The sequence below is a fragment of the Phocoena phocoena genome, chromosome X (genome assembly GCF_963924675.1).
Source record: "Phocoena phocoena chromosome X, mPhoPho1.1, whole genome shotgun sequence".
Classification (NCBI taxonomy): Eukaryota; Metazoa; Chordata; class Mammalia; order Artiodactyla; family Phocoenidae; genus Phocoena; species Phocoena phocoena.
In genome coordinates this window covers 60,744,124-60,888,302 of record NC_089240.1, presented here as the reverse complement: position 1 = coordinate 60,888,302, position 144,179 = coordinate 60,744,124, and the positions used below count along the sequence as shown (strand labels likewise).

Genomic DNA, 144,179 nt, shown 5'->3' with positions numbered 1-144,179 from the left:
AACTCAAATTTCTCACAGCTCTCTCGAATGAGGAGGAAAGCACTCTGGTACTGATTTGTGGTTTAAAATGAATTTTAGCAAATAGGGGAATTTGCAAGTATGGAATCTACAAATAAGAAGAATCAACTGTATCTCAACCTATGTATCCATTCTACTGTCAATGGGTAATTTGGGTTGTTTCCATTTGGGCAGATATTATTCATAGTGCTATTATAAACATTCTGGCACATGTTTCCTGGTGCCCACGTACAAGAGCCTTCCAGGGCAGAGCTTTCCAACTTTTGGACCTGGGACTTTGAGGCCTTCATCTCCAGAGACAGCCAGACAGCAGCCCCTGGACCGCTTGGTTCTGGCCCTGAACAACTTTGTCATCTGACTCCTGTATGCCATACCATCATCATTTTCTGTGTGAGCCATAGAATAAAATGGCTGGGAAGCTGTGTTCCAGTGCTCATACTTAGGACTGAACTTGTCATCTCATAGGGAAAGAAGATTTCCAACATTACTAGATCATGCCAGATTTTTTACAATGTGGTCATGCTAATTTCTACTCCTACCAGCAGTGTTTAAGTGTTCCACATCCTCATCAACATTTGATATTAACAAAGTACAAAATTGTTGTCAATCTTGTGATAGTGAAATGGTGTCTCATTGTAGATTTAATTTGCAATTTCTTAATTAGTAATAATATTAGTAATAATATTGAGCAGCTTTTCATATGCTTGGCCTTGGGGATTTTCTTGTCTATGAGGTGTTCATTTAGTGTCTTTTGCCCACTTTCCCCTTGGCTTGTTTGCATATTTATTTGTGGAAGTTCTTTATGTATTCTATACTTTAATTCTCTGATGATTTCATGTTTTGTAAGTATCTTCTAGTTTTTAGCTTGCCTTCACGCTTTTTATCATACCTTTTAATGAACAAAAGCACTTCTTTTTAATTTTTCACAGCACTTTATTATGAAAAGTTCCATACAAGAAGATCACGGGACTTCCCTGGTGGTACAGTGGTTAAGAATCTGCCTGCCAATGTAGGGGACACGGGTTCGATCCCTGATCCCAGAAGATCCCATATGCCACGGAGCAACTAAGCCTGTGCGGCACAGCTACTGGAGCCTGTGCTCTAGAGCCTGCGTGCCACAACTGCTGACGCCTGCGTGCCTAGAGCCCATGCTCCACAACAAGAGAAGCCACTGCAATGAGAAGCCCACGCACCGCAACGAAGAGTAGCCCCTGCTAACCGCAACTAGAGAAAGCTTGCGCGCAGCAACAGAGGCCCATTGCACCCCAAAAAATAAATAAAAAACTTTATAAAAGAAAGAAGAAGATCACAAGATGATCCGGGGAAGTTGAGGGGGTACTTGCTGATCATGGACCATCTTCGCTCTCACCTGATGACCTTGCTTCCCATTTCATTGAGAGTATACAGGCAATCAGAAACAAACTTCCCTCATTCATAAATATTTTTCTCTATTTTGGATCATTCCTATCAGCATACAAGTATGTTGTCGTTTCTCCCAATTAAAAAAAATCTTCTTTTGATTCCAATTTCCCTTCAAGCTACACCATTTTTCTCTGCTCACCTTCACATAAAAACTCCTTAAGAGTCGGTGTATACTTGCTGTCTCAAATTCCTCTCTTCTCGTTCACTCTTTCTCTCCTTTCCACTTAACAATTCTCTATTGAGGACTCACAAGGTACTGTTCAAACACATGGTGCTGTTCTAACACATGGTGATACATCACTGAGAAAAACAGATGACGTTCCTTCCCTCAAGAGCTTACATTTCTGTCATAGGCCTATTGGCAATATTTTCTCAATCTTCAACCATGTCCATTCCTTTGTTGTTGGAAATCACTTTCCTGGACCCAGGTTCAATCTTTATTGGTTGCCTAGAGTGTTGCTCCTAGAACACTCCTTTACCAAATCCCAAAGTGGGATCTTCTGCTTCCTAGAACTAATGTCTTCATTGTTCTTGGTTTACCACAGTGTTTTGATGGGACTCATTCTCCGGGTACCATGGGTGATAATTTCTTTTAAGACTTTGCATTAGCAAATATTACCTTTAATATTACCTTTAATTTCATGCTTATTTGATAGCTGATATATAATTTCAGGCTGAAAAGTTTTCTGACTTTCAATGTCACTTTTGAGAATGCTGGTACTATTTTGCATGCCATTGTGATTCCCAAGCCTTTATGTATGACACGTTTAATTTTTTTAGTTATATATATTTTGATTTATTACATAGTAAAATTAACTTTTTTGTTTTCAGTACCATGAGTTTTAACACATGGACAGAGTTGTGTAACTATCACCACAATCAGGATACAAAAGAGTTCCATCAGCCCCCAAATCTCCCTCATTGTGCTGCTTTGTAGTCAAACCATCTCCCCCATCCCAAACCTCTGATAACTGGTGATCTGTTTCCCATCCCTATAGTTTTACCTTTTCCAACTATTATACAAACACAGTGACACAGTATGTAACATTTTGAGACTGGCTTCTTTCATTTAGCATAATGCTTTCGCGATTCATCCAAGTTGTTGCATGTATCAAGAGTTCCTTCTTTTGTATTGTTAAAAAATGTTTCATTTATAGATGTATGGTTTTATTCGTTCATCTGTTGAATAACATCTTGATTGCTTTCAGTTTGGGGTGACTTTGAATAAGGTTTCTATTAACATTCTATTAACAATCATGTTAACATTCTATTCACATCCATAGTGTGCACTGGGAAGCGAGTTCCTGTGGTGGCTGTCTCCAGCCTGTAGTTAGCTTCACTCTCCCCAGAGTGTCTGCAGGGACACATGACCTGGAATGACTGTCTCTACTGGTCAGAGGCAGGTCCAAGGTCTAAGCTAGCTCTGTTTCCTCGAAGTGCACACACACTGATTGGTAATGGCCTCAGCTCAGTGGGGAGCAGTGCCGGAGCAAGAGGGGCTAGAACATAAGCCTGCTACAGGCTGGGTGGGGCACTGGGTACATTCTAGGAATCGAGCCAGAGGCCTGGGCAGCAATCAAGCCCACCTTCTCCAGGGAGGGGTTTGAGGGGAAGGATTAAGTCCCACGAACGTTCTTTTCTGACCCTGAGGTCTGTGACTGTCCCATCCCACCTGTGGTCTGTCCACCTGAGCTCATGCCATGGACTCTGGAAGGGAGCCAGGGTGAGGGTGGACCCAAGTGCTCCCCATTGTCCAGGTGCAGTCACTCCTTACTTCCCGTCCTCACTGTGCCCATCCTGCCCCTGTCCCGGGTAGCTCATGTTGGGTGGCCTCATTTATGGGTCCCCTGATTCTAAGATGAGCTACTCTGAGGAGCCACCCTTCCCAATCTCATTCCATCCACACCCACAGTAGTTGTCAGACATCATAGGATCACAGAGTAGGATCGAGAGCCACCTCCAGCGAATCCAACATTCCAAGCATCCCGACACCCTGTCGTGGGGTTTGCTGACTTCTGCATCATCCCCCTCCCATGTTTTGGGAATTTAACGACAACCCTTGAACAAAACAGATCCGACCCTTGCTTTTGCTCATTCGATGCCTTCCAGAACCTGGACCAGCCACTACTCTCTTTACTCCCTGAATCACATCTTTCTCCCTCAAGGGAGATTACCCCTGATTACATTTATTCACACACAGGGACACACAGTCGCCGACCTTGAATGGCCAATCTACCATCATACCCCCTTTTGTGTAGTAAAACACCGGTCTTTCGGGAAGGGTGCCAGGCAGAACCACCCTCGCCTCACTCAAACACAAATCTCTCCCTCTGAGTCTCAGACTGGTACAGCCCTGGGTCCTGGCTGAGGGAAGGAAGTGCTCCCCAACCTCGAGTGAGGGGGAAATCGAACATGGAGTTCAGACTCAATCTTGTGTGTCCTAAAGAGACAGTCTGGGAGATTGAGCTGGGACACGGAAATATCATTCCCAGGAAAATCTGTGTCATGGGGCTTGTGGAAGAGTATTTGACGGGGACCATGCAACAACACACACCGACTAACCACACTTGCCATAGAACCTGACGGGCCAATTTCCACTCAAGGGTATACAGACGACCCGGCTGGAGGAGGGTGGTCAGCTGGCTACGGCAGGCAGGATGTGAATGCTTCCAGATTGGAGCTCTGGAAGGCGGTCATGAGTTCCTGCTGATGGGAAGGGTGAATGGCAGAGATGAATGGGAACCGCCAGACCCCAGAGGAGGAGGGGGGTTTGGAGAGAACTAGAAGAGGGCCTTCGGGGGAAACGGAGGACGTGCCAATGTGGCCAGGCAGAGCACACACAGGACCCAGACCTGTGGCACTCCGCTGGCTTGACTGCAGGGATGGTAGTAGAGGCTGGCCCAGAGTCCCCACCACAGGATGCCAGAGGTACCGTTGTGGAAAAGGCTCTGACGTGGAACAGCGCCCCGCCCCGGCCCCCTTCCCCAAACACTACCCCTACCCCTCCAGAGAGAAGGCAGAACACAGAATATGAGAGGTACTTTAATTGGAAACTGCTGTGAAACTGGGGTGGGGCGGGGGCAAAACAAGGGGGAGAGGAAGCCCTAGCTGAGGCAGAACAGGAGGGAACAAGCTTGGCCACAGCTCCAGGGCCCCAAAGGTACCAGCTGCTCCTCTTGCAGGAAGACGCTGGGCTCAACCTGTGAAACAGCAGAGTCAGGGAAGAGCCTCAAGCCATGGCCAGCCCCCAGCCCTGCTCAACAGCCAGGACTGTGGGAAGGGGTGCGGTGTGTGTAACACTCACTTCAAAGGGTCTGCAACTTGTCAGCCAGGTACTGCATGGCGGCTGCAACAGGGACAGGCATTAGCAGGGGCTCCAGACACAGGGATACAGAAGCCTGTCCCTCATCCCCGTGAGGAACCACCTAGCCCTGAAACCTGAAACCCCTCCAGACCTGATGCAAAGAGCTCTGGGCCTGATCACTCCCCACCACCCAAACTGAATGTGGAACCGGTTCCTAAAGGGAAACAAAATGTGCCAACAGCTCTCATGCTGTGGGCCGTGCCACAACCACTCAGAACTTGTCACACACACAAACAAACAATCCAACAAGAACCTTAGAAGCCACACCAAGCAGCAGTTCAAGGGAAAAATCAACGAGGCATCTCTAAAAGTCCTATCAGAAGGACATTCCCTAGGACTGGTCTGGTTGTCAAAGTGTGCATGCAGTCCAGACAGTACTTTTCTCTTTGTACACATGCCCAGTTGTACATGCACAGCCAGCTCCAGGGGGAGGCCTGAGAGGTTCTCCTCCCCACAGGGATGATCGTCCCTGCCAGGCCCACTGCACCTGCAGCCCACCCCCACCCCAGGTGCCCACCCGGGTTCTTCACTAAGACACCGCTCTCTGTCCCTGGTTCCTCATACCAAGTTGCTCCTTATAGTCGTGTGTTTCTCTCTGTAGCGCGAGACCCTAAGCCAGCAGATACAGGATGAAGAGAAATGATTAGTATACTCTGGCCTCCTCTCTCCTCCACCTTCTTCTCTCCCCCGGGCCCTCCACCCCAAATCCGGGTGCCTAGACTGGCAAGGGCTCCTCAGTGGAAATGAGGTGAGCTCCCTCCATGGAGTACGTGATGGGGTCAGAGGAGGTTGGGGCCCCACACATGTCAGTTGAACTTGGACCCAGATCCCACCCACACAGGCAAGAATATACAGTGGAGAAAAGACAGCCTTTTCAATAAATGGTGCTGGGAAAACTGGACAGCTACATGTAAAAGAATGAAATTGGAACATTCTCTAACACCATACAAAAAAATAAACTCAAAATGGATTAAAGACCTAAATATAACACCAGATACTATAAAACACTTAGAGGAAAACACAGGCAGAACGCTCTTTGACATAAAGCACAGCAATATGTTTTTGGATCCACCTCCTAGAGTAATGAAAATAAAAACAAAAATAAACAAATGGGACCTAATTAAACTTAAAAGCTTTTGCAGAGCAAAGGAAACCATAAACAAAGGGAATAAAACCCACAGAATGGGAGAAGATATTTGCAAATGAAGCAACCGACAAGGGATTAATCTCCAAAATATACAGACAGCTCTTGCAGCTCATATAAAAAAAAACCAAATGACCCAATCAACATGATGGACAGAAGATCTAAATAGAGATTTTTTTCAAAGAAGACAATACAGATGGCCAAAAAGCATATGAAAAGATCGCAGCAACACTAATTACTAGAGAAATGCAAATCAAAACTACAAAGAGGTATCACCTCATACCCATCAGAATGGCCATCATCAAAAAGTCTACAAACAATAAATGCTGGAGAAGGTGTGGAGAAAAGGGAACCATCCTACACTGTTGGTGGGAATGTAAATTGGTAGAGCCACTGTGGAGAACAGTATGGAGGTTCCTTAAAAAACTAAAAATAGAACTACCATATGATCCAGCAATCCCACTCCTGGGCATATATCCACAGAAAACCATAATTTGAAAAGATACATGCACCCCAATATTCACTGCAGCACTATTTACAATAGCCAATACATGGTAGCTACCTAAATGTCCATTGACAGAGGAGTGGATAAAGAATATGTGGTACAGGACTTCCCTGATGGCACAGTGGTTAAGAGTCCGCCTGCCAATGCAGGGGACATGGGTTCAATCCCTGCTCCAGGAAGACCCTACATGCTATGGAGCAACAAAGCCCATGTGCCACAACTACCGAGCCTGTGCTCTAGAGCCCACAGGCCCCGACTACTTAAGCCCATGCACCCTAGAGCCTGTGCTCCACAAGAGAAGCCACCGCAATGAGAAGAGAATGTTCAAATTCTCTTCTAGCAAACTAGAACATTCTCTAATGTTCTAATTCTAATGTGTTGCACTGCAACAAAGAGTAGCCCCCGCTCACCACAACTAGAAAAAGCCCACGTGCCACAACAAAGACCCAATGCAGCCAAAAAAAAAAGATCATGTGGTACATGTATACAATGGAATATTACTCAAGTGTAAAAAAGAATGAAATAATGCCATTTGCAGCAACATGGATGGACTTAGAGATTATCATACTAAGTGAAGTAAGTCAGACAAAGAAAGACAAATACCATATGATATCACTTGTATGTGGAATCTAAAAAATGATACAAATGACCTTATTTACAAAACAGAAGCACACAATGGAATATTACTCAGCCTTAAAAAGAAATGAAATTGAGCTATTTGTAATGAGATGGATAGACCTAGAGTCTGTCATACAGAGTAAGTCAGAAAGAAAAGGACAAATACCGTATGCTAACACATATATATGGAATTTAAGGGAAAAAAATGTCATGAAGAACCTAGGGGTAAGACAGGAATAAAGACGCAGACCTACTGGAGAACGGACTTGAGGATATGGGGAGGGGGAAGGGTGAGTTTTGACAGGGCGAGAGAGAGTCATGGACATATACACACTAACAAACGTAGTAAGGTAGATAGCTGGGAGGAAGCAGCCGCAAGGCACAGGGATATTAGCTCGGTGCTTTGTGACAGCCTGGAAGGGTGGGATGGGGAGAGTGGGAGGGAGGGAGACGCAAGAGGGAAGACATATGGGAACATATGTATATGTATAGCTGATTCACTTTGTTATAAAGCAGAAACTAACACACCATTGTAAAGCAATTATACCCCAATAAAGATGTTTAAAAAAAAAATTTTAAAAAAATAAATTAAATAAATAAATAAATAAATAAATAAATAAATAAATAAATAAAAAACAGAAGCAGACTCAGAGACTTCAAAAACCTACTTATGATTACCAAATGGAAAGGTTGTGGTGGGGGAGATAAATTAGTAGTTCGAGGTTAACAGATACACACTACTATATGCAAAATAGATACTTATAGTAACAAGGACCTACTGTACAGCATAGGGAACTCTACTCAGTATTCTGTAATAACCTATATGGAAAAAGAATCTGAAAAAGAATGGATATATGTATATGTATAACTGAATCATTGTCCTGTACACCTGAAACTAACACAACATTGTAAATTATACTCCAATATAAAATAAAAATTAAATTACAAAATAATTTTTATATCTTTATTTTTTTTAAACATCTTTATTGGAGTATAATTGCTTTACAATGGTGTGTTACTTTCTGCTTTATAACAAAGTGAATCAGTTATACATATACATATGTTCCCATATCTCTACCCTCTTGCATCTCCCTCCCTCCCACCCTCCCTATCCCACCTCTCTAGGTGGTCACAAACCACCTAGCTGATCTCCCTGTACTACGCGGCTCCGTCCCACTAGCTAATCTATTTTACGTCTGGTAGTGTATATATGTCCATGCCACTCTCTCACTTCGTCACAGCTTACCCTTCCCCCTCCCCGTATTCTCAAGTCCATTCTCTAGTAGGTCTGTGTCTTTATTCCCGTCTTGCCCCTAGGTTCTTCATGACCAGTTTTTTGTTTTGTTTTTTTTTAGATTCCATATATGTATGTGTGAGCATACAGTATTTGTTTTTCTCTTTCTGACTTACTTCACTCTGTATGACAGACTCTAGGTCCATCCACCTCACTACAAATAACTGAATTTCGTTTCTTTTTATGGCTGAGTAATAGTCCATTGTATATATACGCCACATCTTTTTTATCCATTCATCTGCTGATGGACACTTAGGTTGCTTCCATGTCCAGGCTATTGTAAATAGAGCTGCAATGACATTGTGGTACATGACACTTTTTGAATTATGGTTTTCTCAGGGTATATGCCCAGTAGTGGGATTGCTGGGTCTTATGGTAGTTCTCTTTGTAGTTTTTTAGGGAACCTCCGTACTGTTCTCCATAGTGGCTGTATCAATTTACATTTGCACCAACATTGCAAGAGTGTTCCCTTTCCTCCACACCCTCACCAGCATTTATTGTTTCTAGATTTTTTGATGATGGCCATTCTGACTGGTGTGAGTTATCTCATTGTAGTTTTGATTTGCATTTCTCTAATGATTAATGATTTTGAGCATTCTTTCATGTGTTTGTTGGCAATCTGTATATCTTCTTTGGAGAAAAGTCTATTTAGGTCTTCTGCCCATTTTTGGATTGGGTTGTTTGTTTTTTTGATATTGAGCTGCTTGTAAATTTTGGAGATTAATCATTTGTCAGTTGCTTTATTTGCAAGTATTTTTGCCCATTCTGAGGTTGTCTTTCCGTCTTGTTTATGGTTTCCTTTGCTGTGCAAAACCTTTTAAGTTTCATTAGGTCCCATTTGTTTATTTTTGTTTTTATTCCCATTTGTTTATTTTTGTTTTTATTTCCATTTCTTTAGGAGGTGGGTCAAAAAGGATCTTGCTGTGATTTATGTCATAGAGTGTTCTGCCTATCTTTTAATCTAAGAGCTTGATAGTGTCTGGCCTTACATTTAGGTCTTTAACCCATTTTAAGCTTATTTTTGTGTATGGTGTTAAGAAGTGATCTAATCTCATTCTTTTACATGTAGCTGTCCAGTTTTCCCAGCACCAATTATTGAAGAGGCTGTCTTTTCTCCACTGTATATTCCTGCCTCCTTTATCAAAGATAAGGTGACCATATGTGTGTGGGTTTATGTCTGGGCTTTCTATACCGTTCCATTGATCTATATTTCTGTTTTTGTGCCAGTACCATACTGTCTTGATTACAGCAGCTTTGTAGTATAGTCTGAAGTCAGGGAGCCTGATTCCTCTAGCTCTGTTTCTCTTTCTCAAGATTGCTTTGACTATTCAGGGTCTTTTGTGTTTCCATACAAATTGTGAAATTTTTTGTTCTAGTTCTGTGAAAAATCCCAGTGGTGGTTTGATAGGGATTGCACTGAATCTGTAGATTGCTTTTGGTAGTAGAGTCATTTTCACAATGTTGATTCTTCCCATCCAAGAACATGGTATATCTCTCCATCTATTTGTATCATCTTTAATTTCTTTAATCAGTGTTGTAGAGTTTTCTGCATACAGGTCTTTTGTCTCCTTAGGTAGGATTATTCCTAGATATTTTATTCTTTTTGTTGCAATGGTAAATGGGAGTGTTTTCTTAATTTCAGATTTTTCATCATTAGTGTATAGGAACGCAAGAGATTTCTGTGCATTAACTTTGTATCCTGCAACTTTACCAAATTCATTGATTAGCTCTAGTAGTTTTCTGGTAGCATCTTTAGGATTCTCTATGTATAGTATCATGTCATCTGCAAACAGTGACAGCTTTAATTCTTGTTGTCCTATTTGGATTCTTTTTATTTCTTTTTCTTCTCTGATTGCTGTGGCTAAATTTCCAAAACTATGTTGAATAGGAGCGGTGAGAGTGGGCAACATTGTCTTGTTCCTGATCTTAGTGGAAATGCTTTCAGTTTTTCACCATTGAGGATGATGTTGGCTGTGGGTTTGTCATATATAGCCTTTATTAAGTTGAGGAAAGTTCCCTCTATGCCTACTTTCTGCAGGGTTTTTATCATAAAGTGGTGTTGAATATTGTCAGAAGCTTTCTCTGCATCCATTGAGATGATCAAATGGTTTTTCTCCTTCAGTTTGTTAATTTGGTTTATCACATTGATTGATTTGCATATATTGAAGAATCCTTGCATTCCTGGAATGAACTCCACTTGATCATGGTGTATGATCCTTTTAATGTGCTGTTGGATTCTGTTTGCTAGTATTTTGTTGAGGATTTTTGCATCTATGTTCATCAGTGATACTGGCCTGTAGTTTTCTTTCTTTGTGACATCCTTGTCTGGTTTTGGTATTAAGGTGATGGTGGCCTCGTATAATGAATTTGGGAGTGTTCCTCCCTCTGCTATATTTTGGAAGAGTTTGAGAAGGATAGGTGTTAGCTCTTCTCTAAGTGTTTGATAGAATTCGCCTGTGAAGCCATCTGGTCCTGGGCTTTTGTTTGTTGGAAGATTTTTAATCACAGTTTCAATTTCAGTGCTTGTGACTGTGATTGGTTTGTTCATATTTTCTATTTCTTCCTGATTCAGTCTTGGCAGTTGTGCATTTCTAAGAATTTGTCCATTTCTTCCAGGTTGTCCATTTTATTGGCATAGAGTTGCTTGCCAACTCTCATGATCTTTTGTATTTCTGCAGTGTCAGTTGTTGCTTCTCCTTTTTCAGTTCTAATTCTATTGATTTGAGTCTTCTCCCTTTTTTTTGATGAGTCTTGCTAATGGTTTATCTATTTTGTTTATCTTCTCAAAGAACCAGCTTTTAGTTTTATTGATCTTTGCTATCATTTCCCGCATTTCTTTTTCATTTATTTCTGATCTGCTTTTTATGATTTCTTTCCTTCTGCTAACTTTGGGGGGTTTTTTTGTTCTTCTTTCTCTAATTGCTGTAGGTGCAAGGTTAGGTTGTTTTTTCGAGATGTTTCCTGTTTCTTAAGGTAGGATTGTATTGCTATAAACTTCCCTCTTAGAACTGCTTTTGCTGCATCCCATAGCTTTTGGGTCGTCGTGTTTTCATTGTCATTTGTTTCTAAGTATTTTTTGATTTCCTGTTTGATTTCTTCAGTGATCTCTTGGTTATTAAGTAGTGTATTGTTTAGCCTCCATGTGTTTGTATTTTTTACAGGTTTTTTCCTGTAATTGATATCTAGTCTCATAGCATTGTGGTTGGAAGAGATACTTTACATGATTTCAATTTTCTTAAATTTACCAAGTCTTGATTTTTGACCCAAGATATGATCTATCCTGGAGAACGTTCCATGAGCACTTGAAAAGAATGTGTATTCTGTTGTTTTTGGGTGGAATGTTCTATAAGTATCAATTAAGTCCATCTTGTTTAATGTATCATTTAAAGCTTGTGTTTCCTTATTTATTTTCATTTCCGATGATCTGTCCATTGGTGAAAGTGAGGTGTTAAAGTTCCCTACTCTCACCGCGGGCTTCCCTGGTGGCGCAGTGGTTGGGAGTCCGCCTGCCGATGCAGGGGTCGCGGGTTCGTGCCCCGGTCCGGGAGGATCCCACGTGCCGCGGAGCGTCTGGGCCCATGAGCCATGGCCGCTGAGCCTGTGCGTCCGGAGCCTGTGCTCCGCAACGGGAGAGGCCACAACGGTGAGAGGCCCGCGTACCGCCAAAAAAAAAACAAAAAACAAACAAACAAAAAAAAAAGTTCCCTACTCTGATTCTGTTACTGTTGATTTCCCCTTTTTTGGCTGTTAGTATTTGCCTTATGTATTGAGGTGCTCCTATGCTGGGTGCATAAATATTTACAATTGTTATATCTCCTTCTTGGATCAATCCCTTGATCATTATGTAGTGTCCTTCTTTGTCTCTTGTAATAGTCTTTGTTTTAAAGTCTATTTTGTCTGATATGAGAATTGCTACTCCAGCTTTCTTTTGATTTCCATTTGTACAGAATATCTTTTTCCATCCCCTCACTTTCAGTCTGTATGTGTCCCTGTATGTGAGATGGGTCTCTTATAGACAGCATATATATGGGTCTTGGTTTTGTATCCATTCAGCCAGTCTATGTCTTTTGGTTGGAGCATTTAATCCATTTACATTTAAGGTAACTATGGATATGTATGTTCCTATTACCATCTTCTTAATTGTTTTAGGTTTGTTATTGTAGGCCTTTTCCTTCTCTTGTGTTTCTTGCCTAGATAAGTTCCTTTAGCATTTGTTGTAAAGCTGGTTTGGTTGTGCTGAACTCTCTCAGCTTTTGCTTGTCTGTAAAGGTTTTAATTTCTCCATGAAATCTGAATGAGATCCTGCTGGGTAGAGTAATCTTGGTTGTAGGTTTTTCTCCTTCATATTTCTCCTTAAATATGTCCTGCTTCATATTTCTCCTTAAATATGTCCTGCTACTCCCTTCTGGCTTGCAGAGTTTCTGCTGAAAGATCAGCTGTTAACCTTATGGGGATTCCCTTGTGTGTTATTTGTTGGTTTTCCCTTGCTTCTCTTACTATTTTTTTTTGTATTTAATTTTTCATAGTTTGATTAATATGTGTCTTGGCATGTTTCTCCTTGGATTTATCCTGTATGGGGCTCTCTGTGCTTCCTGGATTTGATTAACTATTTCCTTTCCCATATTAGGAAAGTTTTCAGCTATAATCTCTTCAAATATTTTCTCAGTCCCTTTCTTTTTCTCTTCTTCTTCTTGGACTCCTGTCATTCGAATGTTGGTGCATTTAATGTTGTCCCAGAGGTCTCTGAGACTGTCCTCAATTCTTTTCATTCTTTTTTTCTTTATTCTGCTCTGCAGTAGTTATTTCCACTATTTTATCTTCCAGGTCACTTATTCGTTCTTCTGCCTCAGTTATTCCGCTATTGATCCCTTCTAGAGAATTTTTAATTTCATCTATTGTGTTTTTCATCATGGTTTGTTTGCTCTTTAGTTCTTCTAGGTCCTTGTGAAACGTTTCTTGTATTCTCTCCATTCTATTTCCTAGATTTTGCATCATCTTTACTATCATTATTCTGAATTCTTTTTCAGGTAGACTGCCTATTTCGTCTTCATTTGTTAGGCCTGGTGGGTTTTTACCTTTCTCCTTCATTTATTGTGTGTTTCTCTGTCTTCTCATTTTGCTTAACTTACTCTGTTTGGGGTCTCCTTTTCACAGACTGCAGGTTCGTAGTTCTCGTTGTTTTTGGTGTCTCTCCCCAGTGGCTACGGTTGGTTCAGTGGGTCACGTAGGCTTCCTGGTGGAAGGGACTAGTGCTTGCGTTCTGATGGATGAGGCTGGATCTTGTCTTTCTGGTGCGCAGATCCACGTCTGGTGGTGTGTTTTGTGGTGTCTGTGGACTTATTATGACTTTAGGCAGCCTCTCTGCTAATGGATGGGGCTGTGTTCCTGTCTTGCTAGTTGTTTGGCATAGGGTGTCCAGCACTGTAACTTGCTGGTCATTGAATGGAGCTGGGTCTTGGCGTTGAGATGGAGATCTCTGGGAGATTTTCACTGTTTGATATTACGTGGATCTGGGAGGTCTCCTGTGGACCAGTGTCCTGAACTTGACTCTCCCACCTCAGGGGCACAGCCCTGATGCCTGGCTGGAGCATCAAGAGCCTGTCATACACACGGCTCAGAATAAAAGGGAGAAAAAAAAGAAAGAAAGAAAGAAGAAGATAAAATAAAATATAATAAAATAAAGTAAAATAAAATAAAGTTATGAAACTAAAAAATAATTATTAAAAAAATTTTAAGCAATAAAAAAAGAAAGAAAGAAGAGAGCAACCAAATCAAAAAAAAATCCGTCAATGATAAAAAGTGCTAAAAACTATACTTAAAAAAAAAAAAACAGACAGACAGAACCCTAGGACAAATGGTAAAAGCAAACCCTAGGACAAATGGTAAAAGCAAAGCTATACATACAAAATCACACACAGATGCATACACATACACACTCACAAGATGAGAAAAAGGGAAATATATATATATATATCATTGCTCCCAAAGTCCACCTCCTCAATTTGGGATGATTCGTTGTCTATTCAGGTATTCCACAGACGCAGGATACATCAAGTTGATTGTGGAGATTTAATCTGCTCTTCCTGAGGCTGCTGGGAGAGATTTCCCTTTTTCTTCTTTGTTCGCACAGCTCCTGGGGTTCAGCTTTGGATTTGGCCCCGCCTCTGCGTGTAGGTCGCTTGAGGTCGTTCTTCACTCAGACAGGACAGGGGTAAAGGAGCAGCTGATTTGGGGGCTCTGGCTCACTCAGGCCACGGGGAGGGAGGGGTGCAGAATGCGAGGCAAGCCTGAGGTGGCAGAGGCCAGCATGATGTTGCACCAGCCTGAGGCGCACCGTGTGTTCTCCCGGAGGAGTTGACCCTGGATCACGGGACCCTGGCAGTGGCTGGCTGCACAGGCTCCCCGGAAGGGAGGTGTGGAGAGTGACCTGTGCTCGCACACAGGCTTATTGGTGGCAGCAGCAGCAGTCTTAGCGTCTCATGCCCGTCTCTGGGGTCCGCACTGATAGCCGCGGCTCGCGCCCGTCTCTGGAGCTCCTTTAAACGGCACTTTTAATCCTCTCTCCTCACACACCAGGAAACAAAGAGGGAAGAAAAAGTCTCTTGCCTCTTCGGCAGCTCCAGACATTTTCCCGGACTAACTCCCAGCTAGCTGTGGCACACTAGCCCCCTTCAGGCTGTGTTCACGCCGCCAACCCCAGTCCTCTCCCTGGGATCTGACCGAAGCCCGAGCCTCATCTGCCAGCCCCCGCTCGCCCCGGCGGGTGAGCAGACAAGCCTCTCGGGCTGGTGAGTGCCGGTCGGCACCGATCCTCTGTGCGGGAATCTCTCTGCTTTGCCCTCCTCACCCCTGTTGCTGTGCTCTCCTCCACGGCTCTGAAGCTTCCCCCTCTACCACCTGCAATTTCCGCCCGCGAAGGGGCTTCCTAGTGTGTGGAAACCTTTCCTCCTTCACAGCTCCCTCCCACTGGTGCAGGTCCCGTCCCTATTCTTTTGCGTCTGTTTTTTTCTTTTTTCTTTTGCCCTACCCAGGTACGTGGGGGGTTTCTTGCCTTTTGGGAGGTCTGAGGTCTTCTGCCAGCATTCAGTAGGTGTTCTGTAGGAGCTCTTCCACATGTAGATGTATTTCTGATGTATTTGTGGGGAGGAAGGTGATCTCCACGTCTTACTCTTCCGCCATCTTGAATCTCCACCCCAGTACATTTTTTAGAAGTACATTATGAACAGATATTGACATTTAATATTTATTTTTTCTAAACATGGTTTTCTCCCGTAATCTGATAACGTGGAATGTGATATTACCTTATTTTCTGAAATTAAATCAAGTTTGTATTCCTGGGATGAATCCAGTCATGGCATATTATGTATTTTCCTTTTTTATATCCTGTAGGATTCAGTTTGCTAATATTCTATGCCATGAGTGTGTGATTGATTGACCCATGATTTTCCTTTCTCAAACTGTCCTTGACAGGATTTAATATCAAGGTTATTCCATCCTCAGGAAATGAGTTGGGAAGTATCCCACCTTTTTTATTTTTTCTAAGATTTTGTGTCAAGTTGAAAATATTTATGCCTAGGATGTTTATCAGAATTCAGTGGGGAAGCCTGGAGGGTTTTTTGTGAAAGGTGTTTTGACTACTGTTATAATTTCTTTATGGTTACCTGGAACAATTCAGGTTGGCTATTCTTTCTTGAGTCAGTTTTGGCAAGTTATTTTTTTTCTAAAAAGTGGTCACCTTTTCCTAAGTTTTCAAATTGATTGGAATAAAATGGCCCATAATATCCTCTTTTTCCCCCAAATTTTATTTTTGAAAATATCTCTCCTACAGACAGTAGTTGCAAGAAAATTGCACAGAACACCCAAACATCCTTCACCTGGACTCACCTGTTATTAATATTTTGTCACATTTGTCATATTCTCTATTTCTCTCTCTGTCTCTCTGTCTCTCTCTCTCTCTGTTTTGTTGAATCATTAGAGTTACTTTAAGACATTGCAGTATATCTTCTCTAAATATTTCAGCATGTATCTCTTAAGAAAAAGATTAGTCTGCTACAAGATCTTAACGCAATTATCATACTCAGAAAATTTAACTTTGTGACAATACAATTACCTACTATATGATCCTCACTCAAAATGTCTGATTGTCCCAATATTGTTTTGTACCTGATTTCTTAAATAAATCTTGTTTCCAAATAAAGTTCATGCAGTGCATTTGGTTGTCAAGTGTCCTTAGTGTCCTTTAAAGTATAACAATTTCCTAGGCTTTTTTTGGTCTTGCATGACATTGACATTTTTAAAGATCCAATCCAGGTGTTTTTCAGAAAGCTTCTCGAGTTGGGTTTGTCTGATTTCTGCTTCCTGATTCCATCAGGTTAAACATTTTGGCAGTAATATTACATAGGTGATGTCTTGTCCTTTTCAGTGTGTGGCATCAGGATATTCTTTTTTTTCTTCCAGTTTTACTCAGATATATTTGACATACAGCACTGTATAAGTTTAAGGTGTACAGCATAATGACTTGGCTTACATACATCATGAAATGATTATCACAATAAGTTTAGTGAACATCCATCATCTCATATAGATACAAAATTAATGAAAAAGAAAAAATTTTTCGTATGATGAGAACTCTTAGGATTTACTCTCTTAACCAGTTTCATATATAACATATGACAGTGCTAATTATATTTATCATGTTGTACATTACATCCGTAGTACTTATTTATCTTATAACTGGAAGTTTGTCCCTTTTGCCCACCTTCATCCAATTCCCCTCCGCCACCCCTAGCCTTTGGGAAGCGCAAATCTGATCTCTTTTTCTCCGACTTTGTTTGTTTGTTTTTGAAGTATAGTTGACCTACAACACTATGTTAGTTCCTGTTACACAACATAGTGATTTAGTATTTCTATACATTTCAAAATGGTCAGCATGATAATTGTAGTTACAATATGTCACCATACAAAGATAGTACATAGTTATTGACTACATTCCCTACACTGTGCATATCTCTTTGTATCTATCTGATTATTTTAATAATTTAATAATTTATAAATTATTTTATAATTTATAATTAAATTATATTTTATAATTTATGATTTATAAATAATTAAAATTATTTTAATATTGCTGACCTCTTAAGTTCAAATGCATTTTAACGACCCCGCATTTTTACTCCCCTCCTCATGTTTACTGTTTTTGACATCATATTTTCCATCTTTTTGTTCGGTGTATCCCTTAACTACTTATTGCAGTTATAGATGATTTTACTACTTTTGTCTTTTAACCTTCTGCTTTGTAAGTGATTGATGTACTACCCTTAATGTATATTTGCCTTTATCAGTGAGATTTTTCCTTTCATCATTTTCATGTTTCTAGTTGTGTCTTTTCTGTTTTGCTTAGAGAAGTCAGATTTGATGGTAATGAACTCTTAGCTTTTGCTTGTCTGTAAAGCTTTTGATCTCTCCTTCAAATCTGAGGGAAAGCCTTGCCAGTAGAGTATTCTTGGTTGCAGGTTTTCCCCTTTCACCACTGTTTTTTTTTTTAACGATTTAATTTTTTTAATTTTTGGCTGCATTGGGTCTCGTTGCTGTGCGTGGGCTTTCTCTAGTTGTGGCGAGCAGGGCTACTCTTCATTGCGGCACATGGGCTTCTCATTGTGGCGGCTTCTCTTGTTGCAGAGCACGGGCTCTAGGGGCCCGGGCTTCAGTAGTTGTGGCACACAGGCTCAGTAGTTGTGGCACATGGGCTTAGTTGCTCCGCGGCATGTGGGAACTTCCCAGACCAGGGCTCGAACCCATGTCCCCTGCATTGGCAGGTGGATTCTTAACCACTGCACCACCAGGGAAGTCCGTCCTTTCATCACTTTAAATGTATTGTGCCACTCCCTTCTGGCCTGCAGAGTTTCTGCTGAGAAGTCCCTTGTTTGTAACTTGTTGCTTTTCCCTTGCTGCTTTTAATACTCTCTGTTTTCTTTAATTTTTGCCATTTTATTTACAATGTGTCTTGGTGTGGTCCTCTTTTTGTTTGGGACTCTCTGTGTTCCTGTACCTGGATGTCCATTTCCTTTCCCAGGTTAGGGGAGTGTTCAGCTATTATTTCTTCAAATATGTCTGCCCCTTTCTCTCTTTCTTCTCCTGCTGGGACCCCTAGAATCCCAATGTTTCTATGCTTGATGTTGTCCCAAATGTCTCTTAAACTGTCCTCATTTCTTTTTATTCTTTTTTCTGTCCAGCTTCAGTGATTTCTGCTACTGTCTTCCAACTTGTTGATCCACTCCTCTGTATCATCCAACCTACCATTGAAGTGTATTTTTCATTTCACTTATTGTACTCTTCATCTCTGTTTGGTTGTTCTTTATATGTTCTACGTTTCTCTTAAAAACTTCTAACTTCTCAATTTGTTCATCCAATCTTCTCCTGAGTTCTTTGATCATCTTTATGATCATTACTTTGAGTTCTCTATTGGGTAGATTGCTTATCTCTTCTTCACTTAGTTCTTCTGGGGTTTTATCTTGTTCCTTCATTTGGAACATGTTCCTCTGTCACCTCATTCTGCCTAATTTGCTTTTTTATTCCTATGCATTTGGTAGGTTGACTATGTTTCCCAACCTTGGAGAAGTGCCTTTTTTGTAGGAGACATCCTATGTGTCTCAGCAGCACACTACCCTCTGGTCACCAGAGCTACGTGCTTTAGGGGTGCCCCCTATGTAGGCCACATGGATGCTTCTGTTGTGACAGGCTAACTGCTATAAGTGGCCTGGTAGTGGTGGCTGACCCCCAGTCTCACGGGTTGCCAGGCTCTGCCTTGTGCAGAGGCTGCCATCCACTGGTGGGCAAGGTTGGGTCACATGGGGGCCTGAGGCTATTGCTGGCCCACTGGTGTGTGGAGCCATGTTCTGGAGTGGGTGAGTGCCAGGTCCAGGGTGTCTCAAAGCTGGTGTTTTCCTGCTGGTGAGTGGGGCTGGATCTTGGGGCAGCTGGTTGAGGCATCCAAATTTCTTGGAGCTGGTCTGGGCCTGCTGGTGCACAAATCCTGGTCACAGGGTCTCTGACTGCAGTGCCCTGGTCGTCCCGGGGCTGAAACCAAGCAGGACCCTTTGGGGCTCCTGGGCATGGAAACTTTTCCATGTCTGCCGTTCCTTGTTTGTAGGGAACAAACTCCAACCTCCATGACCTTCCCTGAGTCCCAAAGGACAGATTCAAACAGTTGCTAATCAGGGAAGGGAGGGGATACAGAGACAAGGGAGGAGCAGTCAAGAGACAATAGTGCAGCCTTGGGGCAAGTCCTGGTTCTGCCTCAGGGATACACATAATATCTTTTGAGCTCTTTATAGAACTAAAACCCCCAACAAATGGAAGATGTCAGCATTCTTCATACCAGAGAAAACCACCTGAGGCCAGACTAAAGGAACCAGAGAAGCCCATCAAGATATTACCTGAGACCAGGTTAAAGGAGTGCAGGCGAGGCACACACCCTAATCTTGTCAGCAACCCCACCCTTGAACTATTACTATAAAACTCCTCACCAAATCCTCCTGGGTTGGGACACACAATTTTGAGAAGCACGAGCCCACTGTGTAACCCTTTGCCTGGCAAAGCAATAAAGCTATTCTTTTCTACTTCACCCAAAACTCTATCTCTGAGATTTGATTCAGCACTGGTGCACAGAGGCCAAGTTTTCAGAATCGGGGCTAGGGTTGGCACACTGTAATTGGGGGCCAGATCCTGGGCCCTCTACTGGACAGGGCTGAGTCCTGGGGACCTATGGGCTCAGGAAGTCTTTAGTCACCTGGCCTGCTGGTGGATGGGGGTGTGCTCCCGCCCAGCTAGCTGCTTGGCCTGAGGCATCCCAGTAGTTGTGCCTAAAGGTTGATGGGCAGGTCAGGGCACTGGTGCTAATAAGCTAGAGGGAGGATTCCAAAGTGGTGCTTGCCAGCACCCAGTGTCCACGTGGCAGAATGAGCTCCCCAAAATGGCTGCCTCCAGTGTCTATGTCCCAGGGTGAGCGCTACAGTTGTTCCCTGCCTCTCTGGGAGTCTCTCCAAGATCATCAGGTGGGTCTGACCCAGGCTCCTTTCAAATAACTGCTTCAGCCCTGGCTCCTGGAGTGTGTGAGATTTTGTGTGCATCCTTTAAGAGTGGAATCTCTATTTCCCAGAGCCCTCTGGCTCTCCCATAAGTAATCCACGCTGGTCTTCAAAGCCAAATGTTCTGGGGGATCATCTTCCCTGTGCAGGACCCCTGGGCTAGGGAGCCTGATGTGGGGCTCAGACCCCTCACTCCTTGGGAAGAACCTCTGCAAGCGTAATTATCCTCCCATTTGTGTGTTGCCTACCTGGGGGGTATGAGTCTTGACTATACTACATCTCTGCTCCTCCTACCCATCTCGTTGTGGTTCCTTCTTTATATTTTGATTGTGTAAGGTATTTTCTCCTAGTCTTCCAGTCTTTCTCATCAATAGTTGCTCTGTAAATAGTGTAATTTTTGTGTGCCCGTGGGAAGAGGTGAGCTCAGGGTCTTCCTACCCTGCCATCTTGGCCACTCCTCCCTGACATCAGGATATTCTTTTATATATATATATATATATATATATATATATATATATATATATATATATAATTTTTAAAATTTATTTATTTTTGGCTGCACTGGCCTTTGTTGCTGAGTGTGGACTTTCTCTAGTTGAGGTAAGCAGGGGCTACTCTTTGTTGCTGTGCGCGGGCTTCTCATTGCCATGGCTTCTCTTATTGTGGAGCACGGGCTCCAGGGGAGTGTGCTTCAGTAGTTGTGGCACGTGGACTCAGTAGTTGTGGCTCGTGGGCTCATAGAGCACAGGCTCAGTAGTTGTGGAGCACAGGCTTAGTTGCTCTGCAGCATGTGGGATCTTCCCAGACCAGGGCTCGAACCCATGTCCCCTGCATTGGCAGGCAGATTCTTAACAACTGCACCACCAGGGAAGTCCCCATCTGGATATTCTTGATGTCAGTTTGTCCCACAACTGGTGATGTTCACTTTGACTGCTCAGGGTTCTGCTCCAAATGACTCCATTGTTATATTAACATGTCCCTTTTTTGTAGTAAACAATTTATTTCTGTGTCATTACTTTGATACTATGAATATTCAGTTGCCTCATAATATCCTCTTACCATCTTTTAAATTTACTTCAATGCATTTTTTGGATGTACAAAAAAGTGTGTATTATATATGCAAGTTGTTGAGTCTTAAGATAAGCATACATCTGTAAGACCATCACCACAGTCTATGCCATTAACCTATACATCACCTCCAAAATGTTCCTCCTTCCATGTTATTTATTACTGCATTTTTTTGTGATAAGAACTCTTAACCTAAGATCTACCATTTTACCAAATATGGAAACAACACAAATTTCCACTTTCATGCACTGGATCAATAAATTGTGGCATATTCATATGAAGAAATATTATTTTATCAGCAAAAATGTACAAATTTCCACTACACAGAATAGGCATGAATCTTACAAGTTTAACACTGAGTGAAAGAAGCAAGAAACAACACAGATATATTTAATACTTCCATTCATATAACTGTAAATAACTGGCAACACTTACTCATACCATTTAAAGACACATATATAGGATATAAAACCTTGAGGAAAAGGGAAGAAAGGGAGGTCACAAAAGTAGGAGTGTGGATATTTTCTTCAGAGAAGGAATGGGACTAAGATAAGACAGGGAAACTTCAGGAGCCTTGGGGGAAGCTGACAGTATCCTCTTCTGTGACTTGGGGGTGTACACTCAATAACCATTTATTAAACTACGCATATATATTATGACCTTTTCTCTATCTATGTTAACTTTCACTACAAATGGAGAAAAAATAATGCTAAGGGAAATAACACCCCAGTATAAGCATATTGTAATTACGTTCTAACCAGAAATAGAACCAAAATTATTTCCTTTATTTATAACATATCTCATTGAGATTAGTAATCTTATTTCATTTATATTAATAGTCTTATTTTCAAGAACTCACAGATTTTACTAAAAATAATAAGAATGATGCTTACATACTTATAATATCAATCTCAACTTTTAATAAATATTCCATATTTGGGTAGTACATTTTCATTCAGAATTTAATTGTGAATTTGTGCTGAAACCCACAGAAGTGTTGCACTTTGGTTACAATTTCTCAGAGATTTCTCCCCTCCCCATCCACTTCCTCTCAGAGGTGGAGCACCAAGAGCCTGAGAAAAAGAAACGAAGGCAAAAAAACCAGGGCAATGTGTCTGCATTGTAATACCCCTATTTGACCAGCAGAGGGAAGTAGTGTTTAAGGCTGTTTGTAGGGAAGGGCCAGATGCCACGCCTTTGGAGTTCTGTTCTTCGAGATTAGCCAATTAACCCCTGGGACTGAGGTAGTTATTTGTACCAATAAAGGTGGTGGTGATGGTGGTGGCGGTTTTGATGGGCTGCATCTCCTTTGCCTGTTTGACGCTTCTATCTAACACCAACCTTCACCCCTGCTCCCCCAGCAGCAACTCTTTTCTTCCTTTCTCCTCAGACAGAAACTGAGACCATTGATGTGCTAGACTAGGTGTGCTACACACACACACACACACACACACACACACACACACACACACACACACACACACACTGGCAGAGAAGCAGCAGGCGGTTGTGCACAGCCCTTCAAGCCCTTCCCCTGTTCTTTGTGGGAAGCAAAGCTAAAAGAATTTTCCTGAAATGTTAGCTTCCACCCCACAGTGAGTGCCCCTGCTTTTGTTTCTAGTCTTGTGTTCCCCCAAGGGAAGGCTCCACACTGGTTTGTGGCATTGATAGGGTCAATAGGAAGAATGTCATTTTTTTTTTTTTAATCTCGCTGATTGATGAAATGAAACAAAAATGATTCTCGGGGACCAGCCCTCTGCCTAAAGATAAATAGCATTTCCATTACAAATACTGCCCCATCCTCTAACCTCATTGTTTAAAACTTCAGCTATCATAATTCACCTCCCTTACTTAAAGATGGGCCTGCAGCAGAAATTAAGGAAGTATTTACGTTGAAACTTTTTGGCCCGGCCATGCAGCATCTTAGTTCCCCAACCAGGGATTGAACCCGCACCCTCTGCAGTGGAAGTGCGGAGTCTTAACCACTAGACCACCAGAGAAGTCCCCTTCTCAGATTCTTGTTGGGGATTTTTCATCTCTTTAAGCTACATTTGCTTTATTGCTAATTCTATTATACCATTAGAAGACATTTTGAAAAAACAATTATTTTGACCATAATTCTAGAACCCAAATGCCTCAACTGATCTTTCCCCCCATGGTTCCTGCCCCAGAATCATAGAAGTACAGAATGGTAGAGTTAGAAGATCTCATGGAGAAATCTAGTAGGTCTGCTCCTGAGCAGTGTACAAATGAGGAATCTGAGAGTAGAGGGAGAGTGCCACGTGAAGGCCACCAGACAGTTCACCTGTACCTCTTCAGTCCCCGCTTTTTCCTTTATCAGAACAGAAGTTCCTCCGTCTCCTCACACTCAGACCTCTTGTGGACATATGTCGAAGTTGGTGCAGTTTCTTTCCAACCTCCCGACTAGTTCGAAGCACTGAAATCTGTCCCATTTGCTGTCAGTTACAGCTAGAGGCTTGTTAACTCACGTGAGCATTCCAGGTGAAGTGACTATCCCCGTCACTGTGTCCACAGGATCTGTGGTGTGCTGGTGCTGGGGTCACCACGGATTGTTGACCTAACAGGCTTAACAGAAGTCAGAGTAAGGTAGGGCAAACACTAGATAAGGAATCAGGAGACCTGTCTCCCTCCTAACCTGCTGAAAAGCACTTCCCCTTTCTGAACCCTGTTTCTCCATCTGTGAAAAGAGGAAGGTGGCCTAGAACAGTGGTTCTCAACCTGGGATCCAAGAACTTCCTGAACTTGTGTGCAGAATTATGGGAGACAATGTATACAGTCTTCTTGGGAGGGTGTACGGAGGTTTCATCAGATTCTCAAACAAGTCCTGCTATGGACTGAATTGTGTTGCCCCAAAATTCCTATCTTGAAGCCCTAACCCTCAGTGTGACTTATTTTGGAGATGGAGCCTTGAGGTGGGTAATTAAGGTTAAATGATGTTATAAGATTGGGGCCCTAATCCCACAGGACTGATATCTTTATAAGAGGAAGAGATTCCAGAGATCTCTTTCTCTCTTTCTCCCTACACACACAAAGGAAATGTCGTGTGAGGAAACAGTGAGGTAGCCATCTGCAATATAAGAAGAGAGCTCTCACCAGGAATTGAATTTGCTGGCACCTTGATCTTGGACTTCTAGTATCCAGAACCATGAGAAACTAAATGTCTGTTGTTTAGGCCACCCAGCCTGTGGTATTTTGTTTTGGCAACTCGAACAGACTAACACAGGTCTCATAAACCCAAAAAAGATTCAGAGCCACTGGACCCACTGGTCCCCAGAAACCCACCCTGGACATTCATTTTTTAATACAACATGTTTTTAGATATTTTGCAGACTTCTTGAGTTTCTGCTCAGAACTGTGCATCTTTTTTATTGCAACATACTTCATTTTCAATAGTTGCATAACATAGGTTTAGATCTGTATAAACCCAGAGACCAGAGTTTAAATCCTGAATCCACCACCTACTAACTGTCTGACCGCGGACAAGTTATCACATGTTTGTGCCTCATATATAAAATAGGGATAAGGTTAGTATCTACCTCACATGGCTGTTGTGAGAATCAAATGAGATAATGTATATAGAGGGCCTGGCACATAGTAAAGTTTCAACAGGTATTAGTGGCTCTTGTGGTTGTCATTGTTGAACATTTAAGTTGCTATCGGGGTTTTTTGCCCTTATAAATAACACTGCTGTGAACAAACTTCCTTATACATAGAGAATTTTTTCCTTTAAATGATTTCCTCAGGCTAAATTCCTGAGAGTGTTGTAACAGGGTCAATAGTTAAGTTTTTTTTCCTTATCATTTAGATTTTTTTTTATCTTGTTCTTATTGAAAGATCTCATTTACATTTATTTAGGTGTAAATCTCTTGAAAATACACAGAAAAGCAAAATAAATCAGTTATTTATTTGTAACATTTCTAGAAGTTCTTTATATTTAGTATAGAACTTTTATGAGTCCTTTTTCAACTCAGAGTACTCTGTGTTGCTGGTTTTGCACGCCTATGCAATTCTTTGGTGGGACAGCATTTATAAAGAGCTACTGAGATCCCATCTGCACCCTTTCAATGGAGACTCTTTCTAAGGGGGTTTCATGTATGTACAAGCAATGACAACTACATCATAAAACTGCCAGATGGCCAAAAGACATCACTGATTATCAAAAGTATGCTGATTTCAGAGACATGAAAATGTAAAAAAAAAAATGCCTGTGTTAGAATCAATGAAATATGCTTACTCACCACTACTGTGAATCCCATCTTCTTCAGATAATTTTCTTAAACTACATTTCCCAACATCCCTTGCAAGCCTGTGATCTGGTTCTCACCAATAAGGTACATCCATGGAAGGCTTTGATTTGGAAGTGACATGAGAAAACAGCTGGGCAGAGGTCATCGGTTTCCCTGGCATGGATAGCAACAGAGGCAGTGTTTCTGAGGTTAATCAGACAAATTAAGCAGCAATGTTTCTGAGAGCTTTGCCTAGAGCTTCTTCTATAGCCCTTCTAACAATTCTGCAGGGGATAAATTCCTTTCTGCCCCAACTAGTTAGAGTTGCCCACGAGATCTTTTCTTTCCTTCTTCCTCGTTAACAAACCCTGATTTTGTTGGGGGCAACAATATGTTCCAGCTAAAAAGCTACATTTCCCAGGCTTCCTCAAAGAGGGATAAGCACATGACTAAATTCTGGCCAATGAGACATAAGTGGAAGTTGGTACATAGATGTTTTGGGAAAATTCGTCAGGAAGCAGGGTGATCTCAGTATGTCCCACAAAGTAATGTCCCGCAGGTGGGGTGGTGTGTGTCAGCTCCTCAAAGCTAGAGGGTTTTTTTTTTTTTTTTTTTTTTTGGCTATGTTGGGTCTTCATTGCTGCGTGCGGTCTTTCCCTAGTGGCAGCAAGAGGAGGCTACTCCTCATTACAGTGGCTTCTCCTGTTGTGGAGCATAGGCTCTAGGTTTGCGGGCTTCAGTAGTTGTGGCACGTGGGCTCAGTAGCTGCGGCTCACGGGCTACAGAGTGCAGGCTCAGTAGTTGTGGCACACTGGCCTAGCTGCTCTGCAGCATGTGGGATCTCCCCGGACCAGGGCTCGAACCCGTGTCCCCTGCATTGTCAGGCGGATCCCCAACCACTGTGCCACCAGGAAAGTCCCCAAAGCTAGAGTTTTATTTTATCATTGTTGTTAAGTGTAAGCCTAGGGCACATATTCATTTTGCAAAATAAAAATCACGCCCAGAAATGCATTTGGATTATGATAAAGAAACAAAGATATGAAACCTAGACCTCCATTGTATACTGATAATTCCCACAGGATGGAGAATGCTCTTTCAGCTCTGTACACAGCATGTACATAGCGTCATTTTACCTGAACCCCATTCAACATGCATAAGGAGTCACTAGGTAAAAATTGGCCAGATGCTTCTGTAGATAATGTTAGTGCAGGAAATATTTGACAAGCCAGAACGAGAATCTATCACTTTGCCTTCATTTCAGGTAAAATTTTTATTCCATGACCAAAGATTTGGATTTGATTTTGTATTTACAAGGTTTGCCACTGAATAATAATTAATGTCCATCTTATGATAAGCTCATACTTATAACTCAACAGATATAATTTTCTTCTTGTTTGCCCTACATTCTTTTTCTTACCCTCAGAAGTTGATTTTGTTTTTCATCATGGTCTTATTTCTTAGTGTTTTAAATTGGAATGATCCTAGTTCATGAAGCTTTAAGTTATTATTATAAATTCCTTTGCAGATTGAGTGCTCTTTGTTTAACATTTGTTTCGATGTACCACTGCCTATTCCACACTGGATATATCATTCTTTGACATTATACTCTGCTGAACCTAGCAGTGAAATCTGAGTATCATCTTTCCTACCTAAAAGTACCTAAAAGATTATACAAATATATTTTATGGCAAAGAAACATGGGTGGGGGAGTTAAATCAATTGACCAATCTCCTTTTGCCCTTACCTTCTCTTCCTCTCTGCTGCCTTGAAGGCAGATGTGAAAGCTGAAGCTCAGGCAGCCATCTCGTGAAGGCTAAATGACCATTCTAAATTTGAGCAGAAATACAAAAGGAGTCTGAATTTCTGAAAACATCATGAAGTGCCATTTCAGCCCTTGATTGCCCATCTTCAGACTTTAGCTTAAGCGGAAAAAAATTTTTTTAACAATTTGCTTAAGCCACTGTTTTTGGAGTCCCAGTTACTGGAGCTAAATTCAGATTCTAATTGATTTAGAATTTGGTACCTCAAAGTGCAAGCTGCAAGTTACAGAATCTAAAGTTTGAGAATTGGCTGACTAGAAAGGGTTGGGCTTGGAGCCATAATGGTAAAGCTATGGCAGGCTGAAAAGTTGTCACTCTTAGGTATGTGGTGGTGAAACATTTGGTCAAATTATTGTCTGTGGTACTTTAGAAAGTGGGTTCTGTGCCAACCAAAACTGTAGGTTAGGGCAGTTAGGTTATTTTTAAACTTGTATGTGCTTTTTAATCTTTCTTCATAGAAAGGTTTATCATCCAAGAGGATACAAGGAAGAGAGGCAGAGACAGAGACAGAGATGAAGGGAAGATACCCTCACCCACACAGCTGCCCACTATTGCCCTTGCACAGCCATCTCAGGTACTGGGCCCCACTTCAACAAGACTGGAAGACTTTCCCAGATAAGCAAAAGCTGAGGGAGTTCTTTACTGCTAGACCTGCTCCATGAGATGGGCTAAAGGAAGTCCTTCAAATTGAAACAAAGGGATGGTAAACAGCAATGTGAAGCCATGTCAAAATATGATTCTCTGGTAAAGGCAAATACATGCATGAAACACTATGGTAATTTGGGTACATAGAATTAAATGACAAAAACATAAAAATAATTATAAACCTCTGTTAATGGGTATACAATATATAAAGACGTATGTTATTAATACCATAAAGGGGGGTGGAGCTGTGAAGGAGTACAGTTTTTATATATAATTGAAGTTGTTTCTATCCATCTAAATTAGAATGTTATAACTTTAAGATGTTTTATGTAATTGCAATGGTAACCACAAGGAAAATATCTATAGAATATACACACGAGGAAATTAGAAAGGGATTAAAACATATCACTACAAAAAATAAAACCAACAAAACAGGAGGGAAAGCAATAAGAGAGGAAAGGAGAGACCAAAAAAAAAGCTACAAGACATATGGAAAACAATTGACAAAATGGCAATAGTAAGTCCTTCCTATAAAAAATTACTTTAAATGTAAATTGATTAAACTTCCGAAGATACATAGATTTGCTGAATGGATTAGGAAAAAAAACAGGATCCATATACACTGCCTACAAGAAATTCGTGTTAGATTTAAGAACACACATAGGCTGAAAATGAAAGAATGGAAACAGATTTTCCATGCAAAAAGAGAACAGGAATGGCTATACTAATATCAGATAAAATGGGCTTGAAATCAGAAACAGTAACAAGAGACCAAGGACATTATGTAATGTTAAAAGGGTAAATTCATCAACAAGATCTAACAACTATACAAACGGATGCACCAAACCTTGGAATTCCCAAGTATAGGAAGGAAATTTTGACATAACTGAAGGGAGAAATAAATTGCAACACAATACTAGTAGGAGACTGCAATATCCCACTTTCAATAATGGATAAAATAACCAGACAGAAGATCAACAAGGAAATAGAGGACCCAACAATGCTATAGACCAGTTGGACTTAGCAACATATGCAGAGCACTCCACCCAACAACAGTGGAGTATATTCCCATGTGTAAATGGAACATTCTCCAGGATAGACTACATGTTAACCCACAAAACAAGTCTTAAGAAATCCAAGAAAAGTGAAATCACACAAAGTATCTTTTCTGATCATAGTGGAATGAAACCATAAAGCGATAGTACAAGGAAGACTGGAAAATCCACAAATATGTGGAAATTTAACAACACACTCTTAAACAACCAATGGGTCAAAAAAGAAGTCACAAGGGAAATTAGAAAATACCTTGAGACAGAAGAAAATGGAAACAAAACATACCAAAAGTTATGGGGTACAATGAAAGCAATGCTGGGAGTTATAACTGTAAATGCATACATTAAAAAGGAAGAAAGATCTTAAATCAACTACGTAATTTTACACCTCAAGGAGCTAGAAAAAGAAGAACAAACTAAACCTAAATCTAGCAGAGGAAGGAAATAATAAAGATTAAAGCAGAGATAAAAGAAATATAGAATAGAAAAGACAACAGAAAAAATCAACAAAACTAAGATTTGGTTTTTTAAAGATCAAAAAAACTGACAAATACTTAGCTAGATTAACTAAGAAAAAAAGAGAAGACTAAAATAACTAAAATCAGGGCTTCCCTGGTGGCGCAGTGGTTGAGAGTCCGCCTGCCGATGCAGGGGACGCGGGTTCGTGCCCCGGTCCGGGAAGATCCCACATGCCGCAGAGCGGCTGAGCCCGTGAGCCATGGCCGCTGAGCCTGCGCGTCTGGAGCCTGTGCTCCGCAACGGGAGAGGCCACAGCAGTGAGAGGCCCGCGTACCGCAAAAAAAAAAAAAAAAAAAATCAATAAAATAACTAAAATCAGAAATAAAAGAGGGGGTATTACAACCAATGCCACAGAAAACAAACAAGATTTATAAGAGAATATTATGAATAATTGAGTGGCAAGAAATTGGACAACCTAGGAGAAATGAATAAATTCCTAGAAACACACAATCTACCAAACTGAATCAAGAAGAAATAGAAAGCCTGACAGACCAATAAAAAATAATGAGATTGAATCAGTAATCACAAACCTCCCTGCAAAAAGACCAGGAACAGATAGCTTCACTAGAGAATTCTACCAAACATTTAAAGAATTAATACCAATCTTTCTCAAATGCTTCCAAAAAACTGAAGAGGCGGGGGAACACTTCCAAACTCATTTTATGAGGCCAGCATTACCCTGATATCAAAGGCACCAAAAGAAAAGAAAACTACAGACGAGTTTCCCAGATGAATACAGATGCAAAAATCCTCAACAAAATACTAGCAAAATGAATTCAACAGCACATTAAAAGGACTATGTGTCATCGCCAAATGGGATTTATCCCTTGGATGCAAGGATAGTTTAACATACAAAAATCAATCAATGTAATAAATCACATTAACAGAATTAAGGATAAAAATCACATGATCATCTCAATAGATGCGTAAAAAGCACTTGAAAAATTCAACACTCTTTCATGATAAAAACACTCAACAAACTAGGAGTAGAAGGAAATTACCTCAACATAATAAAGGCCATATATGAAAAGTCCACAGCTAACATCATACTCAATGGTGAAAAACTGAAAGCTCTTCTTCTAAGATAAGGAACAAGGCAAGGATGCCCACTCTCACCATTTATATTCAACACACTGGAAGTCGTAGCCAGAGCAGTTAGGCAAGAAAAAGAAATAAAAGGCATCCAAGTCAGAAAGAAGTAAAATTATCTCTGTTTGCAAATAGCATGATTTTGTACATGGAAAACCCAAAAGATTACACACACACACATACACACACACACACACACAAACCTGTTAGAACTAATAAATTCAACAAAGTTATAGGACACAAAATCAACAAACAAAAATCAGTTATATTTCTATACACTATCAATGAACAATCTGCAAAGGAAATTAAGAAAACAATTCCATTGACAATAGCATCAAAAAGAATAAAATACTGAGGAATACACTTAAGCAAGGAGTTGAAAGACTTGTACACTGAGCCTTCCCTGGTGGTGCAGTGGTTAAGAATCCACCTGCCAATGCAGGGGACACAGGTTCGAGCTCTGGTCGTGGAAGATCCCGCATGCCACAGAGCAGCTAAGCCCATGCGCCACAACTACTGAGCCTGTGCTCTAGAGCCTGCAAGCCACAACTACTGAGCCTGCACACCACAACTACTTAAAGCTATCTCCCTAGAGCCCGTGCTCCACAACAAGAGAAGTCACTGCAATGAGAAGCCCGTGCACCACAACAAAGAGTAGGCCCCACTTTCAAAATGATTTGAAAGCAGAGTCTCAAAAAGATATTTGCACACCAATGTTCATGGTTGCACTATTCACAATAGCTATGAGTTGGAAGCAACCCAAGTGTCCATTGATGAATGAATGAATTAAAAAACTGTGGTAAATACATACAGTGGAACATTATTCAGCTTTTAAAAAGAAGAAAATCTTGTTATATGCTACAACATGGATGAACTTTGGGGTCATTGTGCTAAGTGAAATAAGCCAGTAACAAAAAGACAATTACTGCATGATTCCACTTATATGAGGTATCTAAAGTAGTCAAATTCATAGAAACAGAAAGTAGAATGGTGGCTACCAGAGGCTGTGGAAAAGGGGAAAAGGGGGGCTGCTGTTTAAAGGGTATAGTGTTTCAGATTTGCAAGGTGAAAATTTCTGGAGATGTTTCACAACACTGTCAATATATTTAACACCACTGAACTGTACACTTAAGAACTCATGGTAAATCTTACGTTTTATGTTACGTGTTTTTTACCATAATACAAAAATGACCTAAAAAAGAAAATCCCAGACTGCATCATGGAGCCTGGCTTGGATGGACACAGAGACTGGAGACAGGGATTCCAGTGAGAGGACTGTGACAATTGTTCACAGAAAGGATGTTAAGGGTTTGGACCAGGACAAATTAAATGGAATGGAGAAGAGATGAGGTTTTCAAGAGGTAGTTAGGAAGTAACACTGCCAGTAGTTTAGCAAGAGAGGAAAAAGTCAGAGGTGGCTGAGATTTTGAACTGGGTGACTGAGAGAATCATGACACCATTAACAAAAATAGGGGGTTCAGGAAAAAGGAAGTGATTTGAGGGAGATGAATTTTGTTGCGAACACATTGAATTTGAGGGGTGTGTGGCATAGCAAAGTATAGGTGTTCGGTAGGCAATTGGAAGCACAAGTCTGGAACTCTGGAGAGTTCCCTCCAGAGAGGTGGGAGCTGGAGGTATTGACTGAAGAGTTTTCTGCTCAGAGATGGTGATTGAAACCAAGGGTTAGCTATAGCCCACAGACCAAATCAAACCCACAACCTGTTTTTGTACAGCTTGTGAACTAAAAACAATTTTTACATTTTAAATGTTTATGTAAGTACCCACATAATCGCTTTGATTTTTCCCTTTGGCCCACTAAGCTGAAAATATTTACTCTCTGACCTTTAAGAAAAAGTTTGCCAGGGCTTCCCTGGTGGCACAGTGGTTAAGAATCCGCCTGCCAATGCAGGGGACACGGGGTCGAGCCCTGGTCCGGGAAGACCCTACATGCCACGGAGCAACTAAGCCCTTGCGCCACAACTACTGAGCCCGCATGCCACAACTACTGAAGCCCGCATGCCTAGACCCCGTGCTCTGCAACAAGAGAAGCCACCGCAATGAGAAGCCCGCACACCACAACGAAGAGTAGCCCCCGCTCGCTGCAACTAGAGAAAGCCCGCACGCAGCAACAAAGACTCAACACAGCCAAAAGTAAATAAATAAATTTTAAAAAAAGAAAAGAAAAAGTTTGCCAATGGCCGGTTGAAACCATAAGAGTTCAGGTGCTCACCAAGCGAGTGGTGTCAAGGGAAGAGCATCATGGGTAAGGAAGAGAATAGACAGAGGGAAAACCATAATAAAGCAGCAATGAAGATCAGTGAAGGAGAGTGCTTCAGAAAAAGACAGCTAGGCCAGAGTGTCAAGTGCTGTACGGAGAGTGACAACTGCCATCTGAGTTTGGCAGCTAGGAGACTATTAGTGGTCATTAGGCCGGCAACCAAATAGAGCGGCGGAAACAGAAGTCAGATTGTAAGGGGTTAACAAGTGAGTAGGTGATGAGCAGGTAGGGAGCTTGCATAGACTATCCTTTGAAGACGTTTAATGTTGAGAGGGACTGGCGTAGGGTGGTATCTGGCATGGAGGGCGAGAAGATGGTTTTAGAATGGAGGAGATCCAAGTGTATTATATTGCTGAAGGGGAGATGTAGAAATGCAGAGGTAAATGAATGATACAGGGGATCATTACTGGAGCAAGGTCTGGAGGAGACGATATGGGGTAGGAGCCAGGGTACCCGTCAGAGGAGACTGTTGGCAAGGAAGGAGACGATTCTTCCCCAGCCATGGCAAGAGATCAGGGAGAAGCAGACAGGCTTTCCGGTGATGAGTCTTCTAGTCCCATAGCATAGGATTAGAAGACTCTTTCTCCTGCAAATTTGGACATTTGTAAGCTACAACAGTAAGCAGACAGTTATCCAGGGCCCGGAGGTCAACCAGAGGAAGGAGTGTGGAAATGCAAGGTGGAGGTGAAAGCATGGTGATATGGCTAGCCATGGGGGTCTGGCTTGGCAGAGAGGTGACTGAGACCGGACCAAGGTGGCCTGGGAGAATTAGGCTGGCTTGAGGGGCTAGAAGCCGAAATGAAGACAGACTGACTCTGGTACAAGAAAGAGAACTGAAAGAAACAGAGGTCATACTCAGAAAAGTGGATTTTCAAGTTTAAAATCTTGAAAATGAAACTCTGGTAGAAGGCATCCTAGGTGTGATTAAATGTGTGGGAGGCTGAATAAGAGTAGAGATGGAGATTACTGAAAACGAAAGGAACAGTTACATGGTCTTATTTATTCCTCATCACATACTTAGCAAATAGAAGATGAAGAAACTGAGGCACTGAGAGGTTAAGTAGCCAGCCCCCAAAACATGCAACTAGGAAATGGCAGAGTTGAGATTTGAATACAGATCTGTGACTCTAATATCCAGTTGACCATGTCATGGGAGAGACATGGTGCTTTTCTGTCACTGGGGATAGAGTAAAAAAGATGGCATGGAGAGAGGAAGACAATGCCCTACGGGTGAAGGCAGAATTAAGCACGTACTTAGTTTGAACAGTGGAAATGGAATAAGGAGGGTTTCATATGTATGAACCAGGTTCCTAAATTAGGGACGTAATTTTTTATATCTCTTTTTTTCCGTGCCACTTTGAGCTAAAGTGGTCCTTTGGAAGTTATTAGCACATGACTTCATCCCTCAGTACCTTCATGACAGTCTCTGAGGGTAGCTATTATTATTATGTCCATTTTACTGAGAAGAAACAGGCTGGAAAGGTACGATTTGCCCATGATCACATAGAAAGTGACAGATACAGGCATGCAGTCCAGATATTGGGTTCTTTTGTTGAGCCATCAAGGTGAAAGTAGGATTTACTGCCCCCTACCATCTCACTGGTATTGAGGATATCTCTAGCTCCAGCACCTCCAGCCTGAGGTGGCCTTGGAGAATGAGGAACCCCGCGTGCCTGAAACCATATCCTCAGAGAGAACTACTGAGAATCTTACTAAATGTCAGAAATATCGAGATAACAGGCATCCGTGGAGGGGAAAGAATTGTTTCTAAAATAACAATCCAATATACTAATTTATGTTCCATCCTGATGCACACTGTACCGTGGGAGCCCAAGGGAGAAGCAACTACTATTGCGTAGGGCATTCAAGGCCAGCCTCTGAAAGGAAGAGCTTCCCGATTGGTAAGGAGGCAATTGAGTTAGGGCAGAGCAGATAGGAACAGCATGCACAGAGACACAGAGAAGGGCCCGTTGACCCATTTGGTGAATGAACTTTGCAGCATGATTGGAAAGTGGGGTCGCTGTTAAGGAGCCAGGTCATGGGGCCTTGTGTGGCAAGCTCGGAGCATCAGCCTGTATACAGAGGGCAATGGAGAAGACCATCGTGCAGTTTTCAACAGAGAAGTAATATGATTAGGTTTGACTTCTGAGCAGTCTTTCCATAGAGAGGCAGGACTGGGCACAGGAAAATCAGATAGGAGGCTGTCACAGTGGGCCAGGTGAGAGATGCCAGCTTGAGCCCTGGGAAGAAGGCTAGAGAAAAGGAAACCTATTTGAGAACACCTTCGTGCATAGATTTTTGAGCACTTGTGCTTCTGGGGTTGCTGATTCATAGAAGATGCACCTGTTTTCTGGATACTGCCCAATTGCTCTCCAAAAAGACTAGAAAATTTTATGTAGGTGATGTTCGTTAGACTACCCCAAACATTTTCCATTTTCTCAGTCTTCCTATAACGCTATTTCATATAAAATGTTCCATACAGGAGATTGTATTCTCTGATTGTGGATAAAACCTTCATTTTAAGCAAAACCTTCATTTTAAGCATGTGATTTCCCAAGCAATCGCGTGGCTCCCTTCTGCCTTCACTCCCACCACGCCCAAGCTCCTCAGCAGATTGAAAGCTGTGTTTCTTTCTTGTTATCAGTCCCAAGCCATAATTGTAGGTATGCAAGAAATAGTGCCTCTCTTTAGTGATTTTCTAAATCAACTTAATTTCGATTCTTCACCCCATCTCAGCAGAGGGTTGGGAAATTCTACCTGAGTCATTCTTGCAGTTCCTGCCTCCCTGAGATCAAAACAAGATCTTGGAACTTTCCACAGTGTGAGACATCTGACAGAGCCCCATCTGGTCATCGATTATCTGTAGTATGTAAGCTGCCAACAAGCCACCCATTGTCCCCTTTCCATTGCTGCTTCTGTAGGAAGCTGAGGAAATCTGCCAGACAGCTGGGAGCGCTGGTGTTTCTGGATGAACCAGGATTGGTGGGGGCACTCCACTTTGGGGAATTACCAGCTCCTCAGAGCACTACTAAGAAGCAGGGTCTAGGAATTCCCTGGTGGCACAGTGGTTGAGAGTCCGCCTGCCGATGCAGGGGACGCGGGTTCGTGCCCCGGTCCGGGAAGATCCCACATGCCGTGGAGCGGCTGGGCCCGTAAGCCATGGCCACTGAGCCTGCGCATCCGGAGCCTGTGCTCCGCAATGGGAGAGGCCACAACAGTGAGAGGCCCGCGTACCGCAAAAAAAAAAAAAAGAAGCAGGGTCTACCAACCTACAGTCCTCTCTCTCCTCCCTCTACCAGGCTATTACCTCCCCCGAGGCAGTAAAGTGCAGAGTTGGCTTCGTTTGGGTCAAATGTGGGGAGAAAGGGGAAAATACAAGAAGGAAAAATACAGCCTTCAGCCTATAGCACCTAAAGGGATGAACTGCTGAGCTAATGATCTGCTGAGTAGGTTTATTAAAACTGACATAATATCAGAGTAAAGCAATCTTAGAGCTTAGGGTTAAAAAATAATTTGGAAATGACAACATCCAATCTAACTTTAAAACACTTAAATGGGGCCACAGCCCCGCATCGTGCATTCACGGGGCATCTCCCAGGTGATGTTGACACTTTTGTTCCTAGGATGGAGATTCTTTTCCTCCTAGGCCTGTGTGGTGGGCAGAATGATTCCCCCACCACCAAAGATGTCCACATCCTAATCCCGGAAATTGTGAATATGTTATATTATATGTCAAAGGGTAATTAAGGTTTGGAGATGGAATTGCAGTTGCTATTCAGCTGGCTTTGAGATAGGGAGATTCTCTTGGACTACCTGGGTGGGCCAGTATAATCACAAGGGCCTTTGTAAATGGAAGAGGGAGCCAGAGTGAAAGAACCAGAGAGATGGCAACCTGAGAAGGACTCAGCCTGACATTGCCAGCTTTGAAGATGGAGGAAGGGATCATGAACCAAGGAACGCAGGCAGTGTCTAGAAGGTGGAAAAGTCAAGGAAACTGATTCTTCCCTAGAGCTTCCAGAAGGAGTGCAATCCTGCCAATACCTTGATTTTAGTCCGGTGAGACCCATTTCAGACTTCTGACCTCCAGAAATGTAAGTTAAGCCACTAAGTTTGTAATAATTTGTTACAGCAGCAATAGGGAATGAATACAGCCTGACAGAGGAAAACAATGCTTTTGAATGTCCTGGCATTGTTTCCAGTGTAACTGTTTCCATCCCAGGGCTCGAAGGTAGCACTGGGCAAGACTAGAATCATGTTTGCTCCTATACTTGGATGGTAGAGGGTGAGTAGAACAGATGACCCACCTCTGGCCCTGGCCACGTGGGTCCTGAGAGATCAATATCTTCCCCTTGCCCTCCAACCCATCTAAAAGCCAAGTCTTGACTAGAGATGAGTGCTGAAAGCTGCTGGGTCTACAAATGGGTCCTCCTTCAGTCACATGGCCAAACTGCACTTCTCATCCCCATTGAAGTTATACGTGGCCATGTTGCTTGCCTTGGCCAGTGAAGCTTTAGGACACAGTGTGCATGAGAGCGTGTGCTGAGATGGGGCCACCATCAGTCTTGGTCCTCGAGTGACTACAGTGAGCCAAGCCCTTGCCAACCCATGTTGCATGTCTAACGTGAGTGGGAAATAAATAAAGTTCTGTTTGGTTAACCCTCTGAAGTTTGGACATTTTTGCTGTCACCAGCACGTAGCTTAGTCTAGCCTGCACTGACAAACCTGGGTCCTGTCCGTAGCTCTCTCTCCTAGTCAATCTCTTACTCAAGTGGCCACAAGAGAGGTGGAGCCTTAGCCTTCTTCACTTCAGGCATGAACTTGTGCAACATGGACTCTGGTCCCAGCCTCATGCCCTTTGTCTCACTTGACACTAACTGATCTCTGCTTTCCCATGGTCTACCCTGGGATACCGCATCAGTGAGGAAGCTTTTGGCTGCAAACAAAACAAGATAGGGATTTTTTTCATCTCACTTCATAAATCCAGAGTGGTCCCGGGGATTATTCAGGAGCACAAAGACCTCATCAAGGACCCCAGACATTTTCTATCCTTCCGGTTTGCTAAGCATGTTGACATTTGTCCTCAGGTTTGTCACATCACAACTGTAAGATGGCTGCTTCACACAGCCATGTCCAAAGACAAGAAGCTACAGGAGGAACACTCCTCACCAATTTCTCTTTTTATGACAGGGAACCCTTTCCCTGAAGCCTTCTAGCTGACTTCCCCTTACGTATCGTGGTTCAGAACTCAGCCATCATACACAACTACTCCTACCTGTAAGGGAGGCTGAGAAACTGAGTCCCTGGCATTTCCAACCTCTTTTGTGGGAGAAAGGCTCTTCCCGTGGGAAAGAAGGGGAGGGGCATGGCTGTCAGGCAGACAACCAACAGAGTCTGCCAGAACAACTGTCTGCCCAAGCTTCAGCCTGCTTCTCACCCGCACCAGCTCTGACACTTGGATTCACTGGGTTGTGGGTTTGCCCCTTCCGCTCCTTCCCAACACTCCTGGTGAGATGACTGCCTGGGTTATGGCATAGCTGAAACACAAAATGGAGTGTGACTTGTGGCTGAAAGACCACTTGAAGGTTTAATACCCGTCCTTAGGGAATTTTGATTCCTCTAACTTTCGTGCTTATTGGAGGGGCTGGCTTTCCTTAGAAGCAGGCAAGAAAGATAGGGTTACCTTCAGGGGTTTTCCCACATGCTTAGATGCAAAGGAGCTTTCAAAAGTGTCATGTAAAGCTTTGATGAGGTATTTGCTTTCTAAATGTCTGATAGCAGCTGGGGGGATGAAAGAAGTGAAGGCCATACAGCTTGTAAGAAACTTGCTTCTCAGACCTAGCCTGGACAGAAAATTGCAGGCAGGAACTTGCCTGTCTCTTTCTCTCTCCGGCTCCTCCTGGGGACTTAGTGGTGATGCTTATTCAAGAATAAACGTGCCCTGTTGGAGGCCAGGGTGTCAGGAAGCCCTAGGAGGCAGGACACAGACTAGGAGAGAAGAGAGCCCAACATCTTCCTTTTGGTAAGAAATAGGCACAAATGTCACCCAAGCAAAGGAATCTAGCCATCTGGCCCCTGGGGCTTGTGCAAGGTAAAGAAAGGGCCTTCTCCGTGAGAGTCATTACTACGGGGGCCCGTTCCAAGCTCCCAGGGAGTGTGAATGGCCAGCTCCCAGGGTAGCAAGGGCTCTTGGAAGGGTGAAGAGCAGGGCAACAGTCTCTTTGGAGCCTGCCTAGCCCAGCCAATGAATAGGATTTGGGCCAAGCCAGCATTTGGATCCTGGCCCTGCCACTTATTTGCTGAATGATCCTTTCTGAACCTCACTTTCCTCTCCTGCAAAATAATAATCCCTGTTCATAGCGGCATTATTCACAATAGCCAAAGGGTGGCAACAACACAAACATCCACTGATGGGTGAATGGATAAATAAAACATGGTATATCTGTGCAACGGAATAGCATCCAGCCTTAAAAAGGAAGGAAGTCCTACAACAGTTATAACATGAATGAACCTTGAAGACGTTATGCCAAGTGAAATAAACCAGTCAAGAAAGGACAATACTGTATAACTCCACTTACATGAGGTACCTAGAGTAGTCAAACGCATAGAAACAGAAAGTAGAGTGGTAGTTGCCAGGAGCTAGGGGGAAAGGGAATGGGAGTTAGTGTTTAATGGGTACAGTTTCAGTTGAGAAAGGTAAAAAGAGTTGTAGAGATGGATGGTGGTGATGGTTGCACAAAACTTCAAATATACTAAATGCCACTGAACTGTAGACAAAAATAATTAAGAGGGCAAACCTTAAGTTATGTGTATTTTGCCACAGTTTTTAAAAACTGCATGCCAGCTGCCAAACTAAAAGCACTTATGTTAAAATAATGTGTCTAAATTAAATGAGTCAAAACAAAGAGTCTGAGTCCACACTGACATACCGTTCTTACTCCATCCCATTACTGTGGGGGGAGAAGGCTGAGAGTCAGACATAAAATGCAGTAAACAGTGTATTCTTCCTGATACTTATAATTATTCAGAATAAGTTAGAACTTTAAAGTTTACAAAAGGCAGCTTCAAAGCCACCATCTCATTTTATCCTTTCAGTAGACTGAAACGATTTGGAATTTTGAGGCTAAATATGATATTCTATATGTGAAGAATCTATCGCCTATCATAAAAATGTATCTGTGATTCCTTGTCCCCAACAATGGTTAAAATGGTAAGCTTTGGGCTTCCCTGGTGGCGCAGTGGTTGGGAGTCTGCCTGCCGATGCAGGAGACACGGGTTTGTGCCCCAGTCCGGGAAGATCCCACATGCCGCGGAGCGGCTAGGCCTGTGAGCCATGGCCGCTGAGCCTACACGTCCGGAGCCTGTGCTCCGCAACGGGAGAGGCCACAACAGTGAGAGGCCCGTGTACTGAAAAAAAAAAAAAAAAATGGTAAGCTTTATGTGATGTATATTTTAGCACAATTTCTAAAATGAGAAAAAATTAGTAATGCCTGCCTGGCTCACCTCCCCAGAGAGCTGGTGGGGGGGGGGTTAAGGAGATAGTGGACAGAAAAGCTCTGGATAAGACCCCATGGAGTGCTAATCAACTATACTCCAATATAAAATTTTTAAAAAAATGTTTTTAAGAAAAGACCCCGTGGAGAAAGGAAGTATTCCTTTTTGGAAGCCGCAACCTCAGAAAGGTTTAGTCCATCATCGTGAGGCCTCATACCAGGTAACCTGAACCTCAAGAGCCAGCAGGGCTGCTGAAAGACTGCCCCCCGCCCACCTTGGCCTCCGCAGTCATGGCAAGATTGCCCCCTCCAGCTGGGCCAGAAGGGAGTAGAGGCTGGGTCCAGACCAAGGGCTTTCCCTTTTTTTTAATTAAATAAACACCACCTGGGCTTCCCTGGTGGCGCAGCGGTTGAGAGTCCGCCTGCCGATGCAGGGGACACGGGTTCGTGCCCCGGTCTGGGAAGATCCCACATGCTGCGGAGCGGCTGGGCCCGTGAGCCATGGCCGCTGAGCCTGAGCGTCCGGAGCCTGTGCTCCGCAACGGGAGAGGCCACAACAGTGAGAGGTCCGCGTACTGCAAAAATAAATAAATAAATAAACACCACCTTCTCTTTCTTCCCGGCAACTCTTGGCAGCTCTCTGCTGGGTCCCTATGTCCGGCCAGCCCCGGCACTGTAGACTCTGGCTAGGGGCTGAGGCTCTCAAACATCGGTGGCTCCAGCGACGATTTCTGCTTTCTATCTGCACCTCACACTTGCTGAGCATCTCCCCACCCTCCCCGCACAGAGGCAGCCAGTGTTCCCAGCCGTTATTATCTCCCTGAAAAGTTCAAGAGGATTAATTATGGATGTATAAACATTATGAACCTTGTAACTACTCTTAAAGATAATGTTCACCAACAGCTGTATTTTGACATCCTCACCACCTCAACACTATTGTCCAAGTGGTTTTCCACTCTTGCTATGCATTACAGTTACCTGGAGAGCTCTTGAAAACCACCCATATCCAGACACCCTCCCCAGCCTAATTAAATGAGAAGTACAGCGGCACTCATTACTCTCCATCAGGGGTAATTACCTCTCCATGTCTTTGTATGCAGTGGGTCCTAGTTCTTGACACACAAAGAGAATCAGCAGGAGAGCTTGGTCGATATCCAGCCCCATCCTCCCACCCTGAGGAGGGCCTGACAATTATAGCATCCTTTCACATTTTCAAGAAGTTGTTTCCTTCTGTACTCTACTCCCATCTCCATCCCCATCCTTTCTAAAAACCCATTTTTCTCAAGTCACCATTTCTCAAAATAGTAGGGGAGTTGTGGGAAATAGGAAAGATAGTGACTGTGGTTGGCTGATAATGGTCCCCAAAGATCTGCCCATTCCTAGACCCCAGAACCTGTAAATGTTATCTTGTTTGGAAACAAGGTCTTTACATATATAATTAGGTTAAAGATCTTGAGATGAGGAGACAATCCTGGATTATCTGGGTGGACCCTAAATGCCATCGCAATTGCCCTTATAAGAGAGAGATAGAGGGAGATTAGACACACAGAAGAGGGGGAGGCCACATAAAGATGGAGGCACAGATTGGAGTGATGGTCACAAGCCAAAGCATGTGAGCCAGCAGCAAAAAGATGCAAAGAGTAGATTCTCCCCTAGAGCCTCTGGAGGGAGTGTGGCCCTGCCAACAGCTCGATTTTGGACTGCTGGCCTTCAGAACTATGAGAGAATAAATTTCTGGTGTTTTAAGCCACCCAGTTTGTGGTAATTTGTTATGGCAGCCTTACGAATGGAATATGGTAACCAAATGAGTTTGGCTACTCTTGTCTTTACAGCAGGACTTCCCAAAAGCTTTATGCTAATAGGCATTGTTTCCCAAACACAGGCCCTAGAAAAGTACTCCCCAGAACACACCTTGTGCTAGGTCACATGCTTGACAGCAGCAATACCCCAAACTTACAGCGTTACAGGTCGTATGCATGAGAGAGAGTTACAGCCATACGTATGTATCCGTTGGGTGTCTACCCTTTCAGAACCCACTAGCCATTCATTTATAACTCAGTAAATATTTATGAGCACCTACTATGAGTCAGAAACCATTCAAGGCACCGAGGATATAGTAATTAAGAAAAGAAAATTATATCTCTAGTGAAAAGTATATTCTAATGGAGTGATCAGTCAGTAACCAAATAAGCAAGTAAATAGCAGGGGGTGATGAATATAAAATGAGCTAAAGGGATAGAGAGGGATGGGGGGGTGGCTACTTTGGAGTGGGTGTCAAAGAAGGTCAGGTATTTCACCAGGTGATTTTCCTAAATTCGTTTCATGTAATCCTTTCAACAATCATTTCATCCTTGTCATATGAGGTAGGTATTATCTCCACTTTGCAGATGAGGAAACTAAGGCTCAGGGAAGTGAAGTGATTTGCCCAAATCATACGGCTGTTGAGTGGCCAATACGAGATTGAAACCCAGGCCTGTCGGACACCAAACAAAGCCTATTTGCTACCACCATGCTGCACGGTACCTGTCTTCAGTAGGACTCCCATTGAGATCCTCCAGAGCCTGTCTTGGCCTGTCTATACTTGTTCAATGATCCCCAGTGGAGTGAGTGGTTCTAAGGGGAAGAAGGCTGGAGGCGAGAGATCAGATGGCAAAGGATACTTCTAGTCAGAGACTCGCCCCGCAGAATAACTTCAACCCATTTCTATCTTTGGAAGGTAGTCAGAGGGTACTGAAACTTCCTGCTTCCTCCCCTGGGTCTTCTCACCTCTCCTTTCTGTCTGCCTCATTGGCTAGGGCCCTCAGGGCAGAACCATGGGGTCCAGATAAAAGGACTTTGTAATGCCTTCATGGCTCTGAGCTGTACCTCTGAGTCCTAGACAGTGGGCAGGACTCAGGTAGAGACCAGCCAAGCAGTGAAAACTTGGGGTATGCTTGCAACAGTGTGAGGCTCAGTTTGGCTACCATACAGGATGCACAAAGCAGAGAGGAGAATCAGGCTGGGCAGGAGGCTGGGGCCAGATCACGGAAGGCCTTGAAGGGCAGGCCAGGAGAATAGCCTCCATCTCTGGGCTGGTGTTTGCCAAAGTGTGCCCTGCAGACAGCTCACGTTTGGAGATAATAATAGCGGGCACAAGAAGGGGTGTTACGGGAGAATGTGAAGTTTCCTTGTCACTAATTTGGAGTTCAGAGGCTAAACAGACCCCTTTTATGCCAAACTTCCCAGACCCGACATGAGGGCAGAGGACAAACTGAGGGGCCGCAGTGGATGCCATCCTCATGGCAAAGATGGATGGAAACCCATGAGAGGCAGACTGGGCTAGGGGTGGCCAATCAGTGCTGTGGATTCCAGCTCTGAATCAACTTCTCTCTCCCCTCCCTGTCGCCCCTGCTACCCACACTTCAGTGAACACTCTCCCTCCCTTTAACTTGTCTCCTTACGCCTACCTGCCCCAAACTCTCTCCCCTCTTCCAACTCTTTCCCTCACTGCACCACCCCCTTCCTCCTCAACCATCCTATGCCTCTTCACGCGCGCAAGCACTTCTCTAGCTGTACTGTACACTAGAGTAATTTATAAATCCTCTGGGTAGTTATGTGAAAGACTGCTACTCACTAGCAAATAGGCTAAAAATTCATCTGAGTTCCAAAGAGGGTTTGTCCTAAGCCATTCTCCAAAAGATATAGAATTTAAAAAAATATCATTTGCTTTTTTTTTTTTAAGACCCAGACAGGCTCGGCTTGGAGCATTACCACACTGTTGGTTCCCATGGTAACCACCGCGCGTTCCTGACTCCCGTCCTTCACTTCCGTCCTGGCACCACCGGCTGTGAAATATGCCTGAGGAGCAGCGTTGTCGCAGGGCCGGCCTTGCTTTGGTTTCCACCGCAGCCCCCGCCCCCCACCCCGCACTGGCCCCGACGCTCTGGAATCTCCGTTGGGGTTGGGGATTTGCATAAAGAGCAGCGCATTCATCCCGGGCCCAGAGGCAGCTCACCTTCAGGCGCCTCTGCTTCTCTTTAAAATCACATAATGGCCTTTTCAGACTCAAGACAGTAGAGCAGGGTGGTTAAGAGTGTGGATTTCGAAGCCAGACCGCTTGGTTTGAAAGCCGGGCTCCGTCACTAATCAGCTGTTTCACTGGGCGAGTTACTTGACCTGAGTCTGTTCCCTCATCTTCAAAACAGGAATAAAAATAGAACCTCTCAAAGACTTGTTAGGAGGATACGTATGTGTAAAGGTGCTTCAAATGGCATGGTAAGTGCTACATAAGCATTACTGACTAGTGTTATTGCTGTTATTGTTTTCTGTCAGTCCCATCATCGACAGACATTTTGGCTGAGTCAGCAATTAAAGTGGTATTCTGTGAGTGAGGAACTTGTGGATATCACAGGGGAAAGCATGTTTTCAATTTGGTGTGTCCTCAAGCTCCTTTTAAGTCTTGAGCCCCAGAAGCAAGGCTCAGCTTCTAGACCCGGTCCCCTCTGTAGCCGCAGGACAGAGCAGACAGCCCACCCAGCCGGGCTCTGTGTCTGGAAGGGACCTCTCACCCCATCACCCATGAAGACCTGGGCACCTGTCGTACAGGACCCACAGCCAAAGGCATCAGCACTTTGACCAATTCGGCAATTCAGGACCAAGGCTTAGGCTTTCCAGTTTGGGGTGTGCAGTACCTCAATGCAAATGAAGCTGCCCCTGGACATAGAAAACAAACTTATGGTTACCAAAGGGGAAAATGGGGTGGGGCCGGGTGGAGGGAGTTTGGTATTAGCAGATACAAACTACTGTATATAAAATAAACAACAAGGTCCTACTGTACAGCGCAGGGAAATATATTCAACATCTTGTAATAAACCATAATGGAAAAGAATAAGAATAGATATATATGTATAACTGAATCACATTGCTGTACGCTAGAAACTAACAACATTGTAAATCAACTATACTTTTATTTATTTATAAAAAAGAAAATAAATAAAAACTTTTAAAAATGAAGCTACCCCCGGGGGTGTGCCCAGTCCTGGGAGGATCTCGGCAGCCACAGGGATGAGGGTAGCTAACGATTCAGATATAGCACTGACCACGTACCATGCCTTGTCTGGAGCATCTCGACATATACAGCATACTGACTCTGTTCATCCGGAGAGGGAAACCAAAGCACAGAGAGGTGAAGTAACCAGTGCAAGGTCACACAGCTAGTAAATGGCAGAGCCAGGAATCCAGTTCAGACAGCCTGAACAGCAGGTTGCTCCAGAGTCCGCGTGCTGACCTGCTCTGCCTGACTGCCTGGCATGGGGCCAGTTCGGCTCTGGCCAGACGAGCCCCAATGCCTGTGCCTGTGCAGATGACTTAGTGCCTCGTTGGAGAAATATGGGCCCAACAATAATGGAAGGCAAGGCCAGGGCTATGGCAGCACAGGACATGTAGACACAGCCCCCCAGGCCACCACCATTCCCTGCTGGGATTTGGGGAAATTCGTCTAGCTGGCTGAGGAATTTTCCAGAAGGCCAGAGAGTCCAGGCAGGAAGAGTTCAGACCAGAGTCAGACCCATCAGCAAGGGACCTTGTGCAGGGTCCTGGGAGGCCAGTTTAATGCACAACTGGGTTCCCTTCGAGGTAAGCACGCAGGGAGGTACACCATCACTCAGCAGCTCCTGCTCAGTGGAGCACCTTAGCGGCAGGCAACGTGGTTTCCAGCGTGTGCCTTTTCCTCTTCGTGGGATCCCAGAAGCAGCCAAGAACCCCTGCCCAGACTGCCGGCTCTTCGGGGAGAGCGGCCTCCCAGACAGGGACCTCACCCAACTTGGCAGGTCCACTTCCATTTGGAAACAAGAACTCCAGGCCCTCAGCTGGTGACACACTCTGAAGGACGCAAGCCCCAATCCCTTCTCTTCAGCCAGTCTGAGGCAAGAATGGGGTCACCCTGAGAGCCTCAGGCACGGCTTGTATTCTTTGAGGGGCCCTGAGGGGCTTGGAGAAGGAGTGCTTGGGCTGCCTGTGCCTTCCACCTGGGAAGCAGGCAGCGCTTCCCTTCCTGCTTCAAAAGGCAGAGGGGAAAGCTGGGAGGAACTCCAGGCCAAGAGGCTGGAGGTAGCCAGACTGTGGGAAAAGCCAAGAGTCCAGAAGTAAAGTGAGGCTGGAGGGGAGAAGGGGAGGGGACTGAGTCATGGGACGGAGCTTCCTGGGGACGAGGCCAGAGGACACAGCCAGTGAGCATTTGTTTCCAGACCACCTTGGTCCCATCTTCTTCTCACAAGACCTCTAAGCTGGTCCTGGGAATAGCGTCTGACACCAAACCCATCCTGCGTGAGAGAGATCCTTTCAGTAACTTTTGTTTTGATATAATTTCAAACTTACAGAAAAGTTGCAAGAATAGTACAAAGACCTCCTTTATACCTTTTCCCGGTATCACCTAACTGGAAGGGATAGCATGCTGCCCCATTGCCTTTATCCTTTGTGCATCCTCTCTCACTCTGCATATCTCTTTTCCAACTCATATGAAAGAAAGCCGCAGATGTGATAGGCTTTTACCCATAAATTCCTGAATCATAATTTCTACAAACAAAGACATTCATTAGAAAAATAGCATGGATATAAGGTTTTTATCTCATCTCCAGGCCATGTTCAAATTTCACCAATTGTCCCAGGTTTTTAGCTTAATTTTATTTTCCTTCTGGATGTTTTTTTTTTTAATCACATAGCAAATACGTGAATCCAATCTCCTTGTAAAACATTACAAAGAAGGCCAAAGCCATCCTCTTTGAACACCACGCTCAGTCCCAGTCCCTCTCACCTTAAAAGGCATGATAGCATAACAGGTGAGAGCAGGAGGTCTCTGCCACTTGCTGGCTGCGTGGCTTTGAGCAAGTTCCTTAAACTTTCTGTGTTTCTGCCATCTGATAATAGTAACGATGTCATAGTTACTACATAGTTGTGAGTATTAAATGAGTTCATCCCAGTAAAGCTCTTAGAATAGTGCCTGGCGCATAGTTAAGTAATCAATAGATGTCAGCTATTCTTATTGTCCCATTTGACCTCACTCTGTGGGGATGACCCAAGGAAGTGCAAGAAGCAAACGCTGGGCCTGCCAATGACTTCCACGGGGCAGCCCAGCCGAGCAGCGCAGGGGGACACCCTCCCCCCGTTAACTGAGCGAGTGATGGGGACTCAAGAATCCATCAAGGTTACATGCACCCCAATGTTCATAGCCGCACTGTTTCCAATAGCCAAGACATGGAAGCAGCCATAAACAGATGAATGGATAAAGAAGATGTGGTACATATATACAATGGAATACTACTCAGCCATAAAAAGGAATGAAATAATGCCATTTGCAGCAACATGGATGGACCTAGAGATGATCATACTAAGTGAAGTAAGCAGACAGAGAAAGACAAATACCATATGATATCACTTATATATGGAATCTAAAATATGATACAAATGAACTTATTTACGAAACAGAAACAGACTCACAGACGTAGAAAACAAACAGGTTGCCAAAGGGGAAAGGGGTGGGGGAGGGATAAATTAGGAGTTTGGGATCAGCAGATACACACTGCTATATATAAAATAGATAACAAGGTCCTACTGGTATAGCACAAGGAACTATATTCAATATCTTGTAATAAGCCATAATGGAAAAGAATATTTTTAAAAGAATATATATATATATATATATATGTGTGTGTGTGTGTGTGTGTGTGAATCACTTTGCTGTGCACCAGAAACTAACACAACATTATAAATCAACTATACTTCAATTAAAAAAAAAAAAGAATTCATCAAGGTCAGGCTTCCACGATAGAACTTTTGTGCGTTGCCAGTGTTGCCACCTGCACCTCTGGAGAGTCCGGACAGTCCCGAGAGCAGAGGTGGTGTCCCAGGGACGGGGTGGGGGGGGGGATGAGAACAGATGCACACCAACCGCAGAGGTGGGGAATTTTCCAAGCCAGGTCTTCAGGAGCCTGTGGTGGGAGGGAGACTTCTGGAAGCACCACAGATCCTCCTGGAGGCATCGCAAAAGGGGTCTGGCACTCGGCGGAGTTTTGCTTGGTCCTCCAGGCTCCTCGTCCTGGTGATTCTGACATTTCTTCTCCCTAGTAAGTGAGGAGGAGCACGGCAGAAGAATGGGGATGTGGTGAGGTCTACCAAAGCTCCCTCTAGGGCACAATCCCCACCAGGCGAGCACCTGCCCTCACACAAGATGCCTGCTTGGGGCGGCATGGTGAGTAAGGTGTGGCTCCTGAAAGATCAAGTCCTTGGGTGGCAGCATGATTGCGGGGGGTTGGGAGAGCACATTAGAAAGCAGCCTGGGTAGGAATGTTGTCACAAACCCTGCTGGCTGACTAGCCTAGGACAGGTCACTTCACCTCTCTGAACCTCTGCTCCATTCTACAAAATGCGTACAGCAACCTCTGGCTCCCCGGGAGGCTTAAAGGTTTAAAGAAGATTGTGTGTACGAAAGCAAGGGCTTGCCAAGTGGAAGCTATTATTATTTACTGGTTCCCAGGCACTGCTGCGGACAGGATGACAGGAAGGTCATTGTGCTTGGTGGCAGGGCTTGGGTCCTGAACTACTCTCCAGCCCACTCCATCCCCCTGCTTTCATACATACCCTCTTTTCCAACCAGACTGCCTGCTCCTGGGCTGACAAGCTCTTCCTCGCTACCTGGCCTTGGCACCTGCTGGTCCCATGGCCTGACTTGCCTTGTCTCCCTTTGCCACCTGACAGATGGCAGCAACATCCTCCTTCCCTGGTCCCCAAAAGAATGAGCACCCCCATAGCTTGGGGGCTCAGTCCCACGGGCCTGGACTTCTGAGGTCCCAGCCCATGGCCCCAGCACTTGGAAAGGACTTGCCTCCCTGTAGGGCTCAGAGCTGCAGGGAAGAGGACAGAGGAAGGGGCACTTCCCAGTCCCCGGGCATCCCTGTGACTTAAGCTCTCTTGCTCTTGTGAAATCCACAGCCGGCAGAAGGAAGCGCAGAGTCCCAGCAGTGTCTGGGGCAGACGCACACCCTCTTCGTGGGGTTAGGACTCTTCATTTTGTGTAAGAAAGGCTCTGTCCCAGTCTGGGCCACCACCTGAGACCCACGGAAAGCTTGGGCCTCGCTGAGCCTGCCCCCCTGACAGCTGGGGGCTAGCAGCCTAGTCTAAGGGGCTTTGGGAACAGGGCTCCCAGGGGCATTCGGAGAAGCTGCGAGAGAGGCTGTGAAACACTGAGAGGATGGAAGAAGAGGAAGTGGCCCCCTTCCCTGGCTGGCCTGACAGACAGCTGTGGAGGCCCTCCTTCCTGTGAGGGACCGGGCCCAGGGCACAGACCTTCAAGCCTCCCATCTCCCCAAACCACAGCCCAGAGGTGTGAAAGACAGAAAAAAAAAACAGGGGGAGGGGTGGCAGAGAAGAGACAGGTGCACATTTCACACCTTGACCACAGGTGGGGCTCGGAGCAGCTTCACTCTGACTAACTTCCTTCTGAAGCTTCCCCACTTGGTGTCTCGGGAGGCCAGAAGCAGAAGGGTACAGCTACCGGAACTTAGGGTGCAGGCTCCTGGCTAGGTGGGTCTTCCCCAGGGCTGGGCCTGCTTGGAAGCTGGTCTGGGGACTGCTTGGGATAGGAGAGGGCCGAGTTAGCGGGCCAGACAAGGTTCTTGTCTCGGCACCTTCTGAGGCATGTGAGCTGTGAAAGACAGCAGTGGCCAACTGCGGACCTGAACTTCTGTGGCCTTGGGAGGGGCTGGTCTGGAAAGTTACTAGAAGGGGAGGAAACTGCTGCTCGCTGGGTTCTTTACCCTGTGCCATATATATCGTTTACAGTTCACGGAGCAGCCCTGACACAGGTGGACTAGCTTTATCCCTACTTTTCAAATGAGAGAACCAAGGCAGAGAGGTAAAATGATTCGCCTAAGGTGACACAGTGGGGCAGCCAGAGGATTCGGCCAGGACTGGCCAAACCCTCCCAGCTAAGGCATGGCAGCCTTCCCGAAGGATCCGTCCTCCAGCCAAGTCCACAGGGCAGCACACTCCGTCCCAGGGCTCCCCTGACATGGAAGGGCTCCCAGGGACTCTGGGTTTGTGGCCAGTATCCCTCATACTCAGCATTCTCAGATATGCTTCTACTAAGGGCTGAGCCCTGTGTGGAGACCTCACAGCCCTGGTCATCTCAGATGACCTGTTTTACAAATTTATTTATTTTTGGCTGCGTTGGGTCTTCGTTGCTGCGCGCGGGCTTTCTCTAGTTGCGGCAAGCGGGGTCTACTCTTCGTTGCGGTGTGCAGGCTTCTCGTTGCAGTGGCTTCTCTTGTCGCGAAGCATGGACTCTAGGCGCACGGGCTTCAGTAGTTGCGGTGCGTGGGCTCAGTACTCGTGGCTCACGGGCTTAGTTGCTCTGCGGCATGTGGGATCTTCCCGGACCAGGGCTCGAACCACTGGTGGCGCAGTGGTTGAGAATCTGCCTGCCAATGCAGGGGATTCTCAACTACTGTGCCACCAGGGAAGCCCTCAGATCATCTTATAACACCCCTGCTGAGACCAGCTCAAAAACGGTTATGTCATAGGTCCAAGGTCACACATCTCGAACAGGGTGGAGTCAGGGATGGAGCCAGACAAATTCAGCATTTTTCCCATTCTTCCCACTGCATCATGGCCACACCGGGAGCAGCGGGAACAGTCCGCCCCACAGCCCAGGCTGGCCTCTCAGGATATGGCCCAGTGCAGAAAGGAAAGCTCTCTGCTCCTTTCCAACACTCTTAGCTGACCTCCTCTCATTTCTCCTTTCCAGCAACCCAGGAAGGTGGGGATCTTGGTCCCCATGTGGCAAATGAGGAGACTTGGACACACGAAGGAGACCGGAGGTCCCTAAACTTAGAAATTTCACATGTATCTGGAGGACCCACACTGGGTTGTCAACTCCTGCTAACACAAGATGCTACTGTCACCAACATTTCATAAAGAGAAGATCCTTTTAATACCAAAAAGGGGATAAAGGCCATAACTGCAGAATACAAGAACCTCCTTTAAGTTGAACAAATAGAGCTTTTTGTTTTCCTCCTTTCTCTCACATGTAGAAAGCCCAGTGAATGGAAACTCTTCATGGACCAGCATCGGAAGCTGTGCTCCTGGCTCCCACCTGTCTTCCTCCACCTGCAGGCAAGTCACCTGCCAAGTCCTACCTATCCTAACTGCTGTGGCTTCTGGAATCCTCCCAGGCCCCTCCACTTGTGCTGCTCCTGACCTCCTCCAAGCCCTTAGTTCCCTCTGGCCTGGATTCTGCAGGTGACAAACTGCTTAGAGCAAGGACAGTCACATCTTCTGGCCACAGGAGGCGGGGAAGGACCTCGCTGCCTCACAAGTGTGTGTTTTGTCCATTAAGTTTGAGCTGAATTCAAGACCCAAGCCTGGAGGCTCAGGTGACGCATTCTGGCTGAAAACTGGACCCCAATGCCATAGCCTCAGTCCCTCTCTCTCTCTCTCTCTCTCTCTCTCTCTCTCTGCTTTTCACCTATGAGGAGAGAGGGAAACTGCTTGGGAGAGGCAAGGGGCTGCCTTTTCCCTCTGATAATGAGAGCAGGGCAACAGGGAGATCCCCATGTAGTCTTCCCCAACCCTATTCCCCTTCTCCTCACTCCAGAAGCAACTGCTCTCATGGATGTGTGGTGTGTCCAGTCCCTACTTTAAACTTCTAGGACAAATAGCTGTATCCAAAACAACACGGTATTGTTTTGTGTGTGTGGCTTTTCTAATTTACCTAAGTGGTGTCGAACTATACACAGTATTCCCTAACTTGCCTCTTCCACCATTGGTCATTGGCTCTTCTAGATGTGTCCATGTTAAAATATATAGCTTTTAGTTCATTTGTTTTTAACTGTGTGAATATATCATTGTTTATCCATTCGAAAGCAACCGAAGGCAGTGTGAGGAGTGGTAAAAGGAGAGTCAGACAGCTGTGGGTTCAATCGTAGCACCTACCCTTGCTTGTTATGTCTGGCGAAGGCCTTTCCCCCTTCTGGATTAGCCATGGGGATGCCGCCCACCCCCCCCCCCGCCCCTACAAGGGATTTGTGTGGTTGGAATGAGGCAGTGTCAGAGGAAACGCCTAAAGCAACACCCAGCACACAGCAAGTTCATTACTAGCAGTTCCCTTTCCTTGCCCCAGTTGCTTAGCAGGGAGGGGCAATAGTAAAGGACTAGAATTAGTGCGATGGATTGCTTTCAAATATTTTCATTTTTTAAGAAGGTTCATCTCCTCTATAGAGTTAACACGTTTAGCTATCCAGTCCACAATCGTGCGAGAGCAACTCCAGCCCAGGACGGATGAGCAGCAGTTCTTACCCCTGCCCTTGCCAGCTGCCCTGCTTCTCCTTCAGACCTCTCCCCTCAAAGCACCTGCCCCTGCCCTTCCCTCGGCCCCAGGCTTTCTGGTCCCAGGCTTGTGTTCAACTCCCAGAGCAGCTTCGCCGGGCCAGCGGGATGTTGGGGTAGGCACCCCGTGGCCTTGGGTCTAGGGAGTTCTGGTATAGATCACCCCTTGGAAGAGGCTGCTGCCGAGAACCGCGTGAAACCCTGACTTCCTCTGTGTAGCGCAGGTTCCCGACCACAAGCACCAAAGCAGAGGGGCAGGCAGCACACGGCCAGGCAGCCAGAGTACCAGCCCAGCCATGGTCCCCGAGGTAAGTGCCGCTGTCCAGCCAGGCCAGACCACAGCTCCAAGTGGAGAGCCTAGGACACTAGGGGAACGTCAGGACTGGCCCACAAGCCAGGGCCACCAGAGGGTTGGGTGAATAGGTAGAGAATGCAGGGGTTGTGTAGAAGGAGCACTCTGGACCGGGAATTGGGAAACCACCTTGGCCACTGACTTGTGAATGACCACAGGCGAGACCCCTCCCCTTTCTGGCTTTGGTGCCTCATCCGCGAAACGCATGAGGTTGAGGCTCACCCCTCACGGTCCCCAAGGCTCCCTTCAGCTCTGACTTGGAACTTTGATCTTCCATGCCGGACTGAATTGGCCCCTGGGAGGCCCTCAGCTATGGGGTGGTTTGCAGGGGAAGGGGGTAAGGAATGTTTCTAATAGAGCTTGCTGGGCAAGTCCCCGGCGGGTGGCAGGCTTCAGTGTAGGGGAGGGGAAGGACAGGGGCAGAAAGCATGTGTTTGGGGGCTGCAGTGATTTGTAGAGGGGCCCCATGGGGTGGGGGGCAGGAAGTTGGAGTCCCCAGACAAGGGCTGAGGGAAGAGGAGGGCCAGTGACTGGGAGAGGGGACGGCGGATAGGCGCCAGGGGACCAAGGTGGTGGAACTAGGCATGGCCAGGACACTGAGGACCATAAGCCATGAAGGAAGGGCAAGCAGAGAGAAGAGGGGGCCGGGAGGGCTCTGGGCACAAGATGGAAGCTCTCCCTCCAGTCCACAGTCCCTGGGCCGATGGGATGACTCAGAAGGGAGAGAGAGAAGCAGCCTTCGAGAAGGGAAGTTACCAGCCCAGCACCCAGGCCGGGCACCGGGAGCTCAGAGGGCGTGGTTTCAGAGGAAAGGCAGGACAGTTTACAGGGTACAGCCCGGGCCTCCGGGCCTGCCTTACAGAGGAGTTGCTTCGAGAAAGCCTCCTCAGACTAAATCTTGAAGGAGTGATGTTTTTTAATTGAAGTGTAGTTGATTTACAATGTTTCAGGTGTACAGCAAAGTGATTCAGTTATGCTTACATATATATCTATTCTTTTTCAGATTCTTTTCCATTATAGATAACCTGCAAGATATTGAATATAGTTCCCTGTGCCCTACCGTAGGCCCTTGCTGTTTATCTATTTTACATGTCATAGTGTGTATCTGTTAATCTCAAATTCCTAATCGAAGGAGTGACTTTTAAGGCCTTCACAGGCTCTGTGCCCTCCCTCCCTCCACAGATGAGTGAACGCCAAGAGTTCCAAGCCTCGGAGCTTGCCTTCCTCCTGGAAAACTCTTCCTATGACTACGGAGAAAACGAGAGTGACTCCTGCTGCGCCTCCCCACCCTGCCCGCAGGACTTCAGCCTCAACTTCGACCGGGCCTTCCTGCCCGTCCTCTACAGCCTCCTCTTCATGATGGGGCTGCTGGGCAATGGCGCCGTGGCGGCCGTGCTGCTGAGCCAGCGGGCGGTCCTGAGCAGCACCGACACCTTCCTGCTGCACTTGGCCGTGGCTGACGCACTGCTGGTGCTGACGCTCCCGCTCTGGGCGGTGGACGCAGCCGTCGAGTGGGTCTTCGGCTCTGGCCTCTGCAAAGTGGCGGGTGCCCTCTTCAACATCAACTTCTACGCAGGGGCCCTCCTGCTGGCCTGCATCAGCTTCGATAGGTACCTGAGCATCGTGCACGCCACCCAGCTCTACCGCCGGGGTCCCCCGACCCGCGTGGCCATCACCTGTGTGGCGGTCTGGGGGCTCTGTCTGCTCTTTGCACTCCCGGACTTCATCTTCCTGTCCGCCCACCACGACAAGCGCCTCAACGCCACCCACTGCCAGTACAGCTTCCCGCAGGTGGGCCGCACGGCCCTGCGCATTCTGCAGCTGGTCGCTGGTTTCCTGCTGCCGCTGCTGGTCATGGCCTATTGCTATGCCCGCATCCTGGCTGTGCTGCTGGTCTCCAGGGGCCAGCGGCGGCTCAGAGCCATGAGGCTGGTGGTGGTGGTGGTGGTGGCCTTTGCCCTCTGCTGGACCCCCTACCACCTGGTGGTGCTGGTGGACACCCTCATGGACCTGGGGGCCGTGGCCCGCAACTGTGGCCGAGAAAGCAGTGTGGACGTGGCCAAGTCGGTCACATCGGGCATGGGCTACATGCACTGCTGCCTCAACCCTCTGCTCTATGCCTTTGTGGGTGTCAAGTTCCGAGAGCGGATGTGGATGCTACTCATGCGCCTGGGCTGCCCCAACCAGAGGGGCCACCAGCGGCAGCCTCCGGCTTCCCGCCGGGATTCATCCTGGTCTGAGACCACAGAGGCCTCCTACTCAGGCTTGTGAGGCTTGGGATGGGGGATCCCCCTTTCCCACGCAGCCCGACTCCCCCATTCCAGGCTCCTCCCTCGCTCACTCCCCAGACACACACTCCTTGGAGTCCCCGATGGCCCTGGTACTGCTGGGTCTCCCAGGGAGCCACCCTCCTGGCTCTGGGGGCTGCCCCATCACTGCTCCTTAGCTGCGCAGACCCCATCCCGCCGCTTCAGAGGTGGCTGCCTTCAGGCCCTTCTTACCTTGGCCGCTCGGAACCCCACCACCCTCCTAATTCAGTAACTAGGCCTCAACCTTCCCCGTATGCAGGGAGCATGAGGCAAACAGCATAACGGCAGCGGCCTTGGCCGGGCCTCCTGTTCCGCAGTGACTATGGCTGTGGTTCCCGAGACCTCTGTGTTTGCTCACTTTGATTTTTATGTCTAAAACTCTGCTTCAAACTTTTCAATAAACAAGCTAATCAGGACCCAGGGTGTGTTAGCGCATCATTGCAGCCAGCCCTGCCCAGGCTCTGGGGATGCACTTCCTGCTTCTCCTTGTCTGGCCCTGGGTCTGTGCCAAACAATGCTGCCTCTGTCTCTGTCTCCCCTCCTCTCTGCCCTCCTGGGCACACCTGTCCCTCACAGGGAAGCACCCAGGGACATGGGTGCAGGGTAGGCAGTTAGCCAACCCGCCGGCTAGACACTGTCTAGGCATAACTTGGGGAAAGGGCCTTCAGACATAAATAAGACATAGTCCCTGCACTACAGAAGCTTAGGCCAGCAAGGAAAATGTATAGGTGACAATACCAAGCAGTCTATGCCACGAGGCAAATATGCAGCACATGTTCAGAGCACTGCGGCTGGAGCCATTTGGGAAGCCTTCTTGAAGACAGAGAAATGAGTAAGAACTTAAGGGGCAAGTAGTATTTCCAAGGGCAAAGAGAAGGAAAGATGGTATTTCCAGGCAGATGGGAGGGCAGCAGCAAAGGCGGGAAGGCTGGAAACAGCAATGCTTATTGGAGGAATGATAACTGGTCCCAACTGGCTAGAATTAAGGGTTCAGGTAGAGAAAGGGTGTGAAAGACTGAAAGTTAGTTTGGGATCAGGTGAGGGTATCATAGGTTACAAGGCTGTAGTGGTCATTCATGTTAGAGGTGACGCAGGCTCTTACTAAAGAGATACAAGTGGGACTGGAAAAAAAGGAGATCGGACGACTTGGCAGTCATTAGCACATAGGCCACCTGGAGGCATGTGTGGGCTGCAGGGAGCATCTTCCCATGGCTATAGCTGGGGTGGAAGTGAGTGGGGGAAGTGACCAGGGCTACTGAGGTAAGGCAGAGGGCTGGACCCTCCCTTTGCAGGGGTGGAACCACTGCATTGTCAGTTCTCCCTAATGAAGTCAGCAATGGGCCATGATCCAGTTTCACAGGCCAGCTGGGCTTTGCTAAGATTGCAGATGTGGCTGGAGGTGGGACTGCAGAAGAGGGACCCAAGGATTTAGCTGCGGGAGCGCGTACCACCCTGTGTACATACCCGATCCCATCTATATCTGTGCTTAGGCTTCAGTTTGTGGCCACTGAAAGAACACTCTCAGCATCCGCAAAATGAAGGAAGGATGGAAGGCAGATGACAGAATCACACATCCTGCCTATAAAAAAGTATCAGTGATGCTAGACTAGTAAAGATGTTTGAGGCAGGCTGAATAACAAGTCCCCAAATGTCCACACTCTAATCCCTAGACCTTGTGAATATGTTAATACGTTACCTCACATGGCAAAAGGGAATTGAGGCTGCTAATCAGCTGACTTTAAAATAAGATTTTCCTGGATTATCTGGGTGAGCCCAGTGTTATCACAAGGGTCCTTGAAAGTGAAAGAGGGAGGCAGAAGGGGAGATGATAGTCAGAGAAAAGAGATGTCACTGGCTTTGAAGATGGAGGAAGGGGGCCACAAACCAAGGAATGCAAGCAGCCCCTAGAAGGTGGAAAGAGAAGGAAATTGATTCCCCCGCCCAGGGCCTCCAGAGAGGAATGCGGCCCTGCCCACTCCTTGATTTTAGACTTACGAGGTCTGCGCGCCAGACTTCTGACCTCCCGAGCTGTAAGATAATACATTTGTGTTGTTTTAAGTCACTAAGCTTGTGGTAATCTGCTTTGGCAGACTGTTTTGGCAGAAAGAGAAAACAAATACAACGCTGATTCCAGTCTATATCCCAGACAGCTCCCAAAAGTGGGGAGGTTGTTGAAGTGCTTGTGGGCAGTCACAAAAATCCAAGAGAAACCCTAAACGGAGGCTGTTCTTCCAGACACATCCTGGAGAGCTTGAGAGGTCCGGGGTCTTAGACAAAGACCCAAGGGTTTGTTCTGCTCTGGACATGGGTTGTCAATGAACAGACTTTGCTAACAAGTGAGCTGCAGAAAACATTTGTTTATTTTTATTTTATGAACAGTTACATTGTTCAGGTGGCTTCATACAATGTCAAGAGCAGCTAAACTCATGAAACATGTCTGTATTTCACTTCCAGGTAGGTGTAACAGGTTACATCTGACAGCAGCTCTGGTTTTGAAGTACTGTCTTTAAAACTTGTTCTCTTCCCAGCATGCCTCATTCTCTCAACGTGCCACTCTCCAGACATCATTTCTCTTTTGCATTTTGCTCTACATGTTAAAACTACAGCATCTAAATAAGACCCAAGGTAGATCCAAAGTGCTTTTGGGTTATCAGCACAAAATGGTTAGCAACAGAACTCTTAGTGAAGAACAAACATTAACAACAGGAAGCTTTTAAAGAAGGATTTAAATTCTAATATTCATAACTTCACAGCATCGAAGATATCTTTCTAAAACTCCTTAGCAATAGATGATTCACCTCACACAAATACATTCTCAGATAACCTCAACGAACCTGGCTTTGTTTTTTGGCAGTAAAATCCTTGCTCAGCTTTCTCATCACATCCCCGTGACCTATCCCTGCCGTCTCCTTCCTGACTATTCTGTAATTCTCCTGCACATACTTGGCAAAAGGTCTCACGTGGGGCTCAATGGGGGTGCCATCTTTACGAGTTAATGGCAGAAGGACCAGAGAGCCCCGGCACCTGGCACAGATGAAGCGCTCGGTGTTCAATGATCTGCTGTAGCGGCCGACCCTAAGGAGGAAAGAAACACCACACAGCAAACGAATCAGTCACTGTACCTCCGCATCTTCTCAGAGTTGCTGCCCCTGAGCCCACAGCCAGACTTCTTCCGTGGGATCTCAGTAAGTGGGGCACCAGGCAGTGGCCGTGGTCAGGCTGGCTCAAAGAAGGAGAGAATGGACAAAGAAGACATGGAAAGGAGTAGAGAAGTTTTACTCCTCAAGTCAGATAGCCATGTACTTCCTGATAAAACCACTGAAGACTACGTGGAGGCCATAGTAAAAACGTTAAGTGGACAAAGTCTGAGGAGAAGGGTCTTACCTGAATTTGCACTGAGTACACTCATAATGAATCCTGTAGTTAATCTTGTAGTTATGGCAACGGGTGACCTTGGGCAGCTCCGGGTGCACCATATTCAATTTTCGGGCATAATACTTCCATGCATCACCATGAGAATCACGGATGCCATCGAGCAGCCAGGAGGCTGCGTGGCATATCTCATGGATCAAAGTATCCCGGAGTCGGTCTTAGAAGAGGAATGAAAAGAAATCATGAGGCTTAAACCGATTCCCTTCTGGTCTGTTACCCAACCACCCCTAGACTCTCCACCCCACCAGACACATAAGCGTATGTGGGCAGGCAGGAGTGTTATCGCCCCAGGATTCTGAAGGTGAAATTTCTACCGAATTCAACCCGATTTTATTAATGGCAGAGAGCGTCAGCGGAGCAAGTGTTTTTGGAAAAGCTCCAATGTGCTCTTTTTGTGGGACACTGCTAGAAATACATCCAGCTGAAACCCGGTCGCCGCCCTCCAGGAGCATAAAGTGGGGTTTGGTCAGGAGAAGCTCCGTGGAGAAGCTGGGATCTGAGCTGGGCCCTTAACAATTGACTAGATTGGCAAAATTATCAAGGTCTTTCTAGGTGTGGTAGAGAAGGTGAGCCAAGGTTGGGGTCAGGAAAGCATGTGGTCCATTTTGAAAGCCAGCGGGAAGAAAGCCTGGCTGGAGCACAGGTGGAGTAGTGAGAGACAAGACTGGCCACATGGAGGGGGGCAAAGTACGATGGCCTCGAAAGCCACACTCGAGGCACTGGCAAGCCCAAGGTTTCCTAGCAAGAAACTGCATGGAGCAGGGAGAAAAGTGAGGTGATGAGGGTCCATAGCTAGGCAGAGGCAAAGACAGAGAAGGAATGATAATAGGAGAGTCATTATGAACATCCGGTGATTGGCTAGATATAGGGGACCTCGAACCTCAGTTACTGGGAGGATGGAGATGCTGCTGCTGGCAGTGGGGAGCTGCAGAGAGAAAGTTAGGCCCGGTAGAAATATGGACGAACTGGATTCTTGGTGGTGGTGAGACATCCAATAATAATGTCCTCTAAGCAACACAGAGTAGGCCTGTCCACCCAGGAGTGACAGGGAAAGCTGTGACACAGGCGGCCAGAGAACACCAGCACCCAAGAGTAACCTCCCAGTCGCCATATCGGATGTAAGTGCAGCAGGGGAGCTGCCCGGCTCCTGCCATCACCTGCAGAATCGCAGACTTTCTGAGAAATCTCAATCTTAGCATAACGCTCCCTCTTCGGGTATCGAATCTCGCCGGTGGTGCATAAACCAGCAGTTCTCAGCATCTTTTTATTCCAGCCGATGTCAATTTTCTCCGGCATCTGAGAACAAAAAGCAAACAAGAGCGAATCAGAAGGTGGTTCTAAGCAGACCAGAAAATATCAACTCAAGAGTTTTGCAACTCTAACATTCTGGGGAGAATAAAACCTAAGCTGAAGCCCACGTAAAGATGAGACTGTTGCAAGCACGTGAATGCAGGCTCTGTGCTCCCCTGTATGGAGACAAAAGTCGGGGGCAGCCAAGGAGAGAAGGACACTTCTGCTGGGCTAGGAGATGGAGCCCGCGCATGAGAGCCATGAGGCAAAACTAAAACTGCAACTCAGAACACTTAAGGTTCCACTCATCAGAGTTATCTGATGTAACACCACTGTCATCAGGAAGGGCACCAAAGGCTGGGGAACCTTTAGAAAGATCTAAGAACTTTCCCTGCAGGAAGTTTTGTCACCAGAGTCAATAAAGTCTGGAAAACCTCATGACCGCAGGTCTCCGTGCCTCCAAATTCTCTCCGATCCAGTCCACACCACAGGCCACTGACAGAACAACTTCTTTCAGCAGGCACTCCACATCCCATCCATCCCTGGGCAGTTACATCCCATCCCTGGGCAGTGGTGCCTACTGATTTCAATTTAAGTTCCTCCAACCCGACTCCCAAGGCCCTCCATTAACCAGCCCTACGCTAGTTAATGTGTACTGCTCACTATGTCATAGGCCCTGTTCTAGGCACTTCAGGGGCATTCACCTATCCAGGCCTAACGGTAATTCTGTGAAGTAGTAGGTGGTAGGGACTAGGGTACTAGGACTGCCCCTGTTTTACAGATGAGCAAACAGGGGCTCAGTAACTTGCCTAAGGTCCCACAGCTCTTTCCTAGTATCCTTCAACACGAACCCTCTCTTCCAGATAGTCAAGCCTCAACACTTGCCCTCTCCCCCACCACTGTTGTTCTCTCCCCTTACCATCCTTCAAGACCCAGAAGAAGTCTCACTCCCTCCAGGCAATCCTATTTCCCAACCGCTCAGGCTCTCGGTGACTTCTCCCTCTGCTGATCACCTGTGGTAGTAACAGTCTGGACCATATACTGTAACCCACAAAACATTCTGTGTCTTTCACGTATGCATGTCTCAACTCCCCTCCCCATCTAAACTGACACTCCTCAAGGGCAGGAAATATACAATTAGTACATCTGCACACCTTCCAGCTCCCAAGAGAGCTGGGCATACAGCAGGTGCTCAGTAAGTGCTTATTTCATCGAGTCTACCTTTTTATCAAAGACAGAGCTGTTACACAGAGCGTAGATTCTCTGAACCAGTTCATCCTTATTTTGCTTGAAATTCTTTCCAGAATACTGCTTTAAGTTCTCAATGTCACGCAAGAAACACCCAGGTATTTTGCACTCAGAATGCCTGCAAAGGTAAATTCAACTGAGTTTTGTAGAGGGAAAGAAATCAGTAGAAGAAATGCATACATACAGGTCATGTCAAGAGAGACTTAGAGAAGACTTGCTGGTCCCTCTTCCTTCCAGCTCCTGCTACAAGGGCATCTCCTATAAGATTCCATTCATAGCCTTTTTCTCGTCACTCCCCGCACACTGTCAGAGACGTGAAGCCCATGGTTCCAACCTCAACAGGGGTGATCCCACATCTGGATCTGCAGTCTCCACCTCTCTCCTAAGATCTGCGTTTACAACAGCACAGTGCAAATTTCCAACTTACTAACCGGAGTATGTCTCCTGCTAAATGTGTTTAATTGTTCAACTTCTGTTCTAACAGGCTAAAAACCTCAGAGACTTTTTAAATTCATTTTTCTCCCTCACCCCATATTCAACTAGGCACAAAGGCAGACCACTGTCTCCTTCACATCATCTCTTCCAGCCAGCCCCTCCTTTCCACCCTGCTGTCACCATTCTAGGTCAAGTTCCTGTCCCCCCCTCTATGCCTTGCTACTACAGCATCCCGCTGTGTTCCTCACCTCCAGGCTCTTTTTCTTCTAATCCAACCACACACACACACCTCTCTCCAGATTAATTTTCCTAGGCCATGTTCCAATGTTGTCCCTCCCTGGCTTTTCACTGACTGTCTGGCCTAACATTCAAGGCCCAGGTCAACCTGGTTCCAACCTCTGTTTCCAGCTATCATTTCTACTCTGGCCAAACTGGGCAACTTAAATGTTCCCTGGACATGAACCGATTTGTCCATGGCCTAGAATGGCCACACCTCCACCTCTACTGAGACCCACCCTCTGTGGAGCACTTCATCATTTGCTAAGAACTTCCTTTTGCATCATCGTATTTAATCCTCACGACCACCCTCCAAAGAAGCTACTACTATTCTTACCATCTCCACTTTGCACATGACTAAACTTAAGTTCAGAGGTTAAATGTCTTACCCAAATTTCACAGACACTGAATCTTTTGACCCAAATCTCACGGTATTTCCATTAGACCACTATTGCTGCCCCATCTTTCAAGGCCTAATTCAAATGCACAAAGAATAGTGCTGAGCCCATAAAAAACTCACACATGTAATACCTATTTATTTAAACAGAAACTTTTTTTTTTAAAGAAGATGTTGGGGGTAGGAGTTTATTAATTAATTTATTTTTGGCTGTGTTGGGTCTTCCTTTCTGTGCGAGGGCTTTCTCTAGTTGTGGCGAGTGGGGGCCACTCTTCATCGCAGTGCACGGGCCTCTCACTGTCGTGGCCTCTCTTGCTGCGGAGCACAGGCTCCAGACGCGCAGGCTCAGTAGTTGTGGCTCACGGGCCTGCTGCTCCACGGCATGTGGGATCCTCCCAGACCAGGGCTTGAACCCGTGTCCCCTGCATTAGCAGGCAGATTCTCAACCACTGCACCACCAGGGAAGCCCCTAAACTGAAACATTTTTATCTTGGCTGGAACAATCCACGAGTCCAAAGAGATGAGCCCACAGAGCTGAAAAGATGATAAACCAGTAGCAAACAGAGGGAAGTGTTTCTGACCTGAACCCGAGACTGAGATTTTGCCAAGACACTCATTAACCCTTAAGTCACAAAATAAAACCCTATGAGAGTTGCCCAGGGTGGAGACAGAGGGAAAGTACCAGAGAAGATATAGGCAGCTAAAGTAACGGACTTTTGCCCCACAGTCTGATAAGGGTGACTAAATATTTCTGCCTCCAATTATTTAGTCCTGAAAGCAAATTTGCATCAGAAAAGGTGGCAGATAAAAACCTAAACCATCTGCAGACCTCAGCAGAGAGCGTGATCCCTGCGTGTGTCTATACTCACATCAAGCAGCTTGTGGCTTAGCAAGCCTTCACTTCAGTGGTAATGCTGCTTTACTGCAAACTGAGTATCTCCACATCAGAGGAACCAACAAGACCCCGGACGCATGCATCAGACACCATGACCAGCAAGCAGCCTGCACAGGAACAATGCTGAGCACAACAGGAAGCCTACAGACTGAAACAGGAAGCAGCAAGGCAACAGAGAAGAGTCCAAACAGGCCAGCCTCCTGATATGAGGCAGAGGACAATGACACAAAGGAGCAGCTTCTTCCTTCATTTGTCCCACTCTACCTAAGACACATGCCCCTTAGAGGCAAAGCAGCTTAAATATGGATCTAGGAATCCAGAGAACAAGCTCTGCTGCAAGGGGGCCCATCTAAGACATGACGCACCGAACCGAAGAGAAATGCAGAAACAGAGAGCCTCTCTGCTCAAGTCCAAGTTTCTCTGTTGCCCCTACGCCCGACACATCATTCTTCTTCTCCCCTTAAGATGCAATTATTGGACTTCCCTGGTGGTACAGTGGTTAAGAATCCGCCTGCCAATGCAGGGGACACGGGTTCAAGCCCAGGTCCAGGAAGATCCCACAGGCCGCGGAGCAACTAAGCCCGTGTGCCACTACTACTGAGCCTGCACTCTAGAGCCCGCGAGCCAAAACTACTGAAGCCCGTGTGCCTAGAGCCCGTGCTTCACAGAAAGAGAAGCCACCGCAGTGAGAAGCCCGCGCACGGCAACAAAGAGTAGCCCCCGCCCGCCGCAACTAGAGGAAGCCTGTGCGCAGCAACGAAGACCCAACACAGCCAAAAATAAATAAATAAATAAATTTCTTAAAAGGAAAACACCACATGTTTAAAAATAGATGCATTTATTGCCCCAAAATACAGGTAAAAAAAGAAACGTACAGTCCTTCAAATATATCCCTTCTTTTGTAAGATAACTCAGATGTAAGTATAAATTATTCCTGAATGCAAAGAAAAACAAAAGTATGCTCACTATATCATATTTTTAAGAGAAAAAGTGAGAAGTTCTTGGAACCTAAGTGAGAAAATGCATTTTTTTTTTGCTTCCTTTGAGCATTAACATGTCTGTGGTCTAAATGACCTGTTGTTTTCAGTATCAATATAATATCTAACATATAGCTTAATAAAGAGACTATTTATTTCACCCTAACGCTTAAGCTTTAAAAATTTGCAAGAAGGAGCTTCCCTGGTGGCGCAGTGGTTGAGAGTCCACCTGTCAATGCAGGGGACACGGGTTCGTGCCCCGGTCCAGGAAGATCCCACATGCCGCGGAGCGGCTGGGCCTGTGAGCCATGGCCGCTGAGTCTGCGCGTCCAGAGCCTGTGCTCCACAACGGGAGAGGCCACAACAGTGAGAGGCCCGCGTACCGCAAAAAAAAAAAAAAAAGAATAAGGGTCCATCCAGAACACTAGAAAACCCTGGAAGACAACCTTGACTGCCTCCCCCCAATTCCAATGGATGGGAACACACCTGTTCTGCCTTCTCACCATTCCCACTGCCTTTGCTTTTAGTTCAGTGCAAACTGGTGGCCATGAGGCTGCATCTGGCCTGAAAAAAAGGATCTTTAGCTACACATCATTGTTTAATCTGAGTGGAAGGACAAAGGAAACCTCAGGGGTCAGAGCTCCTGTGGCGGGGGGGGGGAGGGCAAAAAGGCTCCAGTCTGCCCAGAATCGCTGAAATCTGTGCAGAGTGCCCACGCCCCGGCTCTGTTGGGGGAGGGGGAGGGAGGGCACTGAGGCTCCTCCCCCCCCTTCCTCCTCTCCTCCTCCTGCCGCTTCTGCCCTCCCCATTCAGGGAGGTAAAACTTGTGCCCCCCGCCCCAGCAGACTTCTTCATCCCCTTGAAAACCCCCACACGTGCCCAGTGGACAACTTTGCACGTGACAACTATGCAGTCAACTCCTGTGCCGTTGACCGTGAGTAGTACATACATACCCAGACTCGCATTTTTCAAATTTTGCTGCTCCGGGTTTGTTCTTTGAAGTCCCATACTTCTTTGCTCTTTTAACAACTGAAAAGAGAGTAGTTTGTTTGTACCCTGAAAACTGGTACCAACCAGCAACTCACAGAAAGGTAATCTCAGGAGGAGCCCTCACAGCCAAGCCCAGAGCAGCACATATACACTCAACGCTTCTCTCGGAAGCGGGCACCCTCCTCCGTTAGTCTGCATGAAAGATTTCACCTACGCGAGTAAGCAGAGTAAGCGGGATAGGATTCTGTCCTAGGCGCTGAGGACTATTATGAGGCTACATGAATATGCCTTTGGAGGTTAGACTGTGGGGGCGACCGAGGCACGTGCAGTACCAGGAATGGTGTGGCATAACTCACGCACTCACTCTGAGGAAAATGGCCCCCATCCTAGGTGGCACCTTCATCCAACGTGCAAGCCAAATCTTTCCCCTTTTGTCTAGCACCCATACTGCCGGTTGCTCTAGCCAGAAATTCACGTATCAGGAGTTAGTGCCCTTCGTTCATTTATCTAAAAAACTTATTAAACGTCTAGTACGTGCCAAGTACCAGGCTAGACTCCAGGAGAGACTAAAGGATGAGTGAGAGCCCTCCCGTCAAGAGGCTCACCATCAGGACTTCCCTGGCGGTCCAGTGGTTAAGACTCTGTGCTTCCACTGCAGGGGGCACGGGTTCGATCCTTGGTCAGGGAACTAAGATTCCGTATGCCATGTGATGTGGCCAAAAAAAGAAAAGGCTCACTATCTACTGGGAGGACAGATTCAGAAACGTACTTAACACAGTTGTGTAAGTGCTTTACTAGTGACAGGGCCTAGGAACTCTGGGAACCTGGGAGGGAGGAGCACCTCGGACTTACGGCTTTCTACAGCAAGTGGCAATTGGGCTGGATCCTAAGAAAAATGGGATATCCTCAGAACAAAAAATTGCAGGGATAAAGCACTGCCAATGGATGGAACGGCAGATACTAAGACACTGGAGCATGAGGATGACACAGGTGTTCCTCGCCCTTCCCCAGAAAGAGCCTTCTCACTGGGATGGCTGCCTCCCTCGGCCACTAGAAAGCTGCTGAAACATAGCGGAGGGTTAGTAGACAGGACAAGCAGACTCGACAAGACAGACATATACGGGGGAAAGGGCACCCACTTGTGGCGCTAGCCTTAGTGGGACAGGCATACTTGGTTTGATTGGCTTACCAGGTGTCACAGGTATGTGTCTGGTTTTATTTTTCCTTTTCCTTGGTTTTGCCACCGAACGTACAGGCTCTTCATCACTTGACAACCTTCCAACTGAAATCTCTACCTCAGCCTTAGGCTCATCACTTGGTGGCTGGCAGACATTTTCCCCAGGATCCTGCTTACCAACATCATAAGATGGTTTGTGTAGGGAGATAGCAAACTCATTCTTCTTTATCTCATTTGAGGGAGTTTGGTCCTCATCACACGAATCATCTATTATCACAGGGCCCTCCAAACCATCATCATCATCATCATCAGTGATAAGTATTGGAGACTCCTGGAGTGGCTGCTCATCGGTATCAGACACTTCCAGAATCTCATCTGAAATTCAAGAGACAGAATGATGTATAAACATACTCCCTCCACCCCCACACCCCCAACTCAAGTTCAGATTATTGAGCACAAATTAAACAAGTCAGGGGCTTCCCTGGTGGCACAGCAGTTGAGAGTCCGCCTGCCGGTGCAGGGGACACGGGTTCGTGCTCCGGTCCGGGAGGATCCCACATGCCGCAGAGCGGCTGGGCCTGTGAGCCACGGCCACCGGGCCTGCGCGTCCGGAGCCTGTGCTCCGCAATGGGAGAGGCCACAGTGGTGAGAGGCCCACGTACAGGAGAAAAAAAAAAAGAATCTGCCTGCCAATGCAGGGGACACAGGTTCGAGCCCTGGCCCGGGAAGATCCCACATGCCGCGGAGCAACTAAGCCTGTGCGCCACAACTACTGAGCCTGCGCTCTAGAGCCTGCGAGCCACAACTACTGAAGCCTGAGCGCCTAGAGCCCGTGCTCCACAACAAGAGAAGCCACCACACTGAGAAGCCCACACGCCACAGTGAAGAGTAGCCCCCACTTGCCGCCAACTAGAGAAAGCCCGCACACAGCAACGAAGACCAAGTGCAGCCAAAAATAAATTAATTAATTTAAAAAAAAAATTAAACAAGTCAGGAACTGTGATATAATGAATCCTTGGTAAGAATCAGTTATTTAGACGATTTTACCTCTATTACTTTTTTATTTTACTGAGAACAGTGACAGATAAAATAGCAATCCAAACCCAGAGGCAATTTTCAAATCACATTTCTCTGTAGGTGCTCAGGGGTTCCCACAGGTCCGAAACTTGTATATTTTCACTGGGCCAGAGCAAAATAAGAGAAATTAGAATAATAAAGTGGGTTTGTTTTTCTTTTTCCCCTATCAAGCTAGCTTTCTATAATTTAAAGGACTGTCCTTTATTTTGAGATTATGTCCTGACTAAACTTTTGGTGCTCTTTACCTTATGAAATTATGGTGATAGATGGTAGTTGGAGTTTATTTCCATCATTAGACAAATTAAAAATTGGCAACTCTATGTTAGTCACCAAAATTTCTTTTGTTAACTACTCCGTAAGTCCGAAGCTCTCAAAACCACTGATGTCAGAGTAAGGAGTTAAGTTCTGATGCCAGCACTGAAAGGCCTTGGGAACACTGAGACTGTCCCTGCCCTCACTGAGGATCCATCCCTTCATCTGGATACCAGGGGCAACGTGCCTAAGACTCAAGCTCTCTGCAGTCTGCTCAGGGTTCAACTTCTAGGTTTCTATGATTCTGGATGTAAAAAATATAAACCACAGCATGAGCAAGTTGTGAAAGTATCTTTATGGTGCAAAAAACTCTGTATCCTAAAATTGCAGATTTGGGATAATATATTTTGAGTCTCATCTATGATGTAAATTAATTATCAAAAAATTTCAGATATGCAATAAGGAAAGAGAAAGCAGTGGGTGTTCCTATGGTAAAAAGTCATCCTTCCTAGAAGAGTTAAAGTTTTCCCACCTGCAGCTGAAATTCTAAGCAGTAGGGACACAAATGAACTCATTTACCAAACAGAAACAGACTCACAGACCTGGAAAACAAACTTCTGTTTACCAAAGGGGAAAGGTGTTGGGGGGAGGGATAAATTAGGAGTTTGGGATTAACGTATACACACTACTATATATAAAATAGCTAAACAACAAGAACCTACTGTATAGCACAGGGAACTATATTCAATACCTTGTAATAAACTATAATGGAAAAGAACAGAAGAAAGGAATATATATATATATATATATATATATATATATATATATATATATATATATGCATGTGTGTATAACTGAATCGCTTTGCTGTGAAACTAACACACCTGAAACTAACACAACATTGTAAATCAACTCTACTTCAATAAAATATAAATAAATAAAAAGTAGGGACACACTGTTTACAATCTGTAAAAAATGACTCTGTACATTGACAAAGGTTTCAAGTGAGGTTGGAAGTATGTGTTTAAGCTCCTTGGGCCTTTTTTCCTGTAAAACTGCCTAAATTCATTACCATAACAAAAGAAATGGCATGTGGAGAACAGTAAAGAAACATACAAAGACAGTCCTGTTGAAGCATTCTTCATCCCACTACTGGGATGGATGCTACCGGTCAGAGCAGCCTTAGTTGAAAGTTCATCCTCAAAAGACGATGGATCTTCTGATTCAAGGAGTTAGCAACTGGTGGCCTATGGTGATAAACTGGCCTCTGGCTTTGTCACTCAGGCCCCTACTCTAAAGCTACCTCCCTCGGGACTCCCTCTGCATTACAGGAGCTTGTCATGTTACACCCCCTACTCTGCACCTGGACCTCTGTCCTGCTCAGGCAATCCACTCAGAGCTAGAGAGGAGGGAAAAAGGAAATGAGAGGGGACAGGTGGTGAAACAGTAGGAAATGCGGGTTCCAAGCCACCTCTCCTTTCCCTTCTCTGGTATCAATGGTACATCTGAGGTAGTTATCAAAGAAGTAGCCAGTATTTTTAAGGGTGCCAGTACTTTAAGTAGGTGCCTGTGTCTCATTCCCTACACCAGGTACTTAGCAAACAGAGATCAATAAAATACTATCCCGGGGTTCCCTGGTGGCGCAGTGGTTGAGAGTCCGCCTGCCGATGCAGGGGACACGGGTTCGTGCTCCGGTCCAGGAAGACCCTACGTGCCGCGGAGCGGCTGGGCCCGTGAGCCATGGCCGCTGAGCCTGCGCAACCGGAGCCTGTGCTCTGCAACGGGAGAGGCCACAATAGCGAGAGGCCCGCGTACCGCAAAAAATAATAAGAAGAAAGAAAGAAAGAAAAATAAAGAAAAATAAAATACTACCCCAAAGGCTTAAGAAGCTCCTAGTCTTCCTATGTCTCACACCCACTGAGCAGGTTCTGAACTGCGAGTAAAACTCCGTGCCTCCCGAAAGGTGATGAGGGCCTCTGACTCCTAAGAGGCAAGGACCTGCTATGGGAAACAGGCTCTAAGAAAAACAGGACTCTCTAGAAAATATAAAGGGGGTAGCAAAAGGCAAAGACAAACAGCTAGACAGAGAAAACAAGCATTCCTCTGAGAAGTCACTGCCAGCTGGCCCATAAGCCTCACACACAAGTCTCCATCAGGCTGGAAAGAATGAGCCCCTGTCTCTTACTCCTCCTTGCTCCTTGTCTGTCATCCCCACATACAGGGAAAGAGGAAAAGAGCGGAAGGCAGAGGAGCAGGGCAACCTTCACGCTAATCAGGCTGAGTTCCTGACTTCCCTCTGCTCCCGCGATGTAACGCTGGGTAGCTAAGAACTCTACTGAGGGCGATGCCTGGGGTCTAAGGCAGCAAGAACAGTCGCTGCTATGTTAGGAAATTGACCAGGCGGTGCGGGGAACCCAGCCATATCCACATCCAGCACATAGGAGGAAAAAACAGTGGCACTCACTACGAAATTATTCAGAATAGAACATTTGCTGACTTTCATCCCGAGATGACTGTGCATGGTGAGGCTGCATCTTCTCTAAGTTAGTAGTATACTTGCCTTTGCAATGTATTTCAGCTATCTTAGCTCTCTTTTGCTCACAGAGGTATTCATCATCAGAGTCTGAGTTGATCACCACGTAGCTGAGCGATGAGACAGGGAAAAACAAAAGAGAAGCATGAATGCAACATTCTTCTTTTCATAGCATTTCCTACCTTTGCTCCAATGAGCATAATCACTTTGAAATGACTTGTTGGTTTTCCACAGTAACTCTGTTCCCCTTCTCCAGAACTCCTCAATTGTTACTCCTGATTTTCCATCTTTCCTGTCTTCATACCAAATCTTTCCATCCATCTCAATCCTTTCAAAAGGAGGAATGTGTCAAGTACTGAGAGACTGAAGTGGGCTGTCAGTCGGTATGTGTTCAAATAGTTTTGGCGTAGGGGGAAATTGATTAAGGAAAGGTTTATTTAATTGCCATTTCTCTTTATCCACGTTGAGATCCCCCTGCCACAAATACAGAGAGGCAGCCTCGGCAGGGAGATTTCTCCTGGGCGCCACTCTTTGCAGCCCGAAGCCAGCACCGCCCTCTCTAATTGATGGACTGCTTTGGCAGGAGTCCAACTCAGCAGTATCCCTGTGCCACCCAGGATGCCGGTGGTGAGCATGCCTCTGGGACCGTCGTTCTCAGCTGGCCCAGGTATTTGGGTCAGAGGTTCCAGAAGGCTGAAATTCTCCACCTTTCTGTATTTCCCAAACAGTGTACGATAAGTGTGATATACCTTTATGATGAGACAGAAAACTACTTAAAACACTGCTAGAGGACTTGTCTGTACCCGTTACAGGCACAAATCTATTCATCCATTTCCACCATATTCACCACTTTTTTTTTTTCCATCTTTATTGGCGTATAATTGCTTTACAATGGTGTGTTACTTTCTGCTTTATAACAAAGTGAATCGGTTATACATATACATATGTTCCCATATCTCTTCCCTCTTGCATCTCCCTCCCTCCCACCCTCCCTATCCCACCCCTCCAGGCGGTCACAAAGCACCGAGCTGATCTCCCTGTGCTATGCGGCTGCTTCCCACTAGCTATCTATTTTACGTGTCCTAGTGTATATATGTCCATGCCGCTCTCTCGCTTTGTCACAGCTTAAGCTGCCAAGTTGATGGGCCTTTGCTCTCCTGTTGACCATTCATTCCATCCTTAAAATTCTCTTTTCTTGATCTCTGGGATACTGTTTGGTTTTGGTTCTCTTCTCACCTTTTTTGCCCACTCCTTCTCACTCAATTCTCTTCCTCACTCGTTCCCAGGCTTTATCGACACCCCTTTCATGCCAATCCAATTAATTCCTAAGGATTGGGTAAACATTATCCATCCACCAGCCCAACTTTGCTTCTAACTTCTCGCTCCACAGTGCCAGCTTCCTACCTGGATATCCTGTGGGGAGGGCCGATTTTTAGTCAGTCTCCACAGGTACAGCCTCACCAACTGTTTTATTGATGGTGTCTATTCGAACCAGTCAGGCAGCCATCCTGACTAATCCCTGTTTGTATCTATTGACTGTAAATGTTTTGAATATCAGCCCTGCCTATAGGCCCCTCAATTTCAGCATACCCAAAACTGAACTCATCACCTTCCTCCCCAAATTCACCCTTCCTACAATATCCCATATACAGAAGCCTCCTGGGTCTGGACCAAGATCTGTGGGCACTCCTGGCAGACCCACTGAAATGGATTTTCTTTACATATTTGTTCAACATCTACCTAGTGGAGGCAGGAAGAAACCAATTTTTCTACTTAAAAATTGGATACTTTTAAATTTATTATTAAACAAGGGCTCTATAATGTATAATATTGTAAACCAGAATATTTCTAAGGATCCATGACATACCATTTAAAATGTAAGGGGTGGATCGTAAAGAAGATGGCAGAAGAGTAAGATGTGGAGATCAACTTCCTCCCCACAGATACACCAGAAATACATCTATACGTGGAACAACTCCTACAGAACACCTACTGAATGCTGGCAGAACACCTCAGACCTCCCAAAAGGCAAGAAAGTCCCCCCACATACCTGGGTAGGGCAAAAGAAAAAATAATAAACAGAGACAAAAGGATAGGGACGGGACCTGCACCAGTGGGAGGGAGCTGTGAAGGAGGAAAGGTTTCCACACACTAGGAAGCCCCTTCGCGGGCGGAGACTGAGGGTGGTGGAGGGGAAAAGCTCCGGAGCCGCGGAGGAGAGCACAGCAACAGGGGTGTGGAGGGCAAAGAGGAGAGATTCCCGCAGAGGATCGGTGCCGAACGGCACTCACCAGCCCGAGAGGCCTGTCTGCTCACCCGCCCACCATGGCGGGGCTGGGAGCTGAGGCTCGGGCTTCGGTCAGAGAGCAGGGAGAGGACTGGGGCTGGCAGCGTGAACACAGCCTGCAGGGGTTTAGTGCACCACGGCTAGCCGGGAGGGAGTCCGGGGAAAAGTCTGGACCTGCCGAAGAGGCAAGAGACTTTTTCTTCCCTCTGTTTCCTGGTGCGCGAGGAGAGGGGATTAAGAACGCTGCTTAAAGGAGCTCCAGAGACGGGGGCACGAGCCACGGCTAAAAGCGCGGACCCCAAAGACGGGCATGAGACGCTAAGGCTGCTGCCGCCGCCACCAAGGAGCCTGTGTGCGAGCACAGGTCACTCTCCACACCCCACTTCCGGGGAGCCTGTGCAGCCCGCCACTGCCAGGGTCCCGGGATCCAGGGACAACTTCCCCGGGAGAACGCGCGGCGCGCCTCAGGCTGGTGCAACTTCACCCCAGCCTCTGCCACCGCAGGCACGCCCCCCACTCCGTACCCCTCCCTTCCCCCGGCCTGAGTGAGCCAGAATCCCCGAAGCAGCTGCTCCTTTAACCCCATGCAAAGAACAGACGCCCTCCAGTGACCTACACGCAGAGGCCGGACCAAATCCAAAGCTGAGCCCCAGGAGCTGTGAGAACAAAGAAGAGAAAGGGAAATCTCTCCCAGCAGCGTCAGAAGCAGCGGATTAAAGCTCCACAATCAACTTGATGTACCCTGCATCTGTGGAATACATGAATAGACAATGAATCATCCCAAATTGAGGAGGTGGACTTTGAGAACAAGATCTATGATTTTTTTTCCCCTTTTCTTCTTTTTGTGAGTGTGTATGTGTATGCTTCTGTGTGAAATTTTGTCTGTATAGCTTTGCTTCCACCATTTGTTCTGGGGTTCTATCCATCCGTTTTTTTTGTTTTTCTTTAAAAAAAATTCTTTTTTCTTAAAAATTATTTTATATTTTAATAACTTTATTTTATTTTACCTCACGTTACTTTATTTTACTTTATCTTCTTTCCTTCTTTCCTTCCTTCCCTCCCTCCCTGCTTCCTTTCTTGCATTCTTACTTACTTACTTACTACTTTTTCTCGCTTTTATTCTGAGCCGAGTGGATGAAACGCTCTTGGTGCTGCAGCCAGGAGTCAGTGCTGTGCCTCTGAGGTGGGAGAGCCACCTTCAGGACACTGGTCCACAAGAGACCTCCCAGCTCCACATAATATCAAACGACGAAAATCTCCCAGAGATCTCCATCTCAACACCAACACCCAGCTTCACTCAACGACCAGCAAGCTACAGTGGTGGACAACCTATGCCAAACAACTAGCAAGATAGGAACACAACCCCACCCATTAGCAGAGAGGCTGCCTAAAATAACAATAAGTCCACAGACACCCCAAAACACACGACCAGAGGTGGACCTGCCCACCAGAAAGACAAGATGCAGCCTCATCCAACAGACACTAGTCCCCTCCACCAGGAAGCCTACACAACCCACTGAACCAACCTTAGCCACTGGGGACAGACACCAAAAACAACGGTAACCACAAACCTGCAGCCTGCGAAAAGGAGACCCCAAACACAGTAAGTTAAGCAAAATGAGAAGTCAGAAAAACACACAGCAGATGAAGGAGCAAGATAAAAACCCACCAGACCTAACAAATGAAGAGGAAATAGGCAGTCTACCTGAAAAAGAATTCAGAATAATGATAGTAAAGATGATCCAAAATCTTGGAAATAGAATGGACAAAATGCAAGAAACATTTAACAAGGACCTAGAAGAACTAAAGATGAAACAAGCAACCATGAACAACACAATAAATGAAATGAAAAATACTTTAGATGGGATCAATAGCAGAATAACTGAGGCAGAAGAACGGATAAGTGACCTGGAAGATAAAATAGTGGAAATAACTACTGCAGAGCAGAATAAAGAAAAAAGAATGAAAAGAACTGAGGACAGTCTCAGAGACCTCTGGGACAACATTAAACGCACCAACATTCAAATTATAGGGGTTCCAGAAGAAGAAGAGAAAAAGAAAGGGACTGAGAAAATATTTGAGGACATTATAGTTGAAAACTTCCCTAATATGGGAAAGGAAATAGTTAATCAAGTCCAGGAAGCACAGAGAGTCCCATACAGGATAAATCCAAGGAGAAATACGCCAAGACACATATTAATCAAACTGTCAAAAATTAAACACAAAGAAAACATATTAAAAGCAGCAAGGGCTAGTGCGAAGCAGCCACATGGCACAGGGATATCGGCTCGGTGCTTTGCTACCGCCTGGACTTGAGGATATGGGGAGGGGGAAGGGTGAGCTGTGACAAAGCGAGAGAGTAGCATGGACATACGTACACTACCAAACGTAAAACAGTTAGCTAGTGGGAAGAAGCCGCATAGCACGGGGAGATCAACTCAGTGCTTTGTGACCACCTAGAGGGGTGGGTTAGGGAGGGTGGGAGAGAGGGAGACGCAAGAGGGAAGAGATATGGGAACATATATACAACTGATTCACTTTGTTATAAAGCAGAAACTAACACACCATTGTAAAGCAATTATACTCCAACAAAGATGTAAAAAATAAATAAATAAATAAGTATAAATAAAAATAAAATGTAAGGGGCAGTGATGGAAATTCTGCATCTTTGACTGTGGTAATGGTTACACTACCGCATACGTTTGTCAAAACTCATCAAACTGTATACCCAAAAAGGGTTAATTTTTCTGTATGTTAAGTCATTCCTCAATAAACCTAACTTTAAAAGTATAAATAATAAAACTGATCGTTTCCAATAGATAGCTTTATACAATGCATTATTCAGTTCCAGTATTTCAGCTGACTGCAACTGCTGACTTTAAATCACTTTCACACATTGGTGTCAAGCTTGGTGGCTTGCATGTTGCAAAAATAATCAACAGAGGTAAATCAGAACTAGCTAGAAAAACATTTTCCCACTTGACAGCACTATTTCGCCTTGGGTGGGTGGGTGGGGGACAGGAATGGTCAATTCATATTTCTACAGGAATTCAAGGAGTTGATGTGGAAACCACAGTTATTACAGTTTTATTCCAGGAATTTTTTTTTTCTTAGCACTTCCTATAGTTTGGCACCTGGGCAACACCCCTTCATCTAGCAGAGGGCTCCTAAATAGGAAAAGTAGTAGATAATGCTGACAGGTTAGAGCTGGATCACAGAGGACTTTACCTACTGGGTTTACCAGTTTGATTTCCCTAGGATAAGCAACTTGGATAGAGAATTAGTATGATCAAAGCAGTGACTCAGGAGATTAATCTGGAAGTGCGATACAGACTGGATCAGAGGAGGAAGAAATCAGGGTGAGGAGCCCACTTAAAAAGCTCTTGCACGGGAGCTTCCCTGGTGGCACAGTGGTTAAGAATCCGCCTGCCAATGTACGGGACATGGGTTTGAGGCCTGGTCCAGGAAGATCCCACATGCTGCGGAGCAACTAAGCCCGTGCGCCACAACTACTGAGCCTGCACTCTAGAGCCTGTGAGTCACAACTGTTGAAGCCCGCGCTCCGCAACAAGAGAAGCCACCGCCACGAGAAGCTCGCGCACAGCAACGAAGACCCAAGGCGGCCAAAAATAAATAAATAAAATAAATAAATTTATTTAAAAAAAAAAAAGCTCCGCACAGATACAAGAGTAAAAACTGATAAAGGCCTTATAGTAGAGACTGGAAGTTAAGGGATGGTTCAGAGAGACGACTTTTTTTTTTTTTTTTTTTTTGGTGGTACGCAGGCCTCTCACTGTTGTGGCCTCTCCCGTTGCGGAGCACAGGCTCCGGACGCGCAGGCTCAGTGGCCATGGCTCACGGGCCCAGCCACTGTGCGGCATGTGGGATCCTCCCGGACCGGGGCACAAACCCGCGTCCCCTGCATCAGCAGGCGGACTCTCAACCACTGCGCCACCATGGAAGCCCCCCAGAGAGACATTCTGAAGAAACTGCCCAATTAAATAATGGGCCAAGGATAAGAAATACATTTTGAACCCAGTTGTGAGACCAAACACCCATTATGACCCTGAACATAGGATTCACAGAGAAAATGTGATGTTTATTCTTAAGTCATCTTACCAGGAACATCGTTCCTTAAAAAAGTCAAATTTCACTAATTCTCCTACTCACCTGATGTTCCTTTTCTGCAGGTTCGTTCCAGACACAACTGACACAGAGAAAGAAACAGGGCATCAGAAAGCATTTGAAGCATAATCAAATCTGGTTACCCATGTCTTTAACTCCCTAAAACCAAAGTCCATAAATTACAGCTGGTCAAAATTTATGGTGGACTCTTACATCTCCCATGAGAGAGAAGAAATAAATGTAAGGAGCCCTTGAATGAAGAAAGTAAAGGAAGCAAATTGGAAAAGCAGCACAAAGAACTTCCTCTGCTCCTCATAGTAGGGAAACAAACTTTGCTTTGCCAATCTAGAACGAGCCCTAGAGGAGACAAACCTAGGACAGCTTACATCAAATGTCCCAAATCACATTTTAGTCATCTCTACAGAGACATGGCTAAATTATGCTTTAAATTGTAAATTACTGCTTTGAGGGGACTCTACTTACAGTAAGCAAGTTCTTCATCACTGCTTGAGTCCACAGTAAGAATGCAACTGCAAAATAAAATACATTCTGTTTTAAAGAAAGGCTACTAATGTCATAAGCAACCAAATGTCAAAAATCTCAAATAAAAAGAACCATCAATCAGAGTTTCTGAAATGCAAAAAGGTTTTAAGGGCTTATGAAACGAAGATCACAATAGAGTAGGAGAAGAAAAATTAGAAGGCACAAGCTGCTCAGTCCGTACTTTACAAAGACCGGACAAGAATGTTAGTTGAGTATCATTAGCTATCAGTGAGAAGCCTGTTTTTTGCCAAGTGGTATATTTCTATTTAAAGATATGAAAGTGAATTCTGAGAAAGGGACCACAGGGGAAAGGACTTGAGGATGCAGAGTTTACAGTTAAAAATCAAAAGGGCAGGGCTTCCCTGGTGGCGCAGTGGTTGAGAGTCCGCCTGCCAATGCAGGGGACATGGGTTCGTGCCCCGGTCTGGGAAGATCCCACATGCTGCGGAGCGGCTGGGCCCGTGAGCCATGGCCGCTGAGCCTGCGCGTCCGGAGCCTGTGCTCCGCAACGGGAGAGGCCGCAACAGTGAGAGGCCCACGTACTGCGCAAAAAAAAAAAAAAAAAAAAAAAAGAACATGTATGATGCAACCACATTTTTGCACTTATGTATATGTGAGTACATGTATACAGAAATAAAATAAAATTGTCCTAAAAATGAAAGAAAAAGTCCTAGTAGTGAAACTACTGGGCCAAAGGACATGGGCATTTAAAATTTTGACATTGCCAGATTGCCCTCCAAAAAAGGTTGCACCAATTTATAGTCCCACCATGACTGTATGAAATTTCCCTACAAATTTGCCAACACTGGGTATTATCAAAAATTTTTTTTAATCTTTGCCAATCTGATATATGAAAAATGGTATCTCACTCATGTAAAATTCTTTCATTTCTTTAAGTAAAATAAAATTAAAAGTTGAATAAATTTTAATGTCTATGGGCCATTTGTATTTTTTTCCCTGAGAACTACCTTCTAAAACTTTTGCTCATTTTCTGTTTGTTCACCTTTTTAAATTGTTGCTTTTATTTATTTATCTTTTGGCTACACCACGTGGTTTGTGGGATCTCAGTTCCCCGATCAGGGACTGAACCCCAGCCATGGCAGTGAAAGCCCGGAATCCGAACCACTAGGCCACCTGGGAACTCCATAATTGTTCCTTTTAAAAGTTCTTTGTAGATTAAGGAAGATAGCCTTTTATCATAATAAAAATATTTTTCCAGTTTGTTGTCATTTTTATGCTTTTGTTAGATATCAAATTTAGAAAGACCTTCCCCACTCCAAAATTACTGGAAACAAAATCCAGCTATATTTTCTAGCATTTTTAATGGTTTCATTTTTTTATTTTTAAATATTTTATCCAAGTGTAATTTATTTTGGTATAAGGAGTGATGAGGTAAGAATCCAATTTTTATTGTTTTCCAAATGGTCAACCAATTATCTTCGAATTATTTGTCAATGAATCCATCTTTTCCCCAGTGATTTGAAATGTCATTTTTTTCATCATGAACTAAATTTTCATATGTATTGGGGTCTATTTCCAGACTCTCTCTTCTATGGTCTCTACTTTCTCCCATACCAGACACTTATCTGTATGCTTATCTTACCTGTGAAGGAGGAAAACAGAGCAGTGTTCCGGGAGAATGAAGACTTAGAGGAGATGAGGCAACTATCCTAAAATACCTATCCCAGAGAAGAAAAATACTTCACCTGCGTACCTCAAGAGGGCAGCACTGCGAACACTGGGAGTAACAAAAGGACAGATTTGAAGTTCACCAGAATGAAGAACTTTCTAGAAATTACACATATTCAACACTGCATTGTGTTGCTTCATGAAGTTGTACACTCCTGGCCACTAAAAGAGCTGTTATACAGAGGATTCACGCATTGGATAGAAGCTGGACTCCCATGATTCTAAGCTCCCTTTTCACAATTCTCATTTTATGACTAACCAAATTATACACTCTGTAGACTCTAAGCGACATAAACATATACTTTTTGAGAAAGTCGTTTTGCCAACAGAGTAAGACTAAACTAAGAGAAAAGAGAATTTTTCAAATCTCACCAATCATCATCCTGGTTCTTCCAACGCCCATCCTCCTCTTTGGACATGTCCGCGTCTGTAGTCAGGACAAGGATATACGTTTGAAAGGAAACCAGAACCAGTTAGATGTTTCTACGTTCTGCATTTACCTTTGAGCAGGTTCTTCACCCCAACTTAAAGCCAAAACTTTGCTCTATGAAATGAGAAGTATTTAAATTTGTTTATTGCTGACCTTTCTCCCACCTTGCCCCACCAAGGTTCTTCGTTTATCCATTAGAAAGCCCAAAGCCCATAGTGGCCCCTGATGTTAAGCCGCCTCAACCACCACCTGTTATAGAGATGTGCAGGGAGGACAATCGTTCATTTATCAGCCCCCAGATCAATTTTCTCCCCACTGTAAGGCTTTTAGCAATGTACTACTCTGTCCCCGGCCCAATGCTCTTCTGACCCTAAATGTATTCCCACCACCCCCTACATCACCACCGGCGCTCCCCTCTCCCCACATCTTCATTCCCCCTACTTCCGCCTCATGCCCCAAGGAAGTCTTCCATCAGGTTTTCACACGCTCCCACCCCCCACACCCCGCCACCCCCGTACCCTCCACCACCTCCCTACTCCTGCTCATAGTCAGTCTTACACAGACCAGGCCACACCCCGACACACACGTCAATCCAACTCACAGTCTCCCCATCCCCCTACTCGCACGGGGAATCAGGTCACCTTCCCCCCACGCCTCCACCAACTTCCGCCCCAACGGGGCCTCAAACCCTCCTCCGCACTCCGCCTCACCACCCCTCGGCTCCACCTCCTCTCTAAGCCCCCTCCACCTCTCCACCTCTTCCCTGCCCCCAACCCCCCACCCCCCACCAGCTTTGCACCAATCAAGCCTAGACCCCTCCCCCCTCTTGCTCAGACCTCAACACCTCCACTCACCCCCCCCACACACCCCTCCATCCCCTTGCTCCCGCCTCCTCTCCCCAGGAGGTCTTACACCAACAGGCCTAGACCCTTCCCCCACTCCGGCCTGGAGCCAGTTTTGCACCATTAGGCCTAGGCCCCTCCCCCATCTCAGCGCCCCCCCAGCCAGCCTTGGACCAATCAAGTCTCGACTCCTCCCCCCACTCTCGCCTTCTCTCCCCAGGTCTTACACCAACAGGCCTGGACCCCTCCCCCCTCCTGGCAGCTTTGCACCATGGGTCCTAGACCCATCCCCCCATCTCGCCTCCCAGCGCCCCCAGCCGGCCTTGCACCAATTGGGCCTTGACTCCTCCGCTCCCCGCTCCCACGTCCGTCCCTTGCCCCTAGCTGATCAGGCATCGACCCCCCCACCATGCACACCCCTACCCATCCTCCACCTGCCCCTACTTCCACACATTACTCCAACCTCTATCAGCCTGCTGGCCCTCCACCACTCAGGCCTAGAGTCCCCCCTACAACTGTACGCCACCTCCTAGGCCTCTACTCCCTAATGCACCAACTGGTTATCTCTGCCCCCCATCCCCCAGAATTAAGCTCCCCCGGAGTTAATATCACTAACACACACAAAAAAATTCCTTCTTCCAAAAGCTTTAAGTGGAAACGGGCAAAATATTTTGCCAAAATCTCAGTCTCCAAGGCTCACGGACAGTGTCCAGGGCTTATGGTGGTCCTAACTTTAAGTCAGCTCAACTAGGACGAGCGTGAAGATTGTTTCCGCTTCGGTACTCTCCCTTCACCTACCTGCTTCTGCTGCCTCTGGCCCAATCGAATCGCCGCCGCTCCCCTCCGACTGGGAGTGGAAGGTGTGCAATGTGCCGAGCAACTGTGAAACACGCTGCTTTTATAGAGCCCAGGCTCGGCCGGAGATAGGAACTGACGTATTCCCGCCCTCCCTGTACCCACCTATCACAGTGCGGTAAACCAGGCAATTTTCGCGGCTATGAACTCAAACTTGGCGCCCATTTATAGTGCTTCCGGAATCGAGCTTACCGCTTCCACGAGGTATCGCTAATTTTACCGGAACGTACCATTTCACGCACAGGGTACAAGCCCATTTTTGTAGTTTGGCGATCCCTAAATTAATTTTTGGGGCGACAGGGAAAAACCGAGTCAAATCCTCCCGAACAAAGTTTCATCCTTGTGAGAACTTGGATAAGTGAGCCCCATTCCTTGCTTGAACTGCCCAACTAAGTCCATTAGCCCCCCTCCAAACAAAGAGGAGGCGCGGGGAGGCGCGGGGAGGCACGGGGAGGTGCGGGGAGGGGGGTGGAGGGAGGGGTGGGGGAGGGGTCAGACCCCCTTGATGAGAGGAAGGCAGCAACTCAGAAGTGCCAGGCAACACTGAACTATGATGTTTGCTTCCAGACCCCTCCGAACTCCGGAGATAAAGAGAAATTAGTTACTTGAAGCTTTCTGGCACTCACTCCCGACACACCAAGAATAACAAACGGGGGCAGCAAAGGCTTTCTAGATTGTGCCCGTTTCTCTGGCAAAAACCCATACATCTCATAATTTAAGCATTTGGCCAACAGAATACATATAAAACGTCCCTGCATTTAAAAACATTAATGACACTGAGCTTATTTCATGCTAGGCTCTGTTCCAAGTGTTTTTATATGAATGTAATCCTTACGACACTTAAAAAAAGTAGGCAGTGTTAGCACTCTCATTTTACAGAGATCACATGGCTAAAAAATGACAGGGAGCTAGAATGCAAATTCCAGCAGCACTAGTTAGTCTTAAGCACCAAATTGCCTACACATAAAAAGGTACTTTCTGGGGCTTCCCTGGTGGCGCAGTGGTTGAGAGTCCGCCTGCCGATGCAGGGAACATGGGCTCATGCCCCGGTCCGGGAGGATCCCGCATGCCGCAGAGCGGCTGGGCCCGTGAGCCATGGCCGCTGAGCCTGCGCTTCCGGAGCCTATGCTCTGCAACGGGAGAGGCCACAGCAGTGAGAGGCCCGAGTACCGAATAAAAAAAGGTACTTTCTGAGTTGATGGGGAATGGGATAAGGGCTTATCATTATAACCTTATCACTTACAACAAACTTGCAAGTTTACCTCTACAAGCCTATTCCATAAAAATGGGGCTTACATAACTGTGTGCCTCAGAGGTTTGGGCAAAGAACCTGAACATTAGCTGTAGTTAATATTGTTAAGAGGCATGTGCTTCAAGTAAAGAGTGGGTTTAGGATTGGAATCAAATGGTAAGTTACACAAGTTTATTCAAGGTGCACAAGCAACTCCTTTAGACTGAAGGCAGGAGGAGTTGAAGTAGACTGGAAATAACTGATGCAGATTCCTAATAGATAGAAGAGGGTGGGGGTAAGAACTTATTTATGGGGACTTCCCTGGTGGTCCAGTGGTTAAGAATCCACCTTCCAATGCAGAGGACACATGTTCGACCCCTGGTAGGGGAACTAAGATCCCACACGCTGTGGGGCAACTTAAACCTGCACGCCGCAACTACTGAGCCCACGCACTCTAAAGTCCGCGCACCACAACTAGAGAAGCCCATGCGCCACAACGAAAAGACCCTGCACGCCACAAGGAGAAGACCCCACATGCCGCAACTAAGACCCGATGCAGTCAAATAAACAGATATTAGAAAAAAAAAAGAACTTATGACTAATCTACTGGACATCTTTCTTGCCCCATCTTCCAAGAAACAAACACTAACCCACATTAGGGCTTTGAGGGTCTCAATCCACAGAACTTGGGAGGTAAATTACCTAACATTTTATTGAAAAAAAATTGGTTATATCTCTGAGAAAACAGGCAGCTAAACAGCCTGTTCTGGTCCCTGATGCATGGATATCCTCCTCCCTCATACTGGTGGTTGAGTTCAATCACCATACAGAGTGGGAAGGAATAGTCCACATAAAGAATGAGACTACAAGGGTAGATGAAGAAGCCAGAATGGTTATAAGCTGAACAGGAACAAACACAAATGCGTGTGCTGGGAGTCTCAGGCTTTGTTAAGTCTTAATGGATCATACACCAACCTGACCCATGCTCCACCACACTTGGCTGAGAAAACAAAATAATTCTTACTATCATAGCTGCACTGTAGGGAAATCTGGTCCTTCTGTTGTTTGGAGCTGTTCAAATATAGATTTCATAACTGGAGAACCCTACTGTTCCATCCAATGCTCAATTTAACAGAACACAAAATACATCAGCCATATTAAGGGCAAATCATTCATTTATTGTTTAAAGATTGCAAGACAACATCTGAATTTCTGTAGCACAATTTAAATGTTTTACTTTTTTGATAAAGCAGAGTATAATAGAAAAAACAATTAGTTTCCAGTAATATCTATATCTCTATTAAGAATTAAGTCTTCCACAGACATGTTACCTGGAAACAAAAGCCTGTTACAATAAGCAAAGCTTCAACCAGAGCGGCTACTTTTCGGGCCAGGGAAAGGTTCACCCCTATAGGAGGATGATGTGCTATGTAAAATGGCTGCAAGGTCACAGCCTTGAGGGCGTTGGAAGTGTATTATCCTATTCCACATTAAGTAGTTTGGTGAACTTCAAACGTCCGTTCATCTGCAACCAAGCTGGCAACCCTTAACTGATATTTCAAGCAGGTAAAAAATAAATTAAAAGAAATCCCTACACTGATGTTCCTCGATTTACACTGTTAAATGGGTCATTAACATGTAATTCTGGCTAAGAATTACATTTGAGACTCCTTGCTCAGATTTTGGTTAACAGTACAAATCTTTCAGAAATTCAAGTTCTTATTAATCAATTTGTCAGCTAGGATACATTCAGGCATCAGCTGCAACTACAGAATAGGTGCACTGCCTCAGCACTTTGGAAAGACATAATCTAGAACACTACTAGCAGACAAAATATCTGTTACTAGACAGCATAGGTGCAGTACAGCAAGACAAAAACATATATTCATATGTTGGCTTGTTTAAGCCTCAAGCCCTCGATCCTTTGTTGAAATACAATAATTTTATTCCTATGGTTTTCAATACCAAAAACTCAACCTCCAGGAGGGCTAAAGTCTAATTTGTACTCCAAACCAAGTAGCAGTGCAGTTCGCTACTACTGAGGCTGAATCCATAAAGACTTCAAGACCACGTCCAGAAGACAAGTTATTATATATAATACCCTGGAAGGTCTGAAACATAATTATCATATACATAGCTGGTCCTTCAGAGCTTTTTACCTATAAAATGTTTTTTGATGAAAGTTATTTAATGTACTGGAGATAACTGTGACTTACTGATCAAATATTTGAATACTTATACTTACCTGGGATTTCATTTCTGCTGAAAGAAAAAGGAAGAACAGGACTCACTTAAAAAAAAAAAAACAACTTTAGAAATGAAAGTAAAAATCGTATCACACACTATCACTTTTGGAAGCAGCATAGAGGGGCAGTCAACGGTAAAACACTGGTGAAATAGGTCAAAAGTCTAGGCCAAAAATCCATTATTATTATCATCAGTGACAGTACCACAACTGTGCCCTTCATAATTAATAATCACTCCTAAGAATCTTCATTTGGCACCAGATGATGTGTTTAAGAGAAACACTCTGGGAGGTTTTGAATCAGACTTGGGTTTTTGTTAGCCAAGTAACAGGAGAATTTTTAAAGTGAGGGGAAGGGAAGAAGGAAACGGACCAGAAAAAGAATTTAAGCCATCATCTATAAACCAACAAAGCACTGATAGTTCCAAACATTATGTCAGACACTAAAATGACTGATATAGGCTCAAGTGGTTTATAAAACCTATAAAAAGACTACACCAGCAAAGTCCCCATTTATCTGTAGAGTTCAGAAACTAAAACAAGGAATATTTTAGCTTAAAACCTTATCTCAAGAGAATTATATATACTTCACATGAATAAAAATACCTGAAACCAAACATTTTTAAAAGCTCCAATACCCAAAATATAAAGAAAAAACTTCAGAAGACTCAATCAATCCATGACAATCACAAAACGGCTGGGCAATCTCTATCTCCCTTCCACACTAACCATCCATCCCATGGAAGACCAAGGGAGATCAGACCTTCCAGACTTATGCAACACCTGGCTGCTGCAAAATTCTATGGAGACTCCTTGTGGAACAGCAGTTTCCCATCTCTTGTGTCTCTCCCTATCAGGATCATGCAGGAAGCAAGTCTGGCTGTGCTATTTCTTATCATTGTCTGTCACCCATCTGCAACATGACATTGTACAGATAGGTAAAAAGTAGTTCCCTTTCCCCCAGAAGGTTGAGGCTCAGGTACAGGGGTAATTCTCCTGTGCACACAGTCATTATTTAGGCCGACTCAGTGACTTCAACAGGCTTAATCATGTGATCAGGTTTGTTGCCAGCTGCATAATGCTCCCACATCTGTAGATAGAGCCGCTCTAGTTCCATTGTGTATTGTTTGGTGTTGAACAGAGGGCTAGATATTCTCTGCTTCCAGACTTTGCCACGAATTTTCTTCAGGCTGAATAAAAAAAAGAGATCCAAGTTTACAAATCAGAGCAGAAACTCAGAACTAGCCCCCATAAACACCTAGACACCTTTATGGTAAATTACATAACCAAACTTTCTCTTCTGATTGGCCCTCCTTTACCTCAATGCTAAAAAAGTGAAAGGTCACAGCTAACATAATGTTAAACACTTATAATGGAGTTCACCTCCAAGTCCCCTGAAAACACTGTTCTTTCCTAAATAAGCATATCCAAGAGACACCATGCTTTCTCCACTTCATCTTATTTCTACCTTTAAAATAAAAATAACACTTGGCAATGACACGTCTATTCCTACGTACTACTGGTTAGAACGTAAACCGTTTACCCTTTTAATATGCAACTTAGCAATGTGTCTACTAGAACCATAAATGTTCATGACCCTATGACCTATCAATAACACTTTTAAATCTATTCAACAAATAATCAGAGATGCAGACATACCTGACCATGCAAAGATGTTCACTGAAGCATCATTTACAATAGCTAAGGCACAAACTTAAGATGGAAGTATTCATTTTATGAATGCTTTAATGAAATAGGAAAACACTCAAGGGGAAAAAATACAGTACGTCTACTGCTTTAATTTTCCCCTTGTACATGAACTGAGTTGTTTATTTAGATATTAAAAAAAAAGTGTTCCTAATATCACCAAGACTATGGTTCTGTTCAGAAACAGGAAAAAAAAAGCAATCAATTCTTCTGGGGAAAGAGGATAGAATTCTCTCTCTCCTCCTGTTGTGAATATATCATTTGTCATGAGACTATTCTTATACAGAGAGAGTTATTACTTTAGAACCAGAAGCTGGAATACTCTTGTACATTTTTAAAAACAATTAATAAAAAGGTTGCTTTAATGTTTTTTTGTGCCAAAACTAGTAAAACAGCTATGCATATCTGTTGGCCTCAACCCAACCATGACCATATTAATGTTATCTTCCAAATAAAAATACCTTTGTGTTATTTTTAAAGTTCTGTATGTCAGCTTCCCTGGTGGTGCAGTGGTTAAGAATCTGCCTGCCAATGCAGGGGACACAGGTTCGAGCCCTGGTCTGGGAAGATCCCCCATGCCGCGGAGCAACTAAGCCTGTGCGCCACAACTACTGAGCCTGTGCTCCAAAGCCTACGAGCCACAACTACTGAGCCCGTGTGTCACAACTACTGAAGCCCGTGCACCTAGAGCCCGTGCTCCGCAACAAGAGAAGCCACCACAATGAGGAGCCCGCGCACCACAACGAAGAGCAGCCCCCGCTCGCCGCAACTAGAGAAAGCCCGCGCGCAGCAATGAAGACCCAAAGCGGCCAAAAATAACTAAAATAAAATAAATTTAAAACTAAATAAATAAAGTTCTGTATGTCAATAGAATGGTTAAACTGTGGTACATCCATACACTGAAATACTACTCAGCAATAAAAGGGAATGAACTACTGATATGAGCCAACAACACGGATGAATCTCAAAACATTATCCTGATTGAAAGAAGCCTTCAGAGTACATGCTGTATGATTCTATTTGTATAAGGTTCTAGAAAGGCAAGACTAAATAAATTATGGTGGAAAAAAAATTCAGAACAGTGGTTGTCTCTGAGGGTTGGTGAGGAGGACCAACTGAGAAGGGGTGTGAAGGAACTTTCTGGAGTGATGGTAATGTTCTACATGCTGCTGGAGGCCTGGGTTATAAAGGTATTTCTCAAAACTCACTTAAGATCTGTGTATTCCAGTTTGGGATTAGCAGGTACAAACTACTGTAGATAAAGTAAACAACAAGGTCCTACTGTACAGCACAGAGAACTATATTCAATATCCTATAATAAACCATAATGGAAAAGAATATGAAAAAGAATATACATGTGTATATAATATATATATATATATAACTGAATCAACTTTGCTGTACCCCAGAAACAACACTGTAAACCAACTATACTTCAACTAAAAAAGTAAAATTAATTTAAAAAAAGATTTGTGTATACACTGTATATAAATTCTGCCTCAAAAGACAAAAGAAACAAGTATTAAACTCTAGTTAATGATGGCCATTCTGAAGTATTTAGGGAGAATACTGATATCTGCAGTTTACTTCAAATAAGATGGATTTCTAAATGGATATAGGAATAAACAGATGGAATGTGATAAAAGTACAGTAAAATTATCAGTGGCAGAAGCTAGGTGGTCGGTATATAAGTGTTTATTATAAAATTGAACTTTTTCATAATAAAATGTTGGGAAAAAGTAGTGTATGAAGTCAACTAAGTTCCAAAAAGAAAATACACTAAATTATTTACTGTAGTTACCTCTGGGATGATGGACATGTAAATTAATTTTTTAATGCCTGGGCTCAAAGTTTTCACTAGTTTTTCTTAGCTGTATATGATGTTCAGGGGAGAAAATTTTGAAAATGATAAATAAATGCTTAATATACATCTGTTGAATGCTTACTATGTACCAAGAACTGTTGTCAAGTGCTTCACGTGGAACACTTTTTTTCTTTTTTTAAACATCTTTATTGGAGTATAATTGCTTTACAATGTTGTGTTAGTTTCTGCTGTATAACAAAGAGAACCAGCTATGTGTATACATATATCCCCATATCCCCTCCCTCTTGCGTTTCCCTCCCACCCTCCCTATCCCACCCCTCTAGGTGGTCACAAAGCATCGAGTTGATCTCCCCCTGTGCTATGCAGCTGCTTCCCACTAGCTATCTATCTTACATTTGGTAGTGCATCCATGTCAATGCTACTCTCTCACTTCGTCCCAGCTTACCCTTCCTTCCCCCTCCCCGTGTCCTCAAGTTCACTCTCTACGTCTGCATCTTTATTCCTGTCCTGTTCCCTAGGTTCTTCAGAACCTTTTTTTTTTTTTTTTTTTTTTTTAGGTTCCATATGTTAGCGTACGGTATTTGTTTTTCTCTTTCTGACTTCACTCTTTATGACAGTCTCTAGGTCCATCCACCTCACTACAAATAACTCAATTTTGTTTCGTTTCATAGCTGAGTAATATTCCATTGTATATATGCGCCACATCTTCTTTACCCATTCATCTGTCAATGAACACTTAGGTTGCTTCCATGTCCTGGCTATTGTACACAGAGCTGCAGTGAACATTGTGGTACATGTCTCTTTTTGAATTATGGTTTTCTCAGGGTATATGCCCAGGAGTGGAATTGCTGGGTCATATGGTAGTTCTATTTTTAGTTTTGTAAGGAACCACCATACTGTTCTCCATAGTGGCTGTATCAATTTACATTCCCACCAACAGTGCAAGAGGGTTCCCTTTTGTCCACACCCTCTCCAGCATTTACTGTTTGTAGATTTTTTGATGATGGCCATTCTGACCGGTAACACTTTTTTTTAATCCTCACATCTCTGCAAGGTAGGTACTATCATTCATCCCCATTTTGCAGATGGAAAAACCAAGGCACACAGAGACTAACTTGTCCAAAGTCACAAAGCTTGTGAGAGAGCCTGGATTCAAACCCAGGAAGTCTGACTCAAAGAGGGTGCTTCTTTAAACTTCTACATAATATGCTACTTGTCAGAAAACACAAAGAAAAAAAAAAATCACATGTAATACCCAAAGAAAAATCTCATTTAAGAGATAAACACTATTTGATTGTATGGATAAAGCATCATTTATTTAAGCATCATCTCTCTAATTCCCACCCATTTAGGGGCATTTAAGTCATGCCCAAATATTATCACAAGGATATTCTTAGGGTCAAAGGTCTAGCTTTTTTTTTTTATTTTTTTTAAGGGCTCTGAAAAGACTACCAATTTACTCACCAATGTATGAAAAGGTCAGCACCTCAATGCTCCCTCATCATTGGTATCATATTAAAAATCTTTTATTTTATAGGTAAATAATGGGTGTACCTCAATGCTATTTTATTTCTACTAGGGAATTCTCTGGTGGTCCAGTGGTTAGGACTCCACGCTTTCACTGCCAAGGGCGTGGGTTCAATCCCTGATCAGGGAACTAAAATCCCACAAGGCGGGTGGCAAGGCCAATAAATTAAAAAATAATTATTTATTTCTACTACAGAGGTTGAAACTTTCTTGTTAACCATTTGTATTTCTACTTTAGTCAGCTGTCATTTCTTTGCTTACTTTCCTATTAAGGGATTTAAAATGTAAATATTCAAAAAAAAAAAAATGTAAATATTCTTCGGTCTTTATATAGCCAGGCTATTAATATTTGACATTAAGGAACAGATTTTTTTCCCTCTTGTTTGCCTTTTAATTTTCTTTTTTTTTATTGAAGTATAGCTAGTTTACATCTTTTAATTCTCTTGACTTACTTTTATTCAGCCATTTACTCTACATAGTGAAACCTAATGATCACTTTATTTATGGAAGTTTAAAAAGTTCTTCTCAGGACTCCCCTGGCGGTCCAGTGGTTAAGACTCCATGCTTCCACTGCAGGGAGCACAGGTTCGATCCCTGGCCGGGGAAGTAAGATCCCGCACGCCACATGGTGCGGCCACAAAAATAAATAACAAGTTAAATTAAATTAAAATAATAAAAAGTCCTTCTCCCATCCAGAGAGCATACAACTAATTCATTTATTTTATATTACCCTTATTTTATGATTTCACTTCATAACACCTATATTCTCTCTAAATTTTTCTTGTTTCCTTCACCTCACCATATAATTTGTTCATGGAAAAGTTTACTTACTATTCTAGATCAGTTCCCAGTTTCACAGCTATGTCTTCATATTCTTGTCTATTTTTAGCAATAAGCTCAAGACAGCCTAAACAAGTGAGCTGGGAAGCTGCAACTCGGGAAGCAAGAGTCTCTCCTGCAATAAGAAAGATAACAACTGCACATCTGAGAATGCAAATAGCACAAAGTTATTAATGTTATTTATGTTAAATATCCACACGATGCAGATGAAGAGTGTTCAGACTTGAACAAGTCTCATTTTCTATCATCTTGCCCTAAATGTTGCTTCTAGTACATATGATTTCACCTGGAAGTGTCTCTCCCAAGGAGATTTTAAAGAGAACAAGGAAGCAACTCACCTGGCATAGTCACCATGGGTGTCCCTGCCCAAAGGACATCCATCCCTGTGGTGTGTCCATTACAGAGTGGAGTGTCCAAGCAGACATCAGCCAGCTGGCCTCTCCGAACATGTTCCTCTTTAGGAGCAACAGGTGAAAAAATGATACGGTTCTGGGGGAGGCCCATATTTTGTGCGTACTGTTGAATATTAGGTTCTCCTACTGCTGGAAAACGCAACAGCCACAGTACACTATTGGGAACACGCTTCAGAATCTAAAATAGGGGAAACAAGAGCAAGTATTAATAGCAGCTCTGCGCTTCTCAAGAAAGGCTCCCATAAATTTCTAGTAATTCTACCATACTCTATTCTTTTCACCCAGATAGCAGCCTACCGAAAACTTAAGTCTTTCTTTCACATAGATGAATTACATCAACTGAACTATAGGTTCCTGTTCTGCTTAGCTGTCCCCAAAGACAGTTCAAAGAAAGAGGAGACTGATGCAAGAAGACACAAAACAAGTTACTAATTGGCAAAATCTGAGGCAGCTATGTCCTGTGGGAATTGAGACTAGGAGTGGTTTTTGTCCATGAGATAGGAATTTTCCATTTCAAATTTTAAATCCCCCGCCATGGTACAACAAATAAAGTTAGTTCACACCTGCCAAACTTTATTTGCCTAATCTAGATCAGGGGTCAGCAGACATTTTCTGTAAAGGACCAGAGAGCAAATACTGTTGCTTTTGATGCCAACATGGACCGTGTCATAACTATTCGATTCTGCCCTTGTCACTGGAAAGCCATAGACAATATGTAAGTAGGCATGGCTGTGTGTCAATAAAATTTTATTTACAAAAACAAGCAGCTGGGACTTCCCTGGTGGTCCAGTGGTTAGGACTCCATGCTTCCACTGCAGGGGGCTCAGGTTCGATCCCTGGTCAGGGAACTAAGATTCCGCATGCCAAACTGCCAAAATAAAAAAACAAACAAAAAAACAAGCAGTGGACTGGATTTGGCTCATCGGCCATAGTTTGCCAACCCGATTTAGACCTACATCTACTCAATGTATCATACAAGTTCACCATCCCATCTCTGAAAGCCATGAGAACAGATGGATTTCAGAATTTAGAATATTTCAGTATATATTATTTCAGTATATATAATATATACTGTATATATATATATATATATATATATATATATATATATATATATATATATACAGTATATATAAATTACATAACACTCTCAGCGGCAACTCCCTGCAAACCAACATATTAGTATCTCTGCATCAAGATGTAGGAATATTCATACTAAATGGAATAAATAAAGAATCATAAATAGCCTAACATCAGTTCAGGCAGTGTGGCTGCCAACCAAATAAATTTACCACAAACTTATGAAGATGCTTTTGGTTTTCAGGTTTTTTGAAATGGGGAAGTGAAGATTCAGGGATAGTAAACCTGTACTCATCTGCTTCCTCTTCTCCACCCTCCCTCCTCCTTTAAAAAAAGAAAACAGACCAAAAAACCCAGATATTAATCAGAAAAAAAGTCAACCAAGAATTATCTCCGTTTTAGGCTCTACGGAAAAAGAGGCAGATATGGATAGCAAAGTTTAGAAGCTTCAGAGGTCCTGCTTATGCAAACTGGTATGATGAAATGACTGAGAAGTAATGGCATAAGCCAATTCCTTCCTGGTTCTAACTCTACAATATTGCAAGAATGATGTAAAATGTGGATGAGTATACGTAACAGCTTTGCTATCAGCTTAGACCATGGGTTGGCAAACTATAGCCTATGAGCCAAATCTGGCATATTGCCTGTTTTTGTAAATAAAAACTTATTGGAACATACCTATACTCATTCATTTATATAATGAGTATGATGTTTTCTTGCTACAATGGCAGAATTGAGTAGGTGTGACAGAGAGTATAGACTGCAAAACCAAAGATATTTACCACCTGGCCTTTTAAGAAAAAGTTTGCTGATCCCTGCGTTTGAACACATAAATTTTAAAAGTTCATTATATGATATTTACACACTTGAAGGACAAATCAAAAATTGCTGAAATCTACAGCTCTTTTGAAGATTATCACAATAATCTAGCACAATAGCTCCTGAATGGGAGGATGGGGGGACAGCCTCAGCAAGACGACCTATATACAGAATCTTTACGAGAATCTCTGGACATTAATAATGAATCCACGCACACTCACATTTGCCCACATCTGCAAAGTAGATGGGTCAATTTTATATAACTGATTAAAGTTACAGTACACAATGGCATCTTCTGGTAACCCGTACTGAGAACGTGTGGTTACAATAATGGTACGGGGAACCTCCTCTCCAGTGGCAGCCTTATTGTTGATCTAGAACAAGAAAAAATATATGATTATATTTAAAGTAAACATGGTCCGATATTTTTCTTTTCTTTTCAATATTTGTTTATTTATTTATTTGGCTGCTTCAGGTCTTAGTTGCGGCACGCAGGATCTTCGTTGCACCATTGCAGGATGTGGGGTCTTTAGTGGCGGCATGCGGGACCTAGTTCCCTGACCAGGGATCGAACCCAGGTCCCCTGCATTGGGAGCACGGAGTCTTAACCACTGGACCACCAGGGAAGTCCCCAATCTGATTATTTTTCAATCAATAAACAATCCTTACGATGCAAACTGGTATAACCATTAAAAGTAATGTCGTTGAACTATAATGAGAATATATTCATGACACATTAAGTTAAAGGAAAAAAGTTAGAGCATTATCTTAATTTGGGGGGGGACTGCCCTATGAAACATCTCACTCTAGCCAAAAAGTTCTCTTCAAAACCCTATTAGTCCAACAGCAAGCTTTTGCTCACTCTTTTCTCCATGTACGAAATATCCTTTTCTAAATCACACCCACCTTTCAAGACTAAACTTAAATTACTGAAAAATCTCTACTAAAACTGCCTCTCCTCATTGTTCAGCTCTATTTCTGAGCATCTACATACACAATTACAGTCTTATCTTGCAATTCCCACACATCTGGGTAGTGCCTTACCTTGTTATGTAACTATTCCAGGTGTGATAGACATCTCATACATTACGGGCATTGTGTTGTTCTACACTCAAAATTCTTTGTACCTGTGCACTTCAAGAAGTATACTTCTTTTTCCTTAAGTCAAGCATGTCTGCCCTATTGTTTCAAAGGACAGTTCAGGCCCAATACACACTACAGGTGATTAATTCCTTTACCTTAATTCATTTCAAGCATTCTTTGTATAAACTGCTATACCACTAAAACTGTTAACTCCTAAAGAGGTCAGAGATCCTTGCCTTACGATCTCTTGACAGAGTTACATATTCACTTATTCAAGTATGCAATATACAATATTGGGTTGGCCAAAAAGTTCATTCGGATTTTTCATACAAGCTTACAAAAAAACCTGAACCAACTTTTTGGCCAACCCAATATTTACTCAGCACGTACTTCATTATTGAGGCTAAGACACGGACCCTAAAGTAATTCAATTCAGTGGAGAATACATACAAACCCAGGGAATTATAATGTGTTGTGCTGGATGTAAAGATATATCCCAGGGCTTCCCTGGTGGCACAGTGGTTGAGAGTCCGCCTGCCAATGCAGAGGACACGGGTTCGTGCCCCGGTCTGGGAAGATCCCACTTGCCGCGGAGCGGCTGGGCCCGTGAGCCATGGCCGCTGAGCCTGCACGTCCAGAGCCTGTGCTCCGCAACGGGAGAGGCCACAACAGTGAGAGGCCCGCGCACCGCAAAAAAAAAAAAAAAAAAAAAAAAAAAAAAGATATATCCCAAATACTACAAGAACAGAGAATACAGGTACCAATGGAGCAGGGAAGGAGAGGTCAGGGATATGGACAGAAACAGATTCCTGGTGGAGTTGTCTGAACTGAAAGTCTTAAAGATGAGTAAGATTTAACTGGGGAAAGGATGAGTTACAGAAGCAAGACACTGTATGATGCCTACAGACAGTTCACCGTTGGTAAGAGTAAAGCCACAGGCAGGGAATAACAAGGTATTAACACAGAAGACTCTCATTAAGTAACCTGCTGGCTGAATCCAAGAGACTTTTAAAATCAAACAAACCTACATAAGATGCCAGTTTCCACTGAATTCATTTCCTCATCTATAAAACAGAAGTAATGATGCTTACCTCCTAGAGTTATGAGATGTAAAGAAGATAAATGTATACTTGGTAGATAGTATGTTCTATTATTCTCTTCTCACCTGGGTAGTTGCCAGTCCATTGCTAATACTGAATCCATTAATTGTTATCTGAATTTGTCCTCTGTTAATCATTTCAATAACTGCTTCTGCAATAGTATTCATAGGAATGACAGGCATATTAAGAGCTGTATTACTGCTGTCTGCGTTGTCTCCTCCATCAGGACATTTCATCTTAAAATAATTACACAAAATACATCATTAGGGAAAAGATCCCAAATGCAGATAACTTAATTTCAATGACAGTATTGACCAGGTTCTGACCTTGACAATTTTCACATCTGGTAGACTATCAAGAAATGCTTTGAGGTCGATGCCATTCAGCACAATCCGATTGTCATAAATGTGCCCATTGGACTTAAAATCGATGACTGCTTTTTTCTAATCGAAAAAAAAGTTTCAGACATATCTTTTAGGATGCACAGGAACAGCAGCAAGGAAATAAATGACTACAGTTCTTTGCAATTCCCCTATAGCACTGTTTTTCTACCTACCTTCAGGTGAGGGAACATATTAGCATGATCACCAATAAAGAAAGTATGGGGCATATAAGCCAGTTTCTCAGAATACTGCTCAGCAACTTCAGCAGGTGAAGTTTCCTGATCAGTGATGATATAATCCATGAAAAGCGCGCCACTAGTCCCAGGGTACCCCAGCCACATTGCCTAAAAGAAAAAAAAAAAAAAAAAACTCAGACCAAAAACTAAGAACCTTCAGCAAAATAGCTTAAAATTAAATAAGTAAACAAACAACCAAGGAGGGTGGACTTCCTTAGCCAAGAGCAATCAAGTAATATTTTAGACTAAACTTCTAAGTGCTAAACCGTTTTTCCAATTTACAAGACAGAACAATGGTTTACATCCAACTACAAATTGCATGTCTCCATATACATGTTCCTGTGGACACTGTGTTCTCACTCAAAATTCTTTGTCCCTGTTCATTTTCAAGAACTACACTTTTTTTTTTTCATTAAGTCAAGCATGTCTGTCCTATTGTTTCAAAGGACAGTTAACCAAAGAGGGGAAAAAACCTATCACTGTCTTCTTAGCCCAATAAACACTGTGAATAATTATCATTATTTCCTTTACCTGAATAGGAGCTGGCCTGAGAGCAAAGAGTTCATTTCGAGCACCCTTGGTATAACCATTCATATTTACAAGGATGTGTATACCATCTTGATGAATGCGATCAGCTGCTTTTCCATTGCATGGAATCTATGGAATAAAAAAATAAGAACTTATACTATGTATAATCTAAAACTGATTCAATTAGTCTTAATGGCATTGAACAGAATTCAAATTCCCAGATGCAAAAGTGGCAACAACACAAATCACATTAATGCGGGGTAAAAACATGGTTAAGTACCATTAAAATGGGCCCACAGCATTACCCAAACAGGATACAGAGGAAGGAGAGTTTACCTCTAGACTGAATGTATGAACAACTAGGCTTGGGACTTGCCTGGTGGGTCAGTGGTTAAGAAACTGCCTGCCAATGCAGGGGACACGGGTTCGAGCCCTGGTCCGGGAAGATCCCACACTGCGGGGCAACTAAGCCCGTGTGCCACAACTACTGGAGCCTACATGCCTACAGCCTGCGCTTTGCAACAAGAGAAGCCACCGCAATGAGAAGCCCGCGCACTGCAACAAAGAGTAGCCCCCGCTCGCCAAAACTAGAGAAAGCCCGCACACACCAACAAAGACCCAACGCAACCAAAAAACAAAAAAACTAGGCTTCACAGAGGAGTTGATATTTGAAATGGGCCTTCAAAGATGGATAGGAGGACTTCCCTGGTGGCGCAAGTCATTAAGAATCCACCTGCCAATGCAAGGGACACGGGTTCGAGCCCTGGTCCGGGAAGATCCCACACACTGTGGGGCAACTAAGCCCATGTGCCACAACTACTGAAGCCCGCGTGCCTAGAGCCCATGCTCGACAACAAGAGAAGCCACCGCAATGAGAAGCCCACGCACCCCAACAAAGAGTAGCCCCCGCTCGCCACAACTAGGGAAAGCCCACACACACCAACAAAGACCCAATGCAGCCAAAAATAAATAAATAAATAAATTTTTTAAAAAGATGGATAGGAGTTTGAGGGAGCTGGACAGAATACAACCTCAACAGAGAACTGTATGAATAAAGAACCAGAGTAAAGTGCATGGTAGGTTTAAAAAATGGGTAGATCACTTCTATTTGATATAGGGTATAACTGAGGGCTAATGATGGGTGAAAAGCACGGGCAAACAAGGTTGTTAGTTTAGAAAGGTTGCAAAGGCCACACTGAAGAGCTTGGACTTCATATAGGCACACCGATGTTCACTGCAGCACTATTTACAACTGTCAAGATATGGAAGTAACCTAAGTGTCCATCAATGGATGAATGGAAAAAGAAGATGGGATATATATACACAATGGAATATTCCTCAGCCATTTAAAAGTTGCCAGAGGGAAGGAAGGGAGGGGGCAAAATAGGTGAACAGGATTAAGTAGTACAAACCTCCAGATATAAAACAAGCAAGCCACAGGGATACAACATACAACATGAGAAATATGGTCAATAATACTGCAATAACTTTGTATGGGGACAGGTGGTTACTAGACTTATCATGGTGATTTCATAATCTATGCAAATAACTATGTAGTACACCTGAAACTAACATAACACTGTATGTCAACTACGTTTCAATTTATATATATATATATATATATATATATATATATATATAAATTAATAAATATATATTTTTAAAGAGTTTAGACTTCAGTCAATAAGCAGTGAATCCTAAAAGGTGTCAGAGGTGGAGGGCCATATTCTTCTTGGTCACAGAGAGTCCAACCCTACATCAAAAATGGTCAGGTATATTTCCAAAGCAACAGTCATAACACAAAAGACGTTGGTAGAAATTATTTATGAAATGACAAAGAGTCTCACAATCCTTCTGCTAGGACTTCAATGATTCATATATATGAATTACTGGGTATACCATACATACCTCTGTTAGTCACCAAAGTGGCCAACAGCGTCTATAAGAAAAAACTCTAGTCCATACCTGCAGCAAATTCATTCCCTCACAGGTTTCAATATTAATTTATCATAAAACTTTTGCTCCTAGAGGAAACAGCAATGGAGCAAGTATAGAAATAAAGAAAACCAAAGGCAAAGGCCCTTTTTTTTTCCCCTCTCCCGTCGCGGAGCACAGGCTCCGGACGCGCAGGCCCAGCAGCCACGGCTCATGGGCCCAGCCGCTCCGCGGCATGTGGGATCTTCCCGGACCGGGGCGCGAACCCATGTCCCCTGCATCAGCAGGCGGACTCTCAACCACTGCGCCACCAGGGAAGCCCGGCAAAGGCCCTTTAAATGACTTTCTTGTTCTTCTTCCAAGCCACCATTTTGTTCAATTTATTCAGGTAATATTAGGTATCTACTGTCACAAGTGCTAGCTCAATCCGCAGAGAAGTTTTACGTCCACACACAAATACACCATATTTCTATTTCATTTGCAAACTCAGCAAAAATCCATGCTGATTATAAATGCAATGTTAATAAATGTAAACAATCAAGGAAATAAGATCAAAGCAATGGCCCACAGGTATGTAGTAGCTGATGTTAAATACCTGTCATGGAAAATATTGAGGATATGGGCTTCCCTGGTGGCGCAGTGGTTAAGAATCTGCCTGTCAATGCAGGGGACACAGGTTTGAGCCCTGGCCCGGGAAGATCCCACATGCCATGGAGCAACTAAGCCCGTGTGCCACAACTACTGAGCCTGCGCTCTAGAGCTCGCGAGCCACAACTACTGCGCCCACGTGCCACAACTACTGAAGCCCACGCGCCTAGAGCCTGTGCTCCACAACAAGAGAAGCCACCGCAATGAGAAGCCTGTGCACCGCAATGAACAGCAGACCCGACTCGCCACAACTAGAGAAAGCCCATGGGCAGCAATGAAGACCCAAAGCGGCCAAAAATAAATTAATTAATTAAACTAAAGAAAGAAAATTGAGGATACAAGCTACACACCAACAGTTTTATTCACTATTTGCTCAAAATAAAAAGTTGGAAGTACAAGCCTCTAAGATAGCCTCATCCACCAGAGGGCAGACAGCAGAAGCAAGAATCCTGCAGCCTGTGGAACAAAAACCACATTCACAGAAAGATAGACAAGACGAAAAGGCAGAGGGCTATGTACCAGATGAAGGAACAAGATAAAACCCCAGAAAAACAACTAAATGAAGTGGAAATAGGCAACCTTCCAGAAAAAGAATTCAGAATAATGACAGTGAAGATGATCCAGGACCTCGGAAAAAGAATGGAGGCAAAGATCGAGAAGATGCAAGATATGTTTAACAAAGGCCTAGAAGAATTAAAGAACAAACAGAGATGAACAATACAACAACTGAAATGAAAACTACACTAGAAGGAATCAATAGCAGAATAACTGAGGCAGAAGAACGGATAAGTGACCTGGAAGACAGAATGGTGGAATTCACTGCTGTGGAACAGACTAAAGAAAAAAGAATGAAAACAAATGACAGCCTAAGACACGTCTGGGACAACATTAAACGCAACAACATTCGCATTATAGGGGTCCCAGAAGGAGAAGAGAGAGAGAAAGGGCCAGAGAAAATATTTGAAGAGATTATAGTCAAACACTTCCCTAACATGGGAAAGGAAATAACCACCCAAGTCCAGGAAGCGCAGAGAGTCCCATACAGGATAAACCCAAAGAGAAACATGCCGAGACACATAGTAATCAAACTGGCAAAAATTAAAGACAAAGAAAAATTATTGAAAGCAGCAAGGGAAAAACGACAAATAACATACAAGGGAACTCGCATAAGGTTAACAGCTGCTTTCTCAGCAGAAACTCTACAAGCCAGAAGGGAGTGGCATGACATACTTAAAGTGATGAAAGGGAAGAACTGACAACCAAGATTACTCTACCTGGCAAGGATCTCATTCAGATTTGATGGAGAAATCAAAGGCTTTACAGACAAGCAAAAGCTAAGAGAATTCAGCACCACCACACCAGCTCTACAACAACTGCTAAAGGACCTTCTCCGAGTGGGAAACACAAAAGAAAAGGACCTACAAAAACAAACCCAAAATAATTAAGAAGATGGTCACAGGAACATACATATCGATAATTACCTTAAACGTGAATGGATTAAATGCTCCAACCAAAAGACACAGGCTCACTGAGTGGATACAAAAACAAGACCCATATATATGCTGTCTAGAAGAGACCCACTTAAGACCTAGGGACACATAGAGACTGCAAGTGAGGGGATGGAAAAAGATATTCCATGCAAATGGAAATCAAAAGAAAGCTGGAGTAGCAATACTCATATCAGATAAAATAGACTTTAAAATGAAGAATGTTACAAGAGACAAGGAAGGACACTACAAAATGATCAAGGGACCAATCCAAGAAGATATAACGATTATAAATATATATGCACCCAACATAGGAGCACCTCAATACATAAGGCAACTGCTAACAGCTATAAAAGAGGAAATCGACAGTAACACAATAAGAGTGGGGGACTTTAACACCTCACTTACACCAATGGACAGATCATCCAAACAGAAAATTAATAAGGAAACACAAGCTTTAAATGACACAATAGACCAGATAGATTTAATTGATATTTATAGGACATTCCATCCCAAAACAGCAGATAACACTTTCTTCTCAAGTGCGCATGGAACATTCTCCAGGATAGATCACATCTTGGGTCACAAATCAAGCCTCAGTAAATTTAAGAAAATTGAAATCACATCAAGCATCTTTTCCGACCACAACGCTATGAGATTAATTACAGGGGAAAAAATGTAAAAAACACAAACACATGGAGGCTAAACAATACGTTACTAAATAACCAAGAGATCACTGAACAAATCAAAGAGGAAATCAAAAAATACCTAGAGACAAATGATAATGAAAACACGATGATCCAAAACCTATGGGATGCAGCAAAAGCAGTTCTAAGAGGGAAGTTTATAGCAATACAATCCTACCTCAAGAAACAAGAAAAACCTCAAATAAATAATCAAACCTTACACCTAAAGGAACTAGAGAAAGAAGAACAAACAAAACCCGAAGTTAGCAGAAGGAAAGAAATCATGAAGAGCAGAGCAGAAATAAATGAAATAGAAACAAAGAAAACAATAGCAAAGATCAATAAAACTAAAAGCTGGTTCCCGGAGAAGATAAACAAAATTGATAAACCATTAGCCAGACTCATCAAGAAAAAGAGAGAGAGGACTCTAAAAAGAAAGAAAGTTGTAAGTATAAGGAGTTTCACATACCTGCGAAAGATCAATGAAATGATTGGCTTCTGCCATCACCTTCACTCGGAAGTTTGTGCCATCATCTGGGCTCAGGGCATAACAGAATACCTGAAAGGCAGCACATAGTATATTTAATAACCTTGGCTCAAATCTTTCCAAAAGACACTGGGCTTAATAACACCTAAAGGTGACTATAAAGCTACCACTGTGGGTTTGTTTGGTTTTATAAATAGCGACTCTAGAGCAACACTAGTCTTACCTCAAATTTATCAGGATTGTGCATGCCTGGAATAGACTGCATAAGATGAGAAGTAGGATGATTCCCAAAGTCAGAACTCACGTATCCTACACGCAGTCGACCATCACTGAGCTTCAAGTCTTTCGGATGTTCATATGGTGGTTTATGAAGGACATTTATCTACCAATGGAATTCAGTGCTTGTTAGTAAAGTTGAGTCTATATGTAAATTTTCATCTAGGAAAACCGACTAAAAGCATACCTGTTAGAAATGGTATGCCCAGAATACTTCTTTAATTCATATAACCAGTCTAATACGACCTTAGCAATTTGTATAATATGCTTCATACTTTGACCTGTTCCTGAGGCCTATGAAGTAGCCCAAGCAAGTTAAAGTTGTAGGAAGGAAGCAGAGTGGGAAGAGCATGACAAACCCTGCATTTTAGAAAATTCTGTAGGGAAGCATTTTTTAAAAACACAATTACACCTAGCACTCTGCTCTATTCTGCTGAGAAAATTCCCACCTTTGATCAAGTACCACTCTAATTCTCAAAGGTGAGTAGAAAATACCAAACACTTTATAAAAACTATGGTTTCAAAATTAAAGGAAAACACCATCAGCCTACTGTTAAGTATTTCAGTTAAGGATTCCACCTTATAGAATGGAAGGGGTTATGATCAAGACAGGACACAATGGGAGGGGGGCTTCTGGGCTGGCTCACGAAGCTTCATTTCTCAACTTGGGTGGTAAACACCTTATGATAACTAATTAAGCCATAAATTTGATTCATGTAATTTTCTGTATCTGTGTTTTACTTTACAACGAAAAGATTAAAATGAAAGACTCGTACCTTATCCAAGCAGAGGTTCCCATGCCTCTCAGCAATAGCCTTCCTGAAGCCATGAGAAAGAGGATATAGCATACTATGATGAGGATGCACAGAAGGCAACCTATTCTTCTCTAACTGGTCAGCCACAATGCTGACCAACTTCTTCATTCGCTCATCATAGTCTGTCCAATCACAGACAATCTAGAGGAGGCAAAAAGAAGTTATTATCCAGAAAACCTTACTCCAAGACTTAACATCCTATGTGTCTTTGGCCTAAAGTAATGTCAGATAACCCATTAAAAAACAGTGTCTCCAGCCAAGCTTGGATTAATATGGCACATACAATTAAAAAGTGATTACAACCCTGAAAGCCAATTACTGGCCCATTATTCTTTACCTGCAGGCAATGAGCCAAATTACAATAGGCGTCAGGAAAATCAGGTTTAAGCTTTAGAGCAGTGCGATAAGAAGCAATTGCTTCTGGAATATTCCCTGAATCCTGGAAATAAATAAAGTGGGATGGTTAAATTTTTTCCTAAAATTAAAAACATTAGGTGCTAAGATGCATATATTGTAATAAAATATATATAAAAAATAGTACCTTGTGAATGGAAGCCAGATTGCTGTGGGCATCCGCAAATGCAGGGTTAATCTGAATAGCACGAGTATAACACTGCAAGGCTCCCTGAACATCCTGCATCTCCTTTAGAGTGTTTCCCATATTAGAGTAGGCATCAGCAAAGGTAGGACTGATTCTAAAGGAGAGGACAAAGATTTTATTTCTCTAGTACAAAAACCTTTAACCCCCCTGTAATATTAAGTTAGTCTGCTTTTATTAAAAGTCCCACATACCAAATGCCAAACATTTAAAAACTTAGAAGAAAAAAATAAGGCTGTGAGTCTCTTACCGAATAGCCTCCTTATAATGCATCAGAGCTTCCTGCAGTTTTCCCTGCTGCTGCAATACACTTGCTAAATTTGAATGGGCAGCAGCAAACTCTGGGAAGACCTATAAAGATTCAACGCAAAAAAAAAAAAAAAAGATTCAAGATGATAACTGAGGTTTAAAAAAAAAATAACTGCTAAAACAGCAGTAATAACTTACCACAACAAGAACTTCGCTCAAGCACCTTTATATCCCTACACTTCTCTCCACCTTCTCCAAGTCTACTCATTCTTCAAAGCCAAGTAGTTCAAGTTCTACCTCTTCCTTTCTTTTATACCTCTCCGTGTTTCAAAACATGATGAGGTAGACCTCTCCTCATCTTAGTTTATGCTGGTAACTCTAGCATCTCTCTTCAAAACTCCTACCACACCTACCAACCAACATTACAGCCATCAGGTACTGAAATTATATATTTACTGGTAACTCTTCTTGAACTCTAGCTTACTGTTTAAATTTTTTTGTGCCGATCTTATCTACCCATAAAATAACAAATTCAATGTTAAGGATTTTCTTGAATGTCACACAGGACCTCACTCATACCTTAGGTACTCAATTACTGGTTCAATGAATGATTCACCCACTATCTACTTTTACAAAAGAGGTGGATGACATGGCAAACTTAACTGCCTTCCCTCTACTATCACACAGACAAAATACCCAGCCACACCACCCTCAACATACTTCTAATGCTTTACGATACAAGCGAACTGCCTCTTCAATGTTTCCCTGTTCTCGTTTGATATTGGCTAGGTTATTCAGAGAGTCTGCATGGGTGGGACACAGCCGCAGAGCTGTATTGTAACAATCTTCTGCTTCGGCAACCTAAAAAACAAAACAAACTATTCAAAAACCTATACAGAGGAATCACAGAGTCACCACTGATATTATTCTAACAATTGCTTAGTTAAGCCTAATGGCTGGTAATATTCCAGAAAACAGGTATTTTTGCTATTCTTCCTCTCATCTACAACTCCAAAATTAAACAATTTACCACCTCAATATTTAATGACAATATGTACAAAAATGACTTTTTTTTAATGCCATCAGGTAACAAAGAAAGAGACTGAATAAAAATCCTTACACTGCCCTTCTCTTTGAGAGCGTTGGCTAGGTTGCAGTAAGCATCAGGGAAATGTGGTTGCAATTCAATAGCTCGCCTGTAGGTGTCTATTGCCAGATCTATCAGGCCTTGCTCATAGTATACACAAGCCAGGTTGCCATGTACCACTGCATGATTTGGACTCAAGCTTAGGGCACGAAGGTAAGCTGCCACAGCTCTATAAACAGAAACACACACACACACAATGCAACTAACTTTTAATGGATGCTTTGTTACAATTATTTCATTCTATACCATATCAAAGTATATCAATTATAACTAGTTACAATTAATTCATGCCATACTATACTTAACCTCAAAAATCAAAGTTGCACCTTTATAAAATGTATTTTTACACTGAAAAATTTTCTATACCCCCATAAGAAACAGACTTTCCTTTGACAACAGCAACAAAAAGTTAAAAGTCAGGATTTACTTAGCTTTCTGAATCAGACAGAAGGAATAATTTAGTCTAAAAGATAACCATTTCTATAGTTTTACAATAAAGGAAATTTCAACTAAACTCCTAGTGAGAAGGATAATGGCTGCGTGAAAAGCCAACAATGAAGTCAGGCAACAATAAACCTATAATAAAAGGTAATACAGCAGGCCTGAGCGAGGGAAAGTAACATAGTAGAAAAGGAAAGTGTATTTCAATGACCCACTGTGATAATTTCAGTCCAAACTCTCAAGTGTTGATACAACAAAAACTCCAAATAGAACATTCCCTCACCTGTCAAAAATCCGTGCCTCTTTCAAGACATTTCCTAAATTGATATAAGCATCCAGAAAATTGGGGTCAAGGGTGACAGCCTAAAAATTGCAAGACAGTTACTTAGAGCAAGTTAGGATTTCAGATTAACTTCCCAATTACAAGTTTTTAGTCTGAGATAATTTTAGACCTCCAATTACATTTTCTAGTATAATTAAATCTTATTTCTTTCATTTTTAAAACCCAATTATTTTAGTATCCACTCATTATTCACAAATCTCAATGTTACCAAAATAACTTCCCATGTAATGTAAGAGCAAAATGTATCCTGAAGGGAAAAATTTTAAATTGGGTCTGCTCCAATTTTATTGAGCTGAACACTTCTCATGGTTGGCCCCATTTTATTCTCAATTAATCAGCCTAGCTCTTCTAAAAAAATAATGGCAGGAAGAAGCAGCAAGCTCTAACTGAAGAAGGAAATACATACCTCAGTAACTACAACTGTATACTCAGACCTTAGTAAGATATGTAATTAGAGCTGTATACTCAGTAAGATACATTACTTCAAGGGGATACTAACCATTAAATGGTTCATTCAGATAGTTCTGAAGCTGTCTTAAAATATGACCAGATATATCTACAGCAGTAATTCTCAACACTGGCAGTATATTAGAATTCACCTCCTGAATGGAGCCTGGGTTCCATCACAGGCCAGTTAAATCAGACCCTCTGAAAACGGGGCCAGGATATCCATATCTTTTACAAGCTCCTCATGTGCAACCAAGGAGAACCACAGAGCAAGAGAGTAGGTACTCCTATAGTGTAATGAATGGAAACCTGAACTGAAATACTGAAAGGTAAAGGTAATGAGTAACTGTGAATATATTTAAGACTCATTAAGAACATTCCTCTTCACTTAGATGGCAACTCTGCTGCACTTAACTTACATAGACTGTCTACAGTAATAGATGTCCACCCCCCAAATTTTTTTATTATGGAAAATTTCAAATATATACCAAAGCAGAGGAATATAGCCTCCAAGTCTCCATTACCCAGCTTCAACAATTAAAAAATCATATTCAATTTTATTTAATCTATATTCCAACCTAACTCGCCCTCTTCCCAGATCATTCTGAAGCTAATCCCAGACATATCAGTTCATTTGAAACTTTTTAGGGACAATACAGGAATACTTTTTCCTCCTAACGTAACTACAATACCAATATCACACCTAAAAAAGTGACAGCAATTCCTTAATATCATATATCCATTCAGTGGTCCAATTTCTGATTAACTTTGATTGAGGATCCAAATAAGACCCATACAATTAACATGTCTTTTTGAGTTTCTTTAAATCTTTTAAATTAAAAGTTTAATTTAAATCTTCATTTTTATCCCTGTAATTTGTTGAAGAAATCAGATCACTGTCCTATACAGCTTCCCATAGTTTGAATTTGCTGACTGCACCCCTATGGTGTCCTTTAATGTGCTTATTATGTTTCCCTGTCCCATGTATTTCCTGTAAATTGGTAGAACTACAAGCCTAATCAGATTTGGGTTCTTTGCTCTTTTTGCAAGGCTACTTCACTGGTGGAAGTATTTACTTCTATGACAAGGTACAAAATGTCTGGTTGTGTCTCTTTTTTTTTTGCCACTGATAAATGCCTAAATTTATTATTGGTTATACTCTGATTCTATCATTCCTACTTCATTTATTAGCTGGAACACTTGTATAAAGAGAAACCTCCCCCATCAACTACTGGGTTACCCTGATGTCCAGTTCATACAGGAGAGAGAGGACAACTGTTTAACCAGTTCTCAAAATGAGTTGCTCCTTATCTTCCAAAGATGACCCATGAATTTCTTCTTAGTATAATTATACTCATGAACTTAAATGTATTTGATAAGTTTCAATATAGTTCAGTTATTATTCCCATTGATGCTCAACTCCCATCTTTAGCCAGTAGGAGCCTCTTCCAGTTGCCTCCTGAGTCCTTTTGACATAAATATATCACAACTTCCTTGCTTTCTGGCACAACAAGGCACTCCAGATTATTTTTGTACATTTCCTGCCCCAGATCTGGAATCAGTCTTTTCACCAAGAAACTCTGCTTCTTTACAGTAAGGCTGCCCGTTTAAAAAAAGAATTTTTAATTACTAAAGTACATTTTCAATGCTAAACTGGAAACTGCCATATACCATCCAGCAAATGCTGCAATACTGTCAGAGTAACAAAGATATTATGTGACTGATTAAGTAAAGGCCTATTATTTAGTTCTAGTAGAAACACCCTGCATACATAAGCACTTCAAAAATACCAATTATTAATTTAACGGCTAACCTTTTCAAAGTGATGAATTGCAAGCCAAATCTCCCCTTGTGCATTGAAAACACAGCCAAGATTACTCCAAGCTACTGCAAAGTTCGGTTGCGTCTCAATTGCTTTCAAATAACATGCCTTAGGAGGGGTTAATGAAAGAAGATGGGAGGGGAAGGAGGTAAAGGGAAAGGGGAAAATTTATAAAGGGGAAAAAAAAAGATTGGGGGAGGGGGGAAGAAGGTGATATCATTATTCCTTCTCTGACCAGCCAAAAGTGACCCTGCAGCATAGGCTCGCTTGCGCCAAAACTAATGCGCTGCCACAGCTGGCTGCTCCTGCGCCTGCGCCACCAGAACCCAGGTGCAAACCACCATGTTCAGTTCTGCCAACCAATGACCAACCCTTACACTGGGGACTTAAACCGGGAAGTCAGTTGCCTTAAGACTCTATGCTGGACTTCTCTTATCTGAACACCTAAGGGCTCTTGCTCTTGTTTTCAAGTGTTATCTGGAAGGTGCCACTTAAGGCTAAGTTCCTCCCCCACCCAAGTTTCCCAAAGTCTGTTCTAAGATGTGTTAATAGTTATCACTGGAAAAAAAGATTTCACGATCAAATAAATTAGGAAAACAGAAAACAGGTTTCTTGACTACAGGACTTCCCTAAGCCTTTAATAGTATATACACGGTTCCCTGAACTTAGTTGACCATGGAACTCTTCTTTCATTGGACATTTTATGAGAATACCTATAAAACACATTTTGGGAAATGCTGCTCTAAATAAACAATAATGTTCCTCACTAACATCAAAACTATGCTACTGAGGAGGAAAATGTTTTTCTGACAAGCCAGATATCATAAGGCCAGGCTATAAGTCACATCCTCACAATGCCCGTCTCCCAAGGGGGACTGAAGCTGAAACCTCGTATGACAGGACTGCACCTAGGTTGAGGTCCCTGTAATGCGAGCGCAAACATCGCTTGCGCAACCTAACAGCATCGCACTGCGCAATCGCTGCGAACTGCTGCGCTACATAGAACACCCCTAGACGCAGCAAACGGCCAACCAGATCCATTAATCTACTAGACAGGCCCATAGAGAATATTTGTTTAATGAGATTAGTTGGACTCGAGGTATGTTAAAACCCAATTTTATCCAAAAAGGCTACAAAATAGGACTGAGGGAGCCAGTCAATCAGATTACTCATCTAGTCAACCGTTCACAGGGGCTCATTCGCACGCATTGCGCATTAACGCTGCGCAGCCTTTGCGCTACTGCAGGGTCACAGCGCATCATCAGAAGAGCAGAATGCTGCAATCCAAACAAAGAAGAAAAAAGGAAAAAATGAACAACAAGAAGAGTTAGAAGCTTTTACTAGTAAATTATTTCTAATAATTTTTAATATCAATTAACTTTTACTTATCTTTGACAGAATTGTGGCTATAGTATAAAACATTCTCTTACATAACTTGCTTGTAAATAAAATTATTTTAAGCTGTTTCTGAAGCCACAAGACAGAAGATTCAGGCATGGAGGCAAATTGTTTTGCTGTGGCAGTTACAAACCCGTTACCATATTTCTCATCATGTGACTTTTCGGTGCGTTCCTTGCTGGAAGAGGAGGAGGTGTGTGTCTGCCCTAGATCCAGGCCTCGAGCTCCCTTCAGCGAGGCACCTTACGCATGGAATAGGAGGTTTCACCCACCTGAAACCTTCTAAATACAATATCAATGGTGAAAAACCAAAAACAAGAGAGAAAATAAAAACAAGATCATTAGTAAAAGTTCAACAAAGCAATTGAAATTCTTTGGATGTCTATTACATATGGGAATGAGGACAGTCTCAAGTCTGTAATATGGGAAACATGCAGAAGGGAGAGGGTTAATCAGGGCTATTGCATACAGCAGGGATTTTTGCTGGAAGAAAGGCTCTTCATTTTCTACAAAGACAACTTAATTTTGCTTCCATCTACTAGGAATATGCTGGCTTGAATTTTCAAATGCACTGATTACAAAAGAAATACATTGCATTTCACTCAAGAGTATTTTCTTGTTCACTAAGTTCTCACAAAAACAGAATAACATTTTTCAAACTAGGTGTCTCCAGAGCTCTGAAATAAAGAAGTCAGCAACCTAAGGCAGGCGCAATGTCTCAGCCTAAACCGATCTCTAAAGCTGCAGTGAAGTGCAATTCATGTTAGCTGTCCGCTTGGTGGGGTGACAATTAATAGAAGCTTATCAAATATTTGTTCTATAAATTACCAATTAGATTTATCAGCTAAGACTGAAATCAATTACAATTCATTAGCTGGAAACCTACATAAGGTTAATCCAAAGTGTCAGTAGAATTTATGAGCTATGCACTTAAAACTAGTGCCTTTTAACATAATATGGTGCTGAAAAGCCTTCTCCCTCCCTGGATGAAGCAGTCAAACAGACAGCTACGCTGCGCATACACTCCACGTATTAGCATGCGCGTGGGGCTCAGAGCAACAGGTGGGAGTTTCAGAAGCATTCTGGTTTCTCCCCACTCCTCACCCCTGCAGCGCGGTTGCGTAAGGTGGCTTGTAACAAGACAATTTCATTTATAAATTTAATTTAAAATTATACCAAAAGCTTTAATAACCCAACCTGGTGTTCAAATTCTTTATTTGGAAACACAGAATGCTAAAAGCCACCTTTCCACTTGGGCAAGTTTTCTTTCGATCAGTCCATTTCCCAAACAAACCAGCTTTGTCCTTCTGACTTTTTTTTTTAAAGGAGGTGGGATGGGGAGGAATAAAAGAAGGAAGTAAGAAGAAAAGAAGGTAGACAACTAGGATTGGAAAAGAGGAAAAGGAACTTGGGGAAGGGAGTGAGGACAAGAAGGGGCAGGATGTTCCAATTATTAATTTGCAATCATTTAACAGCCTTTCTTCCACTGTAAAAAGGGTGAGGAAGATGAAGGGAGGAAGGTTAAATAAGAATTTTAAATGCCAGTATTACAGGGTAACATTTGGATGAAATTCTTCTCCACTTACAAGCCACAAAGGACTTAGAAGAGCAGCGTTTTCAATGGCACCTGCATCATATAGGAGTCTTGAGCCAAATCACAGGCGCTCTGCTTGTCACCAGCAGGCAAGCCTCAGATTTGAAGGAATGTTATTTATTCCCACATAAGATCATGACGGAGCCCGCTGTTATAAAGATGATCTAGCTCAGCAGAAAGGCTCCAAAATGTTCAGGTTCTTGCTTTACCCCCAGATTTAGAACAGATATGCCAAATCCTGGCCCTGCTCTAGTCTGAGGCGATTCATGCCGTCAGTTTTCCTCAGTTTCATAGGACTGTTTTGTGAAGATAGCTCAATGAAGAGTTGAAGACTTGGCAAAAAGTACAAGTATCCATAACACTGATGTTTAAATGTGTTCTATCAAACACCTACCTTGGCTTCTTCCAAGCGACCCAGGGCTTTGAGCAGGTTCCCCAGGTCACTGCGAACACAGTACAAATCCTAGAAACCCAGAGATACTCTGTCATTAATTATACTCTGCTTTGTCAACCAAAGATATCTTGAAATTACTTTTACGTATCTAGCTCCATCATTTTATTGTCAACTAGAGAGACTGCTTGACAATTTAAGAACAGGAACACAATCCCCTCCATCCTCAATTCCAAATTCCAAAAAATTTTAAAAACTCATTTGATGATTAAATCTGACTTGAACTGCCATGAAGTTATTTACAGAACTTATTGACCCCACTTAATGTGAATATGCATACATTCTGCTGCAGAAATATAAATGTGTTTTACTAGAAGGTGCTGCTCCAGACACACCTGGGAGTCATATATGGTATTATCATCTTTCTAAAATCCTAAAAACTCTGAATTCTATGATGCATTTGATCCCACCAGTTTCAGATAAAAGACTATGGGCCTTGCTATAGCTTCTCCTCTCCCCAAATGTTAGTCACGTTAAAAAAAAAAAAAAAAAAGCATCAAATGTTTGTTCAACTATTTTGTTCAAGGTTATGATGAACCACTACTATATCGAGGGTCAAAAATTTTCTATAGTGGAAAAAAGGATTTAGCTGTGATTAGTTATTGGCAAACCTACCCTTAGGCTGTCAGACGTATGTAGAAAACTTGACTTCATTTCACTATTAGACAAAAGGATTACCATCCAACCAAAGCTTTAATCCTGGCACCTGGCACCTGGCACTAGATTACTCATTAGTATTAACTGCCATTAGAGTTGAGTGGGCGAATAATGAAAAGCAGTCGACTCGGCTTTTTATTAGCAGCACAATTGTGTTGCTAGTCATCTGACTCACCAGTCCGTTCATCAGTATGAAAGACACATCAGAACAGTGAGCTTAAGTTTTTATTTGTCCTTGGTTTGCCTTATCAGTCAACAAGCAAAGACAATGGCAATAAGGAGGAAGCTTATCATTCCAAACTGTTCCACGTGTGGAAGAGCCTTATACTAAGTCCTAGAAAGTGAAATTTTGTCAACTGTGCCAAAGTATCATCATATATACTATTCTATGTGCAACTGTATTATGGTTTCCACAATCAGGTGATTAATTTTATTGATAAACAGCTTTTGTGATTGTATATTATCACCCATCCAAGTGAACAAAAAGTCAGCCAGCAAAGAATAGGCTGCCACAGAACACCCTTACAGTTGGCCATCCTGAGTCAGTTCCATGAGCTTCCTGATCTGTCTGTCCATGGAGCAATGACTAGTGTTTTGGGAGAAAGTGGTGGTCTCCAGGGACCTCAAGCACAAAAGGCTAATACTAATCCTCATAGGTATCATTAATCTTATTACAGACTTAGCATCCTCTAATGAGTCTAAGTATTTTTCAACCCTATTTATACTCTCAGAAGTAATGAATTCTATAATCTTGCTATCTACTTTGTATGATTTTTTTCCCCTAAACTTTAAGGGCTACCGTTATGTTTTGGCAGACCATGACTGAACAATCCAATCTGTTCAAACAAACTCCTTCTACTATATCTCATTATCGTGGTTATACATCTTTGGACTTTTACCAGTTCCTATGCCTTTTCTGAGCCATAATAATCAGAAGTCTTGCAATAATTCTCCAACAATGACCCTAATGGGTTATACATCTTAGCCAACTGTTGCATAATTTTACCCTCTAGTTTCTATAAACTCTTGGATGCATGCCATCCAAGTACTGACAGTGTATGTATCTATATTTAGTTATATCATCTAGACCCATTACAGCATACTAAATCAAGTTAACACAATGCCCACAGTTAAAAATAGATTATCTTCAAGATCACTATAAAATAATCAATAAGGCAGTTTTAGAAAAAGGTAAAACATATCATATTAAGTGTAATAGTGAAATCCAATTTTCCCATTGGAAATCCAAACCTTCATGCATGAATAACTAATTTCCAGAAAATTCAAGGATACCACTATTCTCCCCAAAGTTCAAAACCTGAGACATCAGTTCTGCTTCATTAGTCACATCTAAACAATATCTGCTAAGAGAATCACAATTCTCAAACCCGGCCCATTGTATCCATTCCTAGGTTAATATCTTCTATGTAAACCTTTATTCAATTCAACAATATGCCTGGAACTGTAGGGAAATAAATTAATAGAATCCTCATCTTCAAAGGGCTTACAACCTATGTGGAAAGACAAAACACATACATACTAAATAGCCACATAGTGGGAAAGAAATGAACTCAAGGAAGAAATTTTAAGCCGGGCCTTAAAGGATGAGTACGGTTTTAACAGACAAAGGAGGCAGACATTGCAGACAAGGGAAAATAGTATGAATAAAGGTTAAGGAGATGGAAATGAGTAAGAATCTGCTGTATAACAACCCTTCCTGAGATAGCACTTATTCCCGCCTTTCCTCCTAGAGTCCCCCCACCCCCACCCACAACATCTATATACACACACGAAATAAAATCAGGTTGATTAAAGCCTACAGTAGTTCTCAATTGCCTCTCAAATTAAATTCAAACTCCTCAGCCTCTATTCTTTCTCAATCTTCCAATTGACTCTCCTCTACTACGCTCACTTCTTGTTACTACTTGACTCACCACTTCAGCCAAGGAAGTCTACTTGCTATTTACCTTCCTACAGAATGCTTAGGTTATAAGGATCCACTCGAGAAAATCTTCTGATTAATACTCCCTAAGAATAATCATCTGAGGAGCTTACACCTTTTTTCCTTTATGGGTCAGGTCCTGTCTCATATTATAATCCACAGCTCCCCCCACAACACATCTCCCCAATTCCTAACAAAGCACTGTACACACAATAAGCACTCAAGTATTTAAATGTGACATTTGCACAGCAAACTTACAAAAAGCAGAGCAGAGAGGGACAGAAATACAGTCGACCCTCTGCATCTGCAGATGCAGAAACTGTGGACTCTGAGGGCCAACTGTACTACACCACTGTTTATAAGGGGCTTGAGCACCCACAGATTTTGGTATCCGTGGGGGGGGGTCCTAGAACCAATCCCCCACAGATACCTAGGGATGACTGTATAAGGTTTTCTACAGTTTAGCTGTATGACTGAGACTCGTTATCAGTAACAAATAACATGACAGTAACACGTGATGGTCAGGATGCCAGTAGCTCTCAGTGCTATGCATCCACAATCAAAACAGAAGCAATGGTTCAAAAACCTATAGACTCAGAAACAGAGTTCCTTAGAGCAACTCAGTATTATAGCCATCTTACAAAGAACATTTTATACATAATTCATAAAAGGGATTGCCAAGCATGGGCAACTCTAGTGAGTTATCATGTGAAAGATTACCAGCTGCAACAGCACCTTCAAATACAATGGACTAATATTTTAGTGAAATTATTAAATCACCCAATATTACAGAAGCCAATTCAGAATGTAAAAATATGAAACAGCTCTACTTCTTAAAAGTAATTTCTATAATCAAGTCACAGAATAACTTCTAAACTGACATACCATTAACTTAAAAAGACAAACACTATTGAAAACAGGTTGCCAAGACTACCACCTTAACATTTTACTTTTTCACTACTGCAAAACCAAAATAACCTGAGTTTCTTTAACTATTTTTCATAGAATGCCAACTACATCTGTGATTCAGGCCAGCAATGCACTGCCAACAAGAGCACAATCTAGGAACAGACTCAAGATTCTCTGTCAGTACTGAATTGACACAGGCATTTGACAGTAAGCTTAAATCTAGTTGAGACTAGATACCCTGAAATGAATTAAAACATGATCACTACGGTACATTTAGGTGAAATCAAGGCAGTAGGCACAGTCCCTTTTTCATTCTTACTGGTAAAGACAGAGAAATACAGCAGCACCTTCCACTAGAAGAAACAGAACCAGATGGGAATGCACAGCTGTTCAATGCCCTCAAGGGGTAGTCCCATGATTTATTTTAGTATTATCTTACTTCTTTGGTAGGGCACAATGATAAGCTTCCTGTTAACAGGTTAGATATTGAAAAGCATGGTTCTGTCTCCCACTTTAGCTTTCCCTTCTCATCATACTCCTACAGTTTGGTATACTGTCAGCAGCAATGACTGCTCTGCGATACATGTAGGCAACTGGAAACCTGAGCAAAGGGGATCAGAGTTCCAAGATGTTTGGGCCCACGGCTGTGTAAGAGGGCACAAGTGAATGTATACGTAATCTACAAGTGAAGGATGGAACCAACCTTAATTAATAAAGGGAAAGAATTTACTGTGACAATTAGGTACACAAGTGAGCCCTGAGCCTTGGGAAGAACAAGGTCCAAGCCCCAGTGGCAGCACATACAGGGTTCCCTAAAACTGTCTGTAACTAGCTAGATGGTACTGCAATAAAAATTACAAAAAGTCACTCAAATTTACATATATATGCATTGAGTATCTCCAAAAGGATACATAAGAAATTAGTTTCATCAGCTACCTCCAAGAAGGGTAGCTGGGAGACTTTTCACTGTATCCATACAAAAAGCAATAAATAAAATTTAAAATTTAACAATCAAAATTAATGGAAAAAACAACTGTTAATAGATATGATAAAAAGTGATTTCAGATCTTTGCATAAACTACTATATTAAGCTTCAGTTTCCCACCTGTAAAATAAGGATAAGGGACAGCAGAATGGTTTTCAAATTGTGCTCAAGGGCTGCCTTGAGGGGTGGATGCCCTCTGGGTACCCAGATAAAAAGGGCTTCCTTTATTTCTTCTCTCTACAATGTTTGCTTTCAAGATATTCAGACTCAGGTTTTAACATCCACTTCACCATTACTAGCTGTTTGATCCCAAGAAAGTTAACATAACCCCTGAGTCTGTTTTTAAGTGGTAAAATTGGAACAGATACCATCTACTTTGAAGGATCACTGTGAGCATTAAGAAAGACCAACGTCTGATTGGCACAATGTCTGAGCACATAGTAGACTTTCAATAAATGGTAGCTATAATAGTTAATTATTAACCACTTCAAGGGTTGGTGCAAAGCTAAATGTTGACGACGTAGCTCAAAAACATATTCTTAAATTTTTTCTGGATTCCTATAATCTCCCTTTTATCACTTTCCTGTTATGTCTATCTCATTTCCCTAACTACATCAAAAGTTCTAAGGGCAAGTCTTACTTTTTCTGTGTACCTTTCAGAAACCCTGACACATTGTGAACTTAATGTCTGCCAACTGGGCCTCACTCGTTCCCAGGAAAACATCTGCAATTTAGACAAAAAAATTTTTAGAACTAATCAAAAGCCTGGTGTGCATACTATCACCTCTATTCTACCACTTCTAATTATGTAGAAAGAAAAGAGGATAGAATATTGAGGAAAAAAATTTGCAGCCTAGTTTTCATGTCACGGATCCATATATTGACATCTTAACTATTCTGTATTACAGACTAAGGCCCTTCTTCCACTATTCCTTGAAAATCAATTAACCGTTGCAAACATGTTATAGCAGAAGTTATCCAAATTTAATCAAAAGAGCCCAAAGAAACAATGTCATGTGTTCTGTACTTTTACGGGCATTATAAAGATAGATGTAGAGTTTCTTGCAATAAGGATAATTTTTATGCTCTCAAATAACTTGCTAGATAAAATAAATTTTTTAAAAATATAACACAGACCTGAGTCAAAGCAATTTCACCATTTTAAGTAGACAAAACATTTCCAAACTCTTGACTTTTTTCCATGCAAAAACCTATTTGTGTCTAAAGTATCAAACTGTTTCTTTCTAGGCTTTTGTGAAGGGAAAATAATAACCATTAAAATTATACTCACAGGATTGTACTGAAGAGCAGAGACGTAAGCTTGTACTGCCCCTTCCATGTCTCCTGCTGCTACCAAAGCGGCTGCCAGGTTAATATAACCATCGATGAAATCTGGTTTCAGACGCAATGCATGCCGATAATGCTCAATTGCTTCCTGCAACTGCCCTCTTTCCTTGTACACATTCCCCAAATTCGAATAGGCTTCTGCCAGAAGAGGGTTCTGTTTAATTGCCAGAGTACTAAAGTGGGCAGATCTGGAAAAGGGGAAAAGTATTCATGCATGGGTATGCATGTTACAGAAAGAAGGTATGGCCCATATGCAACTCAGTTTCTGAAGATCCTGTGTATTGCTCGTTATATAATAATACATTATCTTTTAACTAGCGCATAGTAGGAAAAATTTTGGAAATCAAAGTTTTTCAGAAGTGGAGGCATTCCAGATTTCAAATTGGAACACTCTTTTTTCTTATGAGATAAAATTCTTAACTAGAGTCTCATTACCAAACTGCCTCATTGTAAACCATGATCGTTAAGATCAAGAATAAAAATGCTATGTGCGTGAGTCTCATTTTCCATTTCTTGAAAAGATTCAATTACGCACACCTCTAAATGTCAAAATAAGCCAAAATGACAATTTATTAAAAGGATAAGAACACAGATTCCTCCCTTTTGATTAATTCAATTGATTAGCTAAAAGCAGCACATCATAATGACTTGATGGCATCTGCAACTTGAACCACATATGCACCTCCTACCACAGCATATACACCATCACCTCTGAGCATTTCTGTCCCTCAAGCTGACAAATCTTACAAAGGTGAGAGTGGATGCTCAGATGTATACTAAGAATAATTACCTGAACAGAGTTTTTAAAAAGCAGCAGACGTAGGTGGAAAGAACTAGAAAAGGTCCCTAGTCATACTGATAATACAACCACAAAAGGAGGGAAGAAAAACTGGCAGCTGGGCATGTCACAAGTGGGCAAGAGAGCAGATGTGCGTTGGTGGCTCCAGGTGAAACCCAGTACTGGAAAAATTTCAAGTTCAAATATTTTAAGTATCATTTTTCAAGCTTAGCACCCAGAGGCAGCAATCACCAGCATCACCCCCACATCTCCTACCTGTCCAGCCTTCGACACTGGAAGTGTATAGATGAAAGTAATAAAAGTACACCAGTATTGTCTGGCTCTTGTCTCCAGAGCTGCATGCAGTGTCTCTCAGCTGCCTCAAAATCTCCTGCCTGATATTCTCGATGTGCCAACTCAGCTAACCCTTGGAAGGAAAGCATACGTTTCGTTGGTTCTGGAGAATCATCAAAACATTTGAGGGAAGGGGGGGGGGGGGAAACAAAAAGTTAGAAATGCAAACAAAAAAATGTAAAAATATGGTATATTAAACTTAAAGATGAAAATGCTTGAAACTATGTAAAGCACTAGAGTGTTCTGCACGTTACTGATACCCCCAAGTTAATATCAAGCGCAGAACCGGCATCTTTAGAATTCGCCCATTAACTTTCTTTCCCAGACCAGACAGAAATATTTACTTCCAAAGGAGATTACATAATGACAAAAAATACTTTGTATCTTTAAATTACAAATCATAAGTAGCATCTAAAGATTTATGAAATATTATTCCTCATATCTTAGTTAACACAGAAAAACAAAATATAAAACATGTGATTTGCAAGGTCACATAGATTTAATAATGTCAGAATAACCTACTGGGAAACTTAATACTTTGTCCTGTGTTTTAGGTTGGATCTGTGGGGGGTGGGGTACTGGTAACTATCTCTTAACCTGGGTTGGGGGCACCATATGCGTAGTGAACTCAATTATATTGTTTTTGTATATTTCACAACTTAATTTTTTAATTACTTTAAGGGCAACACTAGAAACAAGCATACGGGAACCAAAACTAAAAGTCAAGGTGCTATTTTTAAAACAGCTGGTAAACAAGATGAATTCATCTGTCAAGAGCCAAAATATTTAAAGGGATCATCAAACATTTTAAATAAAGACCCAAGATTACATTGCTCCTCTACCATCCCAAACTCACACTGAGACCAAATTAGCTAAATCCCACCCACACTGGTTTAACACTAGCATTTTCCAAAGACCTCGGATACTGACTAAAGGATTAAGACACTGCAAACAACCCTGTGTAAACCAAGCAGTTATCTACAACTGCAATGATTTTTTAAAATGGGAAAACACTAAAATATAAAACCATTCGATAAAGCACAACAGAATAACAAATGAAAGCACTTTGCTGTGTGTAAGTGACTTCGTTCAGATACATAAAGATAAAGGGTATACATCTAAAGCCCAGAGAGGGAAAACAACAACAAGCTACCTAAGTATCAACTGTAAATACTTACTTAATAATACATTACTGGGAATTTGACCACACCACTTTAACTAGATAGCGTGGGAAACCTTGTACAAATTACTTAAATTCTACCAAGGTCAGAGTGACAAGCTCAAATTTGAGCCTAGACCCTCAATCATTAGAGCTGGCAAGCGAACTGTATTCACAGGAACGCAAAGTAAATTTCCTAACAGAATGCACAGCTAGCTGACCACTAACATAAGAGCAGAGAGACCTGCATCCAACTCTGGGGGTGGTTATATCTATGAGAGAAACTAGAAAATCACATTTTAGACAAGCCTCTAGAACTTCCTAGCTCCTTATTTTAAGACATTATTAACTTTTCAAGGCCGCCTGTTATTTTAACGCTCGATATGACAACTTCCTCAAATAAAATAACACGTAGAAAAGGGCAAGGTAGTACAGGAGAATCTAGGACAGAATCTTAAATCTTTAAAAATCCCTGAGAGGGAGGGGAACACTGACTAATAACTAATCCCACTACCTACAATCATGGCTACAACAATTGAAGATTCACTTCTTAGTGCACAAATGTTCAAAAACAATAAAACCCTTGACACATCTCAACTGAGAAATCAACAAAAAAAATAACCTCGTGGGAAACCTTAGAACCGCAGCCCAATCCCCCCTCCCTCCCGCCCCAAATAGCCTCAATATGGAAAGGCAGCTGAAGGACACTCCTATAATTTGGTTGTTTCCTTATTTTAGTACCAAATACTCTCGACTAATTGTCTAAAAGGGCAACCGCCTTGCACTTGTGCAGCTACACTCCAGTTGCTTTACAAACTCTTCAAGCAGGGATGAAAACTTAAAAAAAAAATACACCCCCTATGAATAAAGAGATACCGGGCTAAAGAATGGGGATGGAAGACCCAGAGGCGGCGGCGGCGGCGGAGGAATACAGGGAGAAAGTAACACAAAGCGAGAAACTGGCGGGCAGGATGGTCAACGCCAAAGCCCCAGCACCAGGGTGGTTTCTCCCCAAGGGTAGGAAGTGGACCGCAGGGCTGGCAACCTCGCGAAGGAAAGGGTGTGGCTCCCTGCGGGAGGGGAGGGAGGAGGACAGGGTGGGAAATCCAGGCTGGGGGCAGCGGGTGGAATTGAGCAATGGCAAAAGGAACCCCTGGAAATTTCCAATCGAAACCGGGGCCACTCAACCGAAGACACAGCAGAAAGGCGCTGCCCGGGGGGTGCTGCTTCAAAATCCTCCCGTCGAGGTTACTCGAAGCACACCCAGGAGCTTGTGCCCCGTCCTTGGGGTGATACAAAGTGAGGATACGATTACCTCGGAACGGCACCCGCGCCCTCGATTGACAGAGGACCACCAAATTGGGCTAAGGGGAGCAGGGTGGAGGGGGAAGAGGAGGGGGCGGTGAGCTGAATTAGGAGAGAATACGGCGGGGAAGGCAAGTGAAAGGCAGCGAGAAGGGCAGGGATTCCAATGCAGTCCATTCCAAGACATCCTAAGCGCGCACGTGTGGAAGAAGCGTCCCGAGAGAGTAGAAGGCTAGAAAATGCACAGGATTACAAAGCAAGAAAGGAAGCAAAAAAACAAGCAAGCGAGAGGAAATGTTTAAGGAACGGACAGCAGAAACCCCGATCGGATGCCGGTAGACGACGAAAAGCTCAGCGATGCCACTGATGTAATGCGGATGGCTAGAGGGAAGGGAGTGATGAGAGGCAAAGGACGGCGCGAGACCCCAAGGGGGCGTCTGCCAAGGTAGAACAGACACCGGTACCTGTGCTGTCGGCCACGTTGCCCACGGAAGACGCCATCTGGAGCTTCTGGAGGGAGTGCGAAAAGGGGGTAACTGAGTCCCGCTGCCGCCACTACTGGCAAGAATGTTTCTAGAGGTAGCAAATACGAGGGCAGCAGCCGTACCACTGCTTTGGCAGGCTTAAGCGGCGGCAACAGTACAGGAACCGAACCTTAGGAACTCTGGTTGGCCATCTACCTCTCACGGTCTTGAAATGGCGGCGACGGCTCCTCGGCCGAGACAACACGGACCGGAACTACTTTCTGTTACAATCAAGTACCAGCGCGGAAGTAGCGCGGTAACCACTTATGTGATCAAAATGACTATAATCAAAGTCACTCTTTCCTATGTAGCCTTCCGCACAGGGCCCATTGCGACAAACACGATTTGTGTCAAGAGCGCATGCGAGCAACCCTGTCAACCCGACTCGCGGCTAGGGCACTGTCTGGGGCAGGACCGTCCAAGTTTTCTACTAGCGAAGCGGAAGATGAAAAAGAAACATACACATGATGGCTACATTTTTGGCAGAGTGGTAAAGTATAGTCCACTACCCAGCCAAGAACGTAGATTTTAATAGAAATACCAAAGGCATCTACAAAAGTTTCATCAACTTTATTCGTACAAAAAGGGATAGTTACAAGGTTGATGAATCAATTCTGAGCAAGTAAATTTAAATGGTTATATTTCAAAGGCTGGAATTCAAAACGATGGCAGAGAGGGTTCCAATTAGAACACGTCTTAATTCTGATTCCAGCCATTGATTTAAGCACTTTGATGAAAAAGATTGAGAGTTTCACAGGGCCAAGTGAACCCAAGCATCTCAGATTTGGGCCATATAGCCCGAAATTTCCAAATCCTTTTGGTGTTCAGGATAGTTTTGCCCACAGTATTATGGCAAATGCTTCATAACTCGGGGACATGCTGAGAGTTTGCACTCCAAAGGCAGCGGCCATAAAAATGTTAAAGACGATTCATATTCCTCAAAATCCATGACTCTTCTGAGTTGTGACTTCATTTCCACCACGTAGCTCTGCAGAACGGTACAATCAGTGATATGTAACTCAAGGCAGCTCAACAATGATAAATGGATTCATTTGCCATCTACCTAAACCACACGTCGAGATTGAAACTAAATTGGCTCCACTTATTGAACAAATCAGTTCTTTATGATCTCCTGCAGTTTCAAGTCCACTGTTCGGACATTTTGTCACATTGGTATTAATTTGTATCTCATCTCTTGTTCCAGGAAGGATTTAAGGTAGCTTGCCACATCAGCAAGAAATTATAAACCAATGGAGGCAACAAGTTGTGTCTCTTGGAGCCTTCTTTTTTCCAAGAAAAAAAAAAAAAGTCCTTGATCTAAGAAAGCAAGTCGGTGAATTTCTTCAAAATGTTTCTACTACCTAGCCAACTGCCTACACACACACACACACACACACACACACACACACACCCTTAAGTCCTCAAATTTTGCCTCAATTTCTTTGAGACAGCTCATATACTGTTAATTATGGATATGGGCACAGAGGAAATTTGTAATATTGATCATTTCTTCTATCACATCTATAATTACGAGTCAGATGCAGTGAAAAAGACGAAGTTCACTACACAAACTCTCCTGGAAGTTGGGCACCAACCTCTTCTCTTAATTTGATTTAACTGGTAAAACCTTTTTCTCCCTGCTCCCCCCCTCCCCCGGCAGAAGTGCTCCATCTGTGGTGAATAAAATCAGCTTTTCAACTTTTAGAACGGACTTCTCAGATTCCACTGGCAGATGTTTAGGCCTTACTGATTAGTGGGTGCTGGCTAATTAAGTAAAACTCTTCTTCTTGTTAAATGCCAGATTATGTTCCCAGCCAGGCAGGCTATTTGGCCCATCCATACTTGTGGTCTAAGTTTCCTCATCCTGAGAGGAGTCAAAGGACGCTGCTGTGGAAAGCTGGGTGGTGGGGCTCACAGTGATTCAATAAGGAAAAACTCCTGTTGGAGTCTCAAGAACCCCCTCCAGGTACCTTCCAGCAGTAGCACCTGGAGGGTTTAGTTGGAAGGACTTATCAGATAAATGCATCGTCTTTGGCCAATCAAGTAACATTTACTAGAGTGCAAGGCACTGTGGGAGACAAAAAAATCAGCAAGACAAGATCTTTGCCCTCAAGGAAATTGAAGCCCAGTTAGGTAGACACAAAAAGCCACTAGAGCATAAAACAGAAGAGTATTATTAAGGTGATAAAATACATCACTGTCTATAAATATCTGAGGAGGGAACAGTCACTTCAGGCTGGAGGAGGGTGACCAAGAAGGCCTGACCTGGGCATTGATGGGGGTGCTTTTGTGTGTTCTCTTTCACACTGATTTCTGTTTGTTTGTTTTTCTCCCTTTTGTGGGCAATTGTAAATTCAGAATCACCTAAAATAAACCAGCCGCTTCTTCCACCGCAATCCCAAACTTTGCCACCGTAATAATACCGCTAATGGTGTATTCGTTTTCTATTACTGTCTCGCAAATTGCCCACCAATTTAGCGGCTTGAAACAACGCACACTTCAGAGCAGTCGCGCCAGCGCTCGGCGAGGGAGCCGGAGACACGCTTTGGCTGCCGCCGCCGCGCAGTTGCCGCTGGAAAATGGCTCCAAAGGTTCAGTGAAGCTGGAAAAATACCTAGATGTAGCGCCACAGGCTCTCCAGATGTTTGGGATAATATTCCAGAGAGGGATCGACCCCCACCCCCCGGAGTAGCTAACCACTCAAAACGAAGAAAATTCGTTTTAAAACCTTCCGGAAATCTTTGAGCCCAAATAAAAGTAAAGAAACTGATTTCATGGTAGCACAGCAACCATCACTAGCCAGTGAGTTTGGAAAAAATGATTCCTTATTTGGTAGCTGCTATGGTAAAGACATGGCCAGCTGTGATATCAACAGGGAAGATGAAAAAGGTAGAACAAAATAGATCAAAGACTGAAAGCCTAATGGGTACATTAAAAAGGCGGCTTTCTGCAGAACAAAAGCAGAAAAGCAAGGGGAGCACACCCTCTGGGAGCTCTGCCAGATGAGGATACGTTTTCCTCTCCTCAGCACCAATAGTCTTTAAAGATGCGAGAGCTCAAAAGACCAATAAGGTCCACTTTCCTCGTCAATCATCACTATAGTCCTACCCCTTAGTCTCTTGACCTACAAACTCTGAGGAGCAGTGTATCAAAATGGAGGAAGTGAGATTCAAAGCCCTGGTTCATTCTTCCAATCCAAATCCAACACGTAAGGATGTCTGAAAAGATTTTCACAGTCTTCAGCCTGAAACTGTGTGCCGAGAACAAAATAATTCATTAAAGAGTTCAGAATCTCAGAATGGAGATTTGCGTCTTCACCACAATGAACACGTGCCTGTAGTTATTGGACTTACCCGTCAAGACTGCGTTTGGTATTCTGTGCCTAGAAATGAGGGGGATGTATGCTTTGGAAGCATCGCCTATTGTCTGGACAGTTTTTCCATGGAAGTTTCTGCAGTTGCTTCTCAAGCGGGAGAGAACTCTTTCTCCAAAAATGAAAACCAGGACCTAGTCGTTGCCCCAGAGATCTTTGTGGACAAGTCTGTGTATGGCTTGTTCATTGGCACCTCAGATGTCACACTGCAAAGCCCAAGAGTGAGTCATGATGATGTCCCTCCACACTCACCACTGCCACCTCCAATGCAGAAAAATCAAATCCAAAGGAACGTCGGTGGACTTACCAGCACAGATGTCCATGTGTCTGAAAGTATACGTGCTATCATTTGAATTTTGATTCTGACTCTGCTCCTGTGGTTGCAAGAGTTTCTTTCTTTTTTTTAGTTTATTCAGTTTTAAAATTTATTTATTTTTGGCTGCATTGGGTCTTCGTTGCTGCGTGCAGGCTTTCTCTAGTTGCAGCGAGCAGGGGCTACTCTTTGTTGTGGTGCACGGCCTTCTCATTGCAGTGGCTTCTCTTGCTGCGGAGTACCGGCTCTAGGCGCATGGGCCTCAGCAGTTGTGGCTCACGGGTCAGTAGTTGTGGCTCGTGGGCTCTAGCTCTAGAGTGCAGGCTCAGTAGTTGTGGCACACGGGCCTAGTTGCTCCATGGCATGTGGGATCTTCCTGGACCAGGGCTCAAACCCATGTCCCCTGCATTGGCAGGTGGATTCTCAGCCACTGCGCCACCAGGGAAGCCCAAGAGTTTGTGACTCAGTGGAAAGTAGTGGTCTTATGGTTGTGACAAGCTTTGCAGAGAAGCTGAGAAAACTTGTGAAATAAGGATAGTGCTGGGGACAAATCACATGCTGGGAGACAGGAGGAAATCTAGCAAATGTGCCAGATGGTTCTTTTCTTGCTCCGGCTAGTTCTGATGACTGTTACCTTTTAAGCTCCAGCTTTCGCTTCCATGGTAAACACTTCACGCTAGAATTGAGTACTCAAATGTTGGGTTTTGCTTTTATGAACAAGCAGATGTGGATGGACAATTTGCTGATCTAATTAAACATTCAACCAGGGACTCTGGAAATGGAGCTTTTTGTTATTCAAGGTCTCGGTTGCCTGGATATGCAATTTACCCTGTCAGACTCACCAACCAAGTATCACAATTCCTGCAGGTGCTATTTTGTTATATGTCAGTATATCAGAATAGACTTATTTCAAAAACTGCCTTTGCCAAACAAAATGAAGAATTATTGACAGGAGAAGCATTACTGAAAGATTAGGAGAACCCTGCATCCTGCACTTTGGGTTCCAGAAAAAGAGATTGAAATATAATTTACAAACTTTCATTACTATCAAAATCTTTGGCTGCCATAACTGTTAAAGATTTAGGTGAAAAGAGTAATCAATTTGTTTAGGGGTGGGGCAGTATTGCCAACGTGTCTTGAGTTTATTTTTGGTTCTTTAAAAAGGAAAGTCTTAGGCTTCCCTGGTGGCGCAGTGGTTGAGAGTCCGCCTGCCGATGCAGGGGACACGGGTTCGTGCCCCAGTCAGGGAAGATCCCACATGCCGCGGAGGGGCTAGGCCCGCGTGAGCCATGACCGCTGAGCCTGCGCATCCGGAGCCTGTGCTCCGCAACGGGAGAGGCCACAACAGTGAGAGGCCCGCGTACCTCAAAAAAACATGCAGAATTTATATATGCACTAAAAGTGATTTTTAATCTCATACTTTAGAAAGATTTAGAATTATGAATTGACATAGCTTGGGTAATAGAATGCAGATCTGCAGTATATCTTTTTTGTTGTTGTTATTTCAAGAGAGTGATATTTTAATAATCAAATAGTACATACAAAGAAGTTAAGATTTGTGATATCACACTAATTAGATATTATTAAAAATTTATATCATATGTAAAGCATTCTTAAAATAGCTAAGTTGACTTTTGCTATGATATTAGAAATGGAAATATATATAAATAAAACATGTATATGTAAAACATATTAGGAATTCTGTAAAATTAGTACCTGGTGGTATATAATAGGGCATCATGGAATGAGAAGAAAACAAACTTTTTTTTATTTAGCATGATTAAACAAAGTGGAAATGTAGCAAGTATACAAGCTCATTGACCTATTTTAAGAGTAATTTTATTTCTTGGGCTTTTTTTTTGTATTTGCCTCAGTTATTTGTAGACATAGAGGTAAGCCAAATCACTATCTGGGTATATACCTAGATCCAGGTGAGTATAGGGGTGAAATAATGGTGTGAATTGTGTCACATTTCTATTGTAATTATGTATGCCTAAAAAGAGATGGGGACTTTCATTAGAAATTTTTTTTATCTCCTAACAAGAAAAGTGTAATTTAAAAAATTTTTAATACAAATGTATTTGCGTTCATTTCTGAAAGTAAAGGAAGGGTATACAAAGACAAACCACATGCATACAAACTTTTTTTTTTTGACGGTAATTAAGTTAAAAAACACAATAAGGGCTTCCCTGGTGGCGCAGTGGTTGAGAGTCCGCCTGCCGATGCAGGGGACACGGGTTCGTGCCCCGGTCAGGGAAGATCCCACATGCCGCGGAGCGGCTGGGCCCGTGAGCCATGGCTGCTGAGCCTGTGCGTCCGGAGCCTGTGCTCTGCAACGGGAGAGGCCACAACAGTGAGAGGCCCACGTACCGCAAAAAACAAACAAACAATAAAACACAATAAAATAGCACAAAATGAACTGAGCTCCTGTATATTTTTAAGAGGCATGTAAAAGCACACAGGATCTTGTGGTGGTTATCAATAAGCTACACTCTATGAAATATTTGTCCTATATTACCACATACATTCCATTTTACCCTGCATCCTAATGCTGCTAAAATATAGTAGAAAGCAGCAGCATAGCACAGGGAGATCAGCTCGGTGCTCTGCGACGACCTACAGGGGTATATCTTTTACAACATTCTTTTCTACATTATTTTTAAGGTTGTGCTAATTTTTTGGTTATGAAAAGTTGAATTTTTCTGTTGCCTTCATTTTCATCTAGTGGTTTGTATATTTTGTAAAAATGGCCTTAGAGGCCAGACACTATAAAACTCTTAGAGGAAAACATCGGCAGAACACTCTATGACATAAATCACAGCAAGATCCTTTTTGACCCACCTCCTAGAGAAATGGAAATAAAAGCAAAAATAAACAAATGGGACCTAATGAAACTTAAAAACTTTTGCACACCAAAGGAAGCCGTAAACAAGACGAAAAGACAACCCTCGGAATGGGAGATAATATTTGCAAATGAAGCAACTGACAAAGGATTAATCTCCAAAATTTACAAGCAGCTCACGCAGCTCAATAATAAAAAAACAAACAACCCAATCCAAAAATGGGCAGAAGACCTAAACAGACATTTCTCCAAAGAAGATATACAGATTGCCAACAAACACATAAAAGAACGCTCAACATCACTATTAGAGAAATGCAAATCAAAACTACAATGAGGTGTCACCTCCCACCAGTCAGAATGGCCATCATCAAAAAATCTAGAAACAATAAATGCTGGAGAGGGTGTGGAGAAAAGGGAACCCTCTTGCACTGTTGGTGGGAATGTAAATTGATACAGCCACTACGGAGAACAGTATGGAGGTTCCTTAAAAAACTAAAAATAGAACTACCATATGACCCAGCAATCCCACTCCTGGGCATATACCTTGAGAAAACCATAATTCAAAAAGGGTCATGTACCTCAATGTTCACTGCAGCTCTATGTACAATAGCCAGGACATGGAAGCAACCTAAGTGTCCATTGACAGATGAATGGATAAAGAAGATGTGGCACATATATACAATGGAATATTACCCAGCCATAAAAAGAAATGAAACTGAGTTATTTGTAGTGAAGTGGTTGGACCTACAGTCTGTCATACAGAGTGAAGTAAGTCAGAAAGAGAAAAACAAATACCGTATGCTAACACATATATATGGGATCTAAAAAAAAAAAAGTGGTTCTGAAAAACCTAGGGGCAGGACAGGAATAAAGATGCAGACATAGAGAATGGACTTGAGGACACAGAGAGGGGGAAGGGTAAGCTGGGACGAAGTGAGAGAGTGGCATGGACATATATACACTACCAAATGTAAAACAGATAGCTAGTGAGAAGCAGCCCCATAGCACAGGGGGAGATCAGCTCGGTGCTTTGTGACCACCTAGCGGGGTGGGATAGGGAGGATGGGAGGGAGCCGCAAGAGGGAGGGAATATGGGGACATATGTATATGTACAGCTGATTCACTTTGTTATACAGCAGAAACTAAAACACCATTGTAAAGCAATTATACTCCAATAAAGATGTTAAAAGAAAATGGCCTTACATTAAAAAATCTTGAAGAGGGCTTCCCTGGTGGCGCAGCGGTTGAGGGTCTGCCTGCCGATGCAGGGGACGCGGGTTCGTGCCCCGGTCCGGAAGGATCCCACATGCTGCGGAGCGGCTGGGCCCGTGAGCCATGGCCGCTGAGCCTGTGCGTCCGGAGCCTGTGCTCCGCGGCGGCAGAGGCCACAACAGTGAGAGGCCCGCGTACCGCAAAAAAAAAAAAAAAAAAAAGAATCTTGAAGAAATGTAGCCCACCAATTTAGAAATTGTTGCCTTTTCTGCCTTTAAACTCTGATACAGATTGGCATAATATATAAAGACCTATGGAACTAGAACTATTATTAAAGAAATGTTACATGAACTTAGCTTCCTATGATAGCAATTTTCTGCATCTACACTTTCCTCTGGCAAACGCTTTACCTCAATTTCTTCAGTTTAGTCACATTTTCTTGGGCAGAACTTGACTGTTCCACTAATTTGCATAAGTGGATTGGCGGATTCTCTTGCAACATTCAAATTTACATTAGGTTTTGAGTTGACTTAGATAAAAAGAAAACATTGTTTTGCAGTTGGATTTATATTTTTCTTTAATGTAGTCACTAGTAAAATGTGCTAGATTTGACCCCTGCCCCCACCAAAGACTCTAGCTGGAAAAAAATGTGGAAAGTGTGAAGCATTATGTGAGAAAAATATTAAACCATATCAGATATATGGAAGTCTTATTGCCTATCATATGTACTGCCATTTTTTATTTGTTTATTTTAAATTTAGCTAAGTCTTGAGTAATTTGGAATCATTAGTTAAGCATTTTATGTCTAATTCAGTAGTCATGAGGGTGGTTATCCCTAATATTTTTAGTTATTTTGAAATGCAGAGTGTTTATTCATTGCACAATGCTGTAATGTAGTGTTTTGAGATTGCCCTGACCAGAAGGTGTTTCCAGTTACACAAGAAAACTCTTTCTATCTAAGATGAAACCTGTAATTCGAGATGTTTCTTCCTTTGTCACTTAGTTTTCCCTACCCTCATTTAATCACAAGGGTAAAAGTCCTAAGTAAGTCAAACTTAATGGCTTTGTCATTCAATCGTAACTGTATCCCCACTTTTTTCTCTATTTGTTTTTTAGGGTCAGAATTGAGATATTACCAGGAAAAGGCACAAAGCCATAATACCATGGCACTATTTCTTTTGACTTGAAGGGGAAAAAGTACTGAATTCTAGCCGATGTTGATCGTACCTTGTCGAGACTCCTCTCATTTTCTGATATGTTTTCACCTAATAAGAAGATGGAGAATATGGAGAATATTATATTAATATCATTTGTGTTCACTATAAGCTATTTGGATTTAGAATTATTACAGAGTTGTAAGCTTGTTATCAAATTAATGTAATACACTTAAACTACTCTTTTGCAAAGTTATTTATTTTTAAACAATTTAACATATATCTAGGGTGAGTTAAAAGTCTTGTGCATCTATATTAGATGGCAGGTATTGTCAGAGAGCCACTGTATATTAATAATAACTGTTGAAATGACTTTTCCATGTTTCTAGAAGCATTTACAAGTGCTTTGTGTGAAACCATAGTGCACAGAGGTCTTTGGACTGCCCTGAAACCCATTTTATCACGTGTACGTAGCTTGTTCCCCACGTTTTCCTCATGTGATACTATGTGTATAAGATCTAGCTATTCAGTGTCAAGTTCAGATTATTCTGATTTTCATCTAAATGTTTTAAAACTTTAAAAAATTTTCACCCGGTGAGCTTTTATTTTATTTTACTATTTTTTATTGAGGTATAGTTGATGTACAATATTATATAGGGTTTCAGGTGTACAATATAGTGATTCACAATTTTTAAAAGTTACATTCCATTTATAGTTATTATAAAATATTGGCTATATTCTCTTGCTGTACGATATATCCTTGTAGCTTATTTATTTTATACATAGTACTTTGTACCTCTTAATCCCCTACCTGTATCTTGCCTCTCCCCCGTCCCTCTCCCCAGTAGTAACCACTAGTTTGTTCTCTATATCTGTGAGTCTGTTTCTGCTTTGTTATGTTCATTTATTTGTTTTATTTTTAAGATCCCACATATAAACGATAACACGCAGTATTTGTCTTTCTATCTCTGACTTATTTCACTAAGCATAATAGCCTCCAGGTCCATCCACGTTGTCGGAAACGGCGAAATTTCATTCTTTTTTAATGGCTGAGTAGTATTCCATTGTATATCTGTATACCACATCTTCTTTATCCATTCCTCTGTAGATGGACACTTAGGTTGCTTCCATATCTCGGCAATTGTAAATAGTGCTGCTATGAACATTGGGTGCATGTATCTTTTTGAATTAGTGTTTTCATTGTCCTCAGATATCTACCCAGGATTGGAGTTGCTGGATCATATAGTAGTTCTACTTTTAGTTTTTTGAGAAACCTCCATACTATTTTCCACGGTGGCTTCACCAATTTACATTCCCACCAACAGTGTAACATTCCCTTTTCTCCACATCCTTGCCAATGTTTATTTGTGTTCTTTTTGATGACAGCCATCCTGACAGGTGTGAGGTGATATCTCATTGTGGTTTTAATTTGCATTTCCTTGATGATTAACGATGTTGAGCGTCTTTTCATGTACCTGTTAGCCATCCGTTTGTCTTCTTTGGAAAAATGTCTATTCAGGTCTTCTGCCCGTTTTTTAAATGGTCTGTTTGTTTAAATGTTTAAAAATTTTATTTTGTGTCATTTTAGAGGGCAAACGTTAATACTGTTCTATTCAGGAAGACAATTTTAATGTGCCTTTGTGTAGCCATATTATAAAATACCTTGAAATACGCCCCGTTATAATGCAGTCTGAAATTAAGTTCTGATTGTATATCAATAAAAATAAAAGTATTTGCCAAAAAATTAATTAAATGTATAAACATTTAATTGTATAAACATTTAGAAAGAAGGAGGTATTGCAATATTTTCTACTTTTGTATATAAAGAGAGCCATTAGACATAGGTAGCACAACCTAATGTGGAAGGTTAATTTTATATGCTACTCAAAGAGTTTAGTTAAAAATGGAAGGTAGGGAATTCCCTGGAGGTCCAGTGGTTGGGACACTGTGCTCTCACTGCCGAGGGCCCAGATTCAATCCCTGGTTGGGTAACTAAGATCCCACAAGCTGTGCAGGGTGCAGCCAAGAAAAAAAATGGAAGGGAAAAAAGAGATAAAACTTTAACCCATAGTTTGGCCCAAATAATTTTGATCATATTTTTGGATTCTATTAAACGGTAACTTAAATGACACTTGGAAAAACCTGTACTTGATTTTTAAAATATGCGCTTCTAAAAATCTGAGCTCATGACAAAAAAAGGAAAACAGGAAAGCTGTGTCCATTTGCCAAACTAAATGGATCAAAGTGGTTTTTGTCAAATGTTTCATCACAAAACGTGATGAAGGCTAGAGCTATTGTCAGGCTTATTAGGACTCTACTATAAATTTTTACAAATAATAAGCTATAGAAGGAATTTGGAAATTTTCTGTATGCCCCTGATTCTGTCTCTCAATCTGTCTAAGAGAAACTGTTCTCTTTCTACTTGGAGCCATAATCTGAAAATGCAGAAGGTCAAAATATTTATTGCAGGAAATGATCATAGAACTAAAAAATAGGTTTTAAGGAAACCAGCTACACAGGCCAACCATCTTGCTCTTAAAGAAAATCATGTGCCAAAAGCTGCACGGCCAAACAAATAAAAAAACAGTATACATTATAATTTTTTTTGTTTTTTGTTTTTGCGGTACGCGGGCCTCTCACTGTTGTGGCCTCTCCCGTTGCGGAGCACAGGCTCCAGACGCGCAGGTTCAGCGGCCATGGCTCACGGGCCCAGCCGCTCCGCGGCATGTGGGATCTTCCCTGACCGGGGCACGAACCCGCGTCCCCTGCATCGGCAGGCGGACTCTCAACCACTGCGCCACCAGGGAAGCCCTACATTATAATTTGAGCCAGCATTCAAAACTGGATAAAAAGATTAAAGTTACTAAAATCTTAAATAGGTTATGTGCAATGTCTCTGCTAAAACTGTAAGTCTAAACATTTTGTTTAAAATGCCTTCAGAAATTGCGATTTTAATTATTATACATTTCACGTGAGAAATAATGCTTTATGAATGATTCAAAATACCTATTATATATATTTAAACCATAATGGCTTTTCATCAAATGTGAATTTTTTTTCTTTATTGGCCTCACCACGCGGCTTGTGGGATCTCAGTTTCCCGACCAAGGATTGAACCCAGGCCCTCGTCAGTGAAAGCCCAGAATCCTAACCATTAGGCCACCAGGGGACTCCGTGAATTCTTTTTTTTTAAATTGAAGTATAGTTGATTTACAATGTTGTGTTAGTTTCAGCTGTACAGCAAAGTGATTCAGTTATACGTATCTATACATATATATATTCTTTTTCAGATTCTTTCCCATTATAGGTTATTACAAGGTATTGAATATAGTTCCCCGTGCTATACAGTAGGTCCTTGTTTTTCAAGTGTGAATTCTTAATTTGAAAATGAAATCATACTATCAGCAAGACAGTTTTGTTGAATAGTCTAATAAGGAACAATTGCCGGTTCCATAAATAACTTTATATTTCTAAAATAAAGTGTTGGTACACTAGTAATCACAAATTTAGTTTCTTTTAATACTTTTTTAATCCTGTAAAGAAAGTATTTTTATAATCATCCTTTTTATTAATCAATCATGACATGGCAAAATGTTTCGTTACTGTTTCTGGAAAGTGTTACAAATTCTACATCCAGAGATGATGAAAAATTCTTATAGAATTTGTGATAAGTATATATGTTGTGTTAGAAATTTTATAGTTGTGTTGGAGTGTCATGAGATTAATACTTGCAGTCCAGACTGCTGTAGTTTATACTTTTTCTGTATGTTTCAATCAGGTATGTAAAACCATTTGTACTTAGAAGCTCACTTGAATCATCCCAAGTCCACTGATTGTAATATGTGGTTTGGTTTGTAAACAAATAATAGCAATGTCTTGCATATTTCTGGAAATAAATTGTACAAGAATTTATGTATCTACTTCTATATACAGAGTATAAATAAAATTTTAATTTAAAAACACATACCAAACACACACACACACACACACACACACACACACACACACACTCACACTCACGTTTATTTTCTCACTGTTTCTATGGACCAGAAATCCAGGCACAGGTTACCTGGGTCCTCTGCTCAGGGTCTCACCAGCTGAAATGAAGATGTCAGGCTGCAGACTCACCTGAGGCTTAGGATACTCTTCCAAACTCACGTGGTTGTGGCAGAATTTAGTTCCTCATGGTCATAGGACCGAGGTTCCCACATCTTTGATGTCAGTCAGCTGGAGGCCACTCTCAGCTCGTAGAGGCAACCCACATTACTTGCCACATGGCCCCCTCCATCTACAAAGTCAGCGACGGAGAATCGCCCTCGTGTCAAATTCCTCTCACACTTTGAATCTCACCAGAAAGAGCCCAGTCCCTCCCACTTTTTAAGAATTGTGATAAAAAGTAACATAAAATGTACCATCTTAACCATTTAAAGTGTACAGTTTGGTACTGTTAAGTATATTCACACTGTTGTGCAACAGATCTCCAGAACTTTTTCATCTTGCAAAACTGAAACTCTAGGGACTTCCCTGGTGACGCAGTGGTTAAGAATCCGCCTGGCAATGCAGGGGACACGGGTTCGAGCCCTGGTCTGGGAAGACCCCACATGCCGCGGAGCAACTAAGCCCCTAGGCCACAACTACTGAGCCCACATGCCAGAACTACTGAAGCCCGCGTGCCTAGAACCTGTGCTCCGCAATAAGAGAAGTCACTGCGATGCGCCGCAACAAAGAGTAGCCCCACTCGCCGCAACTAGAGAAAGCCCGTGTGCAGCAACGAAGACCCAACACAGCCAAAATTATAAATAAATTAATGAATGAATTAATGTTAAAAAAACATTGAAACTCTAGATTCATTAAACAACTCCCCATTTCCCCCTCCCACAGCCCCTGGTAACCGCCATTTTACTTTCTGTCTCTATGAATTTGACTATTTTTTAAAATAAATTTAGTTAGTTAGTTAGTTATTTTATTTTTGGCTGCGTTGTGTCTTTGTTGCTGCGCGCGTGCTTTCTCTAGTTGTGGTGAGCAAGGGCTACCTTCGTTGCGGTGCGCGGGCTTCTCATTGTGGTGGCTTCTCCTGTTGCGGAGCATGGGCTCTAGGCACATGGGCTTCAGTAGTTGTGGCTCGTGGGCTCCAGGGCACAGGCTCAGTAGTTACAGTGCACGGGCCCAGCCGCCCCGCGGCATGTGGGATCTTCCCAGACCAGGGTTCGAACCCGTGTCCCCTGAATTGGCAGGTGGATTCTTAACCACTGCGTCACCAGGGAAGCCCTTGACTACTTTAGATATGAGTGAAATCATACAGCATTTGTCTTTTTCTGACTGAAGAGCCCAATCCCTTTTAAGAGCCCAGCTGTTTAGGTCAGCTCCCTTAGGATAATATCTATTTTTTAAAGTTAGCTGATTTGGGATGTGAATTACATCTGCACAATCCCTTCACAGCAGCACCTAGATTAGTTTTTGAGTAAAGAACTGGGAGAAGGTGTGTATTCACCAGGTGGGCAGGAATCCTGGGGGCCATGTTAGAATTCTGCCTACCACAAATGGCAGAGTAACCCTGAAAAGGAAGCAGAGTACTAACTAGGGCCTGTCAGCCAGCTTCACATACTGAGTTCAACTCTCATATACCGTACTAGCCCTTCCAATTTGCCACCTGTGTGCTCCAGGCAACAGAGCACTGAAAAAGAGTGAAACAGCCTGATCCCATAACGTTCAAGATATCAAATTCTTGCCTCAGACTAACTGAAGGATTTGGTAGAGGGGGAAAAAAGCAAGTAAAGACAAGTAAACTAGCTGAGACCAAAAGCCTTTGATAAGTGCATCCCCTGCCCTATCCAGTGGGCAAAGTGGAGATATAACTGATAAGGATCCCATTCTCAAAGGTCCTGACAGCTGCTTCTGGGGTGAAGAGCTGGGCCATAAAAGCATAAACTGAAAGGATAAAGCTACCAGGCTTCATACTGCATATGCTGAAAATAGGTGAAACGGTATAGAGCTGCAAAAACACGTGTGATATCAAAATAGCTCTGGAATTCATCTTCCACCTCCTCTGCCAGTGCCACTTCCCTGGTATTGGCCCAGGCAACTGCGAGAGCCCTCTAACTGGCTTCTAACCCTACCTGACTCTAGTTTTCCACAGTTAACCTTAGAAAATCTAAAATACAAATCAGAATGATGTCTACGCTCTGCTTAAGACTTCTCAGTGGCTGTGCCTCCGATGTCAGTTCCATCTGCTAATCCAGCCTCATCTGCTGGCACATCCCTATGCTCACACTCATACTGGTTTCAGTTCCCTGAAAAGATCAGGCTGTTTCATACATCCAACCATGCCTTTCCCCAATCTGTTCTATCTTGAATGGTCATCCCTCCATCCCAGTCTGCCTAGAAAATTCTTACATATCCTTCACTCCTCCCTCCTTAAGTAAGGATACTGGCACCCAGCCCATGATTTCCCACTCCACCCTAATTCCTGGTGCTCATACTAGGGGATCTCATTGTCCATGGAGATGACAGAACCAGCAACTTCTGTGTCCCATGACTCTCTCAATTACCTTCTCCACTCCGTTTCAGCCACCTGCACTCAAAGCACCACATCTTGAAGTTTACTGAGGCCCAGAATTGCTTACCTCTAACATTGAACCCTTCGGTATTCCATTTTGAGACAAGCTCCTCTCCTACCTGCTTCCTCAGGAGTAAGGGCCTCACAGGACACTGGTTCTTTTACCTCATATGGACCCCTTCAGTCCTCTGGGCCCTCCATTTTCTCCCAGTCTCCCAGCCCCTCCTGGCCTCTTTTCCTTCCTTTCCCAACCTTTCTTAATGTCATGCTTGATCACCAGAACTACTCTCTCCCCAGCAGCCTCAATTCCCTTTGTGTTCCTGTCTGCCAAACCACCCCACAAACCTCTCACCCTGTGTTAGTACTACCAACCACCCTTCTCCCCTCCTTCACCTGGTTGTTTCCACCAGGTGTCTAATCTCTTCTACAAACAAAGCTACATTCACACTCATCCTTGTCTCCATTCCATCTTCCTGTTCAAGATCACCCATCCACTTGGGCCCTATGTGCCATCTTTTTCAATCATCTCCTTTAGAAACTTGCTCCATCAATTAACCCTTCTCTCTTTGATTTCAATCTGTGGTGCCTCTTCTCCTTAAACATGCTTAGGTCTCTCCTGTTTAAAAAAACAGAAAACAAAAATAAAACTCTCTCTTGACCCTGAATCTTCATCAGGTGCCAGTTTCTCTCCTTACTTTCTCAGCTTAAGCTTCTCCAAATAGTAGTAGTCTATGTTTGCTGCCTCTACTTCCTCAAATCCATTCACGCCTCAAACTACTGAAAAATATTTCCATTGAAATTTATTTTGGCAAAAGTCACCAGCGGGCTTCCCTGGCGGCGCAGTGGTTGAGAGTCCGCCTGCCGATGCAGGGGACGCGGGTTCATGGCCCGGTCCGGGAAGATCCCACATGCTGCGGAGCGGCTGGGCCCGTGAGCCATGGCCGCTGAGCCTGCGCGTCCGGAGCCTGTGCTCCGCAACGGAAGAGGCCACAACAGTGAGAGGCCCGCGTGCCGCAAAAAAAAAAAAAAGAAAGTCACCAGTGACTTCCAAACTGCCAAAGCTTTTCGGTCTTGATGCTATTGGACTTCCCTATGCATTTTTTAAAATACTTATTCGGTTTCACTGGGTCTTAGTTGCGGCAGGGGGGCTCCTTAGTTGCGGCTCGCCAGCTCCGTAGTTTGGCATGTGAACTCTTAGTTGCAGCATGCATGTGGGATCTAGTTCCCTGACCAGGGATTGAACCCGGTCCCCCTGAATTGGGAGTGCAGAGTCTTATCCACTGTGCCACCAGGGAACTCCTGGACTTCCCTCTGCATTTGACACTGCAGATAATTGCCACCCCCTTGAAACGTTCCTGTTCCTAGGTTTCCTGTTCCTAGGTTTCCAAAGAACATATATATATGTTCTTTTTTAGATTCTTTTCCATTACAGATTATTAGAAGATATTGAATACATTGCCGTGCGCTATACAGTAGGTCCTCGTTGTTTATTTTATATATAGTAGTGTGTATCTGTCAATCTCAAACTCCTAATTTATTCCCCCCTCCTTTCCCTTTTGGTGACCATAAATTTGTTTTCTATGTCTGTGAGTCTATTTCTGTTTTGTAAATAAGTTGTTCATTTGTATCATTTTTTAAGGTTCTACCTATAAGTGATATCATATGATATTTGTCTTTCTCTAACTTCACTTAGTATAATCATCTCTAGGTCCATCCATGTTTCTGCAAATGGCATTATTTCATTTGTTCTTTTTAATTTTTTTAATTTTTGGCCGCAGTGCGTGGCATGCGGGATCTTAGTTCCCCAACCAGGGATCAAACCCGTGCCCCCTGCAGTGGAAGCGTGCAGTCTGAACCACTGGAACACCAGGGAAGTCCCCTGTTCTCTCTTTTTAAAATCTCTTCCTCCTTCCACCATTTAAATGTTCATGTTTCCCAATGTTTGGTCAAGAGCTGAAAGGGGTCTGAGATGTTACCCCACTTGCACAGTTATGTACATTATATGTATGGATACTAAAGAAACACGAGACACCTGGCTCAGGGAAAAGAGGGGTTTTTTTTTGATTAATACTCACAACCAGATCAACAGCCAGAGTCATATTGCCATGTTGGTCCCCCACACCCAGACCCACAGGTGACAGGGTGAGAACTGATGGAAACTTTCTATGTGAGTGGCGGGTTTCACCCCAAAGATGAGAGAGAACAGTGGATTTTCTCCATTTATATCTGGGAGACAGCCATCCTGCTCCCCTCCGAAAGGAGAGATAAAAAGCTTTGCTCCTCTGAGAGGGGCTGGAAAGGATCCCGGTTCTTACACCAACCTTTTGTAATGTTAACATGTCCTTCCAAGAGCCAGATAAATCCTGTGTCTCCAGCTTTTACAGCCTAGAGATGTCTCCAAAGTCTGGGCTTTATCCGTTTTGAAATGTTAATACTTAGGGAAATAGTGCTCAGTCTTCCTGGAATCTTGGACGCTTCACCTGGGGACCTGGTCTCGGCTGTAACCATTTGGAGCTCTTGGAAAGATAAGAAAAGTTTTATTATCCCTTTGGATCAGAGCAGTGAGCTAGACAAATGACTGGAGATATCCTCATGGTATGTGAAAAGTGAAATGCAGGGGAAGTGAAAGCAAACATTCTCCATCTTTATATTGTGTACATCCCCGTGTCCCAGGTGGCTGGGTCTTTTTACAGGAGCACTGAGAAATTCAGGGAAGTTTTATTTTCCACACCAGGATTCTACCTTCTGTCTTCTTCTGATCTCACTCTACATGCTCTCCCTGGACCATCCCACCTCCTCTTGTTTTTTTAACTGCTACCTCTATGCTAGGACCTTCAAATATCCCACCACCGTCCAGACATCTATATGTGAGTGTTCTAACCCCACATGTTCAAAATGGAACTCATCACCCTGCCCCCAAACTCTTGTATCCTCTACGTCAGTTGGCAGCAGCACCATCTGTGTCATACTTGCGGCTGCCCTCATTATTGGAATAACCTTTCCATACACGGAAGATTTTCCACGTTATGAGCTCCGCCCCCCTCGTGTAAGAGTCAGAACTATCTGCCGGCCTCCCTCGTAGCTAGAACACGGTCCCAGGACTTAGGCTCCTCCACTCAGACACACCTGCATGAGACTGATTCGGAACTGAGCACCATGAGGAAACCAGCTCTACGCAGAGCTTCCATTTTTTGCTATCAGGGAATTCCCAGTGTTTTCAAGGTTGACTTCTTGCAGCAGCAGCGGTAGCAGTTTCCTGTTGGGCTCTGGCTGGGGGCACCTGTAGCATCCGGCCGCTTCTGCAATGGTTTGGGGCTTTGACAAATGTATATGACACATCCACCATTACAGTATCATACAGTATTGTTCCACCGCCCTAAACCCCCCTCTCCCTTCTTCCCCAGAACCTCTGGCGACCACTGATATTTGTATTATCTCCAGAGATACACTTTATTTTTTAGAGCAGTTTTACATTTGTAGAAAAACTAAGATGATAGTACAGAGCGTTCTCGTATACCCACATCCATCCGTATTATTAACATCCTACATTAATGTGATAACATTTGTTACAATTAATGAACCAATATTGGTATGTCATCATTAACCAAAGTCCACACTTTATTCAGACCTCCTTAGGTTTTTTTTGGTTTATTTACTTATTTATTTATTTATTTTTGGCTGTATTGGGTCTTCATTGCTGTGCGCGGGCTTTCTCTAGTTGCAGCTGCGAGCGGGGGCTACTCTTCATTGCGGCAGGCGGGCTTTTCATTGTGGTGGCTTCTCTTGTTGCGGAGCATGGGCTCTAGGCACGTGGGCTTCAGTAGTTGTGGCACGTGGGCTCAGTAGTTGTGGCACATGGGCTTAGGTGCTCCGTGGCATGTGGGACCTTCCCAGACCAGGGCTCAAACCTGTGTCCCCTGCATTGGCAGGCGGAGTCTTAGCCACTGCGCCACCAGGGAAGTCCCCAGACTTCCTTAGTTTTTACCTAATATCCTTTTTCTGTTCCAGAATCCCATCCAGGATGCCACATCACATTTAGTCATCATGTCTTATCTTAGGCTCTTCTTGGTCGTGATAGTTTCTCAGACTTTTCTTGTTTTTGATGACCTTGATGGTTCTGAGAAGTGCTGGTCAACTATTTTGCAGAATGTCCCTCAATTGGTATTTTTCTGATGTTTTTCTCGTGGTTAGACTAGGATTATAGGTTTGGGGGAGAAGACTACAGAGGTAAAGTGCCATTTTCATTGCATCATAGCTGTGATACATAATATCAACACAATTTTCACTGTTGATGTTGAACTTGATCGCCTGACTGAGGTAGCATTTGTCAGATTTCTCCACTATAAAGTTACTCCTTTCCCCCTTTTGCACATTGTACTCTTTGAAAAGAAGTCATTGTGCATACCCAATCTTAAGAAATAGAGAATAATGCTCTACCTCCTTGAGGGCAGAGTACGTACATAAATTATTTGAAATTCTTCTGCATGGGAGATTTGCCTCTTCTCTTCTACTTATTTATCTATTTATTCAGTCAATCGTTTATTTATGTCAGTATGGACATATAGATATTTATTTTGTACTCTGCCCACTCTCACTTTTATGTTCAATCATTTTTACTTTCTTTTTATGCAATTAACAGCAGTCTGGCATCAACCAACCAACCAACCAACCAATAATAGTTCACTTGACAATGCTAGCACACTGTTCCTCACACTGGGAACCTTTCCTGGCACCTGAAGAATGGTTTCCTTCCAATCAGAGGCAACGATGGCCCTCTGTAAGTATTTACTGAAGTTGATCTTCCCCCTTGAGGAACAGATAAATGAGTTTGGGGAGTGCCTCCCTACACTTGTCAATGAAATGAGGACTTCCCAGACTGGATGGAGAAAATACTTTGAAGGATGTATCAGTCAGAGTTCAACCAGAGAACCAGTAGAAGATATATATTAAGAGATTTATTGCAAGAAATAGGCTTACACAGTTGTGGGGGCTGGTTAGGCAAGTCCAAAACCTGTAGGGCAGTCCATCAAGAAGGGCAGGCCAGAACCCCTGAACAGGCTGGAGCTGCTGTTCACAGGAGGAATTTCTTCTTCATCAGGGAAGCCTCAGCTTAAGGCCTTTGAACTGACTGAATCAGGCCCACCCAGATTATCCAGGATAATCTCCCTTACTTAAAGCTAACTGCTTATGGACCTCAATCACATCTACAAAATACTTTCACAGAGATACAAAGATTAGTTTGATTCAATAACTGGGGACTGTAGCCTAGCCAACCTGACAAATCAAAAACCATCACAGCGACTTCCCTGGTGGCGCAGTGGTTAAGAATCCGCCTGCCAATGCAGGGGACGCGGGTTCAAGCCCTGGTCCGGGAAGATCCCACATGCCAGAGAGCAACTAAGCCCGTGTGCCACAACTACTGAGCTCACGTGCCACAACTACTGAAGCCTGTGTGCCTACAGCCCATGCTCTGCAACAAGAGAAGCCACAAAAATGAGAAGCCCACGCACCACAACAAAGAGTAGCCCCCACTCAACACAACTAGAGAAAGTCTGTGCGCAGCAACAACAACAAAAGAAACATCACAAAGGAGAAAGAGGAAGAGGGGAGAAGTGGAAGAGGAAAAGAAGAAGGGAAAGGAGAACAAGGAGGAGGGAGAGAAAGGGGGAGGGGAGAAAGAAGTGTAGGAAAAAGAGGAAAAGGAGAAGGAACATGCCAGGAGGTCAGCAGAGGGTTTCCATAACCAAGGTTATGATGATAAGTAGAAAAATGTGAAAAGAAAAGCAAGTTGAACCAGCCACATTACACCACAGATATGAAGCATTCTCCATGAAGGCTTTGCACAGACCCACTAAACAAGATGTTTTATCACATACTCCACAGAAGAAGAGGGAGGATTCTGTAAGTGGAAACAAAAGGAAGTGGAAAGAGTTGCCCTTGGCAGCAGTAGCAGAGATTGTGGAAGTGGATGGCTTGCTGCCACAGTGTTCAAGATATCACTGGAAAAAGCCTCCTCACGGCCAATCAAAAGTGATAGTGCCATAGTCTGATCTAGAAATTCCACTTCAAGAGATGCATTCTATATCTACTTATTCTATATATAGTCTATATATTTATTCTACATATATTCTATAAATATATGTTTGAAATGACACATGTAGAAAAATATTCACTGAAACGTTGTTTGCAAGAGCAAAAAGTTGGAAGTAGCCGAAAAGTCTGCCAGTGGGAAACTGGTTAAATAAACTATGGTATAGCTAGCAGTGTAATACTACACATTTACAAAAACAATGAGCAGCTCTCTATGGACTGACTTAGAAAGATCTTCAGGATATAGTGTGAAGTGAAAAAGGCAAGGTGCAAAACTGTGGGCATATTATGCCACAATTTGTGGTTTTTAAAAAGGAATATATGGATATAAGTGGATAAATGTATAGAATCTTTCTGGAAGAATAAACAAGAAACTGATAACTGTAGTTGTCTCTAGGGAGAGCAAGTGAATTGGGGATAGAGGAAGAAGGGAAACTTACTCTTTATCACGTACATTTTTGGAGATTTTAATTCTTGTACTATACATTATATATACAAAAATTAAATATTGTATGCCAAGTAATGTTGAAAGGGGATGAGGTGCTGTCTTCCCACTGTGGATCTGGAGTATGTCATAGAATCTATCAAACTTTCTGACCGCTATCTGCTCAGAGGAGGCAAGTCACTTGCAAAGCAATTCTCTGCAATGATGCTTGGGCAAAAGCTGAAGACCTTGGGAGCAAAAGGGGGCATTTCCATTTCTTCATCCAACTGAAAGAAGGGCTCTGGGAAGAGTGGGGAGGAGTTGACAGTGTCAAGAGAAAGCAGTTTGGGCTTTTGGACCAAGCCTTAAGATATTAGAATAACACGGTGTTCGCTACAGAGACAGCACATTTCATGAGGGTTCGAGAGAGTATTTCCTTGGAAACATGCCAATCTGATCACATGAATTTTAAACAGAAAGCAAAGTAAGCGTTAGAAATATGTTCAAGTGAAACTAAAATCGGTTGTAATGGGGCACATTAAGAATGGTATTAAAAGAGAATGACAAAAAAAAAAAGAGAATGACAGGACTTCTCTGGTGGCTCAGTGGTTAAGAATCTGTCTGCCAGTGCAGGGGACAGGGGTTCGAACTCTGGTCCAGGAAGATCCCACATGCCGCGGAGCAACTAAGCCTGCGCGCCACAACTACTGAGCCTGCACTCTAGAGCCCATACTCCACAGCAAGAGAAGCCACTGCAACGAAGAACAGCCCCCGCTTGCCCCAACTAGAGGAAGCTCGCGCGGAGCAATGAAGACCCAACGCAGCCAAAGCAAAACAAAAAAAAAAGAATGACAGCAGAGGAGGTGTCACCACCTTTCTAAGACTGGAAAAGAGGTGAAAACTGATACTAGAGCCCCAGACGCTCTGTTTCCTCCACATACACCTGCAACCTGTTTTTGCCACCACTTGCTTTTCTCAGAGCCCTTT

General features: G+C 43.3%; 3 protein-coding genes, 1 non-coding gene and 1 pseudogene across 5 annotated transcripts; 3 read left to right on the top strand and 2 right to left on the bottom strand.

The window, feature by feature from the left end:
• The first annotated feature begins 53,187 nt into the window (after window positions 1-53,187).
• CXCR3 (C-X-C motif chemokine receptor 3) lies at window positions 53,188-56,093 on the top strand. Its single transcript, XM_065900977.1, has 2 exons — window positions 53,188-53,324; window positions 54,551-56,093. The coding sequence occupies exons 1-2, from the start codon at window positions 53,313-53,315 to the stop codon at window positions 55,637-55,639; spliced, it is 1,101 nt and encodes a 366-aa protein (XP_065757049.1). The 5' UTR covers window positions 53,188-53,312; the 3' UTR covers window positions 55,640-56,093.
• A 2,409-nt stretch (window positions 56,094-58,502) lies between these two features.
• On the bottom strand, window positions 58,503-79,719 carry GCNA (germ cell nuclear acidic peptidase). The gene is made up of 8 exons (XM_065900180.1): window positions 79,673-79,719; window positions 70,726-70,766; window positions 66,972-67,169; window positions 65,581-65,656; window positions 61,621-61,765; window positions 60,267-60,405; window positions 59,062-59,266; window positions 58,503-58,752 (listed from the first exon to the last, which is right to left on the bottom strand). Exons 1-8 carry the CDS (start codon window positions 79,717-79,719, stop codon window positions 58,503-58,505), a joined length of 1,101 nt encoding a protein of 366 aa, XP_065756252.1.
• Window positions 79,720-85,918: 6,199 nt separating this feature from the next.
• Window positions 85,919-121,205, bottom strand: OGT (O-linked N-acetylglucosamine (GlcNAc) transferase). 2 transcript variants are annotated; one of them, XM_065900978.1, is made up of 22 exons: window positions 121,169-121,205; window positions 118,163-118,343; window positions 117,053-117,296; window positions 111,212-111,280; window positions 107,817-107,933; window positions 105,497-105,576; window positions 104,746-104,941; window positions 104,346-104,486; window positions 103,627-103,727; window positions 103,320-103,473; window positions 103,116-103,217; window positions 102,740-102,919; window positions 101,911-102,069; window positions 101,670-101,759; window positions 96,448-96,573; window positions 95,854-96,024; window positions 95,624-95,740; window positions 95,363-95,533; window positions 93,336-93,488; window positions 91,141-91,393; window positions 90,794-90,917; window positions 85,919-86,093 (listed from the first exon to the last, which is right to left on the bottom strand). In XM_065900978.1, exons 1-22 carry the CDS (start codon window positions 121,203-121,205, stop codon window positions 85,919-85,921), a joined length of 3,141 nt encoding a protein of 1,046 aa, XP_065757050.1. The 2 variants fall into 2 exon arrangements, with proteins under 2 accessions (XP_065757050.1, XP_065757051.1); XM_065900979.1 differs by having other exon boundaries at window positions 118,163-118,313.
• On the top strand, window positions 91,991-92,063 carry TRNAW-CCA (transfer RNA tryptophan (anticodon CCA)). The gene has a single exon. It is a non-coding gene; the product is annotated as a tRNA-Trp (tRNA).
• Window positions 121,206-121,400: 195 nt separating the features above from the next.
• Window positions 121,401-125,881, top strand: LOC136142132 (suppressor of cytokine signaling 6-like; annotated as a pseudogene).
• The last annotated feature ends 18,298 nt before the right edge of the window (window positions 125,882-144,179 follow it).

What these genes read in the sequence shown, in the direction of transcription:
- GCNA (XM_065900180.1), bottom strand. Translation starts at nt 79,719, where the DNA reads ATGTCCAAAGAGGAGGATGGGCGTTGGAAGAACCAGGATGATGATTG. An exon ending in CAAACCATCTTATGATGTTG is followed by an intron (nt 65,657 to 66,971) that starts GTAAGCAGGATC and finishes CTCTCTTTTCAG; the next exon opens with TTGTTAAAAGAGCAAAGAAG. An exon ending in TTTGAAAAATGCGAGTCTGG is followed by an intron (nt 61,766 to 65,580) that starts GTATGTATGTAC and finishes TTACCTTTGCAG; the next exon opens with GCATTCTGAGTGCAAAATAC.
- OGT (XM_065900978.1), bottom strand. Translation starts at nt 121,205, where the DNA reads ATGGCGTCTTCCGTGGGCAACGTGGCCGACAGCACAG. An exon ending in ATTTGGCTCATTGCCTGCAG is followed by an intron (nt 102,920 to 103,115) that starts GTAAAGAATAAT and finishes TGCCTCCTCTAG; the next exon opens with ATTGTCTGTGATTGGACAGA. An exon ending in ACAATCCTGATAAATTTGAG is followed by an intron (nt 101,760 to 101,910) that starts GTAAGACTAGTG and finishes GCTGCCTTTCAG; the next exon opens with GTATTCTGTTATGCCCTGAG.